This window comes from Pteronotus mesoamericanus, unplaced genomic scaffold (assembly GCF_021234165.1).
Source record: "Pteronotus mesoamericanus isolate MK-2021 breed Mesoamerican mustached bat unplaced genomic scaffold, CSHL_Meso_final contig_78, whole genome shotgun sequence".
In the NCBI taxonomy this organism is placed as follows: Eukaryota; Metazoa; Chordata; class Mammalia; order Chiroptera; family Mormoopidae; genus Pteronotus; species Pteronotus mesoamericanus.
Window position 1 is genome coordinate 11,001,669 of NW_026555258.1, and position 129,806 is coordinate 11,131,474.

General features: G+C 43.9%; 3 protein-coding genes and 1 pseudogene across 5 annotated transcripts; 3 read left to right on the forward strand and 1 right to left on the reverse strand.

Moving 5' to 3' along the window:
- Positions 1-2,897: 2,897 nt before the first annotated feature.
- On the reverse strand, positions 2,898-45,741 carry LOC129079485 (uncharacterized; annotated as a pseudogene).
- Positions 19,108-74,049, forward strand: GGTA1 (glycoprotein alpha-galactosyltransferase 1 (inactive)). Of its 3 annotated transcripts, XM_054584455.1 has the most exons (8): positions 19,108-19,329; positions 47,179-47,292; positions 55,708-55,796; positions 58,678-58,713; positions 60,708-60,773; positions 61,295-61,384; positions 66,616-66,753; positions 71,419-74,049. In XM_054584455.1, the coding sequence occupies exons 3-8, from the start codon at positions 55,717-55,719 to the stop codon at positions 72,110-72,112; spliced, it is 1,104 nt and encodes a 367-aa protein (XP_054440430.1). In that variant the 5' UTR covers positions 19,108-19,329; positions 47,179-47,292; positions 55,708-55,716; the 3' UTR covers positions 72,113-74,049. The 3 variants fall into 3 exon arrangements, with proteins under 3 accessions (XP_054440430.1, XP_054440431.1, XP_054440432.1); XM_054584456.1 differs by lacking the exon at positions 58,678-58,713; XM_054584457.1 differs by lacking the exons at positions 55,708-55,796; positions 58,678-58,713.
- Positions 74,050-84,365: 10,316 nt separating this feature from the next.
- LOC129079486 (N-acetyllactosaminide alpha-1,3-galactosyltransferase-like) lies at positions 84,366-99,519 on the forward strand. The gene is made up of 5 exons (XM_054584733.1): positions 84,366-84,373; positions 85,167-85,199; positions 88,307-88,357; positions 94,986-95,117; positions 98,820-99,519. Exons 1-5 carry the CDS (start codon positions 84,366-84,368, stop codon positions 99,517-99,519), a joined length of 924 nt encoding a protein of 307 aa, XP_054440708.1.
- Positions 99,520-111,502: 11,983 nt separating this feature from the next.
- LOC129079487 (N-acetyllactosaminide alpha-1,3-galactosyltransferase-like 1) lies at positions 111,503-119,331 on the forward strand. The gene is made up of 4 exons (XM_054584734.1): positions 111,503-111,540; positions 111,727-111,774; positions 118,082-118,219; positions 118,665-119,331. The coding sequence occupies exons 1-4, from the start codon at positions 111,503-111,505 to the stop codon at positions 119,329-119,331; spliced, it is 891 nt and encodes a 296-aa protein (XP_054440709.1).
- Positions 119,332-129,806: the final 10,475 nt, after the last annotated feature.

A 129,806-nucleotide genomic window follows, 5' to 3' on the forward strand; every position in this document is an offset into this window, starting at 1 on the left:
ACCTCTGACAAACAGTGGCAGTATGTCATTCTAAAAGACTCCTGCGATCACCCCGTGGCTTGCCTGAGAGCCTCCTCTGATCGCCCCGTGGCTTGCCTAAAAGTCTGGCTTGTCCCTCCTCCTCGGTGTAGGCTCTCTCCATCTTGCTGGCTCTTCTGTCTGCCTGCTTTCCCCTCCCCCATCCCTTACTCTCCCATTCCCATGTGTTATACTGAACAGGTCCCAGCTTATTACACCAAGCCTGGGGAGTCTCTCCAAGAAGCTTACCAAGGTGTTTTTCCCAAAGACAGCTCCTAGCTGTTAAGCCGGCCAGCTGTTCAGACAAGTTTCTTTGTTCCTATTCTCGGTAGCCCCAGAGGTAGGCATCCTTACCTCACGTCACCTAGGAGAAAGCTGACACCAAGAGGAGGCAAGAGCTTGCTCAATATAACAGCTGTTGAGTAATAGAGACTTGGCAGCAGGGGCAGAGAAGCAGCTCACCTGAAGTTAGTGGCGAGCCACGCCACTCTTCCTGGCCCACTTTGGGGCAGAGGCCTAGAAACCTGGCTCTAGCTCTGGCTCTGCCTCGACCGCTCTGTGACCTTGGATACAGCCCCTCGCAGGGCTGAGCTGGCAGACGGTGCTGGATTGAGCAGCTCTGGCAACGGTGCCCAGTCTGCAGACGATGCTGACTTTTTCCTGCCACTCCTTACCTCACATCTCCTCCAACTACAGTTCAAGTGTAACCAGCAACTGCAGAACTATAATGGCCCTGCAACTGCTTTCCAAATAACCAAGAAGGAGGATTTCCCAAAGAAAGACGAAATTGAATCACAAAGCCAATCTGGAAGCTCCTTTCTCGCTCTGGTCTTGGGGGTGGCACAGGTTCAGTGTTTCAGGAGAGCCCCTCCCCGGCTTCCCAGAGCCTCTCCCACTTTGGACTGGCCAGAGCACTTTCTCTTCAGGGGAACAACTGGTCCCAGTTTGCCTGGGTGTGAAGAGCAGGACCAATAAAATGGCATTGGTCTGATCAAGACATCAAAAAGTATATAAAACAAAATGGAGTCACTCACGTCAACCAAGATGGCTGCCAGTCAGCCATTACACTTTGGTTCAAGAAGAAAACTCTGCAAGTCAGGCTAGACACACCTGGTAAGGAAATACACACCTAAATATCTACACCTTTTACCAGCACAGCTGTGTCTGCAGAGCGGGACCACCCATAGGTAGGCTCCTGGGGAAATTCCCCACTTGCCATCAAAACACTTAGCAAGAGACCCAGAAGGGTGGAGCATGCCACTCTCAAGTTATAATTGAGGTGGGTACCAGACCACTGCTGAGACAGCTGAGCTCCACATAGCTGAGTGCTGTTCCAGGCTATGCTGAGTTCCCTTGACATCGGCTGCTGGAGGCTCTGCCCTGCTGGACTGAGGACTTCGTTTGCTCTGCTACCCACCTGGCTCTGGAGATACTTCTTTGCAAGAGGCTGACAGCTCCCTTGCCCACCGTGCCGTCTCTGGAACATGCAGACCGAGACTCTGAGACTCAGGTTCATTATTTCCCATTGATTGCTCTGTGTATGTGTTATAATTCTCTTAGATTGTTAGAGGGTGAGTAGGATATTAATGTATGTTGATGTTTTATTTTGAGTGAACCTGCATTCAATAAAAGCTGCGCGAATGGCATAATTACCTTGTGTGACTCTTCTATTCCTGGGTGCCAGGTGGCTCAGCAGGCAGCTGGCCGAGCAATTGCCCGGCTGACATGCAGGAAAGACTACATTGAGAACACAGGCTCGTGACACTGGGACTACCCCTATTTTAACACTGCATATGTGGCATTCTATGATGATGGGTGTGGCTCAGTTGGTTGGGAGTCATCCCACAAAGTGAAAGGTCACCTGTTCAATTCCCGGTCAGGACACATGCTAGGTTGCAGGTTTGGTCCCCAGTCGGGGCTCCATTGATGTTTACTTCCCTCTCTCCCCCCTTTCCTCTCTCTCTGGAAATAAATAAAGGAAACCTTTAAAATTAAAAAAAGAAAGAAAGAAAAAGAAAATCCACCATTCCAAGAACCTCTTCAGTCTTAGGCAAACTGGGATGCTTGGTTACTCGCCTTTCATCATGCTTTTCATGTTATCTACCCCAAGATTTGCTTGGCGATTAAGAATTCAGACTCTGGAGTCAGCTGGGCCAGGTCCTGCCTCTGCCTTTGTGGGCTATGCAGCATCGGGGCAGGTGATATCTGCTCCTCAGTCTTAGTTTCCCTCCGCTGTCAACCAAACACTTTGCTTCAAAGGGTTGGTATGAAGACTGACTGAGATAACGTTTACTGGTTTCTAGTCTCTCAGGTCTTAGAGGTGACCCAGACTCGGCCTCACACTGAAGGACGAAGATCAAGTTAGCTCTCTGAAAGTGGAGGTCGGCACTGAGTGTCCTCGGGGCACAGGAAAGGGCGGGTTAAGTCTCCAGGAAGACAGGAGGCCCTTGGGAAATGAAGAGATACTTGGGTGGAGCCCTAATAGTTGAGTTGTAGCTATTCAAGAGGGGAATGAGGAAGGACATTGCCAGTGAGGGAAGTGGGCTGGGGAAGTATGTGGCTGGTCAAGTTTAGCTGAGCTGGAGCTATGTTTTCCAGAATTTTCTCTGGGTTAGAACTGGCCATAAGAGCAACCTGAATGAGGTTTGGAAAGGAGAAGTGTACGGCGTGGTGACTGTCTAATCACTACACCATACACCTGAAATCAATACCAAATAAATTTTTAACATAATCCATTTTAACCTAAATAAAGAAGACCTTAATTTTGGTAATATAAATTTCTGTATCACCAATAAATAATAAACATCTGAAAAATTTTTAAAAAGTAGAAGTGAACACAGCCTTTTGTCTCTGCTCAGTCAGTAGAGACACCGCACAGCTCATGCATAAGGACCCGGATCTACACACTCTTTCCTGGTGGCGGCGGTGGCGGCGGCGGCGGTGTGATGTGGCAGCCAGGCCCGGACCTGCTGCGGCCCCTGCTGGATCTTCTCCTTCAGTTTATTTGTCTCATGAGTCAATTTCTTCAAGAAATTCTCCTGCTTCTCCGGCAGGTCAACCTCAGGATGGAAGCTGGAGGCTCGGACACAATGAGAGACCAGTGTGGGTTCAAGTGCGTCCCATGGGGTCCAGCTTGCCTTGCTCTCTCCAGCTCCTGACCATGTTTTATTTCTTTATCGCCTGCTGGCTGGCCTCAAACCTGACTCTGAATGCAGAAGCCGCAGCTGGGCGTCAATTATTTATGCAGCTGTTATGCTCCTACAATCACATCAAGTCAGATCCCTAAACATATCCGGATTTTCCATAATACCTAGTGGTTCTGCTCCTCCAAATGAAGCTTGACTGCTACACTGAGTCTTGCATGACGGGGGGGGGGGGGGGGGGCTGACTGATGGAAAACGAGAAAAGAGGCGTGGATGGGTGAGCCCAGGACCCAAAGGCCAAACGTCTGGCCATGGGGCTTGCAATGTATGCTGCCTCGAATGAGCAGCCATTGAAGGTCTTTGACCAGGGAGGTGACCTGGACAGAGCCCAGATGTTCTTGCCCTCTCTAACATTCTTGATTCTTTTGATTCTATGTGTAGTAGGAGCCAAGACCTGGCCTGGATCCGGGGAAAGGTAGAGAGGCCAGACATGGATCTTGCCCCTCAGGGGCTCAGAGACATGTGGGAGTTAAGTCTCTTACATGAAGAGGAACTCCAAGGCAGAAAGTGGTCAGAACCACTAGAAAAACTGACAAAAGTGTATTCCCTCAGCTACACTGTGGCTTTCTTTAAAAATTTTTTTTTAAATTTTAGAATAGTTCCAGATTTATTTTTTATTTTTAAAAAGATTGTATTTATTTTTAGAGAGAGAGAGAGAGAGAAACATTGATGTGCCAGAGAAACATCAAACGGTTGCCTCTTGCACACCCTCAACCAGAGACCTGGCCCACAACCCAGGCATGTGTTCTGACTGGAAATCAAACCGTCTGCCTTTCAGTTTGCAGGCCAATGCTCAAGCCACTGAGCTACACCAGTCAGGGCTGCAGTATAACTTTCTTAAACCACATTTCTCCTATACTTCCCCCGTTGGGGCTGGGCAGATAGCAGTTGCTTTTTGGGTTGACTAGAAAATGGTAACCCCTTTTAACAGAAAGGAAATGAAAAACTTAGGGGCTTATACTAAACGGGTTTCAAAATGGTCTTTTCTTTTCTTCTCTTGTCCTCATTTACCTAAAAGTGTGAATGGGTATGTTATCAGCAGGGATAGGATGAGGAGACCCTTATCCCTAAGTCCTGGACGTCCTGGCTGGTCAGAGTTGGGATTCAGAAACCTTTGGACACATGCCCAGTTAGGCAACATCCCCAGCCCCGTGCTATTTGTATCCACTGATTTAAAAGAAGGCTGAGGATCCACGTGGGAGGAAGACGCGTATCCACAATCAGGTTCAGACATATACAGGGATGTGTGGCAGGGCGGGGTGGAGACAGAAGGAGGTACCAGCTGGCAAGGCACTCAAAGGTTTGTCCAGAGGGCAAAGAGTCTGGTGTAGCATAACAGACTTCAGCCACAAGACCATGGAGGGAGACCAAGGGGCTTAGCGGTTGCTAAGACAGGTCAGAACCTGTCTGTATCCCAGAGGTCCTCGTGGGACCTGCAAGAACTACCTCACTGAACTGGAACACTGTAAGTGCCCTGTAACTTTGCTGTGGGGCTCTGAGACAGCGGGAAACCACAGAGGAGAAGTCTTCTCTTCTGTAGCAGCATGACAAAGAGTGGCTGTGAGGTCTTCCGGTGTCGAGGGCAGTGCTACAGGCTGGATCTTGATGGTGGAGCCTCAGAGAGGCACAGGGATGACTGTGTCAGATGCCGCCTGCTTAGCTAGGAGCGATGTTGCCATGGGCTTCCATCACTTCCCGCCTCCAGTCCAATGGCTTTTCCGCTTCCCTGGGCTAAAACCAAGGCATCGGCAGGACTGCATTGCTTTCTGGAAGCACAATCTGTTTCTACAGGGACAATCTGTTTCGCAGCCTTTTCCAGTCCCAGCGGCTGCCTGCATCCCTTGACTTGTGGTCTCCTTCTGCCCTCAAAGCTGGGAACAAGCGGCTGAGTCCTTGCATTGCGTCACCCCAACTTCTGCTTCCTTCTCATACTCCCTTTCAGCTTCTGCCTTCCAGTTTTAAAGATGCTTGTCTCGGGCGCCCTCACATAACCCAGAATTTCTACAACTTTTTTAAGGCCAACTGGTTAGCAACTTGAATTCCCAATCCACCACCCCAGCACTTTTCAACCTTTTTTTTGTCTCATGGCACGCATAGACTAATTACTAAAATTCTGCAGCACACCAAGAAAATATATTTTTCTCCAATCTACAAAAAAGGGTATAACTTTCATTCATGTATAAAAAATAATAATAGTAATTTCCTACCTTTTTTTTTGTCTCAATGCGACTTTTTAAAAAAAATCAGGTGCCTCTACTTGTATATAAGGATTTCTGGTACCAGGAATGAACCAATCAGACACAACTTTGTTATGTGACATGATCAATAAGATGCAACTTTATTATATGACCTATACTTATGGTTCAAGATGGCATTCACACGGAACAGCTATTGTTGTGTTGGCTGTTGTCATTTTTTTATTTGACCATTTAAGGGAAAAGAGGTCCTTGGCCCTGACTAAATAGTCAGGCATTGCATGTTTTAAAAATGCTTGTGGCAGGGGGGTTGAAAATCGCTGCACTACCCCAATATTCTGTCTGCCATGTCAGCAGAACACACTCTCGAGTTCTGGGATTAGGTTGTGGGTGTTGTTGGGGGGCCAGTGTTCGGCTTCCACACCTGGTTGCACTGCAGATTCCCTGCAGACAGGGATGGAATTGCTGCCGGTGGCTCAGGCGACCGCACGTGACACCTGGGCGTTGGGAAGGCAAGTGCCCCACCTACCTAAGTTATTCCAAAGGGTCCTCTTCCCTTCAGCCTCTGCAGCCGTGGCCTCCTCCTCCTGGTCAGAGAAGCCAGAAGCCCTGCGGCAGGGCTGGGGCAAGCCTCACGGCGGGTGGATTAAACCCCAGGTCTGAGGCCTGTGTACATGTCTGTGTGTGGGAGGTGAGAAGTGGGGAGGCAGGCAGAGCGCCCAAGAGGAGAACCCCAGTTTCTCTAGTGGGTGCTCCTGACCCGCAGAGACTTGCCTTTCTGTTCCGAGGATCTGAGCTACCCTCACCTTTGTGCTGTTGATAAGATTCCTGTGGGTCATTGATGCAGCTTATGGTGGCAACAGTTATTTCTAGGTGTGTGTGCATGTGTCTCTCTCTTTTTTTTTTAAAAAAAAATTATTTTTAGAGAGAAAAGAAGGAAGGGAGGCGGAGAGGGAGAGAACCATGTGCAAGAGCTACATCGATTGGTTGCCTCTCGCATGCCTCCAACTGGGGACCCGGCCTGCAACCCAGGCATGTGCAGCAGGTGCACTGACTGAGAATCAAACCAGTGACCTTTCTGTTCACAGGTCGGCATTCAACCCACTGAGCCACACCTGCCGGGGCTAAGAGTGTCTCTTTGAGATCCTAAAATACTTGCATTCTGAGTCATTTAAGGGTGGTGAGCGGAGCGTGTGGGGGGCCTGCTGGAGCACGCAGAGGCATCCCAGGTGGAAAGGGGATGTCTCAACAAGGCGGGGAGGAGTCATTTTGTCATGACAAGAAAGGGAAGGTGACTCTGCTGATCTGGAATGAGGAGGGCCCTGTCTGAAACCTTCAAGCCTCTGCTGCTCTCAGAATAGCTGCACATGTTCATGGTCCTGGTTCAGGCTGACAAGCATCATCGGGAGAGTCAACCTTGCTATCAGGGTTGCCTGCCAGTGAAGAAGTAGAGGCTCTGAGAGTTTCAGCTACGTGTTCAAAGGCTCCTACTTCACCAAGGATGGGCATAGCATTTGAACTCAGGTTGTCAGCCTCCAGGCCTCTTGCCCTGTCCAGTGCTGCTGCAGGTGCTGTGTCTCACCTGGCTGGGTAGGGGTCCTGCCGTACTGCCCAGCTGGGAACCGGGAGTGCAACGGAAGGAGGCGGAACAGGGGCTCCCACGGAGGGGCCAGAGCCCCGGTGTTTCCTTTCACTCTGCCAGGGCCAGGGGACCAGTTTTAGTTGAGCTTTTGCAAACTCACACTTCTTGGTCCCGCAAAGGAAGCAGAGGTAACTGAGAGGGTGGGAGGTGCTAAAAGGCTGCCAGGGGCCCTGATGGCCCCATTGAAGTGAAAGGGGAACCGACCAATCATACAAACCCACAGACATTTCCTCACTTGGGGAAGGGAAAATACACCCAGGGCTACCAGGCTCCCTGCTCATGCAGGTGCCCAGAAGTCCACACCGTCACGGCACACACACACCTGCACACGCGGCCACACCCTCATAGCATACCCTCACGATACACACACACGTATGCCCTCACATGTGCATGCACACCTCCTCACAGCACATGTGCATACACACATGATGCTCCAACACACCCTCATAGCAAACACACATTCACACGTGCATGCACACACACACCCTCACAGCACACACCAGAGGCACGCTCATGCACTGCCCTTGCAGAAGAGCTCACAAACGCACACACGCACATGCACGTCTCCCTTACACTCAGCCGTGCAGCCTTACATACTGAAAGAGGCACTCGCACTCCAAATGTACCTTCACATCTATGTGTGGGAACATGTACTTCCAACACACGCCCAGACACCATTTTGCATCCAGGCTTCACCCCCACCACAAGGCACGAACAGGCACATTCAGATGTGTGTAAACATACAGGAATGCATACTCAGCCACAGACATGCATAACTATACAGACTCGGTCAAGCATACACACATACATATTGATCGAGTATGTAATACATGCCAGGCACTGTTTATACCTGGACATACAGACACATGTTCAAATATACCCACATACACACAGACACATACTCAAGCATACACACGGTCACAAGGACAGACACATGCGTAATTGCACACACACGCACAGGTAGGCAACAAGTGAATACAACTGCCCTCCAGGCGCATACCCAGTCTTGGATTTTTTTCCCCCCAGCTTCATTAAGATATAATTGACCACACACAGTTTGATCACTTGGAAGCAAAGAAGATGGAGGATGTTGTCTCTAGAGCCTTGCCTTGGTGGCCTCTTCCGGCAGACCCCCCCACCTGCTTCTCCCCTTCCTGCTCTCTCTTCCCATTGTATCCCCTCCTCTCCTCTCTTCCCTAGCCTGTCTCCTGTCTTTCTCGGGGGGGAGTGGCTGCACGACAGTGTTACATTTATAAGAAATTCAACTTGCAAGTCTTGTGGACCTGGATTTCTTTCTTCCCTTGCATTGCCCCAGCTCTTTTTCTCTTGTTCAGATTAATCTGACTGCCTTTAGCCGAGGGCAGGGCTGGACACGGATGGCCTCCTGGGAAAAAAGAGTGAAATCTGCCTTGGAACTCAAAGCTTGAAGAATTTGGTTAGAAGGCTAGAGGAACAAGGAAAGGGTCTAGTCTTTGGCCATAAGGTGCACCCCTTGCCCTTACTATCAGGCCCAATCCCCTTACCTGAAAAAGGAAAGATTGAAGCCGGGGGAAGAGGCAGAAACTTGCTTGGGCAAGAGCTGGGTCCAGGTGTCTATTGATTCTGTTCTGAGTAGCTTTCCCCACACCGGCCACATCAACCAACAGCCTGACGGGGCTGGACGATGAGGATGATGGCGGTGGCGTGGTGCTGGTGCTGGTGGTGATGGTGATGGTGATGCTAACGAAGATGGTGATGGTGACGGCGGTGGCGATGACGATGGTGGTGCTGGTGGTAGTGATGAGGTTCCCGGCTCGCACACAGTGCCTACTTCGTGTTAAGCTGTTTTCTAAACGTTTTAGTCAATTATTACTCTCAGATGAGGCAGCTGAGGCACAGAGAGGTGACATCACTTGCTCAAGGTCACATAACTAGTAATAATGTCTGGCAAACTCAGAGAAGACTGACTCATAGATGCCCCATAAGCAAGACGTCAGAGCAGAGGGGAGACCTTCTCACTCTGCTGGGTCACTGTACAGATGGGGCATCTGGAGCCCAGGGGAAAGGACTTACGTAGATCACACAACAAGACGGCAGCAGAGTCTCTTCCGTGGAGCATTCCGATGCTGACATTCAATCAAGACTGGACTCTTCAAGAGAGAAGGGTATATGGCCCAATGTGGTTTGACTGAAGCAGAGTCGGCCAGAGAATTGACACAAAATGCTATTTGTCAAGCTTATAGCACAAAGTGGAGCTCTCAGTAGCATCTCTGGTAGTGATGGTTCCTCTCCTGTCCTCAAAAAGAAACTGGTCCCAAGGTTGCTGAAGAAAGAGGTCAAAATATTGTTAACATGAAGGTTGCCCAGTCCCTGCACACAAGACAGGTGAACTTGTATCTCGGGCATAGGGTCTGGCATTTGGCTGTCTTTCAATGAATTGTGCCCACATTACAGAGAGAGAAAATCATGGTTATAGTCAACTATAGGATGAACAAAAGCATTGACATCCTGTAGAAATGACCCATGGTCAACACAGCAGCTATGTTTTGTCCAGGACCCCAGCATGGGCAGTGCACTGTGTGGGGAGAGACCAGCCGCCATAGTGAGCATTCAAAACAGAGGTTATCTCCCACCTTCTGTGCCAAGAGAGATGCAGTCCTGGATTCTTGGGTACCAGAAGTTGGTTGTTGACTCTAGTTAAGATCTGAGATAGCCCAAGAAGGCCCACCAACCCTCTATGTCTTCCTAATTGCCTCTTCCAATTCCTGATATTCCCCCATTTGAGGTTGGTCCCTCAGAGTCCTGATAATTATCCTAGCTGGTGTATACTGCCTCGCATACCTCACCTCACTGGATCCTGTGAGGTAGGATGCCTCATTATACCAAAAAAGGGGCCAAGGTTCTGAAAGGGGCAGCATCTCCTGTGACTCCAGCTAGTAATAGTCAAGCCAAGATGGGGCCCAGTTTTGTTAGAATCCAGGAGTTTCTCTCTTTGCTGGCATTGCCATGGCTAATGCTGGGTCCCCCCAGGCTGTGACGCCTGCCTTCAAAAATGGGGTAACAAAGGGCTTGCATGGGGGATACCTGCAGAGAGCCAGGTGTGGAGACTGTGGGCACAGTGGGTAGCAAGATAGAAGACGAAGCACCAAGCTATGAGCCTGCATGATGGGGACACCTAGACCCAGGCACAGAGCCTCCTGGCAGGCACCTCTCAACAGGGCCCCGAAGCAGAAAAACATGTCAGGCTCCCGGCGCATGTTTTTTTGACAGGCCTATAGCTCATAAACCAGAAGACAGATTTTATTTTATATTTTATTTTTACATTTTATTTATTGATTTGAGAGAGAGAAAGGAAAGGAGAGGGAGGGAGAAACACTGCTCTGTTGTCTCACTTATTTACGCATTCGTTGGCTGAGTCCGATGGGGATGGAACCCACGACCTTGGAGTATCGGGATGACGCTCTAACCAACTGAGTGACCCATCCAGAGCCAGGAGGCAGATTTTAATATGCGTTCTTAGTTAAAGAAGTTTTCTTTGTTTTGTTTTGAATAAAAAATATCTAAGGGGCTCATGCTTACCACGAGTAGAGAAGTGACTGGGGGTGCAAAGGCCCATGTCTGGATTGTACTTGGCCTCTTTGAAGGACAGCGCGGCTGGAGCCCAAGGGCAGGGAAGAGTGGCAGTGACCCTGGAGAAGTAAGCGTTCGTGCTATTTGTCTCTATCAGAACCAATAAATAGAGACAAGGGTTGAATCCGTAGGGACACTTTATTCAGATGCTAGTGATCTGAGAAGATAGCAGGTTATGTACCCTCAAAAACCACCTTAACATCTCATCTCAAGCTGACCTATTTATAAGGAGAAGAAAGGGTGGGTAAGGGGTTGGGAAAAAGGTTAATCAGATAAGAAAATCTGGGAGTGATTTTCCTAGTACTTCTTTATCTGACGACCAACAACTCAGATACCATCTCCATCACTTGCTGAACCCCCGGAGCACAGAGGTTGAATTCCTTGTCAACCTCCTAGAGTCAGGCAGTCCTGAATCCCAGTCCCTGGAATAACAGCCGTCCACGTGCATTAATCACTTAAGCCTATCAACTAAGGTTAAAATCTTTAACTCTCTTTCTCTCTAAAGATTTTATTTATTTGTTTTTAGAGAGAGGGGAAAAGAGAGAGAAAGAGGAAGAAAAACATTGATATTCAAGAGAAACATTGGAAGGTTGCCTCTGCACACCCCAAACTGGGGACCTGGCCTACAACCCAGGCATGTACCCTGACCAGGAATCGAACTGGCAACCTCTCTGTTTGCAGGACTCCACTCAACCCACTGAGCCACAGCAGTCAGAAAAAAAATCTTTGACTCTTGAGTTTCCCTACAAGTTGGCAGAAAGAGACCTGGGCTGAGACCTCCAGAGTGAGGAGGGGTTAAGTAGGAGCCGAGGGAACAGCATGATTGGGTGGGGCAGCTGTAGGGGGTGGGGTAGGTGGGGGCTCTGTTTCTGCTGGGTTTAGTAACGAAAGAATTCCAAGAATCTGCTTACATAATTGATGATAGGAGCTCATATTTATGTAGTGTCTATTGTATTTAGAGCCCCTTTTGCAAAGATGCATTATCTCATCTCTTTAATTCTTACAGATCCCGGAGAGGTAAAGATAATTATCCCCATTTTAAAGATAAGATAGCTGACATCACCTCAAATGACTTTTCCCCCTCAATGTCACATGACTTGCGGAATCTCAGGGACAGAACTGGAGCCCAGGAGGAAGCCTGGCTTGTTCTATGACAAATTTTATTTCTAATGCCCAGAAGTTCGCATTTGAACTCTTGAGAAGACCCAGCACATTAGCTTTTTTTCAATTGTGTTTTTATTTTATTTTTGTATTTAATTTGAAAAACGGATAAGACACTCTCATGGAGCAAGAATCCTCCACTCCAGCGGACGATCTCTATGACCTTGTTTAACAATTGGGAGAATACTTTTAACACTGCAGGAATGCAAGTTTGGTTGGGTAGATAAAATCATATTTCAGCTGGTGGAATTCTTCGGCCCTGGGAGCACTGACAGATTTTAAAAAATGGACCCAACAGCATTAAGATACTTTTCTGCCTTTTCAAACTAGATGCATGTAAATGACAGAGGTGGAATTAATATCATTAGAAAACAACTGAATTCCAAGTGCAAAATCAAGGAAAAAGATAAGATATTTCCTTCCCTGGAAATGATTTTAACAGCATCCCCTTGGTTCAATAAAAGACAGAGAAGTTGATGGGCCTCTAAAGAGCCAAGTCAGCTTCCTGTCTCCTGAGCTTGTCAATTCCTCCCATCTTATTTATGGTTCAGCTGGAATGAAAGCAATTCTCTGATGCCATCCCAAGTCAGAAAGCCCTTCCTCCCTTCCTCCTTTCCTTCCTTCCTCCCTCCCTTCCTTTTCTCCTTCCTTCCTTCCTTCCTTTTTTCCTGTCTTTCACTCTCCCCTTCCTTCCCTCACTACTTTATTTCCTTCCCTTTAACTTGTGGTCACAAGAATGTCCAAAACTCTAAAGAATTTTTTTTTTTGTAAGATTTTATTTAAGCCAAACTGCCAAGAAGCAAGGTCTCAAATGACCTGGAGAATGGAGTTTGTGGTTTCCTTTATGCATTTGAAGTTGAGGGGACCTAAGGAATATTACCTGAAGGTGGGAGAAAACAAGGCAAGGATGGGACTGCAGGATAGTTCACAAGATTATGTGCTCTCTTAAGGGGGGTTATTTGGAAGGTGTGTTAACCTAGGTGCACAGAAACAAAAGTCAGTGCTTGTTACTGGCCAAGATAAATCTTTTAGTTAAGAAGTCGCATGGCCTGGGACATGGCTACCCACCCACCGTGGCCTGCCCATGCAAGAATTTATGACCAGGTCATCCCATGAGTGTACTTCTCATAGGATTTCTTTTCACGCACAGACTTCATGTTTCAGTGGTGTCTGTGAGAACAGGGGTAGGAGTAAGCCCTTCAAACACAACTTCCACCACGCTACTCTCCCTCCCCCCGATCCTCCCCAGGATCCTTCTGTGCCAGTCCCTGGTCTTCCCCGTCACAGCCTCTCTGCTCTGACTCCAGCTTGGCCCCTGCAGCCCAGGGGTTGATGGCCAGAGCCTCCTGAGTGGACCTCGTCTGCCTGGTCCTCTGTGCCTTTGCAGGGGCAGCTCGCCCGGCCTGCTGCCCCCTCCCTGGTGTTCACGGCTCAGATCCACTTCCTCCAAGGCTCAGCTCTTACACTCAAGTTCGGTTTTTCTTGATTCATTCTGCCACTTCTGGTCACTACCATAAAACGCATTCCCGCTCTGGCCCCGGGGATTTCCTCACTTGTCTGGGGCTAAGGAGCATGTGGGAGAGTAGAGGATAAGTGAAACCCAGCTCGGAAAATTCCTAGTTGGTGATTCTAAGAAGTTCACACCCACCTCTGAATCTCAGTTCCTCCTGGTAAAGCGATGGGTGTGAGTGGCCATCCCAGGAGCTCCAGGGCACGCGTTTCCTTGATATGGCATCTCTGTGGAAGGGCTCCGCCAACTCTGGAAGCCTTGCTCCACCATCCCCAACCCAATCCAGCTCGTTCTGGTTGACATTTCCCTTCCCAAGGCCTCAAGGAGGCAATTTTCTCTGCCAAGAACCTTTTGGATTTGCCTTCCAAACCACGACTGTTAGAAGTCCCCTCGCCTCAGTGTTTCTGTCAGGGAGCATCCAAGGAAGAGAGGGATATCGGTGAGGGAGGACGGGGCCAGCGGAGGGAGGCCAGCTCTCCATCTGGAAGGGGCAGCGTGTGGGGAATCTCAATGCGTGTTCTCATCCGTCTGTGCAACCGTTTGTCTATTTGGTTAACACGTGGACATTACACATACGGGGACCTCGACCCAGGACCATTTCATGCAGGACTTGAGTCAGGTGTGAAAATGGAAGATTAGTTGTCTTTTCCTGTATGTTTGCAGGAGTTCCTTGTATATTCTGGATAGCAATCCTTTGTTAGTTATCTAGGTTGCAAATATCTTCTCCCAATCTCTGTTTTGTCTATTAATTTGTTGCAATATCTTTCCTATATGTTTGGCATTTTTAGGGAGTTAAAAATTATCCATATTTTTCTTTGTGGTTAGTGCTGTGTGTGTGTGTGTTTAAATAGACCTTAATGAATATTTTCCTCTAAAATTTTTAATACTTTATCTTTCAGTCATTTACCCATCTATTATGTGGGGGGGGGGTGTATTAGGAATTTATATTTTATTTTACTTTTTGTATGGATAGTCAATTTCCCAGAAACATCTTTTTAAAAAATATGGTAAAGTTCATACAACATAAAATTTACATTTAAAATGGTTAAGCCATAATTTTCAGTGCCCAGTTCAGTGGCAATTAGTACATTCACGCTGTGCAGCCATCGCGCCTGTCTGGTTCCAGCGCGTTGTCCATCACCCCGCAGGCAATGCTGTACCTAAGCAATCACTCCCCCTGTCCCTCTCCCAGCCTCTGACAGCCACTCAGCTGCTTCCTGGCTCTATGAATTTGCCTATTTTGGATATTTCATGTGAATCAAATCATGTAATGTGGAGCCTTTTGTGTCTGGCATCTTTCACTTAGCATAACATTTTCAAGGTTCATCCATGTTGTAGCATGTGTCCATGTGTCAGTATTTCATTCCTTTTTATGCCAAACACTACTCCATGGGGTGGCTGTACCACATGTTGCTTATCCATTCGTCCATTCACAAGTATTGGCTTTGGTCCCGTTTTCTGCTATTCTGGACAGCGGTCCCAGGAACATCTCTGCACAAGTTTTTCTGTTTGCACAGTTCTTTGGAGCCCAGCAACACTTGCTGAATAGCCTGTTCTGATCTGTTCGACCCCGACTGTCCACAGAGGTATGGGGCTCTTTCTAGGCTCCGTGCCCTGCTCCATTGGCCTGATAACCCCCTGGCACCAGCGCCGTGCTACGGCGTTAGTGCTGCATTGTTAGAGCTGCGTGGCACGGCTTGGGAGCCGGTGGGCCAATGCCCAGCCTCCTCTCCCTGCTCTGTCAAGCTGTCCTGATTAAACTTGGCCCTTTGCTCTTCCTTATGAATTTTAGGAGCAGCTCATCAAGTTCCCCAAAAACTCTTTTGGGCTTTGTTTTATATTTTTAGGTTGATTTGAGGAGAATTGCTATTTTTATGATGTTGAAGCTATCTAGCTCTCTCCCTGCACCCCCAACACACACACACACACACACACACACACACACACACACACACACCCCCCCCGCAAGACTTTTGCACATGGCTCTGGCTGGGTCACTCTCTCCCAACTCTTCACCTAGTGAACTCCCCCTTCCCATCCATCTCAGGGTTCTCTGCATCCTGTATTCTTCCCTCAAAACCCTGATCCATTGGCTCAAAGTCATTAATTAGGTGGTTCTTGGTTTAATGTCCGGGCTGTAGACTCCTCCAGGACTATGGCCCTGTCTCTGTGTCCTCAGCTTGAAGAACAGGGCTGACAGACAGCAGGATCCCAATAAACATTCGGTGAAAGAATTAAGGCAGTACAGGGAGAAAGGTCTTTTGGCCCAGGAGCACTTTGGCCGTACCTAGAGAGAGAAAGACGCTAAACAAAGTGACTTACTTGGCATGCCTCAGCTTTCTTTCCTAGAGAGTGGGGATGTGATTAGGGTGTGTTGAGGGTGAAGTCGAGCTCATAGGTGTGAAGCACTTGGAACAAAGCCTGCCCAGTGGCCAGAGCTACCTGTGTTTCTTGACCTGTCCTTCCCTTCCACGAATACTCAGCCTCACACTCCCGCAGCCTCCAAAGTCTTTTCACTATCAGTTACCTCCTTCTGATTTTACTTTTCCCACAAACTAGTCATCTTATCCCCATTTTGCATTAGAGACCAGTGAGTCTGAGAAGAGAAGAATAACTCATCTAAGTTCTTAAACCTTTAACTACTAACTCCAAACCCAATGTATATATAATCTCTAAGGTGTTCATTCAGTCAGCAGAATTTCTAGTTAGATTTTGAAATCTACATGGCTCCTCTCAAAACAAAACAACACAAAACAGTCCAGATGCAGTGTTGACCTAAATTATTTTTATTTTAGTGTTACTGAAATAGATACAAGCCTAAAATTAAGCATTAAGCCTTCACACTCATAGTTCTATAAGCCAATCATAAAACCAAAACAAATCTTCCAATACAAACATAACCACAACACCAATAAAATCCAAACGAACAACATCAAATTAATGTGACTGATCCTGCGTTGCTGAAACCAAGACCCTGATAGCAGGTGTGACGGGAACAGAGTAATGTTTTTACATGTTTTATGTCTCCTGCATCATCGTATTTAATTTGGATCATGAGTGACACGACTTGAGCCATTGTCAGGGTTACTGTCACTGTTTTCTTAAAAAACAAAAGCTTCTTTATAATTCAGTTTGATATGCCGAGCAATTTCAACAATGCATTCTCAAATTGGATCATGTAAAGTGGGAAATAATGCACTCAGTATAACATTGCTCAGTGTATGTTTACTGTGATCCTCACTACCAATGAACTACTACAAGTGTGTTCACCAAAGACAATAAAGGCACAATTTAGACGCTAGCAAAGGACCCATTGTGCTCACTGCTATGGAGTTTCTCATTCCTGAGGCGCTGAGTGGGCCTGATCATTCAATTCTCCCACCACTTTACTCCACTGGACCCATCAGGAAACTTCATTCTACTAAGCCCCGAGATGATACCTGGCCGGCCTCCCACTTGGGGCGTCCTTCACGTATTTGATCAGACCTTCACGTTTCTTGTTAACATGAAACCATTAAAGTTATTCATCAGGCCCACGCTCTGTGTCCCTTTTCGTGGTGTCGAATTACATTTCCAATGCACTAAAATATTTAAGAAGCTAATCTCCTAGTCTCTGAAATTGATGTTCAGTGGAAATGATCTTCAAATGGAAAAGGAAGTTTTGAGTCTCCACTGGTAAAATAGAGGCCTGAGCCCAAGGTTGGAACTGAGATGACTGTTGTCCTTACAAGTGTCAACTTAAAAAAAAGCCCAAACCAGTAAAGATTGTTAAGAGTTTATGTGAGCCAAACTGATGACAATTTTTGGGAAGCAAAATCTCAACAGATAGAGGAAATACTCCAGAGAATGGTGCTTTGCAGCTTATTTTATACATTAGAATCAAAGGAGGAGGTGTAACGGGGTTAAATGAAATTCATTGGTGATAGACGAGGGAGGCAGGAGAAAGCAAAGGGGGATGAATCTCTGGGATTGGATAATAAGTACAAGGAGACATATACTGCTTTTACAGAGGTGTGTATATAGGATAGTTAACAGTTAACAACAAACATGTTCATAATAACAAAGAGGGGATTTGTGGTCTCTGGTTGTTCTTTGAGGGGTCCAAACAAAAGGAAATTACTTTGATATTCCAAAGTTACTGTTATCAGGTATGTTAGCATAGATGGGAAAAAAAAAAAAAAAAAAAAAAGCAACAGACTGGCTCAGTAAAGGTTAAGACTGACTTTTGTTAGGGAACATGACCTGCCTAGGACAGGACTACCGGCCATGAACTGTGTTCAGTTAGAAAGTTTTAATTTCAGACCATCCTATGGGGTTGCGTTAGGTGCCTGAGTTTGTAAGGCCGCCGTGTAGGCCTTCCTCGAGCTCGTCAGGTTTAGCATGTGGCCGCTTTTTCATCCGCACCATCCAACAGAGGCCGCCGGATGCGCCTGCATTAGCTCGCCAGGAGTGAGTCGCTGTCACACTAGACACAGAGCCACGCATTCTGAAATAGATTTTTGTTTTTGTTCCCTTCTAAACAATTCTTTTTAAAAAATAAAATCATTTATTTACTACTTTTAGAGAGAGAGAGAAGAAGGGAGGAAACATTGCTTTTTTGTTCTCCTTATTGATCCATTCACTATTTGATTCTTGTATGTGCCCTGCCCCGGGGTTTAACCCGCAGCCTTGATGTTAGGGTGCTCGCTGACACAGGCTGTGAAAGAACGCACAGAGAGAAGAACATGTAGAGAATAAAATTTTTATTCACTATTCAAGAAAGGAGAGGGGTAGAGAGTGGAGAGATATACCAGCATTAAGGAGTAGAGGCTTTAACATTTTAATCGGATTAAAAAAGGGTTGTGGGGGGAGGTTGCGGTTGTGTGGCCCCTGAGATATGGGGGCCTTGTAACCTGAAGCTGCAGTTTGTTCCCATGTTATCTTTTGCCTGTGGCTTACGGAGTGGTTAGTACGTTAGTGAGGATCCGCTCTTGCTGTCCAGTTATTTCCAGTCCTAGGACAGAAGCTCAGAAGTGTAAACGGCAGTCACGTTTAACAAGGTCATAGGCCTGCTCAGCAAATGGTGCCACGGTTGCAAACGGCACTGCCTTTATCCTTTCACTTGGCTTATCAGAAAGATGCTCTAACCAACTCAGCAGCCCAGCTGGGGCCTCTTCTAAACAATTCCAATGGCGAGCTCCAGCGGGTGTGGAGAGCCCAATTTGGGAAACTCTGGGCTCAAAGATCACTAAGCCTGTGAACAAGCACTGACAGGACCCGCACCAGACGCCCGAGGAAGAGCCCCTCACTTCCAGAGCTCAGGACTCCGGGCGGGCAAGGCTAGAGCGGCTGGAGCCCTCCCGGCTGTCGCTGCCGACGTCCACGCTCTTCCTTCCTCAGGAAACAATGGTGGCTTGGACCTCCCAGGCTCTCCGCTTCCCCACAGTGTGGCGGTGCGCCAGGGCGCCGAGGCCACTCCTTAAAGAGGAGGGTGACAGACCTACCCCCTCGGACTCCGGGTCCCCCACCCCCACCCTCACCACGTGCCGGCCCGAGGTGGCAAAGGCCCAGCCAGCCACCATCACCAGGGATTTTCTTTTTTCTTTTTTTGCTGGTTTCAGGCTTTTTTTCTGCCTGAGTGAAATGAAACAAACACCCTCTCAGCCTCCAGGCCACCAGACGCGAACGCACTGGTCCTCGAGCCCTGACGCGGCCAGCCTCTCCGCTGTCTGTGTCCGGGGCGGGATCCGCTTTGCATAAATAGCTGCGGGCGGCGCCGAGCCCGGGGTGCGCCGCCTGCCGCTGAGCGCTCGAAGCTCCTCCGCGCCCCTGCCCGCTGCGCTCTGCCCGCTGCTGCGAGGAGCGCCCGGCGTCCGGCTGGAGCGCAGGCGGCACACCCGGCCGGGCTCGGGCGGAGGCTGCGTGGCCCCTGTCCGGACAGCCGAGGGCGCCGCCGAGGGCGGGAGCCGAGGCGCGTTCCGTTCCCGAGCGCACCAAGCTTCTGCGGATCAGGTGGGTCCCGCGGGGCGCCGCCCGAGGCCCCCGAGGCCGCAAACAGGGCCAGACCCGGGGGTTGCGGGCTGGGGAGCGGGAGAAGTGGAGAGAGAAGACCGGCGACCGCTCCGGCCCTGCCTGGTTTCTGCCCTGTGTCCCTGCTTTTGTTCTCGTCTCTGCCTTCCACATCGGACCCCATCACTGTCCCCATTCGGTCCCTGTCGCTGCCTCTGCCCATCCTTCCAGACTGGGGCCTGAGGGGCTGCGGGCCGAGGCCTCCGCAGCTGGTCCGTGGGGAGGGGCGAAAGGGAGGAGGCTCAGGGGGCAGGGGCAGGACCACCGAGGAAGTCGAAAAAGCAGTGAGGAGTCTGTCCGCATCGCCGGGGCAGGAAGGAGGCATGGCTCTCGCCCAGGACAGGATGGGGAAAGGCTGCCTCTGGGGAAGGGGAGCCCGGGCGCAGAGCGAGAGGCGCATGGACTCCCGGGCGCAGGGGCGCAGGGGAAGAGGTGCGAGCTCGCAGAGCCCAGCACCAAGCCAAAAATCTGGCATGCGGAAAGTTTCCGTTTTGTAACTTTTGCGGTAAAGGGCCTGCTTCATTGGGGTGATATCAGGGAGGTGGAAGGGTCCTTCAGCTCTGCAAAGAACCCCTCTCAACCCGAAAAGGACACCACCCCACGTTTGAAAATATCAGAAAAACAGCTAAATGGAACGATTACACAAACTCTTGAAAGGCGTCCAAGAAACAGTGGGGGGAAAAAATGTCAGGCGTGGAGAAAGAAGAGAGACTAGAGATTCCCCGATCTTCCCGCTGGCCGGCGGGGAGGGAGGAGGTCCGAGCGGAGGGTGTCGGCTTCGCTCCTCCCCTCGGGAGGAACCGAGCCCCCGGCGGCTGTTTTCGTGGCCTCGCCTGCCTTTAGCCCTCCTTCAGACCCGTGGGCAGGCCTTGCTGCCTCATTCATTCACCTGGAAATTGGTGTGTCTCGGGAGGCGGGCGTTGCGGGAAGGAACCCTGGCCTTGTCGCCTCCTGGCTGGGAGACGCTTCCCCAGACACTACTGAGTTTCCACAACTCCGAAAAAGGAATGCTGCCCTGAGTAAAGACAAGCCGAGTGTGGAGGGGCTCCTGTGTGTTTGGGGCGTGAGGGAAAGGACATAGTTATTCTTTGGCATGTCTGTGCTTCTTTGACTACACTAAGCCCTTGTTGGGAGTTATCTCTGCCTCCCCTACCAGATGGGGGGCAGGTGCAGATCCCAGTTATTGTTACAAGTAACAGGTGTCAATGACTGAACAAGGCAGATGGAGGCAGGGAAAGAGTCCCTAGGGTTTACCGGGTCCAGGAGATTTCAGATTATGCTCCTAGGATCCTGGCTCGCGGGCCAACACAGTGGAGGAGGAGGGGACCCTAAGGCCCAGGGCGGTTCTGACCTTTCAGACAGAACCAGTTCAGCTCTTCCTTTATCTCTTCTAGTTGCTGGGAAACCCCAAAGGTGTTTAAAAAAAATTTTTTTTTATTGATTCCAGAGAGAGGGAAAGGGAGGGAGAGAGGGAAAGAAACATCAATGTGAGAGAGAAACATCCATCCGTTGCAAGTACCTCTTGCATGAGCCCCAACTGGGGGCAGAACCCGAAACCATGTGCGCTGACCAGAATGGAAGTCTGGACCTTCCTGTCTGCTGGACCACGCCCAGTCCACTGAGCCAAATGGCCAGGGCGTGGCTATGTTTCCTACCAGATTCCTCCCATCCAGCCTGCAGAAACTGAGTCAAGAGGTGTGCAAAGTGGTTTGGGCTCGGTCCTCCACTAGCCAAATCTTACCTCCTAACTTGTAGGCCAGGGGTACCTTTCCCAGGCCAAACCTGGCTCCAAGCAGTCATTTCTCCAGCTCTTAGCCTCAGTTCACTTAGACCCTAACTCCAGGGCCCCAGGATCCCTGCCTCCTTACCCTGCCAGTGAGTCTCACCCTCTGAACTTTTCCAGGACTTTAGGGGACCTTCACATATGAGTTGGTTTCACAGGCTGAGGTCAAAAAGAACTAGGTTCCCCAGGAGCTAGTCCGCATACTGCCCTTAGCCCAGCCCAACAGGGCAGGGTCCGTGTCATTAACCCATTTCACAGCTGAGGGAGCGAAGGTTCGCTCATCGGCTCCGAAATTGCAGCTGGGTTTGAATGCAGTTCTATCTGGTTCTAAGCTGTGCACTCTTTCCGTTGAATCATCTCTCATGATGGTTAGCAAATGGCTATGGACAGATGTCATCAGGATCAGAAGGAAGGCAGGGAGAGTGGCCGAAAGGCGGGCAGCATTAAGTGGGGGGCCTGGGCACAATTCTAGGTGAATTCGTAGCATAAATGTAATTTTATCTGAAGTGAATGTGTTCTGCCCTGTATTTTCATTTTAGTGTTTATTTTACAGATACTTTAAAAGTATTTGCTTTTCAAATTTTTAAAGTAAAATTGCTATACATAAAATCTACAAATCTTAAGTGTTTTGTTTAACAAGTTTTTGACAGTTGTTCACACCTGTGTAACCACCACCCAAAAATAAGATAGAAAATATTACATCATTCTAGAAAGTTCCAATTTCCCACTTTCCTCTGACCCTTCCAGATAACCACTTACTGATTTTCCTCACCATTGATTAATTTTGCTTGCTCTTGAACTTCACATATATGGAATCATACTGTGTGTATCTCTCATGTCTGGTTCATTTCAGTGGACATGGTGTCTTTCAAATTCATCTGTGTTGTTACATGTATGAGTAGTTGGTTCCTTTTTATGGCTGAGTAGTATTCCATTGCATGGATGTACCGTAAGTTGCTTATTTACTCTCGTTAATGGACATTTGAGTTACTCTCAGTTTTGGCCGTTATCTCTTATAGAATTCTTTTTTTTTTAAATTAATCTTTATTGTATTTTTTTCCATTACCATTTAGCCCCCTTATACTCCACTCTGCCCAGCAATCACCACCCTGTTGTCCATGTCCATGGGTCCTTTTTCCTTTTTGCTCAGTCCCTCTACCCCCTAACCTCCCCTCCCCGACTAGTTATCTTCTGCTCTCCATCTAGAATTCCTTTGTCGACATTTGTTTTCACCTACAGAAAAACCATTGGGTCACAGGGCATACCACTGTACGTTTCATAGCAACGTATTAGACTTGTGACTATTCCTCGTCCTTGACAAGAACTGGTGGTGTCAATCTTTTTAGTTTTATTTGTTTTAGTGAGTGGGAAGTGGTTTCTTATACCTTTGATTTTATGATGGAGTCTTAGGAATCATTGGTGAAGACAGCAGGAACAGGGTACAGAACAGGACATAAGCGTGGAGGTCAGCAGGAGCCATGAGCCAGAGGGAAGGAATCCAATGATGGTTGGAACTGGGAGCTTAGGAGTAGGAACTTCTGACCCAGGAGGCCTCTCTGTGTGTCACCTGAGATTGAAAGACCTGGTGTTGGTACTCTATAAACTAGGCAAGTTCATCCAGACTCATGGCTTTAAATGCTACCTCTCTAACCATCATCTTTATCTCCGGTTCAGATCTCTGTTTTGGGGCCCCCAGCTCACATGTTTAATCTCTCTTTGAATGTCTCAAAGGCACTACAGACTTGGCAAGTCTGGAACAGAATTCATTATCTGGTGTTGGCTTTCTGCCATGGGGCGCTGGGTGAATAATTGTTCCACTAGCTGAGAGGATCCATAAAGCGGAATGTTTGGGGCTGGTGGGGGATAATGAATTTAGTTCCATGCTAAATGGTGTGGAGCCGTCTAGGAAGATAAGGACTGGAAAGTGCATTGGGCAATTTGGAGAGTATTGAAATATATACTGAAAGCAGTTTTGCTGGAATGTGGGGCAGGCTAGCTAGATTGCTGATAAGTGAGAGAGAAAACAAGTGGAGATGGTGAGTATATTCAACTCTTTCCAGAAGTTTGAGAAGGCCAGTAAGAAGATTGAGCTGTGTAGCTGTAGGAAGATAGGAAGAAGGAAAAAATTTCAGGCTAGAAAAGACAAGGGAGATATGGGCTGAGGGGAAGGATCCAGTGCAGGAGAGGGAAAGAGTGGCCAATAGAGCAAGGCGTTGGAGGAGCAGGCGGAAATGGGGAGGTTGGCTCTGAAGGAAGGATGGATGTCTCCACCTCTGAGACTAAATGTGAACGAATGAAGGTAAGAAAGTTCATCCACTACAAAATTCTGTTGACTCTCCATATGCATAACTCCTAATCATGATGTATAAGGTTCTTCACCATCTGCTCCCTTATCTCACAGATAGAGTGTGCATAAGTTAGCTCTTGAGGCAGCTATGCTGCATAACAAACAAACCCTCCTCTCGCCCCAAGTCTTCACTTTTCACCACGAGGAAGGTTTAGTCATTGTTCACACTGCAAGACAGCTGTAGGGCAGTCGCAGCTGCAGGTTTTCTGTGACTCTGCTCCATTTGTTATCTCATCCCAAGACCCAGGCTGAAGGAGCTACTTCTCTCTGGAACATGTTATTTTTGTGGTAAGGGCTGGACGAAGGAGGTGATATGATGCCTCTTAAAGCCTCCGCTCTGAACTGCCAGTCAGATCTGACCAGTGGAATGTGGGTAAATGTGACAGTGTTCAAAGTCCAAAATCAATGGGGCAGAGGTATATATTCTGCCTATTGGCAGGGAATGATACTTGGGAACAATAACCCAGTTGACCACATAGTTTTGTTAATAACTCCCTGACACAGGTCCCTACTTACCTCTCTAAACCAACCCCCATCATACAGCCTAGAGGCTGGTACAGGTGTTCTCCTTTAGTCCAGCACGGCAATGCCCTTTCCAGTCTTGCTACCTTTGCACACATGGTCCCTCTGTCCGGGAGTCATCTGCCTACCCTGACCCCCTGCATTTAAGGGGTCAAATCTACTCTGCAGTTCAGTTAATCCTACCTCTTTATCAACTCTGCAAATAGTCCTTTTACTTCCATCCCCACTGCTCCTGCTCCTCTCTACCCCACCCTTGCTCTTTGCCTTCCCCATCCCCCACTCCAGCCTCTTACTTTCTACATCTTGTCACTCAAGTCTTCTTTCCAGGCATCACACTGATTGGGTTTTTCAGTCTTTCCAACCCTTCTCAGGAGAAAGCATATATTCCTTCAGGCAACATCTAAGGTCTTGAACGAGCTCTTCTCTAAACCTCTCCCCAACCTCATCACCTCACTCCTTAGAATTTCTGCTTCAGCCTCAGGGAATTACTGTGATTCTTGAACCTTTCTCCTGGTTTTATGCCTCTGGGCTTCCCCTACCCCTCTCTCTGCTTGGAACTTGGAACGCTCTCCTCACCTCCTCCCCAACCCACCTGCTGATTCATATTCATCCTTCAAGAGCCAGCTTCATCATCATCCTCTCCGTGAAACCAGTCTCTCATCCTGCCTCCTATGAATTAGGTACCTCCTCCCCCCACCCCCACCCCCAGCTCCCCGGGCACGCTCCACGCACTGCCCCAGTTATATTCTGTTGGGAGTCCTCACTTCTTCCCTTCTCCACTGTGAGCTGCTGGAGCCAGAGGGGACACTGCTCAGGACCACAGCGCTCTCTGCATGGACCCCCCCAGGGGGTAAGTGTGCTCTGGAGGCCATTGCCTGAGTTTGCACCCTTAGTGGCTATCAGACCTGGGCAAGGCGCCTCACCTCGAGCCTGGGCTGAAAGGGCTGCTGGCGGGAGCTTTATTTTCACTCAGGAGAGAAGGAGTCTAGGTGGGTTGGTTTGGGAGGTCAAAGAGTGACTGAAAGCAAGGGGACCATCATTTAGTGTAGTCAACCCATAATTATTTCTAACAGTACTTTAGTTCGGGGTTGTGGGGCTGAGTGAAAAAGGTGAAGGGATTAAGCAACAAACAAACAAACAAAAAACAACTCAGGCACAGACAACAGGACGGTGATTACCAGAGGGGAAGGGGGTGGGGGGAGGCAGAATAGGGTCAAGTGGAGCTAAATGGTGATGGAAGGAGACTTGATTTGGGGTGAACACAATGCAGTATACAGACGAAGCATTCTAGAACTGTACACCTGAAACCTATATAATTTTATTAACCAATGTCACCCCAGTAAATTCAATAAAGCCCTCTGCAAAAATAAGAAAAATTAAAAAAAATAAAACAAAAGCCCTTTAGTTCTAAAATGAGGAAGTAAAAATATGTCATCTAAATCTCCAGCCCAAGAGCTGATCTGTTCTGTTTGTCCGATCCCACAGTGGAGGCCACAGAACTCGGCCCCGTGCCATCGAGGCCAGCTGCGCTGCTTGCCCAGGCCTGAGCTCCTCGCGCCATTACACTCTCTTTATCACCAGCTAGCATCTTATAGAGGAGAGGTGTTGATAGCAGCAGGGTGCAGATCGGAGGCTTAGTGCTCACATTTCTGCGCACCCAGGAAACCTCGTGCAAGTATTTGCAAGGGAGTTGGGTGGTTGGTGTGTGCTTCCTGTGGTTCTTCTCTGAAGCCACGTGACCTTGGCAGATGTGAATGGAAGGGAAAACCATGAAGTTGCCACGTGGGCCAAGTCCTCACCGGAGAGAGAGGGATCTGAGATGGAGGAGGAGAGCCCAGAGAGAACATGTCTGGGAAGTCAGGGGAATAGAAGGTTTCTGGGCAGATGTGGTTAGGAAGGTGGAGGGGTGTCACGAGGATGCATAGAATGAATGGGCCCTGGGAGAGATCAACTGGGGGCTATGGGTTGACGGAACCCGGGGGAAGCAGAAACATAATGATAACATTATTTTTAGACTTCCCTACACCAGTGGACAATTTGAAAAGCGAGGTCTTAGAACCGTCTTGCTTGAGCCTCACAAAAACCCTGTGAGGTCTGCAAATTGGGAATTATTTTACATTTGGGGAAACCGAGGCTTAGAGTTTTACTGTTTTGGTCAGTCTTTCAAGAATGAAGTGGCAGAACTGAGGCAGGAGAGCCCGTACTGCCCCCAGACATAGTGTGGCTTGGAGACTTGGGTGGGGCTCGGGGGGAGGGAAGGTGGTACCAGAGGTAGAGGCAGCTTTGGAGAAGTCGCTGGGGCACAGATCCATGCCTAGCCCTGGAGACATCACTGTTCAGGCAGAAGTCTGCCAGGGAGAGCGAAAAGCTGCTGTAGGGGGAGGCTGCCGAGAGAGAGGCCAGGCCTTGTGATTAGTTAATGTAGTTAATGAATGTTTTCAATTCTGTCCTCATTCATGTGCATTCATCTTCATGCTACTTTTTGATGCTTTTAAGATTTTGTTTATTTTGTTTTTAGAGAGAGGGGAAGGGAGGGAGGGAAATATTGATCAGTTGCCAATCGATCGGGGACTGAACGCACAACCCAGGCATGTGTCCTGACCGGGAACCAGCTGTTTTATGGGATGACACCCAACCAACTGAGCCACACCAGCCAGTTAGCATGCAAAGCTGCTAACTGGCCAAACCCAGGTCACTCTCCTGCATTCCAAGGACATCTAGTTCGCTCTGTTCTGGGGTTAGCGGGGGGCGGGGAGCGGGGCGCGCGGAGCTCCTGCCACTAAGCTCAATAGACTGCTGGAATGGGGGCAGTCACAAAGTCCACCAGAAACGGGGGAGCCTGTAGTGCCACAGAATCCTGCAGGTGTAAGGAGTCCCAGGGCTGAGTGCAGGAGGGAAAGGTCTCCTAGGGACCTCTCAGAGGGGCAGCCTGGTCTTAGTCAAGTTATCGAACCACCAAACCTCAATACTCTCGTGTGTAAAATGGGTGGGTGTGAATTTCAGAAATAGTATAACTGCCTAGTGCCTGACACGTGATACTATTAAAGGGCACCACTGTTATCATTATTAGTAGTAGAAATAATAGTAACTTTGGAGAAATAATAGTAACTCAGCTGTTTAGCAGAACAGTTATGTCTTGAAGGAAGGAAACCCAACACGTGGAAATATAGAAGAATTCAGAAGTAACCGTACACATTTATAAAGAGTCTCTCTTTAGGGCCTCTTGAGGTTTTTAATTCCCGGATATTTGCAACAGGATTTAATCTATCAAAAATAAATACACGACTGAATCACTATCTTACAGACCCTTGATAGATAGTGTTGAAGAGAGTTCTCTTGCAGAAAGAGACAGATCTGTCTAGAGATCCCAGACTTGCTTTCTCATGGTGGAAGCATTAAAATAGGAAGAGGAAAGTTCACACTCACGTGACAGGAGGCAGAGTCCCCACACACATCCCCAGGAGAACGGGGCTGCACCGCCACACCCTCCCACCGGAAGAGCACAGACTGCCGTAAACACAGACGACCTGAATTAGAGCCAGAGGCCAAGAGTCCTGACGGGTGGTAGCTGCCAGTTCTTGTAATATAAATATTTCCACCGTAACCTGTCTCAAGCCACCACTTGAGGAACTGGGAGCATACTGTTTATTTTCCACTCAGTCTAGATACAATAGAGCTTTGCAACCTCAAGAGCTGACCATCTCGTGAAATGATTAGGAAGCGATGAGTTTTGATCATTTCCTTCTTAACAGAATTCATTTAGTTATAGGTTTAATTTTTAATAATGGCTGTGTAAGTTTACATAACTTAATTTTTAATAATGGCTCTGTTTAACAACGTGCTTGCCAAATTCCTGAAAATTTACCGACGGCTCTCGCAAGCCAGCCTGAGCCAACGCCGGCCTGCTCCTGGCTAGGGAGGTCCTCGGGGACCCCAGAGTGATGCCAGCACACCTCGGCCATCCCCAACCAGCCGTGCCCCGCCCCCCCCTCACTCTGGCAGGGCAGTGCCTCTGATTTGCTTTATAGCCCCTTTCACCACCTAAAATTATTTCCTTATTTATTACTCGTTAAATTTTAATTGTATTTATTTACCAACTAGAATGTGAGCTCTGTGAGAACAGAGAACTTCCGCGTTGGCTTCACCGCCGGATTCCGGGACTTCGAACACTTGCACACACATGAGGCCCTCTGTGACCATGGGTCAACCGAATGAATGGAGGTAGGGCTGGGAGCCTTCAAGGGTTCACATCTGTCTGTGCTCTAAGGTGCACTTGCTTTGAGCTTTTTTCCTTATCTGTAAAAGAAAAGGGTTTGAGCAGGGACTCCCAAAGTTCCCTTCAGCTATAAAAATTCTCTATGCCCGATAAAGTCCCACACAGTGTGCCTAAACATGTCGTCACACGCGCCTCTGCGAGGGTCGGAGCTAGGGCACGGGTTCTTCGGTTTTATTCTTTACCTCCGTGGACAGCTTTTAACACTGCCCGCGGAGGGCTTCCCTGAGTGTCCCTGCCTGCTCCCTGCCCAGCCTTCTCGGCTGTGCTGAGCAAAAGCCAGGCCGGCCCTGCCTGTTCAGGGGCAGCAGGTAGTGCGAGCCCCGGTGCGTTTGCCACTGGGTCATGTGCTCTGGGATCAGGGAGGGAGCTCTGCCTGCTGGGGGAGGCCTGCTACAGGGCAGGGACCCACAGCTGCACCCTGAACGCAGAGCCCACCGGAGCCAGCTGGGGTGGCCCCAGAGGGCAGAGCAATGTGTCTTTGGACCGTGTGGTAGAAGACCCCCCCTTTTTCCTCCTTCCTTTCTTTCTAATCCTCCGTGGCCTGGTACTTTGGGGAAATGCAATAAAAATGAATTACTATCGATTTCGGTGCCTCCTCGTGAAGGAGCAGACAGCGTCTGTCTGCGGCACCTGTTGGGAGGCGTGCCCTTGGGCACATCTTCACGGCTCTGCTATTTCTCACAGCTGCTGGCCTCACGGAAGCAGGTACTGGAAACCCCCGGCCTTCGGGCAGGGATCCAGACCCTCCCATTGAGGGCCCAAGGGGAGGGGATGCTGCCCACACCTCCGAGCCCCCAGAAGTAAGAGGCCAACGGTCCTGTGAGACAGAATCATCTGTGAGGTCTGAGATGATGGGTCCAGCCTTCCCATTATCTGCGAGGTTCGGGGCAGAGGTAGTAGCCAGATACAAACAAACCTGGGACCCGCATCTTCAGTGTCTCATTGCTCTCCTCTCCACAAGGGCGCCCTCGCCTCGCAAGCTGGGGATGGGCCAGGCTGTCCCCGCAGTATCGAGTCTGAGGGCAGCCAGACGCTTTGGGGCCTGGTAGCCTGCGGCCGCAGCTGACCCCGAACCTGCACTCATCTGCTTTGGGGCAGCATCGCAGGGTTTTCTGCCTTCCCCCTACGGTGTCCATTTCCTGCCATGCTTGGCTCCAACTGAGGCTCAGGTTTGCTTTCTCTGAGGCATGGGGCTTGGACGGGCTCTGCAGAGCCAAGAGTGATTATAAAACAATAGCAGCTCACACTTCCTGGGCATTCAGTGAACTCCAGATACTACCTCTGGGAGCTTTACAGGGGCCCTGCCTTTCCCTCATCCAGAAACCCCAGTGTTACACATGAGGATACTGCGGTACAGAAAGATTCAGAAATTTCCCAGGCCACGTGGTCAGAGAAAGATTTGGGACTCAGACACGGGCAAGGAGACAGTGCCCTTCATCACAGCCCTGAACTACTGCCTTCAGAGAGAAAAACATCCAAGTGAGCAGGGAGCTGGCTCAGCCTCGGCTGGAACCCCCTGGGAAAACCAGGCTCAGGGAGGGGTGGGAGCTTCCATCAGGTCACACGGGACCTTGCTGGGGCCCAGGTGCCCTGCTCTCTGCCTTCTGCTCTCTCTTGGGGTTTTACTACTTTCAGTCAAGCATCAGAGTAAAACCACAGGTACCATCCCCGAGCCCGCTTACCTACCAAACCTATGCTGGGGGGCCTCCTGGGAATGCACCGGGGCGGCAGTGGCCCGGGGGGTCCAGCAGGCACCAACAGTGTCCGCCCCCCGACACCGACTGATGAAGGTCTTAGACATGGAGTCCTGACTTTGGCCGCACAGTTCAGAAACTCTGTTCCCCCATCAGCCACTCATGCTGCAGAGAAACTAGCAGCTATGACGCTCCTGGATGTCACACTTTTTGCTTTGTGTGCCTGGACTGAGGCAGGACTCTAGGTGAGGGGCAAGGGGGAGGCAGAGCCCTCCTGTTGGGGATTACAGTTGTTAGAAGAGGAAAGCACCTAGAAGATTGCGCCTAAGTGCTGTGTTTTGTAGATAGGGAAACGGAGGCCCAGAGAATGTAAGAACCTGTCTTAGCTCACAAAGCATGCAAGAATCACAATGGTTTTGGTTTGGTTTGTTTTCTTTGTTGTTGAATTTTTTTTTTTTTTTTTTTTTTTTTGAGATGACAGACTCACAGGCTGTGTGAGCTGGCAGAAATCTAACAGGTGCCCCAGCCTACCCCACCATGTTTCAGAGATGAAACATTGTCTAAAGTAACAACCTTGGAGAATGGGATGGTGGTAGATGGGGAGGGGAGGGCACTTTCTTAAGGCCAAAAAGCTGGCCTTTGAATCGACATTTATTGAATCAACATACAACCAATTCCGTGGATTCTGTGACTCAAATAATTGCACATGTGTCCAGATAGTGGTCAGTGCCCTAAAGGACAAGAACAGGGTGTTACCCAGGAGAATGAGGAGAATATGGGGTGACTTCCTTAGGAAGTGACTGTGGCTGAAACCTTAAGGACAAGGTGGAGGATGCGTGGCTCTGAGGGGGTTGGATCAGTGTCCCAGGAAGAGAAGAACACATGCAAATGTCTTGAGGCAGGAAGAGCCTCATATTGTAGATGAGATTGGAAACCTATTGTTTTCAAAGGAAAGAGGCAGAGGTAAATAGCTAAATAAAGGAGTTAGAGGCAGAGCTGACATTACTGGGAGACCTCCCCGGCCCACGCCAAGGGAGTTTTAGAAAACCCTAAAACTGTTCCCTGATTGTGTGCCCTCGAATATGACACTTAACCCCTCCGAGCCTCAGTCTCTTCCTTCCTGAAGTGGAGCCTACCTTCCTGCTCTTGGATCTCACCCAGGTTGCCTGTGAAAGGGCCTTGGGCCTACCAGTCAGTGTGGGAGCCGGAGCCCGGCAACGGGGCTGTTGGGCTCCCATCCCACACCTCCTCCGGGTGCCCCGGTGCCCCAGGTCGGAAGGATCCGCTCTCCGCCCTGCTGCTTTACCCTAATCCTGCATTTGGCCACTTAGCATTCATTAACTACACGTGCTATGTGCCAGCTCCCTCCTGTGCGCCACCAGGACACAGAAGAATCTTGGACAGTGAACTTCTAGGAAATAAAGAAGGAAGTTTATGCGCACCTCCTATGCATCCAGCATCGTAGCACTTTTACTCAGGCAGCATCATTTAACCCTCACAACAGTCCCGCAAGCACAGCCCTGCACGCCCTACTTCCCATTGGTTTGGGAAGGACACTGCCTGAGGTCACAGAGGCTACAGGGGCCACGCTTGGGCGTAGCCACAGCATTCTTATCCTGGAGGCTACTTCCTGGTCTATCTGCCCTGGAGCCAGCCCTGAGCAGAGGGCCCAGGAGCCAGAAAAGGTGGATCCAACGTGGCTCATGACAGAGGGCAGGCACACCGGCTGCCCTGCACACCAATAGTCTTTTTTCCTTCAGATTTTATTTATTTATTTTTAGAGAGAGGGCAAGGAAGAGAGAAAGAGAGGGGGAGAAACATCGATGTGTGGTTGCCTCTCCCACGATCCCAGTTGGGGACCGGGCCCACAACCCAGGTGTGTGCCCGGATGGGGAAGGGAACTGGCGACCCTTTGGTTCACGAACCGGCACTCAATCCACTGAGCCGCACCAGCCAGGGCCAAACCAATATTCTTTAAATATTTGCTCCACATTTATCTGGGGTGGGGTGTGTTGGAGGAAATGGATTTGCAGTGAATACAAATAAATGGTGGGCCCCTTCTGGATTCTGAATTCATTCTACCCAAGAGAGTTTTCCAGAAACCAGAGGATAGAAATTCACTGACAAAGTCACTTTCCCAGCTGCAGTGTGTTAATAACCTAAAAAAACATTGGCTGTTCCCCACTCTTTGGTAGTTTTCTTTCTCTTTTCTGTTTGTGTTTGAGCTTTTTCAAGGCAGGCAGCTTCTTGGGAGGCTTATTAGAAGATTTCTTTTGGTCCCATTTTTTTATTTGAAATTTATTTAAATACAGATGGGAACAACTAATCTTAGCAAGAAGGGTCACTCTGCCTGTCATGTGTTTTGACTGAGCAGTTTGGGCCACACTTTAGTTGGCATCCTTGAACTTGGCTGCTTTTCTTAATTAACTACAGAAAGTGTTACTTACATTTACATGAATGACAGCAATGCTTTTTTGGAACGTGTCAGAGAACCACCAGATTTATTTAATTAAATAGCTTTGTGTTTGGTTTTAGAAGTAATATATTCTCATTGCAGAACATTTTGGGGAAGGGCAAAGAGGTAGAAAGGGTAAAGTGATCACTCAGCCACAGTCTGACTGCACGGAATTCACTGCTATTACCACACGAGTCTAGTTTACTGTGGTAAAGTATACAGAACATAAAGTTTACCATTTCAACACTCTTCCGTCTCTGAATTTGACTACTCCAGGTAACTCATTGAAGTAGAAACATACAATATTTGTCCTTTTGTGGGATGGCGTATTCCACTTAGCATAATGTCTTCGAGATTTCTCCATGTTAAAGCATTTGTCAGAATGCTTTAAGACTGAATAATATTCCACTGTGTGTACCACATTTTGTTTATCTGTTTATTCATCGATGGACATTTGAGTTGTTTTCCATCTTTTGGCTATTGTAAATAATGCAGGTTGGACACTGGTGTACAAATACCTCTTCAAGTCTCTGCTTTGAGTTTTTTTGGACATACACCCAGAAGAAGGACTGTTGGATCATATGGTAATTCTATGTTTACTTTTTTGAGGAACTGCCATCTTGTCCAGTAACTTTGATATGTAACATCTGTAGTTGACATCAAAGTCTATGTACAATTTTGCGTGACTTTCTCGCTTAATTTTCCACTTATTAACTATTCTTCCAAAACATTGATTTTTTAAAAGGTTGCATCATATTCCATTGCATTGCTATGCCACATTTCCCCCTTCTACTCATTGATTTCTGGACCACAGCAAAATATTTTAAATTACGATAATAAAATAATTTGCTTCTCGTAAACAGCCTCATGCTCTGTCCATACTTGTTAGAGAAATCCTCAACAAAAATAGGTTCCTGCCTTCAAGGAATTTAAAAATTTCTCCTTAGGGATTCTTGGGGGTCATCCAAGTCAGTGGTTTAAAAGTTCTTTGTAGCCAGGGATACTTTACTACAAACAAAATACCAGATGAAAGCACAATATATAATAACGAGCAGGTAAAAGAAGAGATCTAAAGAAGGGCGGATCGGGGTTCAGAGACTTGCTCTCATGACCTCTCTTCTCCTTTGTAGGGAAAGTCTGGGACATCCAGGGATATTCTTGGGTTCTCTGGAACACAGTTTGAAAATCACCAGGCTGATCCAGCCCTTTAAAGATGGGTAGACATTTTGAAAAAGAAAGACAGTTGGCTGAGGCCAAGTTCATTTTTGTACATGCATTCATTTCTTTCCTCAACACAAAGCAGCTACTGCCTGCATACTGGAGTCACTTAGGGAGCTTGCTAAAAACACAGCTTCTCAGAACTCTTCTTTTGGACTTCAAAGCAATGGATGTGGGGAGCGGCCAAGCTGGGTTCTGTACGGTGCTCGCCATTCCATCATCTCTCCGCATTTACAGGTGCTTGTCTGTTGACGCCACCCACAGAACTCCTACTCACCCTTTGAGGCCCAGTTCAAACATAGCCTCAGCCTCTTTGAAGCCTGGCTGCACAGTCCCACGCGGGACCGCCGACTCCCTCCCCTGTGGCCCCAGAGCACAACTTGGCACTTCCAGCTCCACTCCACATTTCTTTCTGTGTGTGTAATAACTAATTGCTTCGAGGCCAGGCCCCTCTGCATTCCTCATGGTGCCAGCACACATGGGTGCTTTGTGGTTGTTTATTGACTGGACTTGGATCTGGTGTAGCCCCACGTTTGGAGGATAAGATAGCCAAGGCTCAGATAGTCAACAACTTACAGAAGGCCATACAGCTCATCGGTGCCAAGACTGGGACTTGTCCTGATGCCAGTCCTGAGGCTCGGCCCTTGGCCCCGGCCAGCTGGCAAGGAGGGCAGCTGTCTGCTCTGAGCAGGGAGCACTGGCCCCGGCTACCGTGTCCCTCAGCCCTGCAGTAGCCCAGGCTGTCTGAAGTCCAGAGGGCTCTGCCTGGCTTGTGGTTGGTGTATCTGTTTGCATGCCTGGAAATTAACTTTATAAAATTTTAACATATACGGTAAGGTGATATTATGTGACTACTACCTGGACTGAGTCAATGAGCAGATGCTAAGAAAGCAAGTCGTGTGTGTGTGTGTGTGTGTGTGTGTGTGTAGGGCGGTGGGGTGGGGGGCCAGTCAATTCACCACTCAGGGATGCAGAGTCTGGTGTGAGGGCCAACCAGCATCAGATCCAGACGTGGCCGCTGCAAACCCTCCTGTCGCACCCGCTCCAATTTGTGATAAACAACTGATGCTTTTCTGCTTAGCACACTGGGGGCTGAAATTTGTTTTTTAACTGGGGAAACAAGTGACTTGTGTATCATGATGAATGTGACCCATGGGCTCACGCTGCTGAAATTAAAGTATTTATGATATTTACGTATTTATGTTGTGTAGATGGGCTGGAGTAGCTATTATTCACTCCTACCCAGCATCAAGGTGGGTCAGGGTCCCTCACCCTGTGCCAGCCTGGAACTCTGGATTCTGTGGCATAGGTGGGGGACAGGGGACAGAATCCTGCCTCAGGAACCCTGGCACCTGCCTCCACGGGTGTTCCTAACCCTGATGGTGCTTGTGCTGTGGACTCCTCCTATGGCATCTGATGAAATCTGCAGACAGATCCCTTCTGAGAAGGTTTCAAAATGGAAAAAATAAAATAAATAGGATTATAGAGGAAATAAGTTGTTTGAGCTATAGTTATAATATTAATACTGGGAGCAGAATTTCAGCTCAGACTGAGATGCTTCCTCATCTGTAAAATGGGGCTATTATTACTAGGTACAGATTCCTGCCCTTCAGGCGTTCACACTCTGGAATGGGATACACAAGAATATGTATATGACAGTAACTAAGGTAGAATTAAAGGTGCAAAATGGTAACCTGATGAAAGGCTAGAGAGAGCAAAATAGTTTCCAGCTGGCGGCTAAGCTCGGGTGCCGGCGGGGCTTGGATCCACTGCGGCGCTGACCTCAGCTGGCTGAGCATGGGCAAGAGGGGCCACCAACGTGAGCCTTGGTGCTCTTCTCTATAGAATGAAGATGAGAACAGAATCTACTTGACAGGGAGGCTCTGAGCTCCGCCTCCTTCTCTCCCAACAGACAGTTAAATCACGCGGGCCCCGCTGTGTTAACCACTTCCCCTCTTTGGCTTTCCGGCGCATAGCTCACCTGTCAGTCCCTAACTACCAACGACTCCAGCAAGTGGCCATCTCTGCCACTGCCCCTGGGCTGTTGAAAGGGACCGGGTACGGGCTCTGTTACCACCTCAGTGGGGCAGCAGGGCTGCTTGGCACCCCGTGTCCTCAGCTTTGGTCTGGGCCCTCTCTCAACCTGCTGGCCCCACTTGCTCTCATCATGAACTTACTTCGTAGGAAAGGGAGGCCATAGAGGACAACACTCTGAGCTTCCTTCTCACGCCTTTCAAATTTGGCTGAATGTTCACCCACCTTTGGGACTTAGGAGAAAAAATTTCTACAGGACATTGGAGGACGGTTCTTGCCTCTACTTCACTTTCCTTTATTCTTACAGGCCCCTCACGATGAGGAAAGTTAAGGTTTCATAGGGAAATGGGTAGATTGATATCTAGAGAATATCCTACTCTGTGTGAGCTGGGCAGTGTATCAGGATGGAGCAGGTTATGCTGCAGTAACAAACAACCCCTAAATCTTAAGGGCCAAAACCACAGTTTCCTTCCTCAAATTAATATGAGAATCTTGGGTCAGCTGGGGGCTGTGCTCCTCATTCAAGGAGCCAGGCTGGTGGAACAGTCACCTTATTGAATGTCCTCCATGACACAGAGACACACCATGACACAGGTGACACAGAGAAAGAGGACCCTAAAGGGTCTTGCACTGGCAATGGATTGTTTGGATTCACTCGTATTGGTCAGACTACTCACAAGGGCCTACCCAACCACAAGGGTACCAGGAAACGACATCCTCCCATGAAGGTGAAGCGCCGAAAACATTTGATAGGCCATAAAGGAGCACCCCAGGTGGGGTGTGCCCTTCTGTGTCTCGCATGCTAACGTCAACTCTGCAAGCTGCTGCCATAACCAACCTGGGTCGCACAGACAGAACAGCCTTTAGACTTTCCATGGGGAGTGCCAAGAAGCCACTCCAGAGAGGGAAAACTCCAAAGCTGCCTCTCTGCCCGAAGGCCAAGCAGAGGAACAATAGGGCGCTGAGAGCTGCAGACACCTCAGTGAAGACTCAGGAGGCATGAAGAGGGCAGGTGACACCTAGAGCTAAGAGGGAAGAGCTCTAGGTGCTAAACCCATGGGGAAGGCAGGGGCAACAGGGTCCAGTCAGAGTTTCCCAACTACATTCTTCATAACACGCCCATGTGATATTTCCTAAGTGGGGCATGTATTTAGGTGTTTTTACTCCATTTCTGTGCTATTTTATGTTTATGTTTGAGTGAGGGATGTTCTTTTTGAATGGAACGCCTCACATATCTTCAGTCCACACACAATGGTCACCTTTTTTCTGTGGCATTTCTGTGCCCACATCAGAAAGCCCCCCTGTGGGATCCCCAAAGAATTCAAGAGCGCTGGGGAAGGGAAGCCGTCCTTGGCAGATGCTGCGGGGGCTTTTTCAGGTGGGCCCAGATAAGGAAGCTCAGGAAGGAGACTGTTGACTGCAGCCCCCAGCCCCTTCCCTGCGCTCATCAATTTCCTGTGCTGTGGTGAAGAGGCACCTGGTCCTGGAGAGATGTCATACACCTGGGTATCAGCCCCAGCCTCCTCCTGTCATTGCCGAGTGGCCTGGACAGGTCATTCCCCTTCCTTGGTGCCTGTTTTCCCATCTGTACCATGAAAAGACCTGGGCAGTGAGGCTGTCCCTCCAGCCACATGGGCAAAGTGGCATGTGAAATTGCCCTCTGAGCCCAGAAGTCCCCGGAGCTCAGAGTAAGGGAGCGCCTGAAGGTTCAGGCGTCCTTTGGCGTTGCCATCACAGGACATTGACCTCAGTTGCAGCACCCCTTTGGTGGCATAAAAGTTGTGCTCTGGCTTTAGCTCCCCACTAGAAGCCATACTGGCTAATCCTTGTAGACCTGGCCCTCTGAACAGTGCCTGGCACATGGCAGGTGCCAATATTGGCACCAAATATTTATTGAATGAACGAACAAATGAACACATAACTCCCTTCAACTTTGAATCAGTGACTTGCAGACTTTCTGTGGGGCAGGAGGAGGTTGGAGAAACTCATGGCGCCAGTCCCAGCTAAGCCACCTTGGACAAGTCACCAGACTTGTCCCCTGCACATGGTGAGAGCAGCGCCCACCCTGCCCCATGGGCTGTGGTAGATGTTCCAGCTGGCGGGAAGATCCAGAAACACTCTGTACAAAGGAAGGGCTGTTGTTTTTAGGGCACAGGAACATAGTGGACTCTTCGGGGACACAGAGCAGGTAGTGCCAGAGCCCGTGAGGTGGAGAGTTCTGGAATAATCATTAATGAGAATTGAGTAGCTACCATTTATGGGCCAGTTGCTCCAGTATCAGGCCCTATGCCAAGCACTTTATGTGACCATCGCATTTACAACAGCCTAAGAGAGAGGCATTGTTACTCTCATTTTACAGAGACCAAAAGGTTCAAGTGGCTGCCCAGGGTCACGCATTGCATTAACACCCAGGCCTGTCTCCCTCAAGTGCAGGCCCTACCACTCCTGCCTCCAGCCTCCTGCCCCATGGTGAGGTGCACACAGTGCTCATCTCTTAGGCACCAGTGATAATAGTACAGGTTGCCTTTTTCTAAGTACCTACTAGGTGCCAGGAACTTTACCGATGTTCCTGGTCATCCTTTCAACAACTCAGGGAGTAAGGAATTATTATCCCTGGTTCAAAGATAAGTAAACTGAGGCTCAGAAAGTATGAAGTCATTTATCCAGGACCACACAGCCAGAAAGCAGGGGAACCGGGCTTTGAACCCAGGCCTGTCCAGGTTGGGGAAAAGCCACCTCCATGGTGGACTTAATTAAGAGCTGTTCTGTTTTGTTTTGAGTTTATTCTAGGCTTCCTGGAACCTAATCATTAGAGATTAATTCTTGAAAGGCTTTTTTATGTTCAAGTCAGCTTATCACAAGAAACCCAGGAAAATCTAGTAGAGGAAAAAATAAAAAACCCCAAGACAAAACAACCTCAAAATTTTTCAGTCCATTCTTAGACTGTGATGACCTCCTGGCCTGCACAGGGAAGCAGAGGGTGCCGACACTCCCATCACAGTGCAGGCGGGCGCAGGGACAGACATACACAGGAAGGCCTGGGCTTGTACCCGCTCTGAGCGGTCGCAGGAAAGGCTCTGGCGGCCTATGGGACCGGTAGGAAGGAAACCCAAGCCCTGAATCCTAGAATCAGGAAAGGACCCTGAAGGGGACTTCATTGAACCCCTTTATTTTAAATTCTTTTTTAAAAGATTTAATTTATTTATTTACTTTCAGAGAGAGGAGAAGGGAGGGAGACAGAGAGGGAGAGAAACATGAACGTGCCAGAGAAACTTCGATGGGTTGCCTCTCACACCCTGCTAACTGGGAGCCTGGCCTGCAACCCAGGCAGGTGCCCTGACCAGGTATCGAACTGCTGACCTCTCGGTTTCCAGGCCGGTGCTCAACCCATTGAGCCACACCAGCCAGGGCTGAACCCTCTTCACTTTCTAGAAAGACCCTCTGATCCAACCAAGAGACGGGAGGACCTCTGGGAGTGAAAGGGGGCAGTAAGGCCATAATCTGTGAACTGATCTACAACAGATCAGACCTGCCCTAGGGGAAGCAGTTTCTATGGTCTCCCGGATTTTTACACCAGAAGGGGTTACTATAAAAAGACAGAGAACAAGGAGGCTGGTAACAGAAGAGAACAGGAGGTAGGGCCCTGGGGTAGAGAGGAGCAGCGGCCTCTGCCAGCGGACCTCCCTGCGGCCTGTTCGGCGCCGTGCCCAGCCTGGTAGCATGCAGGCAGCAGCTGAGCTCCGCAGGCAGCATTGGGAATGTGTGGGCACGTGTGTCTCTCTTACCTGGCTTGGACTTGAAAAGTGCAGGGACGCCTTGGCTGGTGTGGCGTAGTGGGTTGAGTGCTGACCTGTGGACCAAAAGGTCACCAGTTCGATTCCCAGTCAGGGGTCGGGGCCCATGCCTGGGTTGGGGGCCAGGTCCCCAGCTGGGAGCAGGTGAGAGGCAGCCTATCAATGTTTCTCTCCTACATCAATGTCTCTTTCCCTTTCTCCTTCCTTTCCCTTCTAAAAATAAATAAATAAATAAATAAATAAGTAAAATCTTAAAAAAAAAAAGTACAGGGAGTGGGTCTCATTCGTTTCTGTGCCTGTGCCTGTCCCAGCGCCATTCCAGGTACTGAGTAAACATCCTCCGAATGTTTCTTGATGAGTGCGTGCTGGTGGGCAGGGCTTCCCTGACGTGGGCCAGGAAAGATGGGGTTTGGTTGCAGAGGAAAGAGTCAGAAGACCCCGTCTCTGAGGAGCCGTTAGGTTCGGTGGGAAAGTCAAGGCTACGTGGACACCTAGAGCATATTGGTTCTGGGATCTTGTCTGTGTTACTTAATCCCTGAGCCTCCGTTTCCCTGTCTGGGAAATGGGAATGATTGTTACTGATTGTAGTAAGGGTTGGATGAGATGGTGTATGTAAATAAATGGTGACTTGTATTATTATTAATCATGTTCTGGGAAGCAGAGCTTACTTAGCTCCACACGGAAAAGATGTGTTTTACAATCAGAATAGTCTAGAAGTGGAACAGGCTGCCCAGGGAGGTGGCGAGTTCCTCGTCACTAGAAGAAGGCTTCAAGCAGAGGCTGTCGGCACAGGTGCCGCAATCGGGGCCACCACCTTTGAGAGGCTGGGCCAGCGGGGGCTGACACGTCACCACTGCTGTAAAAGCCTGAGGGGCTTGGACTTAAGTGCCTGCGACCGAGTGGGACTTGTTTATTCCTCTCCTGTCACCTAGAAGACTGTGCCATTGGCCGGCCAGGGGGCACCGGGGGTGGGCAACAAGGCTGGGACTGGGAGCTGGCCCCTTGAGAGCCTGTCTCTGCCTCCTGGCTGCTCCTGGAGGGAGAGCAGGAACCAGCCTGAAAACTTTCACTTCTCATGGGCAATGCCCCGGCTGCTTACAGGGCTTCCCATTTTGGCTGAAGGAGAAGCCTTCTCTAGAGCTTGACTCTCAGCAGTTCTGACAGTAGCCCAGTAAACCACATACACTGTGGACTCGTTCTGGGTGGGGGTTCCCTATGCACAGTGCCCTCCCTCCATCCAAAGGCCCCTATGCAGGCGTCTTCGCCCAGAGTCTGCGGCTGGGCAGGAAAGGTGACATGAACCCCAGAACTGAGACACAGTGCAGAATAAGACACACTAGCCCAACGTTTTCATCCAGCAGAGGGGGGTCGGGTTGGAATCAACCAAGTGCAGCAGGGGCTGCCTGGAGTTGGTGGCAGAACTGGGAACAGAACGTCTCCGTGCCACACCTCTGTTTGCCTGGGAGTCTTGAGGTTCTCAGACAGCTGCACCCTTGCCAGGCACATGTCCAGGCATCCTTCTCCCTTCCGGAGACAAACGGGGCCAGAGGCCTTCCGATGGGAGTGCTGCGGGGGGAGGGGAGACAGGCGAGCTCAGAGTCTAGACTGGACTTTAGTGCGGCTTCCCCATCTCTGCCTCGCAGCCCTCACGCCGGGTCCTGACGGCCTCTCCCGCCTTCTCCCTTTTGTTCTGGTTCTCCTGCTTCTGGGCTGTGCCCCTCACTCAGGTTTTAGGGAGGTGCCCGTTAAGAACGCCCCTCCTTGCCCTCAGTCAGCACGCATCAGACCTGCCGGTTCTTGCCCTCTTGCTGGCAACTTCCAAATCGGGTTGCCCTGGGCTGTCTCTCTAAGATGCCTTTGCTGAACTGGCTCCAACAGGTTCTTGAAACTCAACACATCTAGAAAGGAACTCAGCAGCTACTCCGCCACCCCCAGCCCCTCGCCTGGCAACCCCTTCTGCTCCATTTTCCCACCAACAGCAACACCATCTTCTCCCCTACTTCAACCAGGAGCCTGAGAACCAGCCCAGGGCAGAGTCTGGCAAACTTGAGTGAGCATTGGATTCACCTGGAGACCTCGGCACACACAGATTTCTGGGACTGCCCTGGGCATCCCTACTGGTTGGGGCTGGGTGGGCTTGATGCTGCGCATTTCTAACAGGCTCCCAGGGGACACATCCGTGGTCCACACTCAGCGTAGCGCTGGACTGGACTTGTGCCTGTCTTACTCCCTTGATCCCCTCGCTTACTGTTGTTGTTGACATTGTTATTGCCATCGATTTTAAATGCTCACCGTATTGGACGCCTAGGTGCCAAGCACTGTACCAGGCATGCGGTTCGCCTGCAGAAATGTATGAGAGGCAGGTGCTATAACCGGTACTGCTACATGCACAAAGCATATAAAAGTATCCGTCTATGCCACTGACATTCTGGTAGAGAAAGTTAAAAGTTAAATAAGTAAGCTACAAAAGGAAAGTCATTTTAAATCCAGAAAGTTCTCACCAAGAAGGTGACATTTAAGCCAACTTTGAAAGAGAATTGATTTCATGTAACCCAAGGTTTCAAGATGCCCCTTCCTTCATTTCTCTCAAATGGCTGCCACTTTGTCTTCTGCCTCAATCCATTTGTTCGGGCCTCCCCTCTTTTACTGGGATACCAGCCAGCAGCCCCCTGGCTGGTCTCCCTGGCTGAAGCTTTTCCTTCTCCCACAAGCCTTAAGCCGGCAGCCACATAATTCCTGTAATAAAGCAAATCATGTAATTCCCTCGGCCTAATGTCACTGAAGGGGCCCTCGGCACCACCAAGATGAAATGCAGATTCCGCAGCAGCAGTGAGAGGATTCGAGGTCCCCAGGGAAGACTCTGCACGGCCCCCAGCTTGTCTGCCACCCACACAGCCCGCCTACTTCGTCCTCCATCCTTCAGCCGCTGTGGATTAGAACTTGTCAACTACCTACTTTTCCCCCGAAACTCATCACCAACCCACCCATCCTGTCTCCTTCCCTTTTGTAGGAGGGGAAGGATCTTCTGCCGGTCTTGGGGGGTCCCCTCCGCCCTCCCCCGCAGGGCTGCTCTCCTACACCTGTCCTCTCTGTCCTCGGTTCTGTCTCACCAGGGGCCGGCAACGCACTCCAGAGTCACCTCCCTTTCTCTCCAGGGTCTCTCTAGCTGGCAGCCTCTCTCCAGCCCTTCCTATGCTGCAAAGAAAGAGGTCCTTATGCTTATGGACATCACCTCCTCCGCTGAAGTGCATTCCGTGACCCACTGCCATCAGGCGCCTGGCCGCATGTGTAGAAACAGGCAGAGAAAAGTGAAGTTGCCCAGGATTTCACAGCAAAAGGGGCAGAGCCGGGACTCAGACCCAGCCAGCCTAGCCCCAGAGTGTACACTTGTAACCACCACACTCTACAACCCCCTCATCCACCTCAAGACGTGGGGATGTTTATCCCCCACGCAGAGGAGGAAGCCAACCCAGTTGTTCTAGCACATGCAGGCATCGGCAAGAGTGTCCTTTGTGAGTGCCTTACACATATCTAGGATTAAACAAATAGTGACAGCCTGAAATCTGTTGGTCTGTAGTGTTCTTGGCCAAAAAATATCCTCACAGAGATAAGCACGAGGGCGGGGAGGGGGGACTGGACCTTCATTTCTCCCAGCAGGAGGTGGTCTGGGACGCAAGGCCAGGGCTCCCCACACCCAGGCTGGAGCCCCCTTGGCTGCAACTCCCAGGCCTTGAAGTCCTCTGACTCAGCATGTGGCACATGGACAGGTACTGAATGCTGGCTGTTTATCTAACAGACCCATGGGCTGTCAGGACTGGAAGGGGCCTTAGTGACCCAACCAATGAGGAGATTAGTCAGCCCTGCCGGGCCCCGTGCCACGCACTCATCTGGCGAGGCTCTGGCCTCCTCTGATTAGCAGAGCTGCCGTCGAGGCTCACTTGCCACAGTTCTTTGCCTCAGTTGAGGAATGGCCACAAGTGTGGGCTCCTTTGTTTTGAGAGCCTGAGCGTGAGAGAGTGCTAGGGAAGAGGAAGATCATGTTGGATGCTTTAGAAGCTCCATTTCCTGCCTTCCAGTTTGCAGGCTTTTTGAGCTGTGGTTAAACAGCCTGGAGTTTCTAATTCCACTGACCTTAGAATGTCCCCTGGAAGCAGCTGAGGGGAAAAGCAGTACCAGACCCATAGCTGGTGGCTTTGAGGAAGTCACTGAGACTCCCAGAGCCTTCACTGTTCCCTGACCATCTGTGGGTGACCCGGAGGATCATGAGATAAAGGAGAGGCTGCTTTGTAAATGGTAAAGTGGGAGACCCATCTGACCCACGATCAGTGCAGTGCTTGCTTGTCAAAAGGACCAGTTTACCTTAGCCCAGCTCCTTAGCCTCCGAACTGTTACCTTCCCCTTCCCATTGACCATAGGTCCAGATTTCCTGGATCATTTAATGCAACAGACCTGCCCTGATCCCTTACTAAGGTGCTTGGTGGTGCTTGGCATAGGAGCAGAGAATCCAAGTGAAGGAAAAGGCAGGGCTATCCATGGTCCTGTGGCCTTCGAGCCAGTATCGGGGAAAGACAGAATGCTCAAGAGAAGGCAGCTTTCAGCAGGAAGATTTCTGTTCATTTTTGTTCTCTACACGTGGAAAAGGCCCATACGTGATGAGTTTTCATGAAGTGAACATACCCACGTAACCACTACCCAGCTCAAGAAGCAACATGACTACTCCCCCTAGGACCTCTGGGCCTTCTCTCAGTCTCTACCACCCCCATCCTGACTTCTACCACCATAGATAGAGTTGCCTATTTTCGAACTTTAAATAAATGGAAACATCCAGGGCTTCTTTCACTCAATACTCTGTGTGTGAGGTTCATTCCTGTTGATGGCAGTATCTGTAGTTAGCTCATTCTCAGTGCTGTGCATAGTATCCCAACAAGATCACCTTAGATCTGAGTTTCGTTTGGGATTTTGTAACTATGTTTATAAAGCCTTAGCCCATGTTACAAAAACAAGGAATTTAGAGTAATATTTATCAATGCAAGCGTAATTGATTTTTTACCTTCTATACATAATCATCTTTGAAATGCTACGAGTGAGTTCCAACTGTGGCTCTTTGAGACGCTGCAGGTGCACGTGGGATGATTTACCTTCTCAGAGAATCCTTTGGAAGCAGTCGGCTGTGGCTTGATCGTTGGAGAATCCTGGGTCTAGTTTGTCGTGGGGACTTCTCCGTGGACTTCCGCAAACTGAAGTGCCGTCACCAGGCGGAGGGCTTCTTCCGCGCTTTGGTCGGCTGGGAGGTCATTGGCGCTCAAATGCGTGATGCCTCCATTGCAGTCAGTTACGAAGAGACCTGTGGGCCCTGGCTGGGTTTCTCAGTTGGTCAGAGCGTCATCCGGATACACAGAGGTTGCACATTTGATCCCCAATCAGGGCACATACAAGAAGCAACCAATGAATGTGTAAATGAGTGGAACAAGGAATGGATGTCTGTCTCTCCCCGCTTCCTCTGTCTTTCTGAAATCAGTCAATCAATACAAGATAAATAAAAATAAAGAGAGACCTCTTAGTGCAAGACCATAGTCTCGGGACATATGCTCAGTCAAGTCTGACAACAGGCCTATGTTCCTGCGGCCCAGACCGCCATTCTTCCTCCAGGCGCTGGTCCACGCAAGGGGACCCAAGAGGGGCCCGCGGAAACTCCACCGACGTCCCAGTTCACATCATGAGGCTCATTGGCTTTGCCACTCAAAGTAATTTCTGGAGGACACATGATGGTGAAAGCCCAAGAATAGAAGAAGAGCACCAAATAGTTCCCCTTAAAGTCATCGAGGCTTAGCTCTTTCAACTCCGTTGATGACGTTGGTACTTTTGCGATAGGGTGTGTGCTGGGTGATGCAGGAGCGTGGTATAGGGAACTGGTGCCAAAGGCAAATTTTGCTTGCCTGGAGGCCGACCGCAGTACACGTGTCAAGCACGTTCTTCCAGAAGCAGCAGGCCTGAGGGCTGCAGAGGCACAGACGCTCCAAGAAATGGCGCTCACAGGTTGGGCAACCCAGCGCCGGGCAGCCTTCGGGCCCAGCCGCCGTGTTCGGCGCCCGCGGCCGCCACGCTGCGTGCGACCGCCCTGTTGCAGGCATGGGCGCGGCGAGCACCGGGAGGCTGGGGGGCGTCCGAGGTTGAGGGCGGGGCCTGGGGCGGGGCCGGAAGCCTGCAACGTTCTAGAGCAGCCTGGGGTCATTTCCGGCTTTGGGCGGCCTCGGAATGCTGTAGTTCACGTGCCTTGGGGAGCTTGTGTGCGTGTTATTTGGGGCAGAGACCTAGAGTGGAATGACTGGGCCGGAAGGTGTGAATTTGTGCAGCTTCGGTAGATACCGGCAGGAAAGGTTTAAGCAAGTTGTTGGGAAACTTCTGGACCTTAAAATTCGTGGCCTACGAGTTTATGTCCCGGAGGAGGGGGCTGTGAAATTTGCTTTGGAATCCTTGTTGGGTGGCTGGGTTGGTTGGAGCATCCCCCTGTACGCCAAGAGGTTGCTGATTCGACCCCCCAGTTAGGGCACACACCTAGGTTGCGGGTTCGATCCCTGGTCGGGTCAGGTACAGGGGGCAATTGATGTTTCTCTTACATCAATGTTTCTCTTTCTCTACCTCCCCCGCCCCTTCTTCTCACTCTGAAATTGGCAAAACATCCTCGGGTGAGCGTTAAAAAAAAATTTGCTTTGAAGAACAAGAGGAAGATGCTCATTAGGCAGACTTTGGGGGTGGGGCCAACACTTGGCTCCTTTCTGTTGGGTTTGGTTCCCTCTCCTTAGTCTGGGGTTTCCAGACTGTACTCCCGAGAGGCCTCTAGGGATGGGGCAGCGGGGCTCCGGCTCCACCTCCCTGTTTCAGCCCTAGGACTCCGTAGCCTCTGTTTTAGGCAGTGGAGTTCTGAGAATGACTTCATGTGTTTTTGAAAGAGTTTTCGTTGGGTGTTTGAAAGTGCACTGCTCTGAGGTCCCTTCCAGCTGGAAAATTCTATTCTGGGAGCTGGAGGTGGGTTCTGGGAAGGGTTAAGCATTATTCAGCCAAAGAGCTGGGTTGGGCCTTATGACCTTTTAAAGCTCTTAGGCTTGGTTTTCAGTGCAGGAGATCCCGTAACATTCTATTAAAATAGTTTTCAAACAAAACAACTTCCAAAGGCTAAACGATGTAGAGGACAGGCTTCACTCTGAGGAGTGTTCAGGCAGTGATTCAGCAAGTCTTGAGGAAATCATACTTCACCCAACTCTCTGCATTTAAAAGTTTTTTTATTTTTTTATTTTTTTATTTTTTTATTTTTTTATTTATTTTTTTTTTTTACTTCTCCATTGATTGTTCCTAGTAGTAGTCAGTTGGGGTTGTTTGGGCTCAAGGCAGTTCCCATTTTCGCAAAGGAGTGGGAGGTATGGGTGGCCTGTGTGTCCCTCTCTGGGGTGGTGGCCTTCCCTTTGCCAACAGCCAGCCTAGTTTCACTTGATGAAGGAGGGTAGGCAATTCGTGGGCCCAGAGAGAAACATCCCTGCATTGGTCTCTAGCTCTGAGTCAAGAAGCCTGATAAAGAGACTCTTTCCCAGGCCCAGGAAGGAACAAAGCCACTGGCTGCTCTGGGATTTGTCTGCCCCAATCTCCCTGAAACAGCTGTTTATTCTTTTGACAGGAGTTGGACCACAGCACCTTCCCTTCCTCCCAGCCCTGCCTCCTTCTGCAGAACGGAGCTCAATAGAACTTTGTTTTGCCTTTTACTCTTGAGGGGAGAGAAGCAGACGATGAGGTATGTGAAATGTTGAAATGATTTCCTTCTGCCTTGTTGGGGTCCCTGGGGGAGCTGCAAGCCGGCTGTGGTGAGGGTCCGCCTGGAGGAGGACCCTTGCTCTCCCCCTAACCTCTTGCTTCCCCCCCCCTCAGTGGTTCTGGAAGGAGCCACAGTCCTCCTCTCCCCGGCGTGGGATGTAGAAGTGGAAGCTGGCAGGATGCTGTGGGTTTTGCCTCGCCTGGCAGCACCTCTTTGGGCTGTGGCTGCGGCCTGGTGTTTTCTCGGCAGGATTCAGCGTGGCAGTGCAGGGGCTGGCTTGAGTCTGGCCCTTGGGCTGCACTGTGGGTGAGTGAATGCAGAGTGCTGTTGGGAGGTAGCCCCTCCATCTACCTGACCTTATTTCTCTTGGAAAAACCCTTGCAGTGTCTGAGTTGGGCAGCAAGGCAAATCTGGCTGGATCCAAGCCTGAGAGTTCCTGAAGGGATTCAAGAAAAGGCATGACAAGATGTGCCTCCGAGAACAGGTTGTTCTGTTTGTGATGGCTGGAGCGACACTTCACCATGTATTTAGTCTGAGACTTGTCTGTTAGTTCGTTAGTTTCCTCTGTGTTTATCCTGACCCTCATAATGAAAAACATGACAAGAAACAGCCTTCCATGCACTTTTTTTTTTCAGGCCTTGTACTATGTTTCTTCCAATGGGGAACACTTCCCTATAATGTCCACCAATTTACTTATTAAATATCTTTAAAAGATTTTATTTATTTTTAGACAGAGGGGAAGGGAGGGAGAAAGAGAGGGAGAGAAACATCAATGTGTGGTAGCCTCTCGTGCGCCCTCTACTGGGGACCTGGCCAGCAACCCAGGCATGTGCCCTGATGGGAATTGAACCAGTGACCCTGAGGTTCACAGGCTGGCATTCAGTCCACTGAGCCACACCAGCCAGGGCTATTTATTAAATATTTAATGTATTTGTTGATTTTAGAGAGAGAGGAAGGGAGAAGGGGGAGAGAGAAACATCGTTTTGTTGTTTCACTTATTTATGCATTTATTGGTTGATTCCTATATGTACCCAGACTGGGAATCAATCCCATAACTTTGGTGTATCAGGATGACGCTCTAACCAACTGAGTTACCCAGCCAGGGCCCATGCCCACCAATTTAGAAGCTTCTGGGTAAAGCAGCATTCTCCCTCCTTACCTCCAGCATCAGCCTCCTGCCAGGAGCTGGTCCTGGGAGTCAGAGGGTCTGCTTTTCAAATTGCCATCCCTTTCTAGGTGAGCCCTGCCATCTCAGCTGCCACTGAAGCTCAGTTTCCGCATCAAAAGTTTCCTCACTGCACTGACCATGGTGAGGGATTAGCAGATGGAGCAAGGAACACCCACACCAGGTGCGCAGGAGGTGCCTGGGAATGGCAGGAGAGCCAGTGCTCGCCACATTGTCAAAGGGAAAGCTGGCCCCTCAGCGAGGCTGGCCTGTGACTGGCTAGCTTTGAGTCAGTCTCTATGCGATAATCAGAAGAGGCGAAATGAGAGCATGTTCCAAACAGACCCGAGTGATTAGTCTATGGGTAGGCCCTCATGTTTTCTTTGAGAAGAGGGTGGTAAAAGTGGTGAGCACCAGAGACTGATGCCTGGGACCTGAATCCTGCCATTATGCTGTGTGACATCGGGCAAGTTACTTAACCTCTCTGAGCCTCTGTTTTCATATCTTCAAAGTGGGGATAACTAGATGATTTCAGGATTGTTGTGAGGCTTAACTTGAGACTGCTGCTAAACTGTTTAGCCCAGGGTCTGGCCTGGTTCATTTGGGGAGCATCTAAGTATTGTTAGGGCCTGAAGCTTATTCCATTTTCAGGGACCTCTTTAGGAAAGGATGCAGAGTTGCAAATGCGACATTAGGCATGGAAGTGGATACAGTTGACCTTTGATCAAATGGGTTTGAACTGCAAAGGTCCACTTATACACGGGTTTTTTTCTAATAAGTACTGTGTATATATTTTCCTTATGATTTTCTTAACATTTTCTTTTCTCTAGCTTACTTTATTGTAAGACTACAGTATATAATACAGATAGCATACAAACATATGTTAATCAACTATGTTATTGGAAAGTCTTAAGTACTTATTTGTGAGTAGTTAAGTTTTAGGGGAGTCAAAAGTTACATGCCGACTCCCAACTGCAGGGGCGCTGGTACCCCCAATCCCTGCATTGTGCAAGGGTCAACTGTATTTAAAATGTGAGAAGACATATCACAACAAATAACAAAAACTGACACATACTCCAACGAGGGCAAAATTTAGAAAACATAATGATGCGAAAATAATGTAAAAATGATATTACTTAGGTGTCCAATGCACCTGCCATATTTTGGCCGCATACTCTTGGGTTGCCTCTTTATTTGACAATGATTTTGTAGTATCATTTTTAATAGAGACGAAAGATAAATCAGTTTTGCCTCTCTCATGGTTAATCAGCAGCTGCTTTTCATTAGTGAGAGTTTAGAAGAGTGTCTTTCAGTTTCATAACTTGTTATTGGTGATGCTACACCTCTAAGTCTTTGGGCAGCTTCTTGCTCCGGCCTCTGGGCAGAGCACAGGGAACTCAGCTGCTGACCCTGCCTGGGGGTGGGTGGAGGGTATGGGCACAGGGTGGCAGTGTCCTGATCATCATGAGCCCTGAGCAGGGAGCAGAGTGGCACCTAGGTCAGCCCTTTCTCCTTGGGATCAAAGCGGAAGGCTCTTGGGTGCACAACAGGGTCCACCTGGGGCTGATAGTTACTGGGACCCAGGCGGGTGCACAGATAGTGGGGTCAGTCCCGCGGACCCACCTGCAGCCCCAGTCCAGGCACCAAGGCTGGGGTGACTGCCCCGGGCAAGGGAACGCCCCTCGCCCCTGGGACGCACTCGGGCCTTACCCACTCTCAGCCCCAGTCCGCAAGACAGCCTCCCTCCGGGTTTTATTCGCTTCTAGGTAGGGAGGCCTCTGCGTTCCACTCGTGTTGGTGGGTGATCTCCTCCTTTGATCATCACTTTAAGGAATCTATGGGGCCATTGCAGTAAGGGGTGCTCTGTGTGGCTTGTAATGAGACTTCCAGCCAGTGGTTGATTTCTCCTCCACGTCCTGGGTCAGTTAGGAAAGCCTGTCATGGAAAGTTAAGTCTGAGTGGCTTCTTTCAGGGACAGGGAGACTAAGGCCAGAGACACCCATGACCCCGGTCTCTAGCACCTGCTCTGTGTGGAAGGTGGGGCTGGTCGGCCTCAGCTCCCTCCCCACCCAGCTCGAGCTACAGGCAGTGGGGCAGCGGCCATGAGCAGCTGGGCCCTGAGCCGTGGACAGTGGGGAGGGGAGCTGACTGTCACAAAGCCCCGGTGGGGGTTGTGGGGGGCTCTCCCTTGAGTTTCTGTGCGGTGCCACCCTGGGGGACCCACACATCTCTCCCAGATGAAGCCACTTCTCTGCCTTCAGAGCACCTGTGGAGCATTTACTGACCACGGGCACAGTGTGCTTCATACGCATGGTCTCCTTTTGAACTTTCAAGACCCTCGGAGGAGGGCACTTGTACATGTAAACACAGTTCAGAGGCAGAGAACCTACCCGAGGCCTATGTCTGGGACCGCTGATTTAAGAGTCAGCGCTGGCCTGGTTTCTCCCTGGAATGCTGGATCTAAACACTGCAGTGGGGGATGTGGAAGGCAGAAGATAGGAGTTTTGTCCAAAGTCTTTAACACACAATTTGCTTCTGTGGCCTCCCTTGCCCCTTAACTGTTCACAGCACTTGTCACTCAGAGTCTTTGACCCCATCTCAGTCATCCAAGAGCGACTGAGCCTGCAACAAGCAGGGGCAGCTCCAGAGAGCAGGGTACGGGTTCCAGGGGCAGGCGAGGAACCGCAGGCAGAGAGGAATGCTGGGTCTCCTCTGCCATTGCTCTCCCGCGCAGGTCCCGGCTCTCAGAGACGATGGCTTTGCCAGGGCTTCTGAGCGCTGTTATTCAGCTGAGACATCCACTTCCCCCTGACAGGAGACAGAGAAAACAAGGTCCACAGTCCGCTAGAATTCCTTTCCGAGAGGATTTCTGTTTCGAAGGAATGCCTTTGCTTAGCCCAGACAAAACCGGGAGTGGGGGGCGGGGGAGGCGGGGCGCGCGCGTGTGCGTGTGTGTGCGTGTGTGTGTGTGTGTCTGTGTCTGTGTCTGTGTCTGTCTTTTTGGTAGGCAAGGAAGGATTAATTTATGAGCAACATGGAAAAGCCTGCCTGACACTCCAGGAAAATATAGCGGAAAAGGAAAAGGAGGAAAGTGAAGCGGGGCAGATGGAGAAATAATAGGCTTTACAAGGTGACCCTGCCCTTAGAAACGCCCCCATGTTCTTAGCAAGGGGTCCAAGAGAGGGGTGTGTGACAGGGGCCAAGTTCTGGGAGGTAGGATGGATTCAGAGAGCAGCCATGGGCACGGGGACAGGAGGGCCTGAGAGATGGGGGGAGGGCCCTGGCAGGCCTGGGTGTGGCTGCTTCACTGGGGGCTCAGAGGGGTCGGGGCTGCTGACCTGGCGTTCACGCTCCCACGTGAGGCGGGGTGTCCATATTCGGCCGTCCTGATTCTGTGCTCTGCACCTTAAATTGGGAATTTAGAAGCAACCCTATGTTTCCTAGTTGGTGGCTAAGATAGTCAACCACCCTCTGCAGAATTATGCAGTTCTGAAAATTCTGAGAGACAAACCCATAAGAGAAAGACTTTCAGACCACATTGGCTGCCAAATCCTCATTTTTGTCCAGAGAGAAATATAAAAGTGTTTTAAAAGACTTGCTGGCCACACTGCCAACCCCTCCTTCTCTGGAGATGTGCATTCCAGATCCCAGGAAGCATGTCTACGCCCATTTCTAGTGCTTTGCTAAAGGACACGATATTGGCTCATTTGGGCAGCATCCAATCGTAAATCTCCAACAAGAGTGACAACTGGCCACTGCAAAAAGTAAGCCTACTCAAGCAATCTGTGAAGTCCAGAAAGAAAGAGGCTTCATGAATTGCCTCTGATGCTAATTTCTGAAATGAAAAGTCTTAAACACTTTGCATGGCGAGGCGATTAGGAGCTGTGTTGATTTGGGCTCTTCCTGACATTAGCCTCCGTGTATTCTACCATGGGAGTTTGCATGTTTCTCCATTTCATGTTTTTTTAACTGGGGGACAGTTGCATTTGATCCTCAGCAGGTGGGGCTGATAAAGCCTGGGATGCATGCAGTGCGGCGTGGTGGCCTCCGCAGCACACGCAGGGTGTTGTAGCAGGGCCCCGCCTCGATCCAAGAAACTCAAAGTGTCCTCCCACTTCCGTGAGCTCTTCGTGGTGCTGCAGCGCGGAGCAGATGGAGAACCTTTAGAGCCTAATCTGCATCTCCCTGTCTTTATTGCTTCACATGTTATTCCAAAACCCTCATTCTTTCCATCAAGTATGTTTTGAGCTCTGGCTAATATGGGGCGCTGTGCTGTCTCACTGGGTCCTCCTGACAGCCTGTTTATGGGTACCAGTCATAAGAACAAACATTTCGTACACATTTATATGGCGCCAGGCACAATAGTAAGTATTTTATGGACGTTATCTCTTGCAGTCATGGCCATTTTTACCTCCATTTTAGAGACAAGGAGACCAATTTACTAATCCACTACAGGTCCACAGCCCCTTTTCTGAAACCCGAGGGCCTGGAAGACAGAAGGTGCGGATTATATTCCGTGTTATGTAACACTCCCAGTGCAGCGGCACCAAATAATAAAATGCATCCACATTTACGCAAAGGGACGTTTAAACGTTATCGCTAAGTGGGATAAGGATGATAAATAGCCTCATGTCAGGGTCATAGTGCTAATTGAATTACAAAGAGATTTTCAGGTTTTCAGAGCTTTCTGGAGACGTGGATAAGGGACTGCCACATGGTCAGGGTGAGCTGGTTTCGTGTGTATCAGAGCTGGGATTCCAGTCCCCACCTCCTTCCAAAGCCCGTGAGTTTGATCACTATCCACACTCCTCTGGGAGTGAAAACTTCAGCATGCAGAGGTGGCTGCAGCCTCAGCCCACGTCTGTTTGGTCCGCAAGCCAGGACTTTTCTAGCGCTCAATGCTAATGCTGTTGATGTGGACTTCAAGTGGCTTTTCCAGCAGAGAGGCAGAGTTGCGTGCAGTTGCATTTTGTGACTTTGCCACAGGCCTTAGGCCGTATGTGCCAACCAGCTCAGGGGGTCTCAAAGGGAAGAAGCCCAAGAGTGAGGTTTAGAGGGGACCCAGCAGGCCCACCTTCTTGTGCCTCTGGAATGCCGCTGATCATGGGGACATTCGAAAGCTGGCTGAGCTGTGACCTTGAGTTCAGCACTGGCTTTTCGGTTTCCCAATAGAGCATACTTTCTAAGCAAGGAGGACTAGAGTATCATGGCCGATAACCATGTTCTTTAACTGAATTTATAATAAAGTGATGCAGCACCTGAGATCCAAGACTGGAATCGTCTAAGACCCTCTTTGAAAAGAGTTGCAAAATATCCCGTCTCCTGAAAAGATAAATTTCAGTGTCATTTTCATTTTATTTAATTCCCTCACCAAACATTTATAGAGGGCCTCATTGACTTCGCGTGAGGCACTGGCGATTCAGGATTGAATGGGACCTTCCTCCCGCCCTTGGGAAACTCAGACTGACCGGCGGAGGAGACAGGGCCACATGTGGATGTTCCCATGTGACCCACCTCCCTAGGTGCTGTGCGCAGCACTGTGAATAGAGTGACGAGGGGGCCAGAGGAGAGAAAGGCCATTTCGCTGGTGGCCAGGGAAGGGGTAGGAAGTGGCTTCACAAAGGCCATGACACTTGATGAATGGTACAGCTGGCCACTCTCTCCCTTGGCTTCCGGGTGTCCACCCTCTCGGTTTTCCTCCCGCCTCCTAGCCCACTCCTTCTCCTCTCCTTCTCTGTCTTACCTCTAAATGTCACTTCCGCCCAGGGTCCTCTTCCTTCCTTTTTCTCCCTCTACATCCTCTCCCCCGGTGAGGGAATTCCTCTCCTTCACCTTAAATACCGTCCATGTGGACGATGCCTCCAGCTGCATGTCCCACCCACACCTCCCGGATAAACTGCGGACCTGCCACCCCTATTTAGATGTTCACACACTCCTTGAAAGTAACACGTCCAAAAGGGAATTCATGGTTCTCATCCCCAAACCTGGTCCTCCTCCAGCCCACTGAGGAAATGCCACAGCCCACCTGCTTACACAGAAACCTTGCTTCTTCCCTCTCCCTCAACCCTGATGTGTAAATTACCAGCCAAATCCGATCACTTCTCTTCTTCAAACTATGGGAATTAATCGACTTCTCTCCACCTCCTTTTCAACACAGGCCGCTCCTTCTTTTTGGCCATTGGAATAGCCTGGCACCTCATGTCCCTGTGTCTGCCCTTGTCCCCACACTCATTCCCTGCCCCCAGCACTCCCCAGCACCCACTGGGGTCTCTGAATGAAGTCGGATCAGGTGATACCCAGCTTTAGAGGCTTCTGTGGGCCCCTGCCCCCTTTCCAGGCCTTTCCAGGTGCCCTCTGCCCTGCCGCCCGCCCCACCCTTGTTCCAGCTACTCAGGTGAAAGAGCACCACTATTTTTTCTTGTTCATGCTTTTTGCTTTTGTCTTTTTTTCAAACACTAGAAGCTCTTTCTCCTGTCAGCCTGTCATAGGTGCCATTCTGAAATTTTCTCGTGCCTTCTCATGGCTTTTCACCCTCTCCATCCTGTCTTCACTCCTGGGGAAGCTTTAGTTGCCTCCCCAGCAAGGCCTTCCCTGACCGCCCTACTTAAAGTACTTCCCAACCTGCTCTTCCCCACCCCGAACCTCTCCCCGCTCAACCACAATTAATGCAGCAATCAGGAAGTATTTGCGTGCTTACTGTGCACCAGCTGTTTGCTCACTGTCGGTGTGGAGGGGAGAGGCTGGGTGGGGGTGGGAAGTGGGTGGACCTAGATTGTCAAGGACTGAGCGGTTCCCCCGCTCTGAGCATGGGGCATGTGGTCAGGCCATGAGGGGAAGCACAGCTAGGAAATGGATGGTCCCTGCTGTCATTTGCTGAGAGGGGCGATCTGAGTTCAGGCAGTTGGCGGCCATGGGAACCATTTACAGTTACTCCTTCATGCTTCCCCATCCAAGCTGGACCTCACGATCATCCGGGCACTTTCCCTCTGAGTCACAAAGTGGCCTTGCCATCATTCCCAACACGAGAGCCCTGTCAATTCATTGAACTGGCCTAATTTGCCATTGCAGCCCTATGCAGTTCAAGGGAGAGCACACTCCTGAGTTCTAATTAAGCATTCATGAACATTTCCTTTTAGAGAGGATATAGGTAGAAGCACTTCTTAAAAACCATATATCGCTTGGGATTTATTGAGTCTATTTTTCCCATTTTTTTTTTTTTCTTTTCACAGGATAAAATAATGAATGTCAAAGGAAAAGTGATTCTGTCAATGCTGGTTGTCTCAACTGTAATTGTTGTATTTTGGGAATATATCAACAGGTAATTATGAAACATGATGAAATGATATTGATAAAAGTTACTCTAATCTCCAATAGTAGCCAAGTCACCAGGCTGAATTAAAGGTAGACTTAACTGAAACCATATAGAAGAAATTCAACCCTTTCTGTATCCCTGAGCCCTGACTGTCTTGTTTTTTTTTTAATCGTTTTCTTTTTCCATTACCACTTAGTTCCCTTGTACACCTCTCCCCCCAGCATTCGCCACACTGTTGTCTGTGAGTCCTTTTTCCTTTTCGCTCAGTCGCTCCGCCCGCTAACTCCCCGCCACCACGAGCTGTCACCCTGCTCTCCATCTGTCAGTCTGTCCCCATATTCCTTGTTGCTCAGTTTAGCCCTGAGCTGTGTTTCAAAGCATTAGAGCTGCAAGTACCTTCTGGCTAATCAACTATCTTCCTCCCTGCCATGTTCCTAATGTCTTGATTTTTGTACTCTTCCCGTTCTGGGCAGAGTAGATCCAGGTCTTATTAAGCCGAAAATGTAATTTCAGTTATTCATATGGCCAGATATAGAAATTACCTTAAGGAATTTCAGACACAAATTCCATGAGAAATCCACCCTGTTTCTTGCAATTCTGGGATATTTGCAGAGTTTAAAAGAGCAACTCAAGGTGTTGACTTTTGCTGCAAAATGCACTTGAGTCATGAGTGATTTATTTGTGTCTGGCTAAAACTTTTCTTTTTTTTACCATTGGAAGCAAAGTGAATTAAACATTTCTGAGTGCATTCCCCAAAAGCTGCTTCTGTGCTTTTGGAAACTACAATACTTTGCAAGTTCCAGCTGGAGAGGCTTCTGATAGAAAGACGTCTCCACAAGCAGCTACAAAAATGCATGATGCCTTTGACTCAAAAAGCACTGGTATAGTTCGTCCAAAAAACCACTGTAAACCTCTGGGCGGGGAGAGCTCTCTTGGCACCATTAATATTTTCATGGTGCAGTGTTCAAGTAGCCCCCAAGTTCACAGTGACAGCCTGAATTAACATTTGAATGTCTTCCAGTTCTTAAATTCTAAGACTTGATGAGCCAACAGGACCATCTTGGCTACTAAAAGAGGAGCTGCACCTTGAGGTCCATCAGTAGAAGGAGAATTGCTCCAGAATTGGGAGCTGTTTTTCCCCCCGGGTGCTGCATAGATCAAACTGCTTCTGCAATGTCTTTTTCTGTCTTTCTGAACAACTCATTTGAAGAAAAATATGAGTGTGGCTAAGTTAGAGGGATCAACAAATCAGAACTTTCAAACTGAGGAAACTGGGGTACTTGGTCTGAAGAAAAGACAAACAAGAGTTGGCGAAGGGACCTTGAGCCTCCCTTATGGACTCAAGAGCTGAGGAGGAAATGTCCTGGCTGGAGTCCGGAGCTAGGCCGCCTGGGCTGATCCTGTGCCACCACTTAATTCCTCTGTGACCTTGGGCAACTTACCCTGCCACGCTTCCTCATTTTCCTTATCTTTAAACATGGGAATAATAATTTAGTACCTGCTTCATAGGATTGCTGGAAAATTAAGTAAGTTATTGTACATAAAGCAGTTAGGGCAATGTCTGGAACTTAATAAGCCCTCGAGAGACGCTAGCTGCCACGTTTATCATCATCCTCCTCCTCACCTTCATCACTGCTGTCACCATCACCCTCTGCTCTAGAGGGCAGAGCAGGACAGGGGATTTTGGCAGCTTGAAGGAAGAGCTCTAGCAGATGGAAGAATTCAGCAGAAGAACAGGTGCCCTTTAGGGGACCTACCCTGAGTTAGGGTGCTTGTGTGGATAACCTTCAAGCTGGGAGTGCTTGTTGCCTGGATAACCGTGGTGTCCTGAATTGCAGCCAGAGTTGTGCGTCCGTATTTTGGGTTGTTCATAAAATTAAAATATGTAGCCAAAGGCACAGATGTGCATATTGGCATTGGCCTTCCATAAAGAGGGTCATTTTGCAGTGCTAGACACATTGTCTTTGCTCGGTAGCCAGAGCAGGTTCTGACTGCGCTTCAAGGACACGTGGCACCCAGACTGTGGCCACATCATTACTCAGTGTGAGGAATCTGCTTGAGTACCTACAAGGGCCTTGAAAGGCAGGAGATCCTTTGCCACCTTGTGAATTGGCTGTGGGATGATTTGAGGTGAGCTGAGGGCACTAGCCTTGTGCAGGTGGTCAGTGCCAGGCTAAAAAGGATTTTTAAGCTAACCTGCCTGATCACATCAGCTGTTGTCAGCAGAGCATCCTGAAAGAATGTCATCCAGGGCAGCATTTGGTTTGAAGCTGGATGAAAAAAAATCTTAGAACTTTAGAGCTGGAGGAAAGTCACAATAAAAGAATAATGATGGCGATGGCAATTATGATGATAGCAGCTACTAGTTATTGCGTGTTTGTGTGTGCCCGGAACTGCGTGCACTCGCTCCCGCTCTTACAACAGCCTTACACGGGAGGTGTTCGCCCACGCGTCTAGACAAGGAGCACCGCATCTCTGGAGCCCTGCTCTGGGCACGGCGTTGGGCTCCGCAGTCATTCCTTGTTTTGTGTTCTGAGGGAAAGTAAATCCTGCATGTAGGCTGGCTGAGGCTTGGGGATCCTGAGGAGGTCGTGGGAGGAGACCTGTCTGTGAGCCTCCTCTTGAAGCCACAATGAAGGGCTGTCGCCTTTTTTACTAAGATTTGAGTCTCCACAGACCTCCTTGTTGTGGGGAGTACTGACATGACTGCCGTGGAACTTCCCTCTCTCCTGAGACCCTTGGTTATATCTCAAGGAAGGTGGAAACCTAAGAGTAGCTAAAACAAGGCTCTTAGCTCACCCCAGGGCTTCAGTGATAATGGTTGCAAAATAGCTTTTCTCAGAATGAAAAGTAACACAATATATTTTTCTTTCTTGTTTGATTTTAGCCCAGAAGGCTCTTTCTTGTGGATATATCACTCAAAGTAAGTGCCTTGAATTTTAGATGGCTCTGGGACTGTTCCTGTGACCTCTCCCACACCTCCTCCAGCCCATTCCTAACGTGGCAGCTGGTGATGTGGCTCTGGTCAAAGACGGAGCGCAGGCCTGGGTTCCCAGGGGTCTGGACGGCATGCCTCTGGCCTCCTAGGCAGCCTTTGTCGAGCCATGGCTGTGATTTGCCCTTGCTTTTTTCTCATGAAGTATCTTTTTAAGTGGTGTCATTTGGAGAACATTCCTGCCTTCCCAATAAAAAGTGTCAGGGCAGATGCTGTCCTTTATGCTACCCAGTATATGTTGTATAAGGATTCTTCCAAGAAATTTCTTTGAGACAAAGGATCAAGAAAAAAGTTTGGGACTCTGATGAACTAGTGGGTCTATTATCATTATTATTATTGGCAGTAAGAACTATGTAAGCCTTGTTTTTCTGTCTTTGGCTTGGTTGCCAGGAACCTCAGAGCAAAGTGTTGTGCTTAACTGCTTGGACTTTCCTCAGCCTTCATTTCTGATACAGTTCATCCCCTGGCATTAAATCTGAGCTTTTATGCTTATGAAATGCCATGGGATCTTGGCAGTTTTCCCAAACGCATTCAGCCAATATTTTAGTTTCAAATGAAAATAAAGGTAAAACCTTTATTCTCATGAGTTGCTGGGACGACCAACATCATGTGAAAATACCTACCTGAATGACTAAGTAAATGTTTCTCTCTTCCCTTTTGTTTGTTTTATTTGTATATTGTTTCCCTGCTTCTTGTAACCACACTGTCTTAATCATAAACCATCTTGAACACTTTCTGAAAGTAGATGAGCTTTCAAATAGATTTATCATGCCTGTTCATGACTCACCACTCAATTTGTCCAACCAAAAGGCCTTATCTCTTGGTTTCCCCTATATCCCCATATCCAGAAGGCCCCTACCTTGGGGAGACTCTCATAACGAGTGTGAAAACTTCCGCTGTGGGTAGGGAAGGTGGTTTCTGATGACAGGTTTCGGAGTTTCTGGTTCAGAGACTCTCAGATTTCCTGAGGCTTGACTGCTGACTTTGTGGCAACCTGAATTCTCCCAGTTCAACAGAGATCACTCTTGGAAAGGTGCACTGGCTTCTTTATTAAGATCAAAATTTGTTACAGTTATTTTCAGTTTATAAAGCTCTTTTATGTGTGTTGCCCTGGTTGGTGTGGCTCAGTGGACTGAGTGCTGGCCTGTGAACCAAAGGGTTGCTTGTTCGATTCCCAGTCAGGGCACATGCCTGGGTTGCCAGCCAAGTCCCTAGCAGGGGCGCATGAGAAGCACCCCACATTGATGTTTCTTTCCCTCTATCTCCCTCCCTTCCCTTCTCTCTATAAATACATAAATAAAATCTTTTAAAAAACTTAATAAAAAAGCTCTTTTATATATACTATTTCATTTAGTTTTCAAAGATACCTTCATAGTAGATTTATTATTATTATTATTATTATTATTATTATTATAATAAAAGGTTGGACAAAATGTTCACAATTTTAAATACACAAAACACAGTTTATTCTTGTATTATTATTTATGTATTATATTCCATATGAACAACTGCAAATCTAACTTTTGCCCCATCCAGTATTAGTATTTTTATGTGAATTGTCAAAGGAGAAAAATCCAGATTCAGCAAAGGAAAATGTCCTATCATAGCTACTAGTAAGGGGCAGATCGAAGGCCCAGGTGTGTGTGTCAGTGCCCCGCCCCCACCCCCATTGCTCATCATCCCCCTTCCCCTCCTGCTCCGCTAGGCTGCGTGGATGACGAGCTAGCTGAGTGCGGGGTCCACCCACTGTCGCGCCCCTCCCCTCTTATTCCCCTGGAGCAGCTTCGCTTCTTCCTGTTTTACCAGCTGGCAGTTTCAAACTTTTAAAAAAATGATTTTCTGTCATAAAAAGAGTTTGGAAACCCCCCAGATTGAGACAGTCTCATTTTCTAAAAATGTTTTTCATCTTTTTCATTTCTTAGAAACCCAGAACTTGGTGATAACGGCAGCCAGCAGGGTTGGTGGTTTCCAAGCTGGTTTAACAATGGGTAAGGTGATAAGACCAAGATCTGTACTTTCCCCCCATTGAACACTTGAAGAGTCAGATACACACTTCGTGGTAATGACCTTCTTGGTCATTCATTTTTCTGGTTTACTGAAATCATACAAGGTATATATTTCATGGTTGGAACTAGAATGTTAAAGGTTTTTGTTTTTGTTTTTTCCATTTAAGTAGGGGGTGAGTAGGGCTTGGGTTGAAGTTCAGACTGCAGGAAAGATTGTCATAGGATAAAATGTTCTTGTAAGGACTGTTTTATCAAGTTCTCCCACCCACTGACATAATGTAAGGGCTGTTGGGTCATTAAACTTGAAGGATAATAATGAAGATAGGCGCTGCGCCTTTTCATCCAAAGTGTGCCTTTCTGAATAGCCATTTAGTGCCCTGAGCCTTCTGCAGCCAGTCACCTGCTGCAGGTGTTCCCTGCCTCCATGGGCGTTTCCACTGACTGTCCCGACACCGTTGACCGCCCTCCCTGCCTTACTCAGCTTGCTTTCCCTTCATACACAGGACCCACAATTACCAAGAAGAAGAAGAAGACACAGACAAAGAAAAGGAAGACGAAGAAGAGCTTCAGCTCTCCGACTGGTTTGATCCACAGTAAGAAAGAGTGTCGCCAATGTGCAGTAAATCCATGGTTTAGCAGGAGGTGGTGGGGCTGGGTCAACAGCTGTGCCGCTGAGGACAGCCCTGAGTGGGCAGACAGAGTCTCTGTTAGACCTTCGGCAACAGATCAGATGAGAAGCTAAGTCTGGACTTTCTGACTCAAATGCTGGAGCAGTGACACAGTGATTCTGGCAGCAGTTGGCCAATGGCAGCAGATGAATCACGAAATACTCAGCCAGATGGGGTCTTACAGGCCATGGTGTGCTGTGGAAAGCCACAGGACTGAGAGTCAGAGGGAGAACATTCTCTCTGAGATTCAGTAAACTCATCTGTAACATGGCAACAATGTTGCGAGATCTCAGGGACCACATGAGCAACCATTCAGCAAACATAAATGTTTATCAAGTATCTATGACCGGCTAGCTGGTGTCTTTCACACCACAGGCCACTATCATTAATATGTTCACATACTAGCCTAATGGGTTAACACCAGCTTTTTAAAAAAAATTAAAGAAGAAAATCAGAGGGTATCACAAGAAGTAAGGATGTGTTCAGTGGAATTTTTTATTCTGTATGTATATGTGCATTTGTTTGGGTATGACGTAAAATGTATTTCTCACTATGAATCATGGTCAAATTTTCTGTACTAGACATTGTGTTAGGCATAGTAAATAGAAGAATCCAATCAAGGTGCGTGTGTTCATGAAGTTCACAGTCTTATAGTGGCACTTGCCAAGATTGGTAAGAATGTATGATGAACCCGATTTAGAAGGATGTGGCTTGGGGAATAAGGAGGTGGGAGCTGTCCCGGATGACCATGAACCCTGAGAGACTGTGTGGGGGTGGGGGGTGCCACTGATCAGGAAAGCACCTGGAGGAGGAGATGGTCTAGGGGACGGGGGAGGTGATGAGCTCAGTTAGGGATGTATGTGAATTCAGGTGTGTGGGGGACATCTAGGCAGAGACTCACAGGGTGCCTTGCCTGTCTTGGTCTGTTTGGGCTGCTTTAACAGAATACCATAGACTGGCTTATAAACAACAAGAAATTTGTCACAGCTCTGGGGGTCAGCAAGTGCAAGACCAAAGCGCAAACAGATTTGGTGTGTCTGGTGAAGACCACCTCCTAGTTCATACATGGCCATTTCTCACTGTGTCCTCACATGGTGGGAGGGGTGAGGGAGCTCTCTGGCATCCCCTTTCTAAGGGCACTAATCCCATTCATTAGGGTTCCACCCTCATGACCTAATCACCCCAAAACCTCACCTCCAAATACCCCCGCAATGGGGGTTAGGTTTTAACATACAGATTTTTGCGGGGGATAGTCCCGTCTACTACCAGTGCCTGAGCTTGGCAGAAGATATGAAGATAGATGGGGAGCCATCAGAATACAAGTGTCAGTGACCTGTGAGCCTGGATGAGGCCACCCAGGCAGAGGAATAGACCTGAGTCCTGCCTGGCGTCAGCACTTAAAGGGCTGGTGGAGGAAGAGAAGTTGGAGGAACAGCTATAGAGGTGGTAGGAGGGTGGGAGGGAAGAGCTCTAGTCCAGTGTGAGGAATCTTAGACTCTCTGGAAAGACTGAATATGTTCTGGCAAGTTCACTTATTGTTTTGGGATACAGGATCCATGCCAGCAAAGAAGGATGGGGATTTGGGGCCCCTGTGTGTCATTTGATCAGCTGAACAACAGAGTAGCCATCTGTGAGATGTTAAACCATTACTGGAAATGTCAGAATATGGGCACATTGCTCCTTCAATGTGTATGTGTGTGTGTGTGTGTGGCAGGGGGGTGGACGGTTTAAGACCTCCCAGGGAGCAAGCTTGATGAGCTGAAGACGGTCACCAGCCTCCCTTCTAAGGAGGGTGGCACACTTTTACTGTGACACTTGTGCTTTGCTGAATGGGACTTAGGTGGTAGGGTCAGGGCTGAATTGCTGGGGGCAAAGAGGAGGGACAGATGGTGGCCACCAGCTGTCACTCTCTGTACTCTCAGCTTCTCTCTAAAGCAATGGTGAATGGTACTTAGAGAACATTGGTTGGAAGCGACACCGAATTAAGCCTTCTCAGGGCACCAGAGTGTCTTTCTTGCTTAAATGAATGATTAGACAAACAACTGAATGAACAAACAAATATATTTCTATAAATGTGTACTTTTCTGTAAACTACCTAAAACATATCATAGTATATTGTGTACACATTTCCACATGAAGCGCTCTCAGCTTCTGTGACACCAGAACCTTGTAATTTTCCTGCTATTTTTCCATTCGCCCTTCTTAGTCTCCTTGACAGGACCTCCTCCCTCTTTCCAGCCTTCACATATTAGAGCTTCTGTAGTTAAGTCTAGTATCCTCATACCCTTTCTGTGTGCCCCATCTTCCAACATGCTCCCACCCATTTCCAGGGAGTTAGGTAGTATCCGTGTGCAAGTGGTTCCTACACTTAAATCTTTAGCCCAGGCCTGTTCTCACTGCCTGCTTGATGTCTCTGCACGTCTCGCGTGATCCCTCCCCACCCTGGTTCTTCCAATTTCCCATCTCAAGCTCCAGAGTCTGGGACGCCTCTCCGTTCAGCATTCTCCTCCACCTGCGCCTCAGCCTAACTCACTAACGTGTTCTGTTCATTCTTCCTCCACTCTCGCCTTCTGTGCATTTCACAGGCATGACCACTCTTGTTCCTTTCACCATAGGCTCTTTGCTGGACCACTCTCCAGCAGCTGCTGCTTAGAAGGAGTTCAGTAAATAATGAGTTGTATGCAGTTCACATCTTTGTTGAATGCACACTTCATGAAATTTTAACACTTCCTCCACCCAACCCTTGGATAGATATCACAACGTTCCCATAAAGAAGTACATAAAATAAAAAAGCTACCAATATCTGATGCAGGTGTGGGTTTTGGTTCTGGAGGCTCTCTTGTGGGAAGCCTTTGGCCTATACTGGTGGAACCACACAAGCCACCGTAACATGGGGGGGTGCCCTGCTTGGAAGGGAGGTTTGGGGGAGCAGCTCCGAGTCTTTTCCAGCAGCACTTTTTCCTTCTTTTAAAGCCCTGTCTTGGTGACCTTGAACATGTCTGGCAGTTGAGAGTGGCAGGGGCTGGCTCTTACACATGTCGTCTAGCGCTTCTTGTTTTCAGGGCAAGGTTTGTGGGTTTCGATGACTAAGATGCCTTAAAAGAAACAGCAGTTCATCAAGGAAGCTGACCTCATTCTCCCCCCACCCCGCCCTTTCCCCCCAGCCACCCTGCAGTAATAAAACTACTGAAGTGGCTAATTTGGGTGGCAAAAATGATAGACCCGGGTTTTAAGCCCAGCTTCATCAGCAGAGCATGTAAATGCCCACATAAGCAGCGATATAGGGCGGTGGCTCAGAGCACCGACTACAGAATTCGCCTATTGGGGTTCAAATCCTAGCTTTGCCCCTTACTAGCTATGTGACTGCAGGCAAATTAACCTCTCTGTGCTCTAGTTTCCTCATTGATAGAATGAGAATCAAAAGAGTCCCACTTCTGAAGGGTGGAGCCCTTAGCACGGTGCCTGGTCCCGCAGGAGGTACGCAGTGTGTGTGAGTTACCAGCATCAGCGGCCAGCTGGGTGGCCTTGGACAAGTTAACAAGCCTTGCTGAGCCTTGATTTTCTTACCGGTACAGTGGACATACGTGGCAGGCCTGTTGCAAGGACCAAAAGAGAAGGTGTCACGATGTGAAGTTTCCTGACAGAGGTCAGTGCCCCTCTGAAGGAGCTGTCCTCCATGTGGCCAGCATGTCTGGTGTGAGGGCAGAGCAGAATCTTAAATGGAGACTCCAGACGAGATAGGGAGAGTCAGAGAGCAGCCTGAGAGTGTCCCCCCTGCCTTGGGGGCGATTCCAGCCGTTCAGGGGCAGAAGGAAGCAGGGCACAGGGCTGGGGTGGGAGGGCAGAGTCGGCTCAAGAATGAGAGTGCAGAGCAAGGTGACAGAGGGACAGGAGGCATGAGGACAAGTCTGCTGATGCTCTTTTTCACTCAGGCTAAGGCTGGGGCGAGGTGGAGTTGCCCCAGCCTTGCCCAGCCGTGCTGAGGAGAGACCTGGCTTAGCTGTTGGGGTAGGGGCAGCTTCTTGAAAACGTGCCCCCACCCCTGTGTTATGGGAGGGGAAGTTCTCATTGGCCTGATCTATGTGTTCTGTCCCCAGGTTCGCAGGCACACAGCCCGCAGGAACCTGACTATGGGGACCACCAGGACTTTGCCCCCAACAGTGGCCTCCTCCCTGCAGTGGATAAAGTACAAGCCAATGCCTAGCAGGGGCCAGGCCTTTGCACGCTGGGGTTTAAATCTAAATGTCTGTGTTTCAGTCTCTGCTCCCCAACAGGGGAAATGCAGCCACTTCCTGAGCAAAAGGGGGTCAGAACTAGTCTCCACCACCCCTTCTGGGCTGAGTTACACCCTCGTGCTGGGCCCCAGCTGCTACTCAGCTTTTCTGCATTACCCTTTACAGTGTTACAGCTCTTACGTTGCTTCCTGTGTTTGTGTTGGCTTTGCCAAGTTCCTTTCAAGTGTTCTGAGTGCAGAAAACATGCCTTCCCCACCCCCCTTTGTGCTGCTATTGAAGAGGCCCCGTGGTCTGGGGAGAGGGTCGGTGCCAGAATGTTTCAGCCTCGGCTGCGGGGTTTCTGTTGAGCTCCTTCTTTTCTGGGCAACTCTACCTCCTTGTTTGTAAAATGATAACACCAGTATCCCCTATTCCGGAGCCTTTTGGGCCTCTAACCAGGTTCTTACTCAGAAATCCTTTTCTGGTAAAAGGCAAATTGAACCAGTTTTCTCTCTTTCAGCTCAGGGTCACTCTCTCATCCCTGTGTCAAGGATCAGGACCTTCTTAGGCTCAGATGGTACCCACAGGGGTAAATAACAGCCAGGGATGCCACTGGCAGTTTAGGAAAAGACCGGGCCGATAGATGAGGGAATTGGAAGAGAACAGGGAAAGCAAGAAAAAGGAAAGAGGGGACGAGATAATACAGGTCAGCTCCCCATAAAGGCTCCCAGGACAGCCCTCCTAGGCGTCTGGGCCTCCTGTCCTGCTGCTGGAACTTGCTGCCCTGAAATGTCTATGACCCAGCCACCCATTTGGCATTAAGCTACAGTTGGGATTCAGGGACAGTGACCGCAAATCCTAGCTGACCCCCATAGTCCCCCAGGCTCTGTCCCACCTTAGCAAAGCTGTCCCCACTTATACGGCTCTGCGTTTTGTCCCCAGGAAACGGCCGCTGGTGATGACAGTGACTGGATGGAAGGCGCCGATTGTGTGGGAAGGCACTTACAACAGAGCCATCCTGGAAGATTACTATGATAAACAGAAAATTACCGTGGGTTTGACGGTTTTTGCTATCGGAAGGTAGGTGTCACTATTAAAATTGACCTTGACTTCTTGTTCCCCCTGTCAAATGTTTGTGAGGGTCCCCCTGGGCTAATGGAGGCTGTTCCCAACCCGTCTGAATTACCAGCTGGGAGGAGGTTATAATGGGACCATTTCAGTCTCATGGCTGCTAAGGCCCCCAAAACATGAGGACAAAACCATGGTCAGTGAGTCGACTCCTTCCCACCCCGAAGGGAGATCTCGGGTTACAGGTAAAAATGTCTGCTACACCCACGGAGCCAGAGACTACAACTCACTCACCACCACCTCCACCCCGCCCCTGTGGCTTTCTCTGGAAATTTCCACAAATGCCAGTGGTTAGACAGCCCACATGTGCATCATTCTTTCTCCTGTACTCGTGAGACCCAGGACCAAGGACAGCAGGGCTCGGAGGAAGTCCTCAGGCCAGAGTGGCTAAGTATGGTGGCTTCCATGTCAGATCATGGCTCACTGCTCTTCCATGGGTGCCTGGGTTCCTCCGTGTCTGGTCCTCCTAGGGGACTCAGGGCCCCAGATTTGGCTGGCCAGGACTTCCTCTTCCAGGAGTTGGATGGGTTCCTCTTTCAGCTTCCATTTCCTTGTTTAGAATGTTTCTCCCCAAGCTGCTTGCTTGTTCTTACTTGAAATGGGTAGCTTGTAATTTCGGTTTTAAAATATAATGCATTTTGCTCTTTTGGAGAATTATTTTTTTTCCAGAACAAAAGCAAAAGTTTAATTTTCCTGTTCATCCCCGCCCTTCTTTCCCACCCCGATCCCAGCCTTTTCATCTGTACCCTTTCTGAAAGCCACACGGCAAGTTGACCCCTTCGCCTTGGACAAAGGGGTTGAAGGCTCAGGCTGATCTGACCTTGAGTTCTGCCCGTTGTAGGCCCTGAAGGAGAGTGCTGTGTAGATCCGATAGTTCTCCCAAGCCCTTCTCCAACCCAGAGCTCAGAAGCCATGGCTGGCACCGTAGCGATTAAGTCCTAATGTCACTGACTGTGCTGATCCCAGGGACATAGGGAGCAACTGGAATAGAAAAGGGTAACCTTGACCCTGGAGTTTTGACATTTTCACTGGAAGAATCTGTATTGTTATGAGTTGGGAGCCAGTGCACACTCAGCTTACCTAATCCTTTGGCACGAGAGGGACAAGCCAGCCATGATGCAGATTGATTTGATCCTGATGTTTCCAAAAAGAACAGAATGTTGCCCACTGTCCTGCAATGACTTCAACCAGCAGTTGTGACAATGAAAGAAACGTCCAAACCTACAAAGAATTTTTATAGGAATTTATTTGACCCAAACTGACTGATGACAGTTGCCGGGAAGCAAGACCTCAAATGCTCTGGAGAATAACAGTTTTACAGTTTCTTTTAGGCATTTGGAATTAACGAGGGGACATAAAGATTACCTGTATTTTCCCATGCATAATGCGCTCCCATGTATAATGCATACCCATGTTTTTGGCACAAACTTTCAGGGAAAAGAATCTTTCATTTAAATTTTTTTAACTGAATTATTTATTTTATATTTAGAAACAAAACCAATTATCATATTCCAGGTATTTTGCATATGGATGTTATTGCTGTCTAGAGTTATACTTTTAACACATAAGCATAAATAAAACATTTATATAGATAGGGAATTAATACTACCCACATATAATGTGCATCCTTATTTTTTCCTCAAAAATTTGGGCAAAAAGTGCCCATATACACAGCAAAATGTGGTACATGACAGTGGAAGTAGGCAGCGTACAGGATAGTTAACAAGATCACATGCTCTCTTGAGAGTGGTAGTCTTATTTCAAAGATACTTTAACCTCGGTGCACAGAAACAATGGACAGGGCTTGCTTAAATCAAAAATAAACCTTTTACTGAAGACGTCATATGTCTGGGGCATGACTACCCATGACCTATCCAGTTAGGAATTTACGTCCAGATGACCTTGTTTACATTCTGCAGAACCCCCTTTTTTGTCCATAGTTGCAACTCTGCAGAACTAAAGGATAAATGGCATATCCTAATGAAAGCCGCTTGCTCTGCACCCAGAGGCAGGAGGCAGCCAAGGACTGTATTCATCAGCAATAAATCCTCACAAGAGTGGATTTGGACTTTTAGAAGGTGTGACATTTGGTTTATTTTTCAAATAACAATGCTCAGTGCTTTAATCTCTAAACAATGTTAAACCAGACAGTGGCACACTTCCTCCCCCTAGGACTGTCTCCCAGCTTCAAGGCACTATAGATTTTTCTCAAAAGTACAGAGCACCAAAGAATTTCCTGGACATCAGCTACAGAGCCATATCAAAGTCCTTTATCGTGCTCAGATACATGCTCTCCATTTAAAGACTCAATACTATAAACCCTTAGATTTCCAGAGGCCACCATTAAAAACCCCTTCAGTTAGGTAGCAAGGAAAGGGAATCCACGCAGCAACCAACTGGAAAGTGCCAGTTACTACTCCTCACGAGACATCATGATTGGCCGGTACTGTGCTAGCCCATTAAGTTCAGTCCACATTCACTGAGCATGAGTCCAGGGTTTGCATGTGTTGCGTTAAGCCATCTTTCTACTCTTTCCTCTTCTCTCTGATCTCTGTGGCTTTGCAAGAGAGTGTGTAGCTGGTTACAGAAGGCATTGACATGATTTCTTTTTGAATGAGTAGACTAATCGCTAAAAAACCACGACACACCCTATCACTGTGGCCAAAATCCCAAAACACCGACAACATGAAATACTGGGAAGTAAGGGGAATTCTTGTTCACTGCTTATGGGTCTGCAAAATGGCATAGCAACTTTGGAAGACAGTTTGGCATGTTCTTACCAAACTAAACATACTCTTACCATGCAATCCAGCAATTGTGTTCCTTGATATTTACCCAAAGGAGTTGAAAACTATGTCCACATAAAAACCTGCACACAAATATCTACATCAGCTTTATTCATAATTGCCAAACGTTGGAAGCAGCCAAGATGTCCTTCAGTAGGTGAATATGTAAACTGTGGTACATCCAGACAGGAATATATTATCAGTATTATCAATATTCTAAAAAGGAATGAGCTATCAAGCCATGAAAAGGCATGAGGGAACCTTACATGCCTTTACTAAATGAAAGAAACCAATCTGAAAAGGCTACTTACTATATGATTCCATACTGTGACATTCTGGAAAAGGCAAAGCTATGGTGACAGTAAAAAGATCAGTAGTGGTCAGGAGCTGGGGTGGGGTAATGGATGAATAGGTGGAACGTGAGATTTGGGGGCCAGTGAAAATATTCTGTATAATACCCTACGTAATGATAGATAATGTTATACATTTGTCCAGACCCATGGAATGGACAACACCGAGAATGAATCTTAATGTAAACTATGGACTTGGAGTGATGATAACGTGTCAATGTAGGTACATTGATTACAACATATGTACCACCCTGGTGCTGAATGTTGGAAGAAGAGGAAGATATGGGAGGGTGGGGTAACCAGGGGAGTATATGGGAACTTTGTGCTTTTGGTTCGATTTTTCTATGAACCTAAAACTGTTGTAAAAGATTAAGAAAAAGTAGCTAAAATAAGGCTAAATCAAAGGTCGTTTGCTTTGGTGTTTAGATGGACCTTATGACAGTGGTGTCTGGAAAGTGGGTTGGGGTTTTGAGTGACCAGTGGCAGGCTAACAGGGAAAATCTGTAACAGAGAAGGATGTCCATGTTCCTCAACGCGTTCTCGGAGTCCCAGAGTGGCGATAGTTAGGCTTAATGCATCCCAAAGGGACCCAAGAGTCACATCACAGTTGCATCTGGTAGGGTAGCAGCAACATTGGGGTGTACGCTGGGGTTTCTGAAGGAGGCTCAAGAATTAGTGGCCCCTGATGTTAGTCAAAGGGTATAAACTCCCACTTATGAGATGAGTAAGTTCTGGGGACTTAATGTACAGCATGGTGACTATAATGAACAATACTGTATTATATATACTTGAAAGTTGTTAAGAACATAGATCTTAAATATTCTCACCACAAAAAGAAATGGTAATTTTGTGATGTGATGGAGGTGTTAGCTAACACTATGGTGGTAATCATTTTGTAAAATATGAGTGTATCAAATCAATACTTTGTACACCTTAAACTTATACAATGTTATATGTCAATTATATACCAGTAGGAAAAAAGAACTTGTATCCTCTTTGCCTGCCCAAAGGCTAAGTAAGGCAGATGATAGTAAATATCATCTTAATTACAGTTGAAGCTGGTATTGGAGAATGTGGCTTATATCTGCAGGCCCTAGGCCTCGTAACATTGAACCACCAAATTAGAAAGACTTAGGGGCCCAGGCAACTATAGCATTAGAAACTTCAGGGCTCTGGACATGGGGGTAGGGCCGGTACCACTAAATGTACTGTTAGGCCCAGAGCACACATACTACCTCCAATTGGTCAGTTTCTAAGAGCGCGAGGAGGGGAGGGGTCAGGGCTGTGCATGGACACTTGCCTTTCCAAAACTGGCAGGTAAGTCAGCCCACCCCCCACCAAGGCAGAAAGCAGTCAGGAATGTTACATCTGGAATGAGGAAAAGCCCCTAAACTTCAAAATACAAACAAAATGATTAGAATAGCACATGGTCCCCTGCAGAGTCCCAGACATTACATTTACCCTGTTCTTCTTTGTTTCAGATACATTGAGCATTACTTGGAGGAGTTCTTAACATCTGCCAATAGGCACTTCATGGTTGGCCACAGAGTCATATTTTACATCATGATGGATGATGTCTCCAGGTTGCCTTTGATAGAGCTGGGTCCTTTGCGTTCCTTCAAAGTGTTTAAGGTCAAGCCTGAGAGGAGGTGGCAGGATATCAGCATGATGCGCATGAATACCATTGCGGAGCACATTGTGGCCCACATCCAGCACGAGGTTGACTTCCTCTTCTGCATGGACGTGGACCAGGTCTTCCAAGACACCTTTGGGGTAGAGACCCTTGGCCAGTCAGTGGCTCAGCTACATGCCTGGTTTTATATGGCAGATTCTAATGACTTTACTTACGAGAGACGGAGGGAGTCCTCAGCATTCATTCCATATGGCCGGGGGGATTTTTACTATCACGCGGCCATTTTTGGAGGAACACCCATTCAGGTCCTAAACATCACCCGGGAGTGCTTCAAGGGGATCCTCCAGGACAAGAGAAATGATATAGAAGCCAAGTGGCATGATGAAAGCCATCTAAACAAGTATTTCCTTCTTAACAAACCAACTAAAATCTTATCCCCAGAATATTGCTGGGATTATCATATAGGCCTGCCTTCAGATATTAAGACTGTCAAGATATCTTGGCAGACAAAACAATATAATTTGGTTAGAAATAATATCTGACTTTAAATTGTACCAGTAGATTTCTGAATTTGGGAGAGTATTCTGGCTACTTCCTCAGAAAAGTAACGCAATTTTAACTTAAAAAAAATACTAACAGAACACCAACCCAGCAAGTACATACTATTCCTCCTTGTAACTTTGAGCTTTGTAATATGGGAGAATGAACCTCTGGTAATCAGATGTAAATTCCAAATGATTTCTTACCTACTCTGGGTTTGGGAGAAATACTATCAGTTGAACTAAAAAAATTGTCACAGTCAAAGAAAAAGCCAGAAACACTCTACATGTGCCAGATGTACTGTAGAAAAGGGTGCTGAGTCTAAAGCAACATAGGTGCTTTGCAGCAGGAGAACTCTAAGTGAGGACACCGTCTACCTGGCAATCCTCAAATGGTTTGAGTAGCAGATGGCTTCAGGCCGTTTGTAGTACGTGTCCTTTTCTCAGGATGTTTGGCCTCTGTGGAAAACATTGGTTGAGATTCCCAGTGGATATCATAGTGGTAAATGTCTGGAGTCACAGGGAATCTGAAGAAGTGAAAACAAAGCCTCAGAATTTGCTATGAAATAGCAAAGAGAGGGTGGAAAGAGAGGGGGCTGATTATGGTTGGGCAATGCCACCTCAGAAGAGCACAAGACATGGGGTTGGCACTTAAATACAGCATGCATGGACCCAGGCTCTGAATGGGAGGGGGGACAATGTGGATGATCTAAAGCCTCCTCGATCCCATGACAACTAGAGAAGAGAGGATTTGTATGCAAGATGCCTCTTGCTTTGCCCAAGTCATATTCAGTTTGCCAGATTCTGCAACTTGTGTCTTCAGATTCTTGGCCAGAAGACATGGATGGTGTCAGAGAAGACAAAGGCCCACAGTGGATTGAAGAAGCTTGCAAGGAGTTACATTTTTCCAGACTTGGACTTCATGGCAATCAGTTGTCACTGATGTGGGCTTCATGACCGTCAGTCATCAGCAAGTCCTGCTCTCACCTGCTCTACCCTTCAGAGTCCCTCAGCCTGTCATGTCCCATGTGGAGGGCTGACATCAGGAGTGGATTGGAGAAGAAGACCTCCCATCAAGTAACCTCGTTTGCCCCTGCCCCATCTGTGCTGAGATGTAACAACAACCAGATGCATCTAACAAAATGGTTAATTGATTTTATATCAAAAGCAGAGGGGAAGGCAATGAGAGACCCATTCCTCATGACTGAACAGCTTACCATCCAATTCCCTTCTTTAAGGGAAGTGATGAAATCCTACATTATTTAAAGTTAAGCAATTCAATGTAAAGGAAGTTAGGAAGCAACATTTACATATTTATATTTTGCTTGTGTTCCAGTTTAAGTCATTTGTTTCCATTTTTAGGCAATTTATTTAAAGAACCATTGCATTGGCTCAATGTTCAGCACAATGGGCTTCTCTGATAAAATTAAACCTACATTTTGTCTACCATTGCACTGTGCCTCCTACTCTTCACTTCTTGCCAAAAAGTATCACAATCAGAAAGACAAAACCAAACCAATAAAAAGTCCTAAAATGGACTTTGTAAAAGCAAAAGGAAATCGCACATCACTGAGGACTTTTGTTTCTCTGTGTCTCAAGTTTTCTGGAATACATTCTGGAGTAGGAAAAATTAATGGTTAAAATCCTGAACCAAAGAAATAATCTATCCTGAATGATTAAATGGCTGATGTTTACTTTTGAAGGGAACTTGGGGTTTGTTTTTTTTTAATTCATTTAAATCAAAATCCCAAATGTACTAACTCAAGATCTCTTGAATAGCCCTGGCCCATGTGGCTCAGTGGGTTGGGTAACATCCTACAAACCAAAAGGTCACCATTTGGGTTCCCAATCAGGGCGCATGCCTGGGTTGCAGGTTCCTTCTGGTCTGGGTGCATATGAAAGGTAATCAATGGATGTTTCTCTCCCTCTTTCCCTCCCGCTGCCAAAAAGAAAAAAATATGCATTCTTAAACATTAAAAGAAAAAATTCCTGATTTACAATCGAATACATTATTTTCTCAGTATATTCTGGTCTGGTCATGGATTGTGCATTTTCTCCCAAAGGTGTTTAGAATCGTCAGTTCTAGAATTTTAAATTCTTAGACTCCAGAAAGCCCTCATGTCCTCCTAAAAATGTGTTTGCTATTACAAAGATAGAATATGGTTGAGATTTGCAAACTTTTAAAACAAGTTCTCATATAGAGCTTTCCAAAGTGATATGCTGAAGTAATTGATAAACTGCTCGTGGAAGACCCAGTAGGTAATAGCTTGTTCCTGAAGCCCAGGGTGGGCACCAGGGCAAAGGGAGAAAACAATGCCTTAATTATATCTGGGCTTACTAGTCTGGACCTTTGGAGAATATATCTGGCCAAGTAAGCCTGGGGAAAGGCTGAATTTCCAGCAGTCTGGGCATACGTGTTCATAATAAAAAGATTAAAGGTGACCAGCTGATGGGGTATGGTATGCTGGATATACAACAGGCATGACCACTTCATAGCAGAGGATTATTCCCCTTGTACAGATGAGCAAATGAGGTTCAGAAAGGTTAAGCCACCCAGCTGGGCAGTGCTGAGCTGAAGCTGAAATCAGATTCTGACACGGACAAATGTGTTGACACCATAAATACACAAAGGACCTCATTTCACAACAAGGCAAATGCAACTTTAAAGAAGAAACTTGTAAAGGGCTGTCTCTACTATATGGATGTTTAAAAAATTAGATAGGTTTCCTGTCTGTACCATTTCCCATTCTTCATGCACTAAGCCTACCCCAAATGCATTAAATTAGTTAAAATGGATCATGCAAACAGAAGAGTACGTGTTCACTCTTACCTTTACATAGTGCATGCAGGGCTGATGGAAGCCCTTTGGGCATATGAGCTGTCCTGCCGAGGCAGTGCCTTAGAGGGTGTAATTGGGCAGAGGGGCGGGTGGGGAGGGATGGCCACTCTTCCTCCCACTCTACTTCTAACGTAGGGTTCGCATGCCGCTGGAAGGGGAGAAGCTTCTTTATGGCTAGAAAGGTCTGATTTCTCTTCCTTCTTGGAATTACTCATCTTTGATCTCCCAGCCAAAGTCACCGTGTGATTGATTAATGAGGGAACCATATCTATGGCAGTACTTAAAGGTACAAGTATTTGTTAAATGTACCTTACGTGAATTAATAACACATGATCATACAAGTGTGAAACACCATAGAAACCATGACTGTATGACATACAATGATACTTTTAGGTAGAGAAAGGAGGGTTAACCTGGGATCCTTTGGTCAAAACCTCAGATCTAAAAGGATGCAGAATTAGGATTCAAAACCAGGGCGGTATGAATCGAAGTCCTTTTCACAGCTTCTGTCTGCTTCCCTCACTCTGTCTTTCCCACTTTATCTTACACACACACTTACACAGACACACACACACACAACACACCAACCATCTTGGTTTTGAAATTTGAAGATGCAAGGAATCACCATCAAAAGCTCTCGATTCATATATTAGGCCTTAAAGAGCTTAGTAGACCAAAAACTCTGCAGGAGCAGAATGTGAGTCTAAACTCATCACATAGCCAAGTTGGAGAAGCAGTCAAAAGCTAAGCAACACAGGGCACAGGGAAGTTCCGGGCTGAGGGAGTGTGGAGGAGGGAAGGACGTCTGGTGACGCGGGAATAGCTTGGAGGAGCTGACTCGGAGTGGAGTTTGGAAGGAGAAGGGGATCACTCTGAGGAGTAGAGAGCAGTGAGATGTCAGAGGGAAGAGCGGCAGATGTAGAGCACAGAAGACTGTGCTAAGACTTAGAAACCCACAAAAACGGGCCTGAGGCCTTGGGACTGCATGAAATCACCTGGCAGAGCCTGTGTGAAAAGCAGCGAAGGCCACGGGAGCACTTGGGCTGGCTGAGGACTCCACATTCTCCCAGCATTTATGGCTCTCTCCCCTGCTTCCAGCAATGCTTGGTCTCCTTTATGGAGTCTGTGTGATGTCTGTGGAAACGTGCCATGGTTGGAGCAAGTGGTCCAGGCTAAGCTAATCAACACCTTTCATTCCTTTGGTGGCAATGACTGATTTGGGGGTGGGCAGGAGACCTAAACTAGACCAATCAGCATGAATCTCAGGTCCTCAGGTAATGAGGGAGCACGTAACAATGGGAGCTGCTAACACCTCTGGTGACCACAAGGGAGGTCAGCATTAGGATGAAGCTGACAATAGGACTGGAAGAGCAGGGAGACTAAAGGACGCCCAGGCCTTGAAAACAACTCTTGAGCTGCCAGCTCCAGCCTTACCTGAAGCCTGCACTGACTGTGGGCTTTTCAAATGTGTGCACCAATAAAGTTCCATTATCATTTAAGCTAGTTGGAATTGGGCTTTCTCTTATAACTGAAAATATCCCTGTTGATCCTCTCTAGAATAATTAGTTCCTTATAGGCAGGACCATAGTCTGCCTTTGCTCAGTTCCAGCACCTACTACATTACTTATGTCAGAGGCAACTGCTTAACAAATATCTACAAGATGAATGAGGGAGTGAATCATCACATCCACTCCCATGATGCCTCGTAAGAAGTGCTTTTTTAATTAAATTTTTTTTTATAATGGACTCAGATACTTTTCTATCTGACACCTGAAAACTTTTCTTCCTACAGTACACAGTACAGGAACTCAGGCGGTGCAGCCTGAGCTTCAGGCTCCAACCTGGTGCATAGCCAGGTTCAGTGCTGCTTAAGGTCAGCGATGCATGAGGCAAAGTTGTTATGTCAGCGTAAAGCACTGGCTCTCAATCAGCGTGATTTTTCACCTCTACTCCCCAGCCCCTGCCCTGACCTGAGGGATATTTGGCAATGTCTGAAGATACTGGCTGTCAAAACCTGGAGGGATTGCTAATCACATCAAGTTGTAAAGACAAGGGATACTGCTAAACATCCCAAAATGCACAGCAAAGACCCCATGACAAGGAACTGTCTGGGTCAAAATGTGATGAGGCTGGGAAACCCCCACGTAAAACTTCCTTGAATTTCGTTAAGGAAGAAACGTGGGAGAGCCAGTATGCGTAACAGTCATCGGTCTCTACCTTAGGAATAGTCCCTGATGAGCATCAAAAGCATGGAACTCACTTCTTAGCCTTCCTGTAATATTCACAGCTAAGAAAAAAGGATAGGGCAGTTCCCTGTACTGGACACTGGAGGGCAGGAATTTCCAAAGAATACAGTTATTCTAAGCAACTGCAGTGATTTAAAAAGAAAAAAAAATCTGGACCTGGTGAAGACTACCCATTTGCAGAAATAGATATGAATTTTATATATAAATGGAAAAGCTATAAATATTTAAAGTATGGGGCTGTGGAAAATCAGCCAAAGTTGGAAGACACTTTCAGTGAATTGACTCTAACTGCTCAGAACAAAAGGTGGTTCGGGTAGGTAGGGGTTGTAGTTAGGTATTTTGGTAACAGGGAACAGACGTCTCCCTTGAGCAGTCTAAACCCAAATGACAGATTATTGGGAGGCTACTGGAGAGTTCCACTGAACACAAGGCAGAGCTGGCAACCGGGAAGGGGCGCCCTGAAGCTGGTCCATTCCTGCGTGAGAGCCTGTGCATGCAACGCTGCCCAACTCCCTGTTCAGTGACTTCACCTGGGTGGCTTCCTATCTGCCATGGTGGGAGTATTTACACCATGGGAATCAGCAAACACTGGAAATCAGGTCTCTTTTTCCCTTTCCTTCCTTTCATTTTCATCTTTATTTTTTAGGAGTTAGTTGTGTAAAATATTAGTTTTGCACATCACTACAACCAGCCCATGAAAAAGTGCCAGGGAAGTTCAAGGTCTTCAGTAGCAGAAAATTAGAGACTTCCCCTGGAGGGGAACTCCTGGGGTTCCAACTAACCCCAGGCTCAGGGTTTCTTCCTTCAAAACTCTAAATTGCTGGCAAAGGAAACCCAAATGGCACAGCATTCACTCACGCTTCCAGCAGCTGTGCCATGGGGTAGGTTTACTGGAGGGTGGATTTACTGGGGGCAGTTTCTCAGACAAGGACCTATTGCTGTGAGCTGGGCAGATGCCTCTAAAAATGTCTACCACATTCCACTTAGAGTTGTCTGGCTATCAATCATTTCCTCCCACATATGTAAAATATGTCATGCTATTGTACTCCAAAAACATTAGGCACTACTGTAGCACACCCCCATCTCCTAATAGCAGATCATAGAATTCACAGATAATGCCAGAGGGCCAGGCTTCTCACAGTCTGCTATCTCCAGATTCTCCTTTGGCTCCTTAGGAAGCTCATCTGACTATTCTGAAATCCATAAAGTAAATAATAAATTCAGCTCACGCCCAAACACTCTAAAGTCAACAGTGAGAGACAAAGAAGGAAGAGGGGAAAAGATTTAGTAACTCCTATTTAAAAGACAACGATAGTTATCTGCTCAAGGGGCACTTCCTCGCTCTGAATTCAGTTGGGCCTCTGCTGTAAGTTCTCTGTTAAGGCTAGCCACAGTCTTCATCCATCACCATAGTCTTCTTAGACCCTTTGAACTATGTAAAATATAATTGGTCATAAGAGATCTAGCGGCAGATCAACTTACCTGAACCCTAGACCAGCTGGGGAGCTTCCTCTTGTCCAGGGTCACACTGGAAGGTCACTGCTTTTATATTTACCAGGCAAATGGGAGGCAGCTGGATACTCTCATGTGTGGGATATTACCTCCAAAATCCAAAGTACTCCGTAGGAGCTATGTCTCTCTCTTAACTGTAGGAGGCATAAAGCACTGGTTTTCAAATTTGGCTGCATTCTGGGATTTCCTGTGGAACTAGTATTGATGCCTGGGTCTGACCCCAGAGGTTCTGATTCAGTTGGTATGGGATGGACACTAAGACTTTAACAACCTTCCCAGGTAAACAGGATTCTGGGAATATGGTGGAACAGGAAGCACCAGGAAACTCTCTCCCCACCCAGATGATAATTGCATTAGCAAAATCTGATGTAACTACTTTGGAACTGTAGAGGCTACTGAAACTTGAATGTAAATTAAGGTTAATTTTAGTCAGTTTCAACTCATGTGTTCCTGAAGCAGCTTACATGCAGTTTGTGCAAAACCAGGGTGGGTATAAAGGACCCTGTCCTCCAGATATCAGAAATCTGTGCTCTGATCACAGAGGTGCAAAGAGGCAGGAGCCACTGTTGTTGCACCTCTTCCTGCTGTTGCAAACTTCCTCCCCTCCAGTTGAGGTGACTTCCAGAGGATTAAAGGGCCAGTGCCCTTTCTTTCTCCCTCCATTTCTCTCTTTTCCTCCTTTGGGAGCATATATTAAAGAACAGTACATCCAAAAACAACTACATATATGAGGAAAACTAGAAAGTGAGTGTGCATGCCCAGGAAATGGTTCTGAAATGACCTTAAGTTATACCTTAAGCTGATCCTAGGCATGGAGACAGCTTACAACAACAAAAAAATATAAAAAATAAAAAATAAAAAATAAAAAATATAACCTGATGGTAGATATACTAGACAAAGACTTCAAAACAGCTGTCAAAGATACTCAAAACCTATAGGATGATGTGAAAAAGAAAGTCGAGAAAACACTGTATAAACAAAATGGAAATGTCAATAAAGAGTGAGATGACCGATAAAGAAACCAAAAAATGATTCTAGAGCTGAAAATTACAATAATGGCAATGAAAAATTCACTAAAGGGATTTAAATGCAAATTTGAGCAGGCAGAAGAAGGAATCAGTGAACCTGAAAATAGGACATTGGAACTGATCAAGTCTGAGAAATACTAAAAAGGACTGAAGAAAAGGGAACAGTGCCTAAGAGACCTATTGGATACCATTAGGCTAAGTGACATATGCATTAAGGGAGTCCCAAAATAAGAGGAGAGAGAGAGAATATTTGAAGAAATAATGCCTGAAAACTTCCCAAGTTTGATGAAAGACATAAACATCTAAGAAGCTCATTGAAATCCACCATGATGAACTCAAAGAGACACACCATAATAAAACTTTGAAAAAGAAAGATAAAAATCAAAGAGAGACTCTTGAAAAGAGCAAGGAGAAGTGACTTGACACACACAAGGAATCCTCAATAAGATTATCAGGAGATTTCTCACTGGAAACTTTGGAGGTCGGGAGGCGGTGTCTTGCATTGTGAAATGAAAGGACATTAAGAGAGTAACTCAAAGCCATATGGAAAAATAAAGATCTCAATAAAAGTAAACATATGTAACAATAAGAGCTAGTATTGTAACTCCACTTTTATAACTCCACTTTTTGTTTTCTACATTATTTAAACGACTAATACAGATTTTTAAAAATTTTCTTAGCCCTGGTGGGATAGCTCAGTTGGTTAGAATGTCATCCTGATACGCCAAGGCTGTGGGTTTGGTCCCTGGTCAGGGCACATACAAGAAGCAACCAATGAATGTATAAATAAGTTGGTGTATAAATCGATGTTTCTTCCTCTCTCTCTCCCCTTCTCTCTCTAAAATAAATGGATAAAAAATAATTTCTAGTTTAAGAGCTAGTATGATAACTAGTTTATAACTCCAAAATTTGTTTTCTACATTATTAAGAGGCTAATGCATTGAAAAGAATTATGAGTGTATGTTCTGAGGCACACAGTGTATAAGGATGTAATTTCATGACATATGACAGCCATAAATGGTAAAAACAGAACTGTAAAGGAACAGAGTTTTGGTATGTTATTAAAATTAGGGTGATATAGATTGTATCAAATTTTACATTTAAATACATGGTCTTTCACTGTCAGAAGACACTAAAGAAACTGCATTTTCAGAGACACACATTCAGCAGTCTTGAAAATGGGCACTCTGAAGGGTTCATGACAGATGTACCAATGCAGTTCTCTGGTACCCAGATGAACACAAGAGCCCCTGGGGCTCCCCAGACCTACTCTTTTGTCTACATGAGTGATCACAGCATTGACAAGATACAATAGGACAAAGTGGATCACAGCTTTTCATCCCAGATGTCAGTACCTCTGATGAGCAGAATGTCCTCAGAGAATCCCCAGCCAGACCTTTGTAACCGAATGGATGATTCCTGCATGAACTTGATACCACAGAATCCAGGCGGTCCCAAGAAATTGAGAAGGGAGGAACAAAAAGAGGGAGAGAAACATCAAAGTGTGAGAGAAACATCAATCAGTTGCCTCTCTCATGCTCCAACAGGGACTGGACCTGCAACCCAGGCATGTGCCCTGACCAGGAATCAAATGGGTGACCTTTTGCTTTGTGGGACAATGCCCAACCAACTGAGCCACACAGCAACGTGGAAGAAACACCAAAAACTCACCTCATTTATGCATATGTAGCACAAACAGTTGGAGGCTCTATTAGCTACACCATGTCTCTACATAAAAATTTCTAGAAGGAACTCACTTTGAAACTCAATCTACCAGAGTCAGCAATAAAGACTTGATTCAGGAACCGATGAGTCAAACTGAGGAAGCAGCAGCAAAAACTGTCACCAAAGCAACCAAATCAGCTTCTTCCAGCCAAGATTGTGCCCACCTCACCCATAAAATTAACCAACATTACTCTTTTTTTCCCTTCAGTTTCATATTTCTATAGCTCCCTTCCACTTCGGCCCAGAGGCCCTTCCAGTTTGGCACAAGATTCTATCACCACTGAGAGCCCCACAAGTGACCAAATACAAGATCCTCAGTTGGAGAGGCTGGACGCCTCAGTTCCTGCTTTATACTCTGATGCCTATGACATAGAGCAAATCATGCAACTGTACAGTTTTCCTGATGAGGATGAAATGCCCAACACTTCTTTCCATTGTCTATATCAGTATCTCTCACCCACAGACCCCAGCTAGAAGAAAAGGGTTCTTCTCTTGGCATCTTTGCTTATGCAGCTTTAGGTCTATCACTTGGACAAACCTCAGCTGGTTTGACAAGCTGAGGCCTTTCAGCCTACAGCCTAAGAGACAGTCTAGAATTCCAGAACCCCTTCAGTATGGTGGACTTTGGATTTCTCTGATCAAAGTACTCATAAATACCAGATTGCATAGGGAAAGAAAAAATTAAGGTGATATAAATTCTACTCTGAGTGTTATAATTCAGGATGTTAAATATAATCCTCATGATTACTACAAAGAAAACAGCTACAGAGTATACACAAAGGGAAATGAGACTTTATTTCACTATAAAAAAATCAACAGAAAACTTTTAACATTGATATGGATTTTATTCTCTATATGGGTCATATATGGTTATGTATTATTTCAGGTAACTAAGCCACTGGTGAATAGTAATGACTTAATTCATTTTCTTAATGGTGTCTTTTGATGAGCAGAGCTTTATTTTGATGAAGTATAATTCATCACCTTTTTAGTTGTTTTCTCTCACCTGTGTCAGAGACCTTACCTGCAAGTTGCAAAGATATTCTCCTATATTTTTCTCTGTGGATTTTGCTTTTCTGTTTAGATCTATAATCCATTTTGAATTACCTTTTTGTATGATGTGAGATACACACAGTAATATGGGTGAGTTGAAAACCTTTAGAATAAAGGAAGCTAAATGTAAAGAGTATATACCGTACAAGCCTATTTATATGAAGTTCTACTGCAGGAATAACTCAACAATGGGAATAGAAATCAAACACTGGTTTCCTGGGTGGGAGAGGGCAGTGGCTCAAAGGGGCACAAGAAAAGTTACTGGGGCAGTAGAAATGTTCTATATCTTAATTAAAGTTGTTTTTATATATGTGTGTGTGTAATGAACCCAATAAACTGTACAATTAAACTATATTTTACCTTATGTAAATTATATTTCATTTAAAATGCAGAATAAAGCTCTAAACAATCTATAGGAGAAGAAATTTAAATAATCCTATTTTTTTTAATGGGACAAAATCGAGTCTGGAAATGACAAAGAGAAGTTATAGTATAGGCACGTGAATTGTTATGGCTGCAAGTGTAGTTCTTTCATCATCAAAGCAGAATCTGATGACATCATCATTCACAGAAGACTGAAATAGCAAACACAAAAGCTGGAAAGCACCAGAGAACCAATAACAGGCTATCTGATTTATGATTTTTCAAAAGTCTCAAAAGTTCCTGCTTGAAAACTACCTGCCTTCTTAGGTTTCTCTGCGCCTTCCCAAACCACTATACCATGAATGTTAACTCTTCAAGGACAAAGCTGACTAAAATTCCTACATGATCTTAGGAGCACAAAAGGTAAGAGTTTGTCCCTAATTTCAACCAAATTAAGCTATATCCAGTTTTTTTCTATACACAATTTTATATGTCACAGATAAAATATTACAAAGGGGTTTTGTGAACTTAATGGCTACAATTCCAAGGTCAATGCACAAATAATCTAAAAATTATAGCTTAACCTCCACTCAGTGTGCTGGATCAATTATATATTCAAATACCTTTGAGAAGGGACACATAGTTTATACTGCTATCAGTTCTATCATCTACCATGGAATGATCAACTTCATAATATTATTTAATTACAAAAAATTAATATTCTTTTATAATTATACAGCTCTTTAGGGTCCAAGTAGGTCTTTCCATTATCTCTTTTCCTCTGACACCCCACCCTGAAAGACTCAGCAGGTGAAGTGGTGTAACTTTTTTGTAGGAAAAAGCCCTTCGTACTTTAGAAAAGATGAACTGAAGTTTATAAGATCTCTTGAATCAAAACCAGCTTAGCCTGGTTTTGGGCAGATAATGCAAGTAAGTAGTATCTTTTCACTAACTCAACCCCATTTTCATATAAATCAACATTCAATGACCAGAGATGCCTAAAATCCTTGATAAAATCTATTAAGTTGTCTAGTTTAAGTCATAGGGAGGCAGAATTCAACACAGCTTACTCTGTATACATTGTACTTTATTTAATCTACTTTCATCTGTTTCTTTTTCCTCACAGTAAAGGATGAGATACAAAAGGAAAACAATTCTATTGTTACTATTCTTATTGTCTTTATGGGCCTTGCAAAAAGAATATCAATTCAGGTAACTTTAAAAAATTAATATTTTATTCTGGTGTTTTATAGAGATCTGGCTACATCATAAATGTGATGGGACCATCCCCTAAATAAATCACCATCCAACTGTACCAATCCAAATATACCCAGATCTATCCAAATGACATCCAAACATGTCAGCATAAATGTAGCCTCCAGCATAAAAATCCTTTGTTTCTAATAGGATCAAAACTAAATGTAATTTTGGTAAACTGATATGTGTGAGGAGAAGCAATATTAAGCTGCCAAGACAATTACTGTGTGAATATGGCAATGTAATGTTAGTAAATACAATAGAGAAACTGCCATTTTAAATAGGTGCCACCGTCTTTAAGAAGCATCCTTAATACCAGTGTCTTGTGGCACTATGTGTGGTATTTGCCCTCCACATATTTGAGGCAAACAGAAAAACTTCATTTGCAATAGCAAATTTCATTGTTTTAATGATTTAAATAAGTGCTCTCACTTAAATCTCAAAGAATTAGTTATTTTTTTTAAGATATAGCATGTGAGTAACATTTATTAGTCAAATCACCTCAGTAATTTCCACCACATTTATTACTGTACTCTAAAACCAGTGATGTACTTGGCACATAGTATACCTTGGTCCCTTTGGGCTGCTGTAACAACATACCATAGACCAGATGGCTTCGGGACAACAGAAATGTATTTCTCACAATTCTGGAGGCTGACAAGTCCAAGATCAAAGCACCAGCAGATCTGGTGCCTGGTGAAGACCTGTTCCTGGTTCATAGACAGCCATCCCCTCACTGCATCCTCAGATGGTGGAAGAGGTGAGGGAGCCCTCTGGGATCCCATTCATGAGGGCTCCACCCTCCTGACCTAGTCGTCCCCACCTCCTAATACCATCACATTGGGAGTCAGGATTTCAACACACAAATGTGAGGGGGACACAGACATTCCATCCCTACCATTATGTGTTCATTAAATATTTGGTAAGAGTAGGTAATAAAATGAATGGATTAACTGAGTATAACCCTAGTCACCTTAAATGTGGAAACGCTTCATCTAAGTTTACAAGTAACAATGTTTTTTATTTATCTTAAGCACAAAGAAACTACAGAGGATGTATCAGTGCTGGTAAGTATTTATAAGTATGCTATGACCTCTTCTTTGAGGGCAAAACTTATTGGAGGGCAAGGGAGAGCCTGCAAATCCTTGGTTCATGTAGGCAGGGTAAACCAAAGTAGTTTTACAAACACATGTTGGAGATACTCATTTAAGGTCAGAATACTAGGAGTCAAAGAGAGCAGATTGGCAGGGTGCTGTCTCTGATAGGGGAGCGGGAACTGGCTGGGGGAACAAGTTACAGGAGTCAGAACTGAGCCTGTAGGAACCCTGCAACTTTTAAAGCTTTGGGCCCACACACAGGAATCAAGTCTTAGCTAAAAGACCCTCAGGAGATTGTATTCACCACCTGCCGCCTACAAAATCATGCTATCAGAATGTGCGCAGAGGAAAACTTCCCCAAAGAATGTGCAAGATCCAACATCATTACATGTTCTTCAATGTCTTCTATAGTCTTGGGAACCTACATGGTGAAGTGAATGCAACTTTCCTTTCTGATGCTTGTTTTGTCTGGGGGCCTTGTCTCTCTGATATTTCTATGATTTACAACACCCCCACTAAGACCATGACTCTATACTTGGGTGAGCTGTGTTATGCATGCAAATTATATGGTAAGAATGTTTTCATGTACCTGGTGGAGTTATAGCCATGGCTAACAGGGGACAGTAACTGTCAGTCACTGAAAATAGCAGGCAAACCTCTAAGAAAAGGTGGGAACATCCAAGAAAGTCTGCTGAAGTTGAGGCTGGAAGAGAGAATGGACTAAAGTGTTTTTTGGCAAAATGTATTCAGTACAATACAATCTTCAATGCAATATAATCTAACAGTTATTCTATTATCTAATCAGAGTTTTATCGTCTCATCATACTAACACTCATCATTCAAGGCATCGTGGGTCCTGGGTAGAATGCCACATCTCATTCACACCCTTGATGTTGCAGTTACTCTTATCTGTGTACACAGGCAAAGACAGTCCCTTGACATAAGACTTCACCCCATAGCTGCCCAATCCTTTAATTAACTTAGCCTGGGGTCAGCTCTCCAAAGGTGTCTTTAGAGTGTATAACAAGGAAGAAAGTAAAGACTCAGGTACAACTGTTTGTCTTCCCACCTGCTCTGCGATTATGGACAAGGTAATAAAAATTCTTTGTGCTTCAGTTTCCTTATCTAAAAAATGGGGATAATAATAATAGCACCTACCTCATAGGTTTGGATTAAATTAGATAATGCTTAGGAAAATATTCATATTAGCTTCTTTTTTTTTTTTTTTTTGGTTTGGTAGTGTCTTTAATTTTTTTAAAAAAATGTTTAATTATAGTTGGTGTATTAGCAATTAATGAAAGGCATCTAACCTCATCTAGCAGATTAGGAAATATTTCCCTTAAGCAGGGATATTTAAAATGAGCCCTGATGGCTATGTGGGAATCAGCAGGTTGAATTTGTGGCATGGTTAAGGAAATAAAAAAAGGCCAGTGAGCCTAGAGTATTGTAAGTACAGGGCTAGGAGGGAAACATGGCTGGAACACTGTGAAGGGGGGTCATGTAGAATATTATGGCCGTATAAAGAATGAGGACATGATCCTAGGACAATGGGAAGTCACTGAATTTTGATAAACAGAATGACATGGTAACACTGTAACTCCAGAACCATGCTACTGGAAGCAGAAAGGAAATGTGGAAAATGGGCTGTAAAGGGCAATGCAAGAGCAGGCTAAGAGGGTAATGCATTGCTCATTGTGGGGGATGGGATTATGGAGGTTCATCAGATTAGTCTCTCTACATTTGTGTACCTTTGACATTTTTCATACTAAGAAGTCTCTTTTAAAAGTGTACAGTGAGCTCTGGCTGGTGTGGCTCAGTGGATTGAGTGCTGGCCTGCAAGCCGAAAGGTCATTGGTTCAATTCCCAGTCAAGTCACATGTCTGGGTTGCAGGCCAGGTCCCTGATGGGGGTAGTGCGAGAGGCAACCACACATCAATGTTTCTCTCCCTCTCTTTCTCCCTCCCTTCCCCTCTTTCTAAAAATAAACAAATACAATATTTAAAAATAAAAGTGTACAGTGAGACCAATTAGGAGGCTATAGCAATGAGACAAAGCATGATCAAGGCATGCAGCAGCAAGGTATGGAGATAAGGGATGGATCTGAGAGATGTTTTGGAGGTAAAACCAGCAGGATTTAATGATGGATTTGATGTTGGTACTTAGGGAGTGCTCTGAGCAGAGAATGGCCCTCATATTTCTGCCTTGTCAGTCCAAGTGGATTCAGGGAGGTAGGGCAACACGTGAAGAGGACCTACTTTGGGGAACAGATGATGACTGCACCATCTTCATTTTGTGGTGTCCGAGTAAACTTCAAGCAGAAACCTTCAGAACACAGTTGGATATGCACGTCTTGCATTCCTGAGAGAAGACTAATTGTACATAAGAATTTAAAGCTGCAGGAAAATGCCCAGGAGAGTGTCAACTGATCAAATACAGGCCCTTCTGAGACTAGTGATCAAGTCAGGGCTCCTGATAGGATATTCAAGGTTAACCTAAGGCAGAAAGTAGGAATATACAGGGTCCAGCACGAATAACACCCCATCTTTATTACAAAACCTTTTATTACAAAATCATAAGCATGTAATTCTGTAACAACTATATCACACTCAAGCATATCACATGACATTTTAGATGAAATGTTCAAATTAAAACTGTAAATTATTATACCCATATTTTTACCTTACCCACCACATTCAAGCAGGTGTTACTTCTGCTGGAGCCTGTCTTCCCATTGTGATAGAAGGGGAAAATATTCAGCACTACAGGTAAATTTGGATGTGAGGTGGCAGAAAGTTGGGAAGTTTTCATCTGATGGCTGCTATTTTCTCTGTGAATTAATAAGAACAAGAACTGTGGGAACAAAGATTTCTGGGCAGCACAAGGAGTTAAGTTGAGGTTGAAAATAATGATTTTTCCATGCCACTACTATCAAAGTTCATCACTGTTTTTCTTACTGCTTCATGCTCATTTTGCACTCTACATCTTAATATAAAATAGCCCATGACTTGATAGATACTCAGTTATCTCAAACTCTAACAAGACATAATGTTACTCTTTGCTGTTATTTTTCTTGATAGGTCTGTGCCTCCTCAGCCAGAATTAAAGCTATCAGACTGGTTTTTTCCCAGGTAGGAATGTCAAATATAACATGTGATATTATTTCATAGATTGCATAGAAGTTAACAGATGGCAAGAGTGTCGCGACTGGCATTCCAAATCAGGGAGAGCAGATGGATCTTTGATTCCATTTTTAAGAATAAGCAGTGGCTAAGACCCATTGGGAAAGGACATTAGGACCCACATCCTCCACGAATGTGTGTAGATAACAAAAACTCAAATCCTAGAATGACGGCAGGTCACAGGTGTAAGGGTGTATTGAGACCATTTGGTTGATTCTCCTTGTTTCACCAATGAGAAAACCGAAGCCCAAATCAGACAGATGAGCCACCTGCGTAATTCCTGTTTTAATACAACAGCTTGCCTCCCTCCAGCCTCTCTGCCTCCATCTTCTTATTCTACCCATTTATCTTTCATTCTGATGCTACAGGATTTAAGGACGTGAAGTGACTAATTACAATTTGAAAGGAGACATCCTTTTGAGATTATTGTTGGATAAAGGTCAATGACATCCTCCCATAATACTGGGTTGGCCAAAAAGTCTGTTTAGTTTTTTCTGTAAAATAAAAGACACAGTTTCCTTTTTTACCAATAACTTTATTGATTTGGATATTTTGAGTATGTGGGCTATCTCCTGCATGGTAGAATGTCAACTGTTCTCAATCGATGTCTTGATTTGATCACTATCAACTTCAACTGGTCTACCCAACCTTGGAGCATTGTATGGTGAGAAATCTCCAGCATGAAACTTTGCAAACCACTTTTGACATGTTCAATCAATCACAGCACCTTCTCAATACACTGCACAAATCTTTTTTTTTTTTAATTTCAGTTGTGTTTTTACCTTTCTTGAAATAATAAAGCATGATATGCTGAAAATGTTGCTTATTTTCTTCCATCTTCAATATTAAAATGGCTACACGAGAATTTACCAATTTTGATTTTTGAAAACTGCATGTTGATATGACAGCTGTCAAAATACAATCTTAACAAAATTGTTTTTAATGAAGTTAAAGACAACTACTAGAACCATCTTACAGAAAAAAATCAAATGATCTTTTTGGCCAACACATATCATAACATTTGTCAGATCTAATCAGTACACAAAAAGCACACCAATTATTTAAACAGAGAATTTAATATAAAGAATTGCTACCTCGTATAAAGTTGTTAACTAGGTAACTCGAAAGACTGAAAAGAGAATCCTGAAGTGTTATGAAGGTAACAACAACAGGAAGTAACTATTACTCCTAGGGCTGAAGAAACAAAAAGGAAGAGGCTGGGATTACTGAAGCTTGGAACAACGATTTTCAACCCTTTTTATCTAAGGGCACATAAACTAATTACTAAAATTCTGCGGCATACCCAAAAATGTATTTTTTTGCTGATTTCACAAAAAAAAAAAAAGGTATAATTTTGATTCATTCACATCAGACAGCTATTGTTCTGTGGGCTGTTGTCATGTTTTTATTTGACCCTCTAAGGGAAAAGAGGTCAGTGCCCCTAACTAAACTGTCAGGTATAGCATGCTTTAAAAATTCTCACGGCACACTGGTTGAAAATTGCTGCCTTAGAAACATAAAGAAGCTCCATGTGCTTAAACTCCAAAGCCACATATCTGATGCCAGTGTCTTGGAGCTCTAGGGAGGCCTGTTGGGGCAGGGAACCAGGCCTCTAAGGGGCACAGTAAGACTGGTTTTGCAAATGCTGGAAAAACTGAAAGCTGGATTCAGCTGCTGCTTTGGAAAGGAATTGCTATTGCTGTGAAGACATGTTCCCGGAGTGGGACATGCAGGAACAGCACACAGACAAGAAGCCCACAGGAAACAAAGAGCAAGTTCTTTCTTCCCCCAACCTTGTTACTCTCCTCCAGTGCCCTCTGTTAGCAAAGCCTAACGGGGTGTCCACTGCCAAATGTGGTTTGCAGAGTCCCAGGCCAGCTTAATAAAGCAGAGTATAGGGTGGTGGGTTTAGTTATCAAAGATAGTAAGAGCTTAATAACTTGCACAGAATCCCACTAAGACAAGTAAGGCACAGCCTCATGATTCAAGGTAATGGTTCATCACACAACTGAACAAAGGAGAAAAAACATATAATTAAAAAGATTCTAAATAGGCTACTAAATAAAATTTGACTCTCACTGATTTTCCTTTTCCTTCTATGGGGCAGGGCTTAAACAATGTAAATTTAGTTTTTTTCTCCACTTCTGAAGGCTGGAAGTCCAAGATCAAGGTGTCTGGCAAGTTTTGTTTCTCCTGAGGTCTCTCTTATTGGCTTGCACATGGCTGTCCTCTTGTTGTGTCCTTACATGGCCTTCTCTCTGTAGGCAGACATCCCTGGTGTCTCCTCCTCCTACAAATCCTGTTGGATTACGGCCCCAGTGCTATGACCTTATTTAACTGTAATTGTCTTGGCACCTTTATTTAAAATTATTTGATCATAGTTCTATGGGTTTATTTACAGACTGAATTACATTTCATTAATTTATATGTCTATCTTTATGCCAATACCACACTGTTTTGATCACTATATCTTTGTAGTAAGTTTTGGAATCAGGAAGTATGAGTCCTCCAACTTTGTTCTTCTTTTTCAAGATTGGTTTAGCTATTTGGAGCCCCTTGCTATTCTTAATGAACTTAACATGCAACTTGTCCATTTTTTAAAAAAAGTAGTTGAAAAATTGATAGTATATTAATTTCCTAGGGCTGTCACAAACTGGGTGGCTTAAAACAACGGAAGATTTTTTGTCACAGTTCTGGAGTCCAGAAATCCAAAATGAAGGTGACATCAGGGCCATATTCCATGTGAAAGCTTTCGGGAAGAGCTCTTCATGCCTCTTCCAGCTTCTGGTGGCCCCAGGCACTCCTAGTGGCTTACTCCAATCTCTGCCTCTTTTTATATGGCCTTCTTATCTATGTCTCTTCTCTATGTGTCCTTTCATCTTCTTATAGGGACATTTGTCATTGGATACAGGGCCCAACCTATTTTGGAATGCTCTTATCAAAATTAATTACATCTGCAAAGATATTTCCAAATAAGGTAATAGTCTGAAGTTCCAAGTGGATTTGAATTCTGGAGGGAACACACCATTAAACCCATTACAAATAGAGATTATATTGAATCTGCAGATCACTTTGGGTTGTATTGCCATCTCAACGATATTAAGCCTTCTAACCCATAAATGTGGGATATCTTTTTATTTATTTAGACCTTCTTTAATCTCTTTCAACAATGTTTTATAGTTCTCATTGTAAAAGTCTTACACCTTCTTGGGTACATTTATTTCTAAATATTTTATTATTTTTTATCCTATTGTGAGTGAAATTGTTTTTTAAGTTTTATTTTTGGATTGTTCATTTCTAATATACAGAAACACACATGATTTTTGCATGTTGATCTTTTAGATTTCTTAGAATTTTCTCTGCTAGTAGAGATAGTTTTGCTTCTTCCTTTCCAATTTGAATATCTTTTGTTTCATTTTCTTGCTTAATTTCTCTGGTTAAAATTCCAGTACAATGTTAAGTGGAAGTGGATAAAACAGACATACCCATCTTGTTCCTGATTTTAGAGGGAAAGCTTTCAGTTTCTCAACAGTAAGTATGATGTCAGCTGTGGGTTTTACATGCCTTTTATCACATAGAGGAAGTTCCCATCTATTTCTAGTTTTGGGAGTATTTTCACTATGAAAAAATGTGGGATTTTGTCAAAGCCTTTTCTGCATCAAGATAATCATGTTTTTTTCTTTCATTTTCTTAATATAGTGTTTTACATTGATTGATATTTGTATATTGAACTAGTCTTGCATTCCTGGAATAAATCCCACTTGATCATGGTGCCATTTTAATATGCTGCTGGATTCAGTTTGCTAAAATTTTGCTGAGGACTTTTGCATCTGCATTCATAATAGATTTTGGTGTATATATATTTTGTCTTGAGAGGTCTAATGCTAGCCTGAGACTGTATTAGAAAGTATTCCTTCCTCTTCTATTTTTTTTTTTGAAAACTTAGAGAATAATTGCTGTAAATTCTTTAAATGATTGGTAGAATTCACCATTGAAGCCATCTGGTCTTGGGCTTCTCTTTGTTGGGAGATTTTTAATTACCAGTTTGATTTCTTTACTTGTTATAGGTCTATTAAAGTTTTCTATTTCTTCTTGGACCAGTTTTTGTTGTTTGTGTATTTCTAGGAATTATGTTGGTGTATAATATGTTGTTTATCGTATTTTCTTATCATTGTTTTCACACTTATAAGGTCTATAGTGATGTCCCCATTTCCAGTCCTGATTTTAACAATTTGAGTCATCTCTGCATTGTCTTAGCCAGGCTAGTTGAAGGTTTATCAATTTTTGCTGATCTTCTCAAAGACCATCTTTTGGTTTCACTGATTCTATCATTTTCCTTTCTCTATGGCAGCTGTTTCTGCTATAGTCTTTATTTTATCTCCCTCATGCTTGTTTTAGGCTTGGTTTGCTCCTTTTTTCTAGTTCCTTAAGGTGGAAAGTTGGGTTACTGATATGAAACAGTTCGTCTTTTTTAATAGAAATATTTACAAATGCATTTCCTTCTGAGTATTGGTTTTTCTGCATCCCACAACTTTTGATACGTTGTATTTTTATTTTTATTCATCTCAATGTATTTTCTAATTTCCTTTGTGATTTTTTTCTTTGACTTATTGGTTTTTTAAGAGTGTTGTTTAATTTTCACATATTTGGGGATTTTTCAGATTTACTTTGCTATTGACTCCTAATTTCCAACCATTGTCAATGGAAAGACAATTTGTATGTCTCCAACCATTTTGTTTATTGAGATTTGTTTCATGGACTAATATATAATTCTGGAGAATGTTTCATGTATATTTGAGAAGAATATGTATTCTGTTGTTAAAGTGTCCTGTGTATGTCTGATTCTTTCTTTTGCCTCATCAAATCTGCTATTGAAACCCTATGGTGAGTTTTGTTCATTTCAGCTATTATACTTGTCAGCTCCAGAAATTCTATTTGGTCCCTTTTTGTAATTTCTGCCCCTTTATTGAGACTCTCTATTTGTTGAAAAAGGGTTCTCTTCATTTCCTTTAATTCTTTGTACATAGTTTCCTTTGGCTCTTTTGGCATATATAAAACAGTTGATTTAGAGTCTTTATCTAGTAAGCCCAATGTCAGGACTTACCCAGGGACAGTTTTTGTTACTTTTTTCCTTTGAATGGGCCATACATTCTTGTTTCTTTGCATGCCTTATAATTTTTGGTTGAAAATTAAACACTGAATATTATGATGTGCTCACTCTGGAAATCAGATTATTTTGCTCCTCAGAATTTGTTGTTCTTGCTTGCTGTGGGATGTAGGTGTCTGTCTGTTTAGTGACTTTTCTAAGCAATCTTTAAAAGACTGTATTCTTTGTCTTGTTCGGTCTTAGCGGTCCCTGTTTATTTAGCTTTTGGTCAGATAATGATTTCACAGAGACTTCAGTAAGTACCTAGAACTGGGTCTGGGGGATGTTGGAGGTCAGGAGAAAAAAGAGAAGACAAAAAAGGAGAAAAAGGAGGAGGAAGAGTAAAGAAACAAAAGAAAACTAAGAAGAAAAAAACTCACAGTCTTTGAAGATTGGCTCTGTATTTGGACCGTCCTTATCACAGCCCAGTTATTTACAGTTGTGCCTTAGCCTTCACTTCCTGCTTGCACTGAGCCTGAATATCAGCAAGAGATAAAATCACTGGGTCTTCAAAGATCTTTTCTGAGCATGCATCATGCCCTGAACAGATAGATGCATGGATTTCTTAATTCTGTGTTATATATGGAGTCTTGTCAAAGCCCTTATTTTTCAAAGACCTCTCTTGCAAACTTTTCATCCCAGGCTTTGAGCACACCTAGTTTTTATTCCAAACCACAATATTTTGCCCCACGTAGCAGGAGTTTGTTTGTTCCTTTTTAAAACATTTTCAAGGATCACCCTCTACTTAGACATTTTTCTGTTCTCAGAGAGTTCTGAGTTAAGTGACATAGCCAGTCCTTCAGAAAACTCTCAAAACAAACAAAGTCTTCTGGCAATTAAATATGCTCTTCTCACTCAGACTCAAATACCCACACTGAGAACATACTTTGCTGTTTCCATAATTTGCACTGCCATGCTGGTGCGAGGCTACGTTAAAAAAATATCACAAAGCTCTTCTATTCCTACCACACTGAGTCATCTTTTTCTTGATTTAACTTTGCTTAATTGCTCTAAACCTTTGGCTATCTTTTGAAGGTCTGACAAAGTTGATTCTGGCAGTACACAGTAGCATTGGCACTGAAAACATTTGAGATTATGAAAACTGGGAAGTTCAGTTTTCAAAATATGGTTTCTGAAAATAATCAATGTCAAAAAGCCTAGGACCAAGAGATTTTGTCCTAATATAAGACAAATGGTTACTTTAGAGTTATGTCCAAGGATCTTGGAATCACTGTATAACAAATTTGTAAGTGTACTTTTGTAATGACCTGGCCATTTCTGATAAGCCGTTTCTCTAGTTATCATAACCATTAAGGCTTATGATTAAGAATAAGGGAGTGCTGAAATCAGATACAAGGTTTATATACAAGTCATATTTACTGCAATTTTTTAAAAGATATTTTGTTCATAATTCTTATGTTTTTCTTACAGAGCATCCATGAATGCAACTACCCACTGGTCAGCTCCAGTTGTGTGGAATGGCACTTACAAAGAAGAAGTATTGGAAAAGTATTATGCAAATCATAAAATTACTGTGGGGCTGACTGTGTTTGCTGTGGGAAGGTAGGTAATACTAGGTGTCCTTTACATTCAGGCTTTTTCTTGTTGCATATGAGAAATTATCAGTAATTCCACCTTAAGAATGTAGAAAAAGTAGAGCAAAATGAGCCAAAGCAAGCAGAAATAAGGAAATAATAAAGATAAGAACAGATACCCATGAAACTGAAAACAGAAAAGCAACAGAGAGAACAATCAGTGAAACAAATAGCTGGTTCCTGGAATAAAATAAAATTCATAATCATCCAGGAAGTCTGGCAAAGAAAAAAAAATGACATAAATTACAAACATCAGGAAAGGAACAGGGTATATTTCCTCAGACCTCAAGACATCAAAAGGATAGTCAGGGAATACTATAAAACACTCTACATGCATACATTTGACAATTTAGATAAAATGAACCTTGAAAACCATAAACTACCACAACTCACCCAACATGAAATAGATCATTTGGACAGCTTTATAGCTATTTGAGGAAATAGAATTCATAATTTTAAAAACTCCCAAAGTCTCCAGACCCAGATGGTTTCATTGGAATATTCTACCAAATATTTAAAGCAGAATTAACATCAATGATATACAGTCTCTTACAAAAATCAGGAGAGGAGGGAACACCTCCCAGTTCATTTTATGAAGCAAGTGCTACCCTGATAGCAAAATCATACCAAAAAATACAAGAAAATATTGAGTAAAGTTGAACAATATCTCTATTACTAATTAAATTATAGAGTTTATAGTAACTTTTTATTAAATACTGATATTAATTTACTCTTCATAAAGAAAAAATACAGACAGAGGAAAGAACGGAGGAAGGGAGAAAGGGAGAGAAGAAAAGAGGGAGAAAGAAAGGACCGGAGGAAAGAAGGAAGGAAGAAATACTGGCAATGATATTGTATATCTGTGGGAAAAGACTTCCATAAACGGTGCTGCAGAAAGTTGATGTCACCATGGAAAAATTAAAATTGTACCTCTAAAGCATACCGTATACAAACATATACATATATTAAGTTGCCGGTAGTTCAAAGATCAAAAGTTAAAGGAAAGCTATAGTTTATCTTCATAAACTCAGAATAGAAAAAGATTTCTTAATCAAGACACAGAAAATATCTCTTGCCAGTGTGGCACTGTTGGGTGGAGCATCATCCCGTACATCAAAAGGTTGACGATTTGATTCCCAGCCAGGGTATGTACCTTGATTGTGGGTTCAGTCCCCCATCAGGCGTGTACGGGAGGCTGCCAAATGATGTTTCTCTCTCACATCAATGTTTCTCTCTCTCCCCCCCTTTCCTCTCTCTCTCTAAAATCAATAAACATATATTTTTTAAAAGATGCAGAAAATATTAATAAAGGGCAAGGCTAATAAGTGTAACTGTATTAAAACTAACTTTAACTAATTATCAGGAAAAAAACCACAAAATGATGGCCGTTCTACAACCCAGTCAGGACTCTTAGAAATGACCATGGTCGCGAACGAGGAGTGAGGCTTACACAGATTGGAGGAGATTAAGGAGACATAGGGACTAAATGCAATGTGTGTCCTGGATTGGATCCTGGAAACTGAAAAAGGCCATTGGGGAGAAGATTGGTGAAATCCAAATAAATCTGTGGTTTAATTAATAGTATTTTACTGCCAATAATTTCCTAGTTTTGACAAATGTACCATGGTTTTATAAAATATTAACATTAGGGGAAGGTGGGCAAAGTGTATATGGGAGCTTTCTATAATATATTTGCATCTTTTCAGTAAACCTAGTAACATCCCAAAATAGAAGGTTTTTTAAAAATGAAATTAAAAACTTTAGTTTTCTATTGTAGTGTAAGTGCCAGACCATAAGCTTTTTTTATTATAAATACCTGCCATTAAGCTTTTGGTTGTTGAGGCATCCATTTCAGACATCCATCTCAAATAAGCACATTGCCAGCCAGGCCCTGGATAGTAGCTTAACACCAGCATAAAAAGCCAGCTGCCCCACCCATGAAATTTCCGTTTTAGAAAGCCCTGTGGAGCCTTGATAACTGACCGCTTGAGTAACTCCACTTTTTCCATTTTTTCCTTCCCACACTTTAATTCCCACTCTTATGTTCTAAATTTGCTAGTAAAAGGTAAATCTGTGAAACCCTAGGCACCCCATCCTCTACCAGGGGTTGTCCAACCCATGGCCCACGGGCCACATGCGGCCCAGGATGGCTATGAATGCAGCTCAACACAAAACTGTAAATTTAGTTAAATTTTTTTTTTGCTCATCAGTTTTCATCAGTATTTGTGTATTTAATGTGTGGTCCAAGACAACTCTTCTTCTTCTAGTGTGGCCCAGAGACGCCAAAAGCTTGGACAACCCTGCTGCCCTAATAAAGACAGAATCCCAGGTCTGAGCTCGCTCTCTCCCTCTCTCCCTGCTTTCCTGCTTTGTGGTCCTGGCCACACTGTGTGGCCTCCAGGATTTGTGACACTTGTTTTTTCAAAGTTCCATTATGGCTATTCTGAGGTGCATCTTGCAATCATAATAAGAACTATAGCGCTGGGTCAGCCACACTGTTGGTAGGGAAATGTCGGTGGGGGTCTCACCACAAGTAGTAGGAGCCCAGGTAAGTGGGTCCAGGGGTTCCTAGGCTATAGCATCACTATCAATAGGCTGAGACTGACACAAAACAATCCTATATCACACCACACTTAAAAGTTAATTCAAATCGATAATAGGCTTAAATGTGAAAGTTTAAACAATAAAGGTACTGAAAGAAAATGTAGATTTTCACTACCTTGAAGAGGCAAAGATTTCAGAAACATGATGCAAAAGCACTAACCAGAAAAGAAATATTGATAAATTGGACTTCTTTGGATTTGAGTTGCTAGTTTCCTAGATTTCATTCTTTTTATTACTGAGTAATAGTCCATTGTATACATATATAAACCACATCTTCTTTATGCATTCATCTGTTGATAGACACTTAGGCTTGGCTATTGTAAATAATGCTACAGTGAAGATGGGATGCATATATCTCTTCCAATTAGTGGGTTTTTTTTTTTTTGTTTGTTTTTTGGATAAATTCCCAGAACTTAATTTTAAAGATTACATAAACATTATTTGAAGCTGAGCCACATATGATTACATTTCCTTTTAAAAATTTACCTGAGGCTATTTATTACTCTGACACTCTTTTACTGGCTCAAGAGACTGGAAATGAGAAAGTTTATATTCCCATCCAGTAACCTTACCACAGTATTAAAGGCCACAAAGCAAAATATGGAAGTCAGTGCAGACGGTGGGGCCATTGACGATCCCACCTTTGACCGCTTCTGCATAACTGACTACTCCTAAAGCAAGCTACAGGTATCAATAACTCCTCTTGCAATGGCCCAAGACCTTTCTCGCCTACAACATCCCAAGCAAGCTCCTGTTGCTCAGTAACTGTGAAAACTCTTGCTCTCACTTTCGCACTGGGCTCTGTGCAGTCTCCTGATCTCACCAAGTTTTGTTCACTCTTGTGAGGAACCCCTCTCCCATGGTCCACAGAACCCTATCAGGGCTAGAGGAAAGGCAGATAATTTCATTTTCTTTTATACTGCTTAAGTACAACTCAAGAAGCATATCTAATAATTGGTTACTTAGTGGCATTTTTGGATAAACTATAGTCAGTGTAATTTAAATAGTATGTGTCCCACAAAAATATAAGAAAATAAACTTAATTGTTTCTTCTTTTACTTTACAGATATATTGAAACCTATTTGTTCAACTTTATATTATCTGCTAATAATTATTTTATGGTTGGCCAGAGGGTCGTAATTTATGTCCTGACAGATAACTTCTCCAAGGTGCCTTGGATAGAGCTGAGTCCACTCCGTACAATCAAAGTTTTTGAAATTAAGCGGGAGAAGAGATGGCAAGATGTTAGCATGATGCGCATGAAGACTATCAGTGAGCATGTTGTAGATCACATCCAATATGAAGTTGACTTCCTCTTCTGCATGGACGTGGATCAAGTCTTCATGCAGAAATATGGATTGGAGACCCTTGGGGAGTCAGTAGCTCAGTTACATTGTTACTGGTATAATGCACATCCTATAGATGTACCTTATGAGAGGAATAAGTTATCAGAAGCATATATACCTATTGGTAAGGGAGACTTCTATTACCATGCTGCCATATTTGGTGGTACTCCCATGCAGGTTCTCAACATCACCAGGGAGTGCTTCAAAGGAATCATGATTGATAAGAAAAATAACGTTGAAGCAGTGTGGCATGATGAAAGTCACTTAAACAAGTATTTCTTTCTCCATAAACCCACTAAACTCTTATCTCCAGAATACAGCTGGGATCATCATTTAAGTCAAACTGATGACATTAGAGCAATCAAAATAATGTGGGCCCTTAAGCACTATGAATTTGTTAGAGCGACACAAAATGTTTAAGCCCTTCATTAGCAGTTATGGATTTAAGAGCATCGTTTTGTCTTAGATAATTAGCACTTGACCAGATTTAGCACTAAAAAAATCACTAACAAAATGGCAAGCTCACAAACACAACATACTCATGCTTCTCCTCAAATTCATTTTGAATCATATAACATGAGGCGTAGCGGTTGCAGAATGAATGTATTCACATCAGATGATGATATAATGATTTCATATCCTCTGTGAATGTTGAAAATACATTATTTGTTGGATCACATTGAACAAAATAGAATCTGTCATAAGAAAGTGAAACCTGAAATATTTTCATTTATCCAAGTAGATACACATTTCTCGTATTACTTAAGGATATGGATTACCTAGAGGTGTGGATAAGGGAAAGTCACTGTGACTATACTAATAAGTTTTCTATGTTAAAACTTTGAGGACATTAAAGCTGCTACCAGATGGGCAGACACTTACTTAGGAAACATTGAGTCATTCAAAAAGAACTATGTGTTTTAAAACTACAAAGTTGTTTGTTGTAAAAACTAATGAAAACAAAATTAAAATAATATAGAGAGAAAATTGAAAGCCTCCCTTCACTCTCTCTTTGAAAATGTGTCCCTCAATATTCATTTTATATGCACTTATATACCCACCACATGAGTACACACACACACATACACACATGTGCTGTGTGCTTATACAATATTTTATACAAACTGACTTATCACACAAACACATGCACACACATTTATCAATAGTCAGGGTCCAGTTAGGAAAATAGAAACTACTGGTATAGGGATTCCAAACAGTAGAAATTTAAGACAATGAATTGGACACATAGATGATCAAAGAGCTGAGGAGCATGCAAGGGAGGGTTGAGCAACCCATAATTTTTTTAAAGGCAATAGCACTCCTCGGGCTAGAGAAGAAATCATAAGATGTCCAAAAAGAGCTAATTCCCAGCATGAGTTGCCTCACACGAGCTGGGACAACAGAGAGAGAAATTCTAGTCACCAATAAAGATTCCACTCACGTGAAACGAGAGACAGCAAGATAGGGGGAGAGATGTTTTTCTTCTATTCTGCTCTCTTCTGCTGGTGAGTTTCATTGTCTGATGCAAGGGAATCTGGGAAATGTAGGTCTCTGCCACACTGAGCAGAGTGTGGGGAAAGATAGATATTGATCCGAGAGTCAACAAATGAATGGCTACCACAGTCCACCCATTTCGCCACAAAGCTCCCATTCTCACCCTTCTACTCAAACCTAAGTCTCATAAAACATGCTTTCACCTTGCAGAATTCAAGTAACTTTTGTACAAATACAGAATCACTTTATTCCCCAAAAGGTGAAACACAAAGTAGTTTTGCTCACCATGTCCAGGAACCCCGGGTGATAGGAGGTCCTCTCCCTCAGGACTGCATGTGGCTCTTCAGTTTGGTGAGCACTGATCTAAATTGAAAAGAAAAAGAACACTCCTCATTAAAGTAAGTAGGGGAAGGAAAAGGAAGAATCATTGGTTTTCATATAAAGATATACACTTATATGTAACAATGCATACTTACAGTAATTATGTTATTTATAATATGCATGCCTGCTATAGTCTTATTGCTGTAGCTGGAAACATCTGCCATAATGTTAGTCCTTGACTGCTTTACAAATAATTTCAATAGTTGACATTACTTAAGGTTCAAAGTGTCCCAGGTAGGGGAATCTGATAAGCATGCCAGATAGTTTAGATCATGTGGCTGTGTTTTAGCTACAAGGAGCAGGGAGAGGAAATTTCTGCCTATTTCAGCTTCCATACTGGACAGAGGATGTTGGTCCTCCTTGAATTTAGGATTGATGCAGTCAAAACATAAAAATGTACACATTTAAGAATTTTACATAAATAAAAGTATACAGCATTTGCTCTTTTTTTGGCCTGGCTTCTTTTACAATATAATTATTTCAAGGTCCATCTACATTCTTGCACTTATCAATACTTTGTTCTTTTTATTTCTGAGTACTAACCCACAGTTTGTTTATCCAGTCAGCTGTTGACAAACATTTGGGTCACTTCCACCTTTTGGCCACTACCAAGAAAACTACTATGAAAAGCCATAAACTGATCTTTTTTTAATTCTTCCATTTCTCTTGGGTAAATACGTAAAAGCAGAATTGCCAGATTGTATGATGAGTGCTTAAATTGTTAATTTACTGCCAAATTCTTTTCCAAAGTAATTGTTTGATTTTACATTCCCACCAACAGCATATGAGAGTTCCAGTCCTCTTACCCTCATCAGCACTTGGGATGGTCAGTTTTCTTCATTTTAGCTATTCTAATAAGTGTGTGGTAATACATTAAAATGTTTTAATTTGCATTTGCCTGAAGACTAAGGAAGATGAAGACTAAAATAATTTTTTCATACCTATATTTGCCTTATTTTTGTGTTTTGTTTTTTGAAATATCTATTCAAATATTTTTGCCCATTTTTTAACTCTTTCTCCTATGTTTTCTTCTATATGTTGTTTTAGATTTTACATTTGGAGAGATCACTTCAAAAATTACATAAATGTCTAACTATAATACTGTACATGTGAAACTATGTGACCCATTTTGAGTTAATTTTTGTATATGACAAAAAATACTAATCAAAGTTATCTTTTTGCATATGGATATCCACTTACCCTAGAGTTAACTTTGAAAAAAGACTATTTTTTTCTCCAATGAATTGTCTTATTTGTCAAAAATCAGTTGTCCATATAGGTATAGGCCTATTTCTGGACTCTCGATTCTGTCCAAATGATCTTTTTGTCTATCTGAAAACCCTATGGTCTTAATTCCTGTATCTTAAAATCTAAAATTAAGCCAAAATAAAAAGTTTATTTAAAAATGTAAAAACACAGAGACCTAATAGGAATGAACAAAAGCTATGAACAGTTAACAGAGAAGGAATTACAATGGCTCTTAAAAATGCAAAAGGATGCTCAACATCAGCTATAATAAAATAAATGTAAATTAAAACTTCACTGAGATATAATACACACTTTCAGACTGTCAAACACCACAGTCTTAATGCAGCACTGTATTGATAAGGGTGTGAGGAAATGGGTACTTCCATCCACTGATCATATGAGTTAAACTGGAATAACCACTATGAAAAACAATTTGGCAACATTTACTTAAGTTTTAAATGGGTATAACCTTTGATTCAGCAATTCCATTTCTAGAAATTTATCCTACAATGTAGTTCAACATGTGCTCATAGAGCATATTCAAGTATTTCTATTGTGGCATTTCTAACAACATCAAAGACAATAATCAACCAAAATTTCTCACAATAGAAAACAGGTTAAATTATAATACAGTCATATAATGAAATACAGTTCACTAGAAAGAGTGTTGGATGTATGAAATGTAATGGAATGATCTCCAGAATATATACTGATGAGTGAGAAATTCGAAGTACCAAAGAGTGGTTTTAGTAAGCTGCCATTCATGCAAAAAAAGGGGAAATATACATGCACTATATATATATAGAAAATATAAATAGAACCCAATGAGCTGTTAACAGTAGCTGCCGCTGGAGATGGGGGGTATGGAAAGAGTTAGGTGCATTGATATCAACTTTTTTTCTGTTAGAATTTTTTACTCTGTCTTTTTTTCAATATGAAAAACTGAAAAACTAAGTTATTTTTAAAGAATAAGGGCAAAATAAAGGTGTATACTTTTCAAATTAAGGATGATTATCTAGGACAGTGTGATTATATTTGATTATCTTCTTCTTTGTGCTTTAATGCACTTGACAAATTTAATACTGTGAAAATGTGTTACTTCTATAATCAGAAAATAAGTACTCAAAAACATTCTAAGAAAACATAAGAAGGGATTAGCTTTATCTTGGGTAATTGGACAATGCCTAACAGAGGATGAAGAAAAAAAAAGTTTGTTCTGTGACATTCGTATGCACACATATACACACACAGCACACCATTCACAATATATTTCCATAAGTAAAAATCAGTCATTGAGAAAGGTAAAGAAGTACAACAACAACAACAAAAATTAAAAGCAAAATATTTAAAATCCTTCATTTTTTTCAAATGAGTCAAAGTTCTACCATCTGGTAACAATGAGAAGAACTTTCTACCAAATAGATGTATCATTATGACTTTGTAATGCTTTCATCATTAAGAGTCTGGTGACATCACCATTAGCAGAAGAGTCAAACACAAGGAGAGTATTAGATAATATCTCATTATATTTTTTTATAGAGACCCAAAATGTAATGCTCAGAAAACATCCTAAGACCAAAACTAAAGGTAAGGCTCTTAAGAGACTGTATGAAAGTTCAGATAACCCGGTGAAATCATAGGTAGGGATCATCCTCAAAAGTATATGGTACAAGGCAGGTTACACATAAACATATTTCAGGCCTTTAAGAATAATGTCATTGAGGGTACGTTGTCAGAAACAATCTGGTTAAATGGAATCTTGCCTCATACCCAGGGTATTTCAAATGTTCTTGAATTTAAAAGTTGGTCATTTCACATTGCTGGACACTAAAATTATGCCCAGTTGAAGCCTTCCCAGTCTGGCATTATCTAGAGAATGGTCTAAAGAAATATAATACAAGTCACATTTGTAACTTTAAATATTCTAGTAACTACAGTGCAAAAATATAAAAAGAAACAGCTGACCTTTATGTTTTTTGAATTTCAAATTACACAGTTTTATTTCAGCTTAAAATGTGATTATTTTTAAAATTCTTTCTAAATATTTCAATTACAGTGGATGTTCAACATTATATTAGTTTCACATGTGCATTATAGTGGTTAGACACTTACATAACTCTTGAGGTGGTCTCCCCAATAAGTTTAGCACCCTCCTGGCCCTGTACATATTTACTATAACATTATTGACTACATTCCCTATGCTGTACTTCATATTCCCATGATTATTTTGTTACTGACAATTTGTCTTCTTAATCTGTTCCCTTTTTTTCACCCATCCCCCTAACTCCCTTCCTATCTGGCAACCATCAATTTGTTCTCTGTAGCTATGGGTTTGTTTCTGTTTTGATTGTTTATTTGCTTTTTAAATTCCACATGTGAGTATAATCATATGGTATTTATTTTCTCTGTACGACTTATTTCAGTTAGCATAATATTCTCTAGGACCACCTGTTTCGTTGCAAATGGCTGAGTAATATTCCATTGTATACATGTACCACATCTTCTTTATCCATTTGTCTATCAATGGACACTCAGGTTGCTTCCATATCTTGGCTATTGTATATGAGATATTCTTCCCTACATCTGGTTATAGTCTTTGTTTTAAAGTCTATTTTGTCTGATATATGTATTACTACCCCAGCTTCTTTTCCCTTTTCTTTTTTATTTTAGTATTTTTTATTTTTTCAATTACAGTTGACTTACAATATTACTTTAGTTTCAGGTGTGCAACCTAGTGATCAGACATTATATAAATTAAGTCATCACCACAATAAATCTAGTACCCATCTGACACCATAGTTAGGACAGTATTATTGACTGTCTTCCCTATGCTCTACTTCACATCCCCATGACTATACTGATTTTTACTTCTTAACCCCTTCACCTTTTTCACCCATACCCACACCCCCCTCCCAAATGGCAACCATCAAAATGTTCATTATTTACAATAGCCAAGATATGGAAACAAGTCAGCCTTTTTTAAATTTCCGTTTGCATGAAATATCTTTTTCCATCCTTTACTTTCAGACTGTGTGTCTTTCAATCTGAAGTGGGCCTTGGAGCTTTTAATCCATTTACATTTAAAGCAATTATTGATAGGTATGGATTTTCTGCAATTTTATTATTCACATTTTTATCTTTTTTTCTATCTTCACCTGAAGACATTTTTGTCACGGTTTTTTAGAGAAAAGGGGAGAGAGGAAGGGAGAGAGAGAAACACTGATGCAAGGGAGAAACATCAATTGATTGTCTCCCTTATACACCCAGACCCGGGATGATACGCACCCAGACCAAGTATGAAACCTGCAATCTAGGCATGCGTCCTGATAGGGAATCGAACCAGCAACCTTCAGGTTACAGGATGATGTGCCAACCAACTGAACCACACGTGCCAGAGCTCTTCTTCTTAAAGAAATGTCCTCTTAAATGTCTTCTTTAGGAAGATATTTCTTGATCTCTTGTAATACCGGTTTAGTGGTGATTAACTGCTTTAGCTTTTTTTTTGTCCGGGACAGATGGCATTCATTTTAGTAATGTGTTTCATTTAACCCACTATATCCAAAATTTTATTTCAACATGTAGTAAGTATAAACAATATTAATGAGGTATCATTTTATTTGTACTGAGTCTTCAAACTCCTCTACTTAAACTAGCAATATTTCAAGTATTCACTAGTCACTCGTTGCTAATGACCACCATATTGGAAGGTATAGATCCAAAACATCTTTCTCATTAATTGTAAGTGTTCAAAAGTAAATATCAGAGACCTCCACTTACTCCATACATAATCCAAAAGCAGGGCCTGTTCTTGGATGATGCCTACTAAAAGCACAGTTTACACTTGCAATCAGAAATCCTGACGCCTTCAATACAAGGTGCATTGGCTGGAGCCAAATATTCCATTTTAGAGCTTAATGCCTTTAATTTAGATTTTGAATCAATGTTTACAAAGATATACCTTCAGACAGTTCATATACTTTTAGGTTACTACCCCTATAGTCTTTGAATAAATTATTTGTCCTAATTTCTTTGTGAGGAAATGATATATATAAACAGCAACTTTGGGAAAAGAATGCATCCCAGTGCATAAGGATGTCTTCCTCAACACTTCTTTTTATTTTTACAGAAGCATAAATGAAGTAGAAGAAGAGTTTTTAAAAATTTCTTTTGTACAATCAATCATGGTGGACTTTGATAAAGGAACACAAAATAAATGTCATTGACACGTTGTACCTAATTTAGAAAGAAGCAGATGGCATCCTAAAGGAGATTTTTACAGGCACTTCAGATAAGACAGGTGGTTTCCTGAACTCAAGTCTGCTTCTTTCTAAGGCCAAACATCCTAGAACAAGACACTTGGGTTGATGGCCAAATTTCCATAAATTCATTGTTATTAGAAGATGGTAAGGAAGTTGTTTTTTACTTTTTAAAAAACCCCTCATTTCTCCTCTTTTTTTTTCTAGCAGAGAATGAATTCTAAAAGGAAAATACTGTTATTGATTTCATTTGCTTTATCACTGACATTGATTAAGCATCATTTCCGGTAAATATAAAAAAATTAATGAATCATTATCTTTAGTGATTGGGAGAGTTGATCTAAAAAACAAAGTTTTGTCCCAAGAAGTATTAATGAACACTCCCTAGATTAATTTTTAAAGTTACCTTCTCTTTGGGGAAAAATGAAATCATAAATATACTAATTCTTTCATTTTTCAATATTCAACAAATATTTCTTGAGCACCTCACCTTCTTGGTACCAGACCCTGTTCTAGGTGCTGGGAAAACAGTCATAACCCAAACAAAGTGACTGCTCTTAGGAAACTTGATATTCTAGGTAGAGAAGATGGACAATAGGCAAAGAAATACATAATATAATGTCAGGAGCATTGTATTTTATATAATAATGTTATTAAGAAATAAATGAGGCAAGATAACAGGGCAGAGTTATCTTGGGGGGGAGCTATTTTAGATATATTTTTAGACTACATCAAAGTTCCATCTAATAAGAACAAGACTCAAAGTAACCAGCTGTAGAAACACAGCTGTACTGGGGAAAAATTGGTTAGCCTTCTAAAATTTCTTACATAAATAAATTCAAATTCTTATCTTAATTATGTCTTCCTCCTTATAGTCTTCTTTTTTTTTTTTTAGTAATAAGCAATTCAATGTTACTGAATGCTATTTGAAAATTAGCAATATTGTGGGGGCTAATGACTTCTAAAATTAACCCCATCTCTTTGATAGCACGTTCTATATGCTATTTGCCCTCTCGGGTATTGTGCCTTGATAGAAAAAGCCAATGTCATGTCAGAACTGGGTGTTATATATTACAGAACTGTAGCATTATGGCTGGCATATAGTAAGGGTTTAATAATTATCTGGCTAACAAGTGAATAAATGAAGAAGTCTGAATTCTAGAGTTTCTGTTATTCTAACTGCAATAGGGGTTTGTTCAAATTTAACACTAAATGCATTTTTTTTTCATTTTTCTAAAGAATAAAGAAGCACCTACAGAAGATAAGTCTCTGCTCGTAAGAATCTGGATTTCCTAAATATTCTACAAAATGTGTTGAGGGCAAACTGGCTGGAGTCAAGTGGGTTCTAATGGTACTGGCAATCAGAAAGGATGGAAAACTAGACTGAATTCTCCAGAGGCAGCCACTGACAAATTTCTTGGGTATCAGTTCAGAAATATTCTACAGTGCATACATATATGTATGTGAGTGTGTATGTGTACACCTCCAGGTTTTGTTCACTCGACACATTCACCTGCTTACGCCAAACTAGTTTTTGATATTTGCTATAGTTGAAATATCTCTGTCCAGGATGATAGGATATTTTTTTTCAGATTGATAGCTCTCATTAGTCAACCATATTTTCTACTATTGACCATTGTGTAGGGCTTGAGAAATTAGTGAAATCAACCATGAAAAAAATGAACTTTGAAAAAATTCCTTATTTGTCACTGTATATTTTTAATGAAGTTCAGCATGGACAATTTCCTTTTTTTTTTTTTTTTTTTTGCTTTTTTAAAAGTATATCTTATTGATTATGCTATTACAGTTGTCCCACTATTTTTCTCCCCTTAGTCTCCCTCTGCCCTGTGGATGATTTTGATTTTGAATAAGCATGAGGCCGGGGAAATCCTATAATGAAATATCTTTGGCTAAAAACGCCTCTGAAATGTCAAAAAGGGATGCATTTTTAAAGGTTTTTAAAAAATATTTGATTTGAATTATAGATTCTCAGGAAGTTGCAAAGATAGTACAAAGAAGTCACATGTAACTTTCATCCAGTTTTCCCCAATGTTACATCTTACATAATTATTGCACAATATCAAAACACGACATTGTTATATTGAAACAATGTATGTGTAAAATTATATGACTTTTTATCACATGTATAGATTTGTGTAACCACCACAGCAATCAAGATATAAACTATTCCCTTAACACAAAGACCTCCTCTCACTTATCATTTATACTCACACACAACCCTTTTCCCTCGCCCTCCCTAGTACCACTAATCTATTTTTATCTCTCTAATTTTGTCACTTTGAAAAGTTTATAAATGGAATCATATTGAGTTAGCCAAAAGTTTGTTTAGTTTTTTCTGTACGAAGGCTCTAGCAGTGCTAAGTTGTTAACTTCATTCAAAACAATTTTGTTAGATTGTACTGTGATAGCTGTCATATCAGCATGCATTAAAAAAGAATTATCAAAATTGATGATTTTTTGTGCAGCCATTTTAATATTGAAAATAGAAGAAATTATGCAACATTTTAGCAATTATGCTTTGTTATTTCAAAAATGGTAAAAACACAACTAAAACAAAATAAAAAGATTTATGCAGTGTATAGGGAAGGTTCTGTGACTGATTGACCATGTCAAAAGTAATTTGCAAAATTTCTTGGAATTATTTTGGCCAAATAATTCTTTGCAGTGGGCTGTCTTGTACATTGGAAAATGTCTGGCAGCATTCCTGGCCTCTACCACCAGAAGCCAATGGCCAGAATGGTCGACATACTCAAAATATCCAAATCAATAAAGTTATTGGTGAAAACAAAAAATGTGTCTTTTATTTTACAGAAAAAACTAAACAGAGTTTTTGGCCAACCCAATACAGTATATATGGTATTGAGATAAGCTGAATGCACTCAGCATAATGCCCTTCAGATCCAGCCATGTTGTCATGTATAGCAATAGGTGGTTTCTTTTTATTGCTGTGTCATATTCCATGAAGGGAAGTACTAAAGTTTGTTTAACAATTCATCTGCTGAAGGACCTTTTGGTTGACAGTTCTTTTGTTGTGGCACCTGGAAAACATTGTTCCATTTCCTTTTGGGTCCATGATTTCTGATTAGAAACCCACTATCATTCAATTTTTTTCCCTATAGGTGGATAATTTTTCTCTGACTGCTTTCAAGATTTTTTTCAGCTTTTGCTCTCACAGATTTGACTCTTATGTGCTTTATCATGGATTTCTTCAGGTTTATCCTGTTTGGGGTTCACTCAGTTTCTTGAATCTGTATGTTTATGTCTTTCGTCAAATTTTGGGAAATGTTCTACCATTTTTTAAAATACTTTTTCAGTCCATCCCTTTTTCTCTTAGTAGTCCAAGTACATGAACGTTAAATCTTTTGTTACACATTTCCCTGAGGCTCTGTTCATTTTTTTCCCTTCCTTTTCTCTGTTGTTCAGACTGAGTGATTTCTATCATTCTATCTTTAAGTTTACTGATTTTCTCCTTCCATCCTCTCTATTATGCTGTTTCCATGGAGTTTTAAGCCTTTCCATTGAGTTTTTATTTTAGTTGTTGCATTTTTAAGTTCTAAAATTTCCTTTTGGTTCTTCTTTATATCTCCTATGCCTCTGATTAGACTTTCTATTTCTTGCTGTCACTGTCTATTTTTTCATTTATTTCAAGTGTTTGTAATTGCTTGTTGAAGCATTTTTACAATGGCCACTTTAAAATCCTTGTCAAATCATTCTAACATCTGTGTTTTCATGGCATCTGCAGATTGTCCTTTCTCATTCAGAGATCTTCTTGATTCTTAGTAAAATGAGTGATATTTTATTGAAACCTGGACATAAATCTGTGTTTTAACAAGCATCCTCTTATGCTGCTCAAGCTGGGCCATGGGTGGCACCTGCTCATCCCTGCCAGTTGCAGGGTCAGATTTCAGGTTCTCACTTCTGCCTCCAGGAAACCCGGTAGGGAGGGCTCCTTGTTACTAACAGCAGACAGGAGCTCAGACTTCCCACGTGCTCTCCGCTGACACCCACCACACAGGGAGGACCAGGAATGCTGAGTGGTGGTGGAAGCTCTTAACCTCCACCAGCCTCCTCTAACTCCACACTGGTGAGGAGGTGAGGGAGCCTCCTTTCCATCTGCAGAGGATGGAAATCTAAGCTCTCCACTTGGCTGCTTCTAGAGAGATGGGCATGGGGCCACAGTTTTGCTGTGGTATCGTGTTGGAGTACAGTGAGTAGTGTTTAAAACTTTTCTGTCTTGCAGGGTTGCCCTTTTCCTGGTCCTTTAGCTATAAAGAGCAGGCTTTTCTTGGGGCTCTGTTTGGGTCTGCCCATTGGCATTTCTGGGCTGCTGGCTTCCTTCACACCCAACCTAGGATCTATGTGACGGAAAATCCAGGGAACTCACTGCCACGTCAGTTTTTGAGTCTCAAGGTGTCGACCTGATCTGCCTTCTCTCCACCTTTCAGAGTCATTATATATAACGTCCAGGGGTTTTAGCTATACTTAGTGATAGGAACAGGGAAAATTAGTACTATTCCATCCTTCTGGAAGCAGAAGTTGCCTAAAGTTATTCTTATGGTACAAAATGTCCCTGGTTTATAGAAGGGAAATATCCTCATAACCTTGTTAACTAAATAATTAACTTAAAAGTTTACAACAAAACCTTAGGTGGGTCCTCTCTAAATAAAAATCAAAGATGAACATCTGGGCCCCTCTTCAACCCCTCCATTTCAACATGTAACAGAGTGTCTGTCACATAGTAAGCGACTAATGTTTGAAAAATGACTTAATTAAATCTGCATTTTTCTCTGAATATACATTATTTTTCTTGTTCTGTTAATGTTTAAAATATGACCCCAACCCAAACCATACTGTCACTTCCTTCCTGCCTTTGGTCATGACCTCCTCACCCTCTGTGTCTTTAGCCCTTATCTCTTCAGACCCAGTTTACATATTTCCTTTCTAGTTGGTTTCCCTTGGCCCCAAATTCAGGTCAGATGCCCCATTTACACATACATGCTCCCATGGAGATCCGTTTTTCCCTGTTAGCCTTTCTCATGCTGTACTATAATTATCTATTTAATCTTGTCTTTCCTACTAGATTATTAGCTCCTTGAGGGCAGGAGCTGATCTAAATGTTCATAGTTACCAAACCAGCACCAAATAGTGCCTGTCATGTAATGGGGGTGCAATCTATGTTTACAGAATGAGTGGATTACTCTTAACTTGATTTTCTCTTTGTACCCAGGGATCACGAAGCAGAAGAACCTCAGCTCTCAGACTGGTTTGATCCTAAGTAAGAACAAAAAAATTCTGCTCACAATATAATAATAATTGTATAACTCAATTCGAATGGAGGGAAATTTTTTTCCCCATCACCAAATTGTAGTTATCTTGAGAGGTTTTCCAGACTTAGAGTTCTTACTTTTAAGGCTTTTATGTACAAAACTAAGATTTATTTATAAAGAGTCAGGTAATTAAGGGTCATAATAAGAAAGCTATTATCTAGTTTAACATTGCTCATTTTGTTAGGGGAAGGAAAAAAATCACTTTATAAGTAGCCCCCAAAATGTCATTAATGACTTCCCTTGATTTTGGATTTTGGCATTAACACTCACGGGAGAAGCTCATTCTTTATAATAGCTATCTAGTATCTTATTTTATGGCTATAGAGCATAATTATTTCAGCTAACTCTATTGGTTTTGAATTGTTTGCAATTTGGTGGCTATTGTAAGTAATATTTTAATGGATATCCTTTTCAGGTGTTTTTGCACACTGTTGTGTGAATTTATCTGTGGGATATTTCTATCATTAATTTAAAAGGATATAAACATTTTAAATTTTAATTAAAGGGCTGCTAAAAGTGCCCTTTAAAGATTATGCCATTTATTTTCCAATCAGCAGGGGATAAATGTTAGTAAAATTTTATTTGTTTTACATATTTATATTTTATTCTAGTAGTATGAAATGTTATTAATGGAGAATATTACTTAAAATATCTCATTTCAATTTGCATTTCTGTAATTATTAAATGTCAGCATCTTTTTATATTTATTTCATTGTGAATTTTTTTCATATTTATATTTTTAAAATAGATACATAGAATTAGATTAATAATAATCCTTGCTTGATGACTCATCTCATCATTAGTCCATGCAAAATCTACTTATATTATTTATGTGTGTGCCTTCTTGCTTACTTATTTTTAATGAGACAAAAATTAGAACTTTCAACAACTTTAACATCTAGCTTTGTGTTCTTTCCAAGGCTTCCACTCTGTCTCTATACTCTGCAATGACCACTACTCTGAATCCTGATTTATCATCTCCTTGCTTTCTTTTTTAAATATAAATTTGTACCTTCTATATATATTCTTGGAAAAGTCTATCTTAAAATTTTAGTTGTTTATAACTTATAAAGAGTATATCATGCTGTATGTAATCTTCAGGGACTTATTTTTCCCCTAATATTAGATTGCTAAATTCATCCAAATATTGCATATTACTATCATTCATTCTGATGGCTGCATAATGATTGACTGTGGACTTATACCACAGTTTGTTCATCCATTGCCCTGTTAATGGGCACTTAAGCTGTGTGTAGGTTTTTGCTGTTACGGACATTTAGAACCTCTGCTGTTATATTTTCCAAAGAGTTCAAAAAGTTTACAATGTGAAAAATAATTATAGATAAAATAGCTGCTTAATATCTATCTCTGACCTCTCTCCACTCTAATCACACTGGCCTCCTTGATGTTCCTCAGATACACCAAGCATGCTCTCAGCTCAGGGCCTTTGCACCTTCTGCTCTTTCTGCGAGAATCATTCATCCTTCAAATAGCCAAATGGCTCATTCTCTCACTTCCCTCAAGACTCCAGCCACCCCATAAAGAACAGCACCCCCATTCCCTTCCTTCCCTATCCAGTTTTATTTTTCTCTATTGTGCTCATAATAATCCTTGGAAGGACTTTCTCCACTGAGAACTAGGAACTCTAAACCTCCTGAACCCAACATATTATATATTTGCTAGTTTGTTCATTTATTATCTGCCTCTCCTCACTAGAATGTGCCTAAAAAGAGACTTGACATAGTAGAGGCTCAATATTTGTAGAATAAATAAATACATAAAACTCTTGGCCTAATGGAAACGATAACACTTTCATAGCAATGTAATAGTGGTAGAAGGCATTCTTAATTAGAAGGCTGCTTGTGCTTTATTATTAAGCATCATGTTGGCTCTTAGTTTAAAATAAAATGACCTTTTCAATATTGAGATATCAGGGAAGAAGTTCAGCTTTGTTTTTATTTAGGAAAAATTATAAGTTTCAAGAAAATATAAAAGAATATCTCAGAACGGCCAAAGAAAGTGTGAAAAATAAGAGAATTTTGCCTAGCACCATTGTGATCAAATCAATATGGAATAGATCATAAGCATGGTAAATCCAGGATCAGAGCACAGTATGCTGTATGAAAATTGAGGTATAATAAAGATGGTATTTTAAAAATCAGGAGGAGAGTTACAAAGAGAATTCCCAAAGATAAAGGTCTGATCCAAGACCTCCAGGCACTTGAGAAAGCTCTTATTTGAAGCTTCCCTTCCCATAACAAGCTCTTAGAAGTTATGACCAAAATTCATTGTCTGAAATAGAACACATTACAGATTCACTTCATTTTGGGGGGAGGGAACTGACATTTTCTATCTAAATAAATACTTATGGCTAAAAAAATCCATGAGGGCAGACTGGATTATTTCATAAATGATGCTGGTACTCCTGGCTATCTAAGTGGTAAAAATGTGGAGCTCCCATCCTATGCCACATATAACAATAAATTCCTGATAGATTAAAGACTTAAATGTAAAAAGTGAAGCAATCACAAATCTTATTATAAAGTCAATAAGAGGACAGGTTAAATCTAGGTAAAAAGGAAACATAATTAAAACTTAATTAAAATGCTAGAAACGTAGTAGCTACTTAAGAAGATACATTTCACTACATAAAATTTATTTTTTAAATTATATTTTGTTGATTATGCTATTACAGTTAGCTACATAAAATTTAAAAACTTTTATTTGGTTTAAGAAGAATCAAAATTTAATAGATGAGAAAATTATCTGGGGAAAATTGTAATACAGATGTAATTATCCAAATACAAGGAACTCCTACAAACTGCTAAAAAATTAACAATTCAATAGAAAAAATATGAAACTCACAGTAAAGCAAATTGAGATAACCAACAAGCATATGAAAAGATGCTTACATTCACTGAAAACTAGAGAAATGTAATAAAATATAATAATGAGCTGCTACACCCATTAAATTGGAATTTTTAAAAAGCTACAGTCAAATACTGTAGTGAAAATGCTTATGGAAATGTGAAGTTTTACAGCCATTTAAAAAGCAACTGGGCAACCCCTATTAAAAATGAACATACATATGCAGCAATCCCACTCTTGGGACTATCCAGCAAAAACAACGGCGACAATACATAAGGATATAAGATTAAGAAAGTTTATTGTTATCACTTCTCATAGTGACAAAAAAAAAATCCCAGAAATAAAGTGAATACCCATTCCTAAGGAACTGGCTAAACAAACTGTCGAAACCTTGAAATATTATTCAGCCATCAGAAAGAATGAATAGGAACTAATATAGATCATCTGGAAGGATTTTCACAAGGTTGTGCTGGGTGAGAAAAGCAAGGTGCAGGAGTGTGTGCATCATCTCATGACTTTAAAATAAATAAGATTTTAAAAGCCTCCGTGTGTGTGTGTGTGTGTGTGTGTGTTGTATACATATTTTATATAGAATTATATGAATACAGAGGAAAGAAGAAAAGGGCACATACTAGGCTGGTAATATGGTGATCAAGCCAGGTAGACAGGAGGTGGAGAAGAACTTCCTGCTAGAGGAAGGACTTTCTCCATTGAAAACTAGAAACTCTAAACCCCCTGAACCCAAGGTCACAACGATGGCAGGTAAACATTCTATAAGGTAGAAACGAGATATGATCTTGAGTAGGAACATCCTCACATCCATCTTGCTTTATGGACTGTGTGTTCTAGATTTGAAAGAAATGTTATTCACATTGTTCACTGATTCAAAGCATTAATGGTGCACTATACAACAGGACCTCAATGTTTCAGGAATTATCTCTGAACTAACACTGAAATTGAGACTTTTCTTGGCCATTCCAGTTTTTACCAGGCCAGCTGCCCCTGGCCAGTGATGCACACATTCAGACCGGAAAACTTTATGGAAGTGAGCCAATTGCCATACTACTTTCACCATGAAAGTATACGCTGGGTGGAGGCAATGTTATGTGTGATACAATAGCAATGAATCAGATATTCTGCAAGTCAACAAAGCTGGCAGATTTGAAGGCAGGGAAAGAAAATCCTTACCCAGTACATGAAACACTCCCCCAAAGCAAAGATGCTGCCCCTTTCATTATGGAGTCTAATATAATCAAGCAGCCATCACTTGGGTGGCTGGCCCCCCTGGGAAATGGTGACATACGGTAGGCTCAGGGTTGGCCCCTGCTGATGGCAGGTTGGGCACTCAGCACTGGGTAATAGCTCCATCTCAGTAAGGGGATGTCTATGTCATTGAGCTCATGTGTCATCCCCATTGGACTCCAAGTAGCTAGGACCCCTTTGTACATAGACACTAAGCCAACAAGGGAAGTTAGGCAAGGCATCCAAAGGGTGGGTCACCTTGTCCACCTGATTTCTGAAGGCCTCCTTTGCAGAGGATGACTTCTGGTCAGCATTTAAATCAAATGACTCTAAGTCTCTTCTATTTCTTCCTCTTCTGTTTATCAAACACAGGTTTTCTATACACAGGTTTTTAACTGCCTTCTGTTTTCAGAGACTTTTTCTTTCACTCTGCAAACAAATCCTTAATCTGACCTAAGGAGGAAGGACGGACAATCTTCAAACCCTTTCATCTTCTCTAATAGATATTGATTTGTATCTATAGTGTACATAATTTCTAAGCATCATCACTGTGGCAAGGATACATCTGGCCAATTTTAAGATAGAGTTGAAGAGTTGAGAGTCAAACATGAAGAGGGACCCAAAGGAACCCAGAATTCTCTTCTGGAGGGCAGGCCCCTTGTCACACAGGCTTCCCCCGCTAGGTGAGTGTCCTAGGAACCCATCTGTAACAGTGCACCAGCTGGTGTTGCTATGAGAGGCTATGTTTGGCTTCTGTGAATTTTTTTTGAAGACTCTTTCAAGGCATTTGCTCATTTCATGATGGGTGGTTTATGAGTGCACCTGCCCATGCAGCACTGAGTATTTAGCAGTTTTTGACCAAAAATGGCTTGACCCCATGCCCCACACTCCCTATTTACCTGATCTCTCTCTATTTACCTGATCTCTCCCTATTCTCCGGACCTTGCCCAGAGCTATTTTTTTTTTGTGTTTGTTTCCCCAAATGAGAAAAAAAGTCCTCAAAGGGAAACATTTTGCCAATGTGGAAGAGGTGAAACAAAAAGGGTAGAAGCACTTTAAAGACATCAAAGTTGACTAATTCAAAACCGTTTTGAGCAGTGGAAAAAACATCTTGATAGGTGTATTCTATTAACTGGAGAGTACTTTGCAAGTGACTGAAGTTTAAACATGTAAGAATGACTACACAACTTTTTTAATAAATAAATTCAGGGGTTTTTTGGGGGGTCCCCCTTCCTATAGGGCTGGCTCAGTATTACTTGCAATTTTAGGCATCCACTGGGGTCTTAGAATGTATGCCCTGAGGATAAAGGAGAACTACTGTATATTATTGTTAACATATCAATACTGTTAAGGGTCATCAAATCCTACACTTACCTGGGTCTGGATTTGTAATGAAAACTTGCAATCACCAACAGCAAAATGGCTTCTCACTTTGTATGCATTTCCTTCCAAGATGAAGTTCTTAATTTGCTTTAGTTTAATGCCCTGCCTCCAGCAAAACTATTCCTACTAATGTTGCTACTTCTGCTGTCCTATTGTCATCATTAGAAGCAAATCTAATGTCATTCTCCCTTTTTGGACTAATTTTGTTTTCCTGCAGGTTGCACTGATGAGCCTAAAGGATTAGGGGAAAAGTGAAAGGAGTCCTCTAGAGCTTCCAGGAAAACAGGAGGGAGGAAAAGAAAAAGGAGAAGGGGGCGGTAAAGAAGACAGAAGGAGGCAGTCGTGCTGCCTGCTTTAGCCAGTAATCAGAGAAATGGTCAAACCTTGGGCTACTTAAGTTTAAGCTGCAGTAAGAGCGCAAAGGAAAAAAATCCCTGTGCTGAAAAGGCAGTACGGTGCAATGACTAATGCATAGATTCTGAAGTCCAACTAGCCGCTCTTAACTCTTGACTCTGTCATTTCTTAGCTGTGTGATACTAAGCAATTTATGCAACCAATCTGTGCCTGTTTCCTCATATGAAAAAGAGGATAATAATAGCAATTATATTATAGGACAGTGCAAGGATTAAATGTAAAGCACTCAATAACTGTGCCTGGCACATAGTAATTACTTTATAATCATGAGCATATTCACTTGGACAGCAACTTCTACTGTCATAAGTAAGTGGTATCTGCTTAACTTGTTTCTTGTTTGTTCAACAGAAAACGTCCTGATGTGATAACAACAACTGACTGGCTTGCTCCAATCATATGGGAAGAAACTTATAATAGACAGGTCCTGGAAAAATACTACAAAAGGCTGAACATTACCATTGGCTTGGTTGTATGGGCTACTGGAAAGTAGGTGCTACTAATATCCTTTTTTATTTTGGGAAAATTTATTGTAGATAAGCACCCAAGGACTTTCTGCACCCAAAGAGCTACTCATGATTAGCCCTAATCATTATTTCTGGCTGACCTGTATGTTTATTTGTCTATCGTAGTTATTTTCTTCAGTTGTGGCTAAGTCTTTAATACTACTTGGGAATCTCTTCATTAATATTCATTTAGCTCTCTTTTTCTTTCTTTACAACAAACTTTATGGTTCTTCTCAGGCCCCCAAATCACTGCATTCTCTTTCACTAACCAATAAAGATCCAGACCCAACTTCTCTACCCTTACCCACTGGTAGCTCTTTAGCAACAATGACATGTATTAGACAGCATGTTTAAATGACGTGTGTTCTCCTGATGATTTTTAGCACAATAAGTTTTTCTTGTTTTCTTTGTGTGTGTGTGTTTCACAGGTTTACAGGACAGTACCTGAAACAGTTCATCCAATCTGCTAATAAGCACTTTATGATTGGCCACAATGTTATCTTTTACATCTTGATGGATGACTTCTCCAGGCTACCTCCCATAGTGTTAGGTCCCCTGCGAACATTTAAACTATTGAATGTATTACAAGATAAAATGTGGAAAGACTTTAATGTCATATGCATGAAGAACTTGAATATGTACATCATAGAACACATCCAGCATGAAGTTGACTTTCTCTTCAGTATGAGCATGAACCAGATTTTCAAGCATGACTTCGGAGTGGAAACCCTGGGCAAATCTGTAGCTCAACTTCATGCATGGTGGTACTTTGAAAATGCCAGAAATTTCCCTTATGAAAGAAGGTCTAAATCAGCAGCTTTCATCCCTTTTGGAAAGGGAGATTTCTATTACCACAGTGCCATTTTTGGTGGCACACCCCATGAGGTTTTGACCTTCACTGTAGAATATCAAAAAGGAGTAATTGATGACATCAAAAATGAACTTAACAGCACATATGAACATCACCTAAACAAGTATTTTTTTATCAATAAGCCCACTAAGTTGTTATCACCAGAATACAATTGGGATCCAACTTTTAGAACTCCTCCACAAATTAAAAATATTAAGATAGTATGGCAGCCAAAAAGGATTTGATAGTTCTGTCATTAGATTTATGGGTTAATAAGTGAATCACAATAAGCACTTAAAGATAAAACATTAAATTTTTCAGTGTTTAGAGACTTACAAAAAGGTATGATCTTTCAAAATAAACTATTTTTCCCCTAATAATTTCAAAGCATCTAAATCTACCTGTACTGAATAATTAAATGGATAATTAAATGTTAGTATACAGTAATCTTATTATCTATGTATTTTAGATAATGTGGAAATATTTTTGGAAATATAAAATGAATGTTTTATGAAGAAATACACCCAGACTCTTGTTCAGAAAATATAGATGGATAGAGATAGATAACCACAAAATGTCAAGGGGATATAGGTAAGGGTAAAGATAAACATTTATCAATTCACTCATCAAATATTTATTCTGTTTTTCAGCATTGTGATAAATATTGCTTGTGATTAATATCCTCAATTTGTATTCAAACTAGTATCTGATTGAACTAAGGTGAACTAGAGACATTTTACCAAATATGTATTTTACTTTTACCATTACAAAGATATTAACAGCCAACAACAGCCAAAAAGGACCTGAATCCCCTCAGTGTAACAACCCTTAGGGAACTAAATACTGCCAACAACTATGAAGTGACCTTGAAAGCAGATCTCTCCCCAGCTGAGTCTTCAGATGAGACATCATCTCCAGTCAACACCTTGACTGGGGCCTTGTGAGAGAACCAGAAGGATTGTAGAAGATCTCGCTAAGCTATGCCCATATTCCCACCCCACAGAAACTGTTGGATAATTAATGTGTGTTGTTTTAAACTACAAAGTTTTAGGATAATTTGTTACACAGCAATAAATAACTAACACAGATTTTATACCTGAAAGCAAGACAATGCCATAAAAAAGTACCTAAAACTTTGTGGAGGTGGTTTTGGAAGCAGGCAGTACAGACTGTTAGTAGACATCGGGACTTGGAGGGCACCACTCAAAAGGAAGGAAGGAACATGTTATTGAAAACTGGAGGAAGGGAATCTCTGTTAGGTAATGAGAGAAAGTATGACAACATTGCCTCCTCTCATTATGTGGAAAACAGAACATGTATCTTATGGAGCTAAGGAAGCTTCCAAGCTTTCTTCTTGTTATTTATAGCAAAATATAAGGAGAGAGATGGACTGAGAAAGATGTATAAAATAAAATAACCTGCTATTTTGAGATTTCTGGTTCTAGACAAGATGATATAGACTCACTTTCCCTATTACTCCCCTGTAAATACAAGTAAGAATGCAGGACATAATTAGACACAACCGTAAAAGGACTCTGAAAAGTGGAAAGAGAGAGGCAGCCCAGCTAGGGACCTTAGTACTTGAGGAAAGCATGGAGGTGCATTTCCTGGGAGTCCTTTTTCTCCCATGTATCCCAGGCTGGGCACAGGAGAGGCCTACCACTCAAAACCACCAAAAGGTATAGAGAAAAAAAAATGTATCTAGGAAAAGTCAGATCCTTCTGGCTGAAGGCCCAAGAAAAAGGCAGCCTAGCAGAGACCTAGTGAGGAACCCCGTTCCCACTCCATACCTGGCTGGCCTGCTCTGCCTGCACCAGGAGCACCTGCGAGGAGTTGGCAGAGAATTCTGTCTACAGGCACTGACAGGCCCAATGTCTCCTGGCCCTCGGCTCAGCAGTGCAGGGAGACCCATGTCCAGCATCTGCTGGGCCTCCACCCAGTGGAAAGAGGTAAGGTAAGGGTGACCCCCACACCCCACTACCACCAGAGGCAGAGAGGCAGGCCCAGGATGATGCTTCCCTCACTCAGAAGCACTGACAGAGATGCTGTAGGAAGCCTGCTAATACCATGTGACCTAGAAAGAAGGCTAAAGGAGACACTTTGTGTCCACAGACCCAGCATCCTCCACTCACCCCCTCACAGCACTGGCATGAGGAGCCCAGGAAATCACCTTCCACCCCCTGAGGCAATACCAGCAGCGATCGGGCAGGCACCAGGTGACCCAGAGAACAGGCGGCCCAGAGAGGCTCAGGGAAGCACTCACTGCCCCGTGGCCCAGCACCCACCTACCAGGGCCTGCTGGGAAAGAGCACTTCACCCCTGCCAGCAGCATCAGTGGGGTCGAGCTGGAGTCCTGGTGGCACTAGGTGAACAAACTGGACCAGAATAATGTTGTATAAGCTCTGAAACCTGTATTGTCACTGGAACCACAGCCCCCCAAAATAAACAGAAACAGGTGAGTTCTCTTGCGGAAATAAGAGATTTTTATAGGATCTAGAGTCTCAAAACTTAATACTCAAAAGTCTAGAATACAATGAAAAAAAACCACTCATACTGAGAACCAGAAAAGTCACAACCCAAAAAGGAAAAGGCAGTCAACAGATGGTAATACAGAGAGAAATCAGATGCTGAAATGATCTGACAAGGATTTTAGAGCAGTCATCATAAAAAATGTCAAAACGATTCATTCCAAATTACCTCAAAACAAATGAAAAATAGAAAACTTCAGCAAAAATGTTTATTAAATGAATGAATAATGTTTAGCATAAAAACACCTATGGAAAGGCATATATCATAGACTCATTTATACAGGGTGTGGCAAAAATAGGCTTACAGTTATTTGCATGGAATATATACAATAATTAATAAATGATACAAGAATCAACTCTGTTTCACATGCAACTGTGAACCTACTCTTGCCCCACCCTGTATGTTACTTTGTAAAACCATGCCCCTGCTCAGGACTCGGTTATGATTTCCTGTCTCACTCAGAATAAATGTGGTAGCTCTTACTGTGATTCCCGAAGGCCTCATCTCCTAATTCTGTCCCCCTTATTCAGCATATCCCTCCTTCGTGTTCCTCAAACTCACCAGACACACTTCCAGCTCAGGGCCTGTTCCTCTGCCCCAAATGCTCCCTCACTACCTCTGTTTTTCACTCAGAAGTAGTCTTCTCAGGCAGGCCAACCTGAACACGTGATCTAAATTATAAAGCTCCCTCCCCCGCCACTTGAAACTTAATTCTCCCTTCCTTGATTTATTTTTTTCTGTTTAACATTTATAACTATACAGCATAGTATATGTTTTACTTATTTTTCTTATTTGATCGTCTTTCTCCCCACAAGAACATAAGCTTCCATGAGTTCAGGATTTCTGGCTGTTTTAGTCACAGCTGTGATCCCAGTGTCTAGAAAAGTAATCGCCATATAGAAGGCATTCAATCGGTATCTGCCGAATGAACAAACAAACAAACGATTGATGACTTGGAAACTGCCCTCGGGTTCTTCAATCATCTGCTTTCTTTTAATAATCTAACTAGGACAAAGGAGAAAATGACAATTAACACTAGATGGCGCAAGATCACAAAGAAAGTAATTTTAATCAACGTATCCTTTCCTCCAGACTGGAATTGCTTCCAGAAAAGCCTGAGTGCTGCCAAGTTTTCTCTGGCTTTCCCCTCCCCAGCCTATTGATGTCACATTTGCTGCACAGCTCACACTTCACTAAGTTACGCCCCACATGCATGAACGTTCTTCTGCCCCCGCCAAGTGTTTCAGTTCTGCAGCGCGCCAAGTGCATTACTTTTTCCTCCCTATGCCTGGCAAGCCCCAGACTATCTTCATCTGGAGTCACCAGCGAAGCCTTACGTTTCTGGGGCTGTGGTGTGGTGTGGTGTGGTCTGCGATGAGAAAGAATCTGCCTCCTCTGAGTTGCACTGTTAGAGGGGGTCACAGATTTTAGTTCCAACATCCTCTCCCCCTAGACCACATTAGATCCATGGATTCCAATGGGGACAGATTTCAATAGCAGCAACCATGGAGTATTAAGTAAGAATCATCACCAACGGCTCTCCTACTGGGCCAAGTTAAAGGCATCTTCACTGCTCACTTCCTAAGGACTGATTATCCCAGGTGACAGTGCTCATGCCAAGAAGCTCTTGTCACTAATCTGCCCTGAACAGTTCATTTTAGGTAAGGTGACCAACTGGTCCCAGTTTGCCAGGCACTTTTCCCCTTATAGCACAGGATGTCTCGGGTTCCCGGAAATCCCTCAGTGTGGGCAAACGAGGACAGGTGGGAACTCCACCCTAAACCCAGATCTACCTGAAATCTACTCCACCTCAAACCACAACCGCATGCCATAGCGTAAAAATGTTAACACATATACAGACTTCCGTTCTCTCCCATTCCAAATGTCTTCAGTCACCAATTCTAACTCCTTTGTGTCAAGTACATTCATTTTCTCCTCTACAGTCTCACAGTAAAAGTGGAAAACTCCTGTAACGGCAACAACCAACACAAAAAAGACAAGACCATGCAGATTCAGAGCCTTCAGGAATGATGCTTTGGATCACACCACCTGGTACAGGTGCTGCCTCAGAGGAAAAGGAACATGAAATGAATAAAAGAAGGGAGTGACAAATATCAACTATGGGCTCATGACCAGACAGACAGTACAAAGGTCTATACCTAAACATTATTTTCTTCTGTATTTAAAGTATGTGTGTTTATGCATTTTTGTATATATTAACAATTTTTTTCTCCTTTCCCATTGTAATTTTAAGAATCAATAGCAGTGATTAACTGTACAATTTCATCTTAAGATTAGCAAATATTCAAGAGGGGCAATAACTGAACTCAAAGAGTAATTAACATCATCCAGAGATTAATGTAACATTTGGGACTTTTCTTTTAGGGGAAAAGGTGAGAGTGCCTATTTCTACAAAAGATAATTGCATCTTGCTCAAGAAAAGCTGAAAATTGTTTATGCTGTATGGGAAGTTGAAATAGATGTAGAAAGTTGTATATGGACTGAGTAGGTCAAATGATGAGCTGTGTCGGTTACTAAATCGTTTGTCTGTTGATCCATACCCACCCTTTTATATTCTGCTTTTTGATACTAGAGCAGACCAGGAGAACTACGTTTCTACTTTGCCAGTTAACTTCCTCTTCAATTCTGCAAGGCAGATAAGGGAGAAAACATACATTCTTTCCCTGACTGTTGTTTATCAATGATAATGTTCAGCTTTTTGCAGGGAGGACATCTCTAGAATCAGCCTCATCATGTCTAACCAAAGATACCAGCAACAGTTAGGCAGCGGCCTCTCCTCAGAGGCCTGAGGGGCCTCTCCAACAAGCTTCCTTTTGTCACCCCTGACCTAGGTGTAGTAGCTTCATCCTCCAGTTCCTATCTCTGGGTTAGCTCAGTATTCCTCTTTTTGATTTTTCGGTTTTCCAAATCTGTTTAACCAATTCCTTATATTAAATTCTCTTTGTTAAAATACCATGAGTGTTTTTTATTGTTCTGAATATATCCTGATACAGTCAGCCTGCCAGCTACCTGCAGTACTAGCTAAAAAACAAAGGAAAAACCGGAGTAAGTGGTAGAGGGAAGTGATAAATATCAGCTATAACCTTGTGACTTTTTACAGCAACAAAGACTATAGCACTGATGCACTTTTTGTTATGTACATATTAACCAATGATTTCTACTCTTTTCCCTTTCCCTTTACCTACAGTTTCATATGGAGTGTTGGTTAGTAGAACTTGATTTACAATTTACTTCATAAGTTCCCAGGCCACAAAAAGTCACATCTGACCCGCTGAAGAGAAATGAGGATCACCAGTAGATCCTGCATTTGAGGTTACAATGACTAATAGGACTTGGAGTCTGTTTTGTCTGGGGAGAAGAAGACAGTGGCTTTGTTCATACAACAGGCAGAAGTATGACGGTGTGAAACGTGGCTAGAGGGTGAACTTAAGTGCTGAGTAGCAAAAGCTGTAGACTGTACAGATTCTGAGCCCATATGTCCTCAAATCCACTCTTTGTCCTTCCATTGCTCTGCTCTGGACTATAAGGGGACAGACCTCTATTAACAGGCTCACTATCATCTGATTACTGGAAGACAAGGGAGGAAAGGAATAAACCAGGATATTTCTCTCCCTATCTCTTTTATCTCAGGCTCTTCTCTGACAGTGACTACAATTCCTTAAGGGCCCCAGCGCCCACCAGAGGTTCTAGCCTCCAGCTCTGGGATTCAGTAACAGCCTTCTCACTTTTGTCTCTTCAGATTATGAGCAGTGTCTCCTCTGCTGTTGCGAATCTCTGGGTTACTTCATTTTCTCAATTAGGCACTCGGTTCTGTCACCTGGTAACCACTTCCCTGAACTTTCTCTGTTGCTATTACTAGGAGTGGTTGCTATTTTCCCGGTTGTCCCTGACTATTAAAACAGCTGACAATTAATCCCTCTCTAGGTACACTGTAATACTAAGTCAATATTCTGCAGCTCTCCCACTTCTGGAAATTTATATACAAATATACCTACACACCTATAGAATGAGGGTCATGCAGGTTATTCAAAGGCAAACATGAGAAACACACCCACCTCATTCCCTATAGGGAACTGGTTAAACAAACATTCGGACACGCACAGAGCTGTGAAAAATAACAAGGAAATTCTCTATGTCCTAATATCTATTATTCGGTGAAGGAAACAGAGCATAGAAAAGTATAAATAATGTGATCTTTTGTGTAAGAAGGGGAAGAATGAGAACATATGTTTGAATTTGCACCACAAAGACAAACACGAAACTAATAAAACTGGTCACTAATAAGGGGCAGGGCACTGAAGAGCAAGGGAGACAGAGGAGTGAGAATTCTCAATACATACATTATATCATTTTGGTTTTGGAGCCATATACATGCATCACCTGTTGAAAAAGTAATAAAAATTATAAAAATGTGTATAAAGAAAAAACTGCAACTTAGCCACTAAATTGGCAAACAAAACCAATATCAAAACACATTTAAAATTGTAGAAAAACAAGAGATGATAAAAGAGTATATACTTTATGATTTCAACTACATTCTAGAAAAGACAAAACTATGGAGACAATAAAAAGATCAGTCATAGTTAGGGTTGGGGGGCAGGGATGAATTGGGGTTTTTAGGGCAGTGAAAATATTCTATATGATATTATGGTAGGTTTATGTAATTATATATTTGTCTAAACCCAGAGAATGTACAACACAAGAAAGAACCCTTTGGATGATTATGATGTGTCAACGTAGACTTGTCCTTAGTGAAAAATGTACCACTCTAGTGGGGAATTAGACACATAAGGGAGCCTGTGTCTGTGTGGGGCAAGGAGTACATGGGAAACTTCTGTATCTTTCTCTCAATTTTATTGTAAACCTAAAACTGCTCTAAAAAATTCTTTAAAAAGAAGGCAAAGGACAGAGGGAAAGAGAAAGAGAGTTACTATACAGAGGGCAACAGTCATCATTTACACAAATTTTCAAGTAACTATCATGTATATTTTAACTCTCCCCCACCCCCACCATTCAAGGTTTTGTTGTCTTAGGCTAGTGTAAGTCAGTTAAGGTTCTTTGCCTGGTCAAATGACCCAAACTAACTGATTCCTAAGATGTCCAAGCCCGTCTTGTTTTTTTGTTAAACTTAATAACAATTGGACATGTAAAAGGAAGCATCTTATACTCCACATAAGCCTCACTTTACAGCAGTAACCCCAATCTACCTTTGATAACCTGAGCTGATCACACCAACCAACTCTAGAAGCCTTATTTCTCTAGCTGTGAACCAAATTTCTTGAATGATCACAATGTTTCATGAAATACAAAATAGTACAGAAAAGTAACATTCAGTGTTCCATGAATTGTATCAATGGTTGAATTATGACAAACAGAAATAGCAAATCCAAACACAGATTAAATGTCAATTTGATAATTAAAAAATATTTCCTCCCAAGGCTTTTAGATAAAGATGGGAGACTGAACATAATCATTCAATTTCACTTTCTCTGAAACCCCACTAAAACTACAATAAAAGGATTTTTAAAACTCATAAATTCCTCTGGTTTCTATAAATTTAAAGAGAAGAGGAACAAAATTTTGGAAGCTGGACTGTACAAAAGTGACTTAAGATATAGTGGGGAAAGCTAAGAACTAAGATGATATTTATCACAGAATCATTCAGAGGCTCAGGAACTAAGTGGACTTTTGGAAGGTGGGGGTAAAAAGGATATTAAATAGAGACTGATAGAATGCAATTTAAAAATACACTCCCGCCCTCTTTGGTGTGAACTGAACTTAATGACTCTCTTGTAAGACTAGGATATAGAAAGAGAGAAACAGTAACTAGAGGAATCTGAGCCAAGTGCTCAAGGTTAATATCACCAGTCATAAGTCCTGTTGATATCATGTGCCCCTGTCTTGATGCAACCCTTGGAAAGGGCACTTCATCTCCTTGGTATTCTTTCCCCAAATCCATATTCCCAATATAATTATGACAAACCCAAACATCAGGCAAACCCAAACTAAGGGAGAACCTACAAAATACCTGACCAGTACTCTTCAAAACTGTCCAGGTTATGAAAGATAAGGAAAAAACAAAACTCTGTCACAGATTGGAGACTAAGGGAACATGATGACTGGATGCAATATGATATTCTGAAGCTGCCCAATGAGGGAGGCTGCCAAAATGAGGAGACAAAGAAACAGGGCCCACATGAAAGAACAGATCAAAACTCCAGAAGAAGAACTAAATGAAAGAGCCAAACAATCTATCAGATGCAGAATTCAAAACACTGTTTATAACCATGCTCAAGGAACATAGTGAGGACCTCAGCAGCATAAAAAAGTCAGAAATGAAGGATTCACTAATTGAAATAAAGAACAATTTACAGGGAAACAACAGGAGAATGGATGAAGCCAAGAATCATATCAGTGATTTGGAACAAATCAAGCAAAAAACAACCAATCGGAACTACAAGATGAAAAACAAATCCAAAAAAATGAGGGCAGTATGAGCAGCCTCTGGAACAAATTCAAGAGGTCCAACATTCGCATCATAAGGGTGTCAGAAAGAAAAGAGAAGGGGCTAGAAATTGGAAATCTATCTGAAAAACAGGTAAAAGAAAGCTTCCCTAATTTGGTGAAGGAAATAGACATGCAAGTCCAAGAAGTATAGAGTGTCCCAATGATGATGGATGCAAAGAGGCCCACTCCAAGACACATTATAATTAAAAGGCCAAAGGTTAAAGATAAAGAGAGACTCTCAAAAGCAGCAAGAGAAAAGAAGTTACTTACTAGATGGTTGCCAGATGTGAGGGGGAGGGGGAGCATAGGTGAAGAAGTGAGGGGATTAAGAAATAAAAATAAGTTGTTACAGAATAGCCATGGGGATGTAAAGTACAATATAGGAAATGGTGTAGCCAAAGAACTTATGTGCATGACCCATGGACATGAACAATGGTAGGGGGATTGCCTGAGGAAGTAGAAGGTGCTGGGTAGAGGCGGGCAAATGGGGGAAAAAAACAGGACAACTCTAAAAGCATAGTCAATAAAGTATAATTTAAAAAAAGAAAAAAGAAAAAAGTAGTGAGTGGAATCATCTCTGCCTTACTCCTGATCTTAAAGGGAAAGTTTCAAGTTTCTCACCATTAAATATGATGTTCACTGTAATTTTTTTAAGTTGTGGTTTTAAAAAATATATTTATTTATTTTTAGAGAGAGGGGAAAGGAGGAAGAAAGAGAGGTAGAGAAATACCGATGTTCGAGAGAAATACTGAGTGGTTGCCTCCTGCATGCCCCCAACCTGGGACCTGGCCTGCAACCCATGCATGTACCCTGACCAGGAATTGAACCAGCAACCTTTCAGTTTGTGGAATGATGCCCAGCCTACTGAGTTGCACCAGTCAGGACCATTGTAAGTTTTTTGTACATGTTCTTTATCAAGCTGAGGAAGTTCTCCTTTATTCCTAGTTTGAGAGTTCTTATGATGAGTAATATTGGGTTTTGTCAAATGCTTTTTCTGCATCTAATGATATTATCGTGTGATTTTTCTCCTTTAGCCTGAATTACTTAACTGTTTTTCAAATGTTGATCTATTTTATATATGATTGTATATAACTTTTATGCATTGTTGGATTTGATTTGCTAATATTTTCTTGAGAACTTTTATACCTATATTAATGAGCAGTATTAGTCTGTAGTTTTCTTGCCTTACAATGTCTTTATCTGATTTTAGTATTAGAGTAATTCTGGACTCAAAGAATTACAAGTTAGGAAATAGTCTCTCTGCTTCTATTTTCTAGAAGAGACTGTAGAGAGTCAGGTTAAGTTCTTAAATGTTTGGTAGAATTCACTAGAGAACCCATCTGGGCCTAGTGCTTTCTGTTTTAGGTTATTAAGTATTGATTCAATTTCTATTTTTTATTCAGTTTCTTCAATATATTTAGACCTAATTCAGATTGTCTATTACCTGATCTTTTAGTAAGCCCAATATGTTCATTCTATATCTCTTATTAAGTCCTTTCAGTGGTTTCATGATTATCTTCCAAGTTTGGTATATGTCTTTTAGTCCATTGTCATCCTTTATCACTCCCACTCTCTGCAGCTCTTACTACTTAACATTTTCCCCAAAACATCAAGCTTTGTCATACTCCTATATGTTTGCAAAGGCTTTTCTATATTCCTACAG

Coding starts and splice junctions, on each gene's coding strand:
- GGTA1 (XM_054584455.1), top strand. CDS start 55,717: ATGAATGTCAAAGGAAAAGTGATTCTGTCAATGCTGGTTGTCTCAACT. Junction 55,797..58,677: donor TTTTGGGAATATATCAACAG/GTAATTATGAAA, acceptor GTTTGATTTTAG/CCCAGAAGGCTCTTTCTTGT. Junction 66,754..71,418: donor ACGGTTTTTGCTATCGGAAG/GTAGGTGTCACT, acceptor TCTTTGTTTCAG/ATACATTGAGCATTACTTGG.
- LOC129079487 (XM_054584734.1), top strand. CDS start 111,503: ATGGAGATCCGTTTTTCCCTGTTAGCCTTTCTCATGCT. Junction 111,541..111,726: donor CTGTTAGCCTTTCTCATGCT/GTACTATAATTA, acceptor CTTTGTACCCAG/GGATCACGAAGCAGAAGAAC. Junction 111,775..118,081: donor TCAGACTGGTTTGATCCTAA/GTAAGAACAAAA, acceptor TTTGTTCAACAG/AAAACGTCCTGATGTGATAA.
- LOC129079486 (XM_054584733.1), top strand. Junction 85,200..88,306: donor CAGAGGATGTATCAGTGCTG/GTAAGTATTTAT, acceptor TTTTCTTGATAG/GTCTGTGCCTCCTCAGCCAG. Junction 95,118..98,819: donor ACTGTGTTTGCTGTGGGAAG/GTAGGTAATACT, acceptor TTTACTTTACAG/ATATATTGAAACCTATTTGT.